The following is a 141,794-nucleotide window of genomic DNA, read 5'->3' as shown; positions in this document are numbered from 1 at the left end:
TGTTGGAATGCCGGTCAACTGGTATACATTGATCTGGCAATTGATCAAGACTGATAAATGTAAGTGCAGTTAACCGTATGAGAGAAAAACTACAAAATATGTATAAAATGAGGCTTAAATTGTTTAATGAGAGTACTTATAGATTAGGTACACACATTGTAAGGAGCTCAAAAATGAGTTAAAGAATTTGCATTACGGATATCAAGGATGGTGATGATGATTAGTGATTATAAGCATGATTACACAAAACTCCAAGTGCATGGTCAAATTAATGATTAAAGCATGTGGGGTGGTTGCAATATTTTGATTAAAATTCGCCAAAATTTTCACAAAACAACGTCATTTTGATGATGCATTTTTGCTTACCATCCTACTTGTTATCATTTGATGAATTTAAATTTTAAAATTCATGTCTATTTACTACACAAATATTAAAATTAAACTCATTAAAAAATAATAAATAAAATAATGAGCATTACCATCGCATGATAACGGTGATAAAAAAAAATTCCTGTCACCGAAAGGCGCATGAGCATGCTTGTAGAGTGTAGGTTGAGTTTGTGTTCCACTTTCATACACTAATCAAAATTCTAAGTTCACTACAGAATTGGCAATCATTGTGGATAAGTTCACTGTAGAAGTTGCAATCATTGTGGATATACGTGCTTAGACAAGTAATTTTCGCACACTTTTTTCTTTTCTTGCATATTATAGATTTTGTGATATAATTAAAAGTTAACAAGTTCTCGGTGACACCTGAATAAATCAGCCAGTCAAATTATCAAAATTTAAGTTTACCACCAAATTGGCAATCGTTGTTGATATAAGTGGCATTTATCGAAAGAAAGTGAATTCCGCCTTTTTGCGCACTCATATACTTTGTGATATAACTAAAGGTTAGCAGATCTTACATTTAACGAACACTCAGAATAAATATTACACATTAAGTGGAACGAAGATACTAAACCAGTGGTTGATTGTGTATTTGGTTAAAAGGTAAACTAAATTATAACAAATATGCGTCCCATTTTCCACTAAGAAGGAAAAAATAGTTTGTCCTTGAGATTTTTCGATTCGAAATACTAACATATCACTGAATCAACCAATTACTTTTCGAGTAAATTTTTATGTCTCAGCCACTCGTCACATGTTGTTATCAATTCACACATGTTATTATTTTATACTAAAAGGCTAAAAGAAAATCGGTGGTTATTATTCAATTAGTTTATCTCCACTATAAATAGAGAGGGGAGCCTAAGCCAAATGCATCACTCAAGCATCCTTAATAATTTGGACATTCTTGTTGGAGTTGAGTTGAGTTGAGTTTGAGTGAGAATGAAGCAGGCATCATATTCTTCCTACATTGCAATTGCACTGTGTACTGTGGTGCTGCTGCTGCTGGCCACAGCGCCGGTGTCAATGGCGGTAACATGCAACGCCATTCAACTTAGCCCCTGCGCCGGCGCAATCACCTCTTCAACTCCACCGTCGAAATTATGCTGCAGTAAGATCAAGGAACAGAAGCCCTGCCTCTGCCAGTACCTCAAAAATCCTAACCTGAAGAAGCTTGTCAACACCCCAAATGCCAGGAATGTTGCCAGGACTTGTGGCACTCCCTTCCCCAAGTGCTAGAACCTATGATGCATCATGCAGCCTCACTCCAACAATATTTTAATATATATATATATATAATTTATATCTCTATGTTCTGCTTCTTGCTCATTGGTTCCATGATTAATGGGTATTAGAGAGAGAGAATTAACTTATGCTTAATTAATTTGGTGTGTTCTATTTTATCTATGCTGTACTCTCGGTGTGTGGTTTATCAATAGTAGTGGTTGTAAAGTGCTACTTATATATAATGAGAATTCGTATTGGATAAGTGCTCAGATTGCTTCTATACGAACTACTTCTGCTTGTAAGTGCTTCTACTAAAAGAGCTTTCATTAAGAAGCACCGCTTCGAAGTTAGAAGCACTTTTGGTTGCTTCTCTAGAATGTGTGTCTATGATGCATAAGAACTTCTGACTTTTTCTGCCAAATACAATTAGAAACGTTTTTGGTTGTCAGAAAACACTCTTACTAAAATTTTAAGAGAAGCCAATTTATAGTGAAACCAATTCAATCAGATTTGAAACCGTTGGAAACGAATCGATTCTTTATTGAGATTTGAAGATTACAGAAAACTAGGGTACCAAATCAAACACCATGCATAGCGTGCATTGTGCTCAATGGTCACACTTCACAATACAGACAGTGAAAGCTTGAAAAAGCATTTACATGTACATTATTTCAAAGAATGTGAAATACTTACAACAAAAATGTACTTTCTCACAAATTGAGAAGATTGGAAATCTGGTTCCAGCCCATCATCCATGGCCTCCTATCAGATGGGAGCACAAAATTGAGCTCAAACATCTCTCTCGACAAGTTTCCGCTTTCGCAGAAGCCAACAAGCTTTGCAACTATTTCAGCACTCTCCTGTATGTGCCTGGGATCAAGGGGATCTTGCCAAAGCTTGTTCACAAACTGCAGCTTCCTCTGCTTTCCTTCCAGCGGGACGTCCCATTTCATGTACAATGCATCTCTCTCCTCTGCCGTCAAGCGTGAAGACAACCTCTTCGCAAGGAACTCCCTTTCGCGCTTTAGCGCTCTCATACTGCATATCGGAAGTTTATGAGGAATCTTTAACTAAAAGGAATGATTTCAACTAGTTGAAAAGAGAAGAAAGGGAACCTTGATGGCAAAGAGACTGTGGGTTCGTCTCCCACTTGAGCAGGGCTAGCATTCCCAAGTTCCGCAAGATGCTGTTGCAGCCATGTCAACCGCCTCAGCTCCACTTCCACGTAGATTTGATCAGCTGGGTCACCCTTAAACAACAAATAAAATTGTGTCCTGTGAATGATGGAGACAAAGCACAAATCCCATAACTCAATGATCTGCTGTCTTTGTTCCTTGAAAGTTATTTGCCACGAGACTTGGGGCTCCTCAGTCTCACATATGTTCTCGTCATTCTCTAAATTGTACCCGGCAGCTTCATTTGCTTCCAGCTCCAGAACCTGGAGGCGTAACCAATTGAAACGAAATGAGATTTTTTCACAAGGTTAAAAAGAATAATATATGCATGTGTGCATGTTTTGTTTAGATAGTAGAAAGAATGTGTTTTCATACCTGGCAAACTAGTAACTGCTTTTGGTACTGCAGTTTGGCCACCCGCTCTTTCAGTTCCGTTACATATGTTCTAATGTTTCTTACGTTCTCTTCTGCTGCATTTTGGAACATCTTCTGCATTTTCTTCATGTTTACTGAACTGGAACGCCGATACCCTGTTGGAGTGCTCTCCTTTGATGAGACATCTCCACATTCTTCATTCTTTGTCGGAGTCCTCTTCTCAGACTCTGGTTGAATCTCACCGGACATAATATCATCATTCTCAGGAGCCCTATTTTCGGTTTCAGATTCTGCAATTTGCCGAGAAGCTGATAGAGGTGAGCAAGGTGATCTGATGAAATTTTGTCGGTTGGCAATGTTACTTGAGGCCAAAGGTAGACACTTCTTCTTTTTAGACTCTTTCTTAGACTTGAGGGATGCCTCGATATTGCACTCTTGTTGATTGCTAGGAAGAGACATCACCAATTTATCTATTGACTTCTGAACACTTTCTAGCTGTTCCTCGAGATTTGCAATCGTGCTGCCTTGTGAATGAAGTCTCGTAATCTCTTCCTTGAGATTAGCACTTACACTCTTGTTAGTAGCAACAACAGTTCCAAACTCAACTTCTTTTGGCACTGATCTGACAAAACGCATTTCTCTTATTTCCGCTTGAAGATTGGCAATTGTTTCAGCTGCATCTTGGTTGCCTAGCCTATGACAAGCCACCTCTTTTTGTAATACTTCCAGAGCTCGATTTGCTTCTTCCCCTAGCTGTTCTTGCAGGTGTTCAAGTTTTCGGATTTCATGCATTAGTGTGAAAGGAGCAGTTGATGATTGCCTCATAGACTGCCTCAAATTTCTTGCTCTATCACCAGGGCCTATCTCCTTTTTGTCTGGTTTTGTTGATAGAACACCGGTGTATGAGAGACATTTCTTCACAGAGGGATGGGGTATTTCCGAAGGGTTTGAACCCTGAAGTTGGTATATACAAAGTATTTATAAGCTAAGCGAATAACAAATTCATATATGGGGAGAGAGAGAGAGAGAGAGAGAGATAGACCTGTGGATCCTCCTCAAGTTTTTGCTGTAATTCAAGCACTTGAGATTTAGCACGATCTCTTTCGTGTTTCAGTTCTTCAATCTCCATTTCCATCTAGTGATGACCAAAAACATTTTATATATACATTTCCAAGCACATGAAACGAAATATCTAGCAAGACAAGTATGTCAGTTTACCTGCTGAATTTTCAAGTCTTTTTCCCTTGACGGGTCAGGCGTGCGCAGCTCTGCTTCCAGCCTTGCTACTTCCTTCTGCAAATGTTTCACTAGCTGTTTGTCCGAAACAACCTAGCAAAAAGAATTTTCTACATAAATAAGAGTACTAAAATGTATATTGTAAATAAGCAGAGATGCAAACTGAAAAATATTACAAGAAAATTGACGATACCATATTCACACGAGCATTATTTGTTACTTCCTTTGCCCTAGTGGCAAAGAAGAGCGTATTGCGAGATTGTTCAAAATGGCTCAATGCCGGACTCAAGGTGCATATGATGGCAGTGCGTGCATTCCCACCGAGAGAATGCTGCAATATGCGGGTGAGCTTTGAGTTTCTATAGGGTATATGACCACTTTTTTTGCCGCTGCTGCAAATCAAACCAGTTCACATAGGTAAGAAAGGAAACTCACTATAATCTTTCACATGATGAAAATGTATGCAAATATAGATTCTTACCTAAGCTTTCTAATGACAGTTGTAAGTGTCATCAAGCTCAGGTTGATGTGGCAACCTTCCCGGAGCCTAGCACCATCTGCATGTGTTTGTGAAGCTCTTTCGCTTCCAGCCAGATCGACAAAGTTCTGCACATCATCGACATTCACAATTGTTAACCAAGAAGTAATAATTGAAACAAGGAATTTCAGAACACGTAACTTGTTCCATTTAGTTCCTTACCAGGCTTGCCACGAAAGATCTCACGCAGTCAGAATTCTCACGCAGTGTACTTTCAATTGTCTACAAGGAGAGAATATGTTATTTACAATGTCTCGATTGTTAGGAGAAGGAAAAAGCTTCGTTAACTAGCGTCAAAGATCGATGATGAATGAACTGACCAGCCTTATTATCTGATGAGACCGGGAGCTGTTATCATTCAAAGCAGTTTCACCAACTTGTCTTTGCGCTTCACAAATGCTGATTAAATGTCTCAAATGCTGATCATTGCTTGCAGTTTCCTCCACCAGTTTCTCAACCACGGTACCTTTCTACATTAGGGGAATCCAGAACACGAGTCAATGTCAAAGAACAAGTAATGTAAAGAGCATCCGCGAAGGCTTATTACGGAAGTACCTCTGGATCATCTAGAAGCTTCAAACTACGACCCGATTCTGAATTTAGGAGGTCCCTCACATTCTCATTGTATATTTCTAGTCCAGAAATTTTTATTGTAAAGTCTCTCTCCGGAGTCTGCAAAACAATCCGAGCACATTAGTCTCAAAGCTATAATCTTCACCATAACTTTCATAATTGTTGTTAGTTCGCGATGATTAGGTTTACATTGATGATATGGTTGTAGATATCAATGACAGCTTTCTCTGTTATCCCTCTCATTGTGTATGTCTTCCCACTGCTCGTTTGCCCGTAAGCGAATATAGTTGCTGCAGTGCCAAAGAACATCAATCAATTGTTCAAAAGCGAGATGAGGATCGAAAAAGGAAGAAAAGACATGAATCTAAGGATAAACCACTACCATTGATGCCCATCAACGAAGACAAGGCCACATTTTTCACTCCTTCCTCGTATACTGATTCCGTTAAGGAACTAGGACCGAAAACTTTATCTGCAAGCAGAATAAACCAGTGAACCAATTATCTAATGTGAACCATCACACATGAGAAATTACAAAGAAGATACATTGGCAGGGGTTTTTCCATACCAAATGTGAATGGGACCGGTTGAGCTGAGCGTTCTTGAGGCGGGGGCTTGTACACAATCGTGTTGTCATCGAGGCATTCCCACGCAACTTGGTCCTTTGATAGTTGCTCTCTTTTGTTTAGAGGCCTTAAACGCACCGTGACAACGATCTTCTCCTCCTTAGCTCGTGGCCCGCCTGGAGTTGAGACTGGTGTCCTGTCTATTTTTGAAGCCGGTGTTGATGCCGGTGGCCTGTCTATTTTTGAAGTTGGTGTTCCAGGAGTTTTGACAGTCATTGTGCCTCGAATATACCGGATTAAACGAGCTTGAAGAACAAAACACCAACACCGAATCTCAGGCCTTTCCCAGTAAAGGTTAAAGCCTTTCTGCTAAAAACAATCTTGGAATTAGTCTGACGGTAGAAACCAAATACTTTTGGATCCAAAACATTTCAGATCATAAAAATTTGACAATTTCCCATGACCCTCTCACTAATTGAAATATTTATCCCTAAAATCTTCAAACTTTAAATCTAAACTTATGATAAGCAAGCAGACGTTGGCGTAGTTGCCACATTGGCTAGAGCAGATGTGCTCCCTATACGCCCAAAGGTCGAATTCTCCTCCAACCACTTATTAGTTTATAATTAGTAACCATGTTAGAAATCAATTTCTTTCCAAATAAGATTGAATCCATCAAATTCCACTGGTTTTAAGCATCATATATAAGGAAAGCGAAAATCTGTACAGATCAGTTTTAAAAGAAACAGAGGAAACTCACAGAAATAGAAAGCCGGATTCGACCCGGAAACTCCCAGAAGTCTTCAGCGCACAAGAGGAATTGAGGGATGAAAGGGAGCGTTTGAGTTTGAGGACAATCGCTCCGAAGTCGGATTCGAATTCGAATGCTTGAAGAAGAAGAAGAAGAAGAAGAAGAAGAAGAAGAAGAAGAAGGAAAGGGAATGATGACAAATTATTGGCTCATTGTTTATTGGCCTTGTTATTCAATTTTGAATCTAGGGCTCCAACGGCTAGTTTTTTCCTTTTTCTTTTTGTCAATTTTGTTGGCTTATTTAATTGAGAATTTTACGGTTACACGCCGACACTTGCATGCGTTTTCGTTTTCGCGAGTTAAAACGGCAGCATCGTGTGAAGCGGGACCCAGTTTCAAATCCTAACGGTTATTATTTTATCTATTTTTTATTTAATTATTTTCCCTTCCACAAAAGGACAAAAAGAAAGGAAGAGTTTCCTACTTTCAATTATTAGTCCAGCCTGGCCCTTCAAACATAACTTTTGTGTGTGGGGTATTGTTTCTGTGTTATAATTGAAAAATATGTACAAATTTATCTTAAATTCTTGCTTGTATAAGTTTTACGATGTTGTTCTTAAATTCAGATAAAGAAAAAGGTGAAGAACGTCAATTAGTCGACAATCGACATTTTACTTTTCGTATTGAGTTTTTATGTATTAATTTCTCTCAGTATGTCTTGTATTACTGACAACACCAACGTAACGACGTACTCGTGCTATAGTTGTTATGAGATACTCGGTACCAAAATCACATGATTACCTCTCAAAAGGAAGAAGAATTTCCATGGCAGATATATACTGTTATTTACAGGTGGGCAAAAACCCAGTCTAACTGTTTGAAGTGGTCGATTCAAACCAGTCCGATCATTTTGATATGTTTGAACGAAAAATTTGAAAGTTAACCTTCAAATTATGTCTAAATTTTGAGTTTGGTGGGTTATTCAATCTTATCTAATCTTCAGCACCAAAGACGCAAAGGTATTTGAATGTCGAAGTTCTCGACACCCAACAAAGGATTTTTTGCTTGTTTAATAATTTGTGAGTTTGTGTTCAACTGAATCTCATGACTTCGCAAAACCGATTTGTAATGACTAAACATAAATATATAAAGTTGTTATTGACACTCTAAAAAGAGTTGTCAACCCGATAATATAACCATATTATCACTAGTCTACACTGGGTTCTCTCATACACCGCTAACATTTTTTCATCACTAGTCTTTTTTGACCTTATTCTCCTGCCTCCCATGGCTTGCATTTTTCATTTCACTGTTTTCAACTTTTTGTCACATGATAGAATAATTTACATTAAACTATGGGAGGAGGATTCGAACACGGAACCTCGGATACAAGGATGGATGCTCTTAACCAACTGAGTTACAAGCCGCTTGACACTATTCCCACTTCTTACTTTTCTTATTTTCTATCTTAATTTTGTAACTTACCACTTTCTCTTCCGTTTTTTGCTTTTAAAACAAAAGGTTCACATTCCAGCATCCTCCATTTACGTCAATCATGAAGCTTAATTTCAAGGCTTGTAACTTGTGGAGTGGAAGCTAAGATACTTCCATCGGCGAAACAAGATTGATTTCACCTGCAGCGCATGCCGTGCGAAGCAAAGAACTGGAAATCGGGGTGATTGACCTGGAGCAGGCTAAGCCAACTGTCTGCGGCCTGCATCAGGGAACTCACCAGTTGACACTCTGTCACTCCATTTTGTGTCCACAGGGATCCTTTTAACTTGTAGGATGCCAGTCCAAAAACAGGTAAGGAAATCCTTGGGACACCATCCATCTCACTGGGATAGATCATCACTGGAGCCGGGCTATTTCCAGTACCTGAACACGAAAAAAAACAAAAAATCTTACGACATCAACTGGCAAGACAAAATAAATGACCCAGTAGATTGAATCATTTGCTTAAGAAAAGTTATAATAGTGTTTCACATTATCGTTTTAGGATCTAATGTTGTTGCTAAACGTAAACCAGTGAATGAACATAGAAGAGCGAACTCCCGCCATTGAATCTCTATGATCAAAATCCTCGTAGGCATTATAATGGTGAAAGATGTAAACTTATCCAGAATCCTTCCCCTTCGCGCACGTCGCCACTTCTCTCTATCTCCCTCTCCCTACCTCCCCTTCCTTTGTGCAAGCAGATAGTGCCAAACTCAAGTAGCCAGAACACTCCTTCACCACCTAAGTTTGTGCGTGTTGCTCTTAGGAAACAACCAAGGATAAAGATTATAGAAGCCCGAGACCAACCATAGAAAGGAAAATATCCTATCATATAAAAATGCTGGAAAAAAAAAAACCACAATAATACCACAATACCAATTAGTAAAAAGTCATTGTTACCTGTCATGGGTGTTGAAAGTGAATGATACGTCAAAAAGCAAGCATCTAAATCTTTCAATGTTGGACCCGTAGGTATTCGATATATGGGATACCTACAAAATCAACCAGATAATATGAATCTTGGTCCGTACAAGAATATTTATAATAGTACACCTCGTATTTTTCTTACCAAGCGACTGACATCCAACTTCCTGGCAGTAAGTCACAGCTTCTTAATGTCTTTAACCCAGGGTACTGATGTGCAAGACCTGATATCTGTTAACAATCACAATAATTAATCAGAAAAAAAGGCAGCTAATGCAGAGCAAAGACCACAAAGTACTGAAATCTACTGCGGTAAGAAAATAAACTAGCCTTGTCAGCCAATGGTTCACGGCCATATGGAGCATCCTGCTCAAGAAACTCAAAAAGCAGGACACCTCGAGAATTCCCAGCTTCTCCATCATCACTAGAAAAGCCTTCTTGTAATACAGGGTGTTCACCATGTATGGACAAACTGCCCATTCTAGTAGGTATGTCCCTGCTTAGATGGTGAAGAATCCCCTGCTCCTTTGCAACCTTTATGTGTTTCTCAAATTCATAATCACTGCTCGCATCACTACTCGAATCTAAATAGTTGTCGACATCATAGTCCTCACCCACTTGCCTAACCAAACGGGAAACATCAAAATGTAAGTCACATGCCATGATGCCAATTAGCCTTATAACACACTAGAATCTCTATTATCAACAATCGCACAGTGCTACATATGACAAAAGTTCATGACAAGGAACACATAAGAAAATGGACAGACAAGAAGAAGGCCTTTACATGTCAGAGGAAGACTGGCAAAAATTTGTAGACTTGTGTATTATATAGAAATGAAACTGAACATAATCAAGACATAATTTTACTAGCACTGAATCATTATCTATCACAGTGTGGAACCAAAACTTTACAAAACAAATTGATCAACTAAGCACTGAAGATATGAATGTACAAAGTGATAAATTTCCCATCAGAAACCATTTGACGGTGACCTCCACATCTACGTAGATAGTACTACCTTATCGAAGAGAAAGATTGCAATCAGCATATACATTGTATGATTATATTCCCTGAAAACGATTAGTACTAGTCATGGATGTCCGCAATAGATCATTATACATATTCCTGTAATTTAACCAACATTGTGAACATAACATCATTTACAGTACTATTTCATGTAACTGATAATCGTTGTAAACAAACATATAACAAAGAAAGATTACAGAGTCACATAACTCTGGTGTTCTAAGTGTATGAAACTATGAATCCAAACAGAAAGCTTTATTACCTTGACTTTGCATTTGACTTCACAGAAGATTCCCCATATAATTGGATACCAGATAAATACGGAACATAGTATTGAATAACAGAATCACAATTGTTAAGGACCAATGGTACTCCTGCCCCATATGCACTCCACTCCCTGAACGATTCCCATAGATCATTCAGTGTGAAGTAAGGCTCAAACTCAACATCACAAGTCCTCCGCCCCCTCATTGTCGTCTGCACCAAAACAAAAACCACAATGTTCAAAGTTAACACTTTTCAGAGGATTTCCCAAGTCATTAACGCCTCGTTCAAATCGCAAAACAATGTAAACCAAAAGTAATAGAACTCTGGCATTATTCTTATATTGGTTTTGCACCTAAAGATGGAATTTCTCGTGTCAATTTCGAGCTTCAGAAATAATTGTACTAGTTTTTATCAAGTCTTGAGTTGCAAAACTCCAACATCGAAAAGTCTAGTTTTCTACACTTTCTCCTGCATTTTCTCAGCAGCAAAAATGCAGTCTGAGTAACAATAACATAAACATGGTCAACACGTTTGCTTAAGCCTATTATTTTCTCAAATATAAGATTACCCAATAACAGAAACTCAGTTTTCTACACATTTTTGACAATTTTTCGAGCATCCAAAACAAAGCTAAACAGATAAACATGGAGATATGATCAACCTTTGAGAAATACTGAGCAGGAACAGAGGGAGTGGTGAACTCCAAGAGCCTGTCCAGATTGCTAGTCAGTGTCAGAGACCGCTCGAAAGAGGGCTTTTCCGATGAATTCTGATGCTCTTTGGGGCTCTCATTGGCATCGGTCTTGCTGGCTCTCCGAGCTTGCTTCTGCTGATTGTTGCATCTCTTCCTTGCTTTCACAGGAATGTAAAACCTGTCCTCCCCACGAACATTCCCGAACTGCAACCCGCTTCCCAACATTTCCCACAACTCAAAAATTAAACTTTCTCGCCTCCGTTTGATTGCTGAGAAAACGGAGGAAAATGGAAAGGAAAAGCCGAAACCTTCCGATATGTTCTGCTTTTTTACGAAAAACCCAACTCGACCGAGACGAAAACAAATGAAAAGAAGGTGGTGTTGGTTCTTTAGCTTATCAAAAGTCCCAAATTAGTACCAGAAAAGGAATGTATAAGATGCTGCGATTTATAAAGGGAAAGCGATCCCTGCGGTTTCTCGGCAACCAAACACAGCAGAGAAAACCCAAATTCTATCTTCAAAATCCCAAACTTAAAAAATGGATTGTATTGCAAATTTGGAAGTGATCAGATCAAATCAGCTTCGGAAAGCCCCGAAAATTTGTATTTTTTGAAGAAAAAATCGGAAAATTGGATCGTAAAGCTTGAAATCCCGAAGTAATAACAAAGCGGATTGAAGCAATCGAACGGGTTTTGCGTGAAGGAAGAAATGAAGCGCGGAGGAAAGCACAGGGGAGAGGGGAAGCTCGAACCAGAGTGTATTATAAGTGAAGACGAAGATAAAAAATAAAAAATAATAATAATTTCTTAATTTAATTTAATAAATTATTAGCTATAATAGGAGGGTGTATTTTTGTATTTTTGCTCACCTTCCTTTAGTAGTATTAGTACTCATCATCTTACTCATTATTATCGGATAAGTTTAAATTTTAAAATTCATTTTATCCATACGAAACAGAACTCAAAATTAAACTCATATAACGATGATAAATAAAATAAAAAATGTCGCTATAACTTGAAAATGATAATTAAAAATATTTCAAATAACAGAAAGAAAACAAAGGGCTAGTTCAGATTAGAAATTAAGAATTGCGGTTGCTCTTATAGAAAGTTTTGAGGAGTGAAATATCTAAAAAGCCCTTCTTTGTAGTCCCCTATGCCAATATCTACATCATTTCAATACATTATCTACTGCATCTCAATATTCTCGATACCGTAAGTGATCATTTAACACAGTGATGGAAAGAAGTTGAGCTTTTACAAGACGACATAGGTTTAAATTCCATCGGTGACTAATTTAACAAAAATCTATTTTTTGACAAAAAAAATATATATTATCGATATCGTAAGAATATTTTTACTACAATATTGTTATATTACGCTTGCTGTAAAAACATGGGTAATTTAGACATTTTCAATCCTTTTATTCCTATCTTTCATGTCATTCATATCATTCTTTCTATTTGAGCAACCCAAGTTTAAATTATTCTATCATAACCAATTTCCTTAATTATTTTGTGGGGGTGATAAATGAAATAATAAAAAATTTTGGGGAGGAAAATACGGCGCTAGTTGGACGGAAGGCATACACTTTTTTTTATCATTTTATTATATAGTATATACCTAAGTGTTTATTTACTTTTGTCATTTAATACTACGGTCTAGTGATATTCATCTTTACTTGTAAGTAAGAGGTCTTAAGTTAGATTCTCAGCAAAGACGAATTTGAACCACATTATTGCTAGCCCATTGTGAGCTAAGTACACCCCCTCCTCCTAGTGTAGATAATATCGTTTGTTCAAAAAAAAAAAAAAAAAACTAAGTACTTACTTATACTTAAAAAAATACATAATTGTCTTGGGATACATAAATTAAAAAATAGAATCGTATATAAATTATAAAGTACTATAAAATATTGAAAATATAGGGAACAAGCATATAAATGAGTATTTCTCCAAGCATGCAACAAGTCTCTTATAATTGATTGGACAAAAAAATGTAAATAGAAATTATATATTTTGTCTGAACGAGAATTGCAACTTAAGCCATTTTCTTAAATGAAAACAAATAAAGCAAAAAAAGTCACAAAACTAACCAGCTTGCCTAGACCATCCACTTTTTTTTATCATTTTATTATATAGTATATACCTAAGTGTTTATTTACTTTTGTCATTTAATACTACGGTCTAGTGATATTCATCTTTACTTGTAAGTAAGAGGTCTTAAGTTAGATTCTCAGCAAAGACGAATTTGAACCACATTATTGCTAGCCCATTGTGAGCTAAGTACACCCCCTCCTCCTAGTGTAGATAATATCGTTTGTTCAAAAAAAAAAAAAAAAAACTAAGTACTTACTTATACTTAAAAAAATACATAATTGTCTTGGGATACATAAATTAAAAAATAGAATCGTATATAAATTATAAAGTACTATAAAATATTGAAAATATAGGGAACAAGCATATAAATGAGTATTTCTCCAAGCATGCAACAAGTCTCTTATAATTGATTGGACAAAAAAATGTAAATAGAAATTATATATTTTGTCTGAACGAGAATTGCAACTTAAGCCATTTTCTTAAATGAAAACAAATAAAGCAAAAAAAGTCACAAAACTAACCAGCTTGCCTAGACCATCCAGACAGGCTGGGCAGGTATCTAGATGGGATGGACGAGCGCCTAGGTAGGTCTAGGTGGGATAGGCGGGTGGCTAGGAAAGCCAAGATGTTATTTCTTATTTTTCAAACGTCTAGAAATTTATTAACGCGGTGGCTAGCCACCTAAATATTGTAAATGCATAGAAAATTAGAAACTCATACATAGAAAGTTAGAAACTCATCTTCAATTGTTGCAAAGAAATTACGTATTCATATCAAATTATTCATAAGATCATATACACAAATTGATAGGATCCTTCTAAATTCCATTATTTGTGTTATTGTATGTGACGAATGGAAACAATAACTTCTCCTTTAAAATTGGTCACTAAAATAACGAAGAAATTCATTAATAATTAGACCAAAAAAAAAATTTCATTTGGAGTGTTAGTAGGGTGGTAGCTCTCACCTACTCCGCGCCCCGTGCCACGCACGTGTCAATAGTAACTACTATTGCGGCGGTTACTGGTTGCTAATCAAACTTAATGATTTTTCCTATAAAGTCATACTTTGTATAAAAGTTTTATTCTTACTTTGGGTATGAGAATAAGTCCCTCCTCATCTAGGGCTTGAAATCTCCTCCCATTCAAACACTACATATGTTCAATTCTTGGCCAACATTTTCTATACCATTCAATTTTCCAATGGTTGAATTGGACTGAGAATATTGAATCAAATCTATATAAATAGAAATTTTTAAGTTTTGATTTTGGATTTGATGGGTATGCATTGATGTTTAATTATTCAAACAGCTTATCTAGCTCTCTTAGTGGAAATTAAAATGTATCATGATGATTTCCTTTAGACCCAAAATAAAATATTGAGCTGGCAAACAAGACCGTCAAGTATGTAGTATATTATGGTGCACCTGCTTTCGTACCTTGGACTTTGACATATTTATAAATTATAATATTGAACGACAAACAATAATCAAGTTTTATCTCATTAAGTGGAATTTGCGGTATAAATACTAGAATGCCCATGTGCTTGATTTTGTGTCATGTCTTTCCGTAGCCCAAAGTACTCCACATTTTTCCTTAAAGTCTTTTGTCTTCCTAAATCTTCATCTATCCATTTTACCTTGAGACTCCGGCTCTTTCCAAGTCTTCATCTTGACATATATATTCATAAAAAGGACACTAGAAGTTTCATTGTCAGACTTTAAGGTGTGAATTTTTTGGTTTTTTTTTATATGTTACAAAAATCATATTTATATTTGATCCTAGGTTAAGTTTGGTTTATAATGCATGGATTCTCATGTAGTTTGCATTTTAATGTGTGTCCATGTTGAATGGGGTTGGTTGAGGTTGGTTATATATTTATATTTGATCTTAGGTTAAGTTTGGTTCACAAACGCAAATTATGATGTTGCTATTTCGTTTGTTTAATGCCAAAATATAATTGTTTATAGTAGTTTTAAATTTCCATGTTGTTTTCAGAAAAAATGAAAAAAAAATTAAAGTGTAGCTTTAGGTTAGAGAAACTTCTCCATCATGCACTAAACCGAAAATATTTATATTAATTCTAAGCTTTGTAGAACCATGCCAAAAGAAAAAAAAAAATACACACATTTTGGGTTAGGTTTAACTGAAAGGGTTATGTTATCCACACATCATTTTTTAACCTCTCACACATCTTTCTCTATTTATGATCATGGGATCTAATAAATTGAAGAAGATCAAATGACAAAAATTAAAAAAAAAAGTATGTAGAAGATAAAAATGAATGTATGTGGATAATACCATCATAACTGAAAATGTTGAAAATATAATTAAAGTGCATGACTTATTCTTCAAAGTATTTTTACCGATACAACAAGGAAATAGAAAGTTATTGATGAATATTGTTGAGAGGGAGCTTAATTACATAGAAGGACCGCAATCATGATAGTTCAGTCCCAATAAAGAATTGTCAGAGAAAAATTTGTGCATGTTAATCTTTATATATAAAGCTAAGGGCCCAATGAATAGTATTTTTTTGGTGCCACAAGCTTCACAAAAATAAATAGACAAAAATACCCTTCAAACAAAAAACTTCAAAAACAATTCAAAATAATGCATCAAATTTGGCAGGAATATTTACGTCATTTTAACATTGTTTTTTAATAATTAATTTTTTTTGTACAGTTTTTTTTTAAAATAATTAGCAGCTCACAATAGGCTAGCAATAATGTGATTCAATCAGTTGTTTATTAAATATTATTTTCTCTATTTTTAAACACTTTCAAAACATCTTAAGAGGCGTGCAATGGGGAGAGAGTGGGTTTAGCCTCATAATAGGCTAGTAATAATATGATTCAATCAGTTGTTTGTTAAATATTATTTTCTCTATTCTTAATATAAATTCAATAGAGACCGATTTTATTATGTGGATTCAACTGCTTTAATTGGTTTATAAGAGGTTTCTTCTAGCACGATCTAAGATTGTTCATTTACTTCAAATATTTGACTTTCCTTTTGTCAACTTACACATATAAATATATTTAAAACGTATAAGTAGCGTGTGACACACCGTGATTCAAAAAATATCTTCTGCACACGTACATAAAGACTAATGTATTATTAGAACGAAATACTATACTACAGTCAAATCGTTCTATGCAATTTCTTCTACGCAATTAAATATTTAGCGTAAGCCACTGGTAGGAGGTCCTGATTTGTGGGTCTTCATATGTTGTTACTCTTGTCCATTTAATTGGTTCTAGTTTATATCTCCCATGCACGACACAATTCTTTATTTGTGTACCGATTAACTTAATTGCACGCCAACTTTCTCGCTGGGAATTCAATATGCCTCATCTAACCGGTTGCATGCATGCATGCATGTCTGGTAACATGTTGACATGGTGCGCCTATATGAATTTAGATCCTATTCAGACCTCACTGTCTGGAGTTAAAAGAGTAGGAAATTTAAACTGTTAAGAGAGAAAAAGAGAAATTCGAGCCCTTGATTTGTGTGAGGTGGGCTAGCAGAATGAGTTATTAGAGACCGTTGAAATTCAATTTGAATAGTTTGAATTTCTTGCTTCTTAGACTTTAAACAATGAGATTCAGAGATGATATTTGTTCTGCCATACCAAGTATCAGAATTCTTGTTTCTTAAGTGGCCTTAATCTTCATCGTAGGAAATTTTTTTCAAGGGCTAAGAATGAAAGTAAGGCAGGCACATTGGAGGGAGAGAGAATCTAAGTCCCCCTTCAATTACCAAAACCATCCAATTAAAGTGATTTTCCAAATCAAACCTACCACGCTCCAAGGTCAAGAGAGCATCTCCACCGGGAGATCTTTCATCTCTTTTCCTTCATTTTTTTCTCTTCTCTGAACACCTCGAAACTCATTTCGCTCTCATTTTGCCCCTTTAGGCGTCCATTCCGTTAAATTAGTTAGCATTACCTTTGCTTTGTCTCTGTTGATTTCATCATCAATGTTGTGAACTTTTACCAACGCAAATTTTATCAACACTATTTAAACATACATAAGAAAAATAAATATTGTATATATGTATCGCTATTTTTTTGAATATTTAATCATTAATTTGATGTCAGTCAAATTCAAAACTTGCTAGTCTTTGAATGTGACACAATACCAACAAGTTCCAAGACGATCGGCCACGGATGTATTGCTATCTATGATGAAATGTAAGCAAATCAATTTGATGTGAATCAATTCATAATCCAACTCATTCAGATGGGGTTCCTTGGTTCCCAAAAAAAAAAATACAAAATATGTGCAATATATTATCCCAATCAAATGAGGATGGGGACTAATTTAACGTAGTAGAGACTAGAGAGTTAGCAATGTGGTTGAGTGAGTCCCATGTGACAACGAGGTTCACACATGGACAGAACTTCGGAAAGTTTGACAAATAGCCAGTTTTAGAGGTAAAAATTGAATTTTAGCCAAATTTTCTAATTTCTTATAATTCTAACTAAAAACTCGAGTAAAAAGTCTTAATTACCCTTAATGCTAATTCTCTCCATTGGGTTTCTAGCACTGCAGAAAAACCAACCAACGCGTAGAACACATATTTTATGTAATCCTGTAGTTTGAAACTGGGAGACATATGTTGAATTATTATTTAATTGTTGATAAACAAGTTCATTTTTTATTTGTAACACCTTATTTGGTTTGCTAATTTAATCTCCCTAGCATTACTCTTAGTATAAGCAAACATGCCCTATTGAAATGTAGTTCACTGTGCCTACTCCTTAGGTGAGGGTTTAAGGGTACTTGAAAGGAAAATGGTTGATTAAAATTGTACTTTTGAGTGGGAGTCGGATGACATGCTTCTACATTTTGAAATTCTTCGGGTTGAACAAATATGGTTTGATGAGTCGGTTTATAAGGAGTTTTGGGGAAGAAGACAGACGTGACGTGAACCCAGAGAAAAATCCTTCTCTTGGGCACTGGGTAATGGAAACCACTACCAATAAAAATATCTGATAGTCCCTCAACTTCTTTGTTCCAAATCATTTTCTAGACTTTTAATAAAGACAAAGTCACTTTAGTCATAAAAGTTGACATAATGATACATGACCATTTTTTGGACGATATTCCAATAAGCCATCTACCCTAAACCAAAATGCCCTCCATCTTCTCTCCACCTCCAGACACGAGTATTCCACTTGAATCTTCAACATTCTCTCTTTTTCTTTGTTTGGTAAGGCAATATTTTAGGTTATTCTAAATTACAGGATGAGTTTACGGAATAAAGATTTGTATTTGGGTGGGCGGCATGCTAATTTGCTCAACAAACCTAACCCACGTTTGCGAAACTTGATATTCTATGCAATGTCCTTCCCTTTTTATGATTGTCAATTGCTGTACGTTCAGCTTGTAAAATAATCATTTTCCATGAAAATTTTACCAGTTTTTCCCAGAGTCCTTGACTTTGTTTTCTTGTTCAATGCTTGAGCTTAGAGAAACATCAAATTAGTTAAGAAAGTACAGGGAATTATCTAAAAATTATGTTCTTAAAACTGCACAAAGTACATCCTAACCCAACAGCATAATCCGCCAGCAACTACGACCTAATCTTACAAAAAATACCCGTCTGGTCTATCCCGCAATGCGTGCCTTTGGCCTTCGAAGAACGATGACGAGGAGGAACGTGAGCTGCAATGAGTGCTGCAACTAAACCAGCATTTCTCACTAGTCGCTATGCTGGGCTCAGTGAACTCTTGCTTATCCCTTTCGTCTACGAATTTGTCCAATTCGTCGGGGCCTGCTACCATGGCTCCCAAAAGCAATTTTGGATTCGGATCCTTGGTGTTTTTCCATCTCTCTCCATCTTTACAAGAGTATTGATGACCGTCCCAAGGGATCGATGCACTTCTATGGTGTATTGGGTTGGAAACTTGTCTCCGAAGCCAACCATGTAGCTCAGCTTCATTGGATTCTCTCCTAGAATGTAATTGACCTGAAAAAAAAATTGCATAAATAAGGAAAAACATTAAGACTCGTTTTCCTATGCAGGTACAAGACTGAGCTTGTATATTCGATTTAACTTATCATATGTAACAATTGCCTGAGTCATCAAGAAATTGCGCAACATATCGACGGAAAAGCCAGAACTGCTGCAACTCCCACCAGAACTACGCAGAAGATCAAGGTAGTGGCTGTACAATTTACTAAGAAGGGATGCTGTTGCAGCATATTCAAGAGGTGCCCGCGCACCATAAGTAGGCCTTTGGAGGAGCAATCTACCTGCATTTTAGGAATTTTGAGGTATTTCAATTTGAACTACTCATAAATGCAACAATAGCTGCATGCATTGTAATATACTCCGGTATATATACCTGGTGTTAATTATCTGAGAGGAAAGATAAGAACACATGAGGGTGTCAGTGATGTCTGATGACGCGTCCAAAGTAGATTCATACGGATACGGGAATCCAAGATCACGAAAATATCAGAAATGCGTGAGCAAGACCTACAAGATGTAACGTACCAACCAGTTCAAAACTTATTCAAGTTCATAAATTCGAGAGTGAATGTTGCAGTAAAATTACCGCATTGGCAGTGAGCTTGTTGTTCCAATAGAAAATCCCTTTATTGGCACTTGTTTCATTAGCCACTGCGTACTTAAATTCTTTTTGTAGCATAATCTAGATATGAATTATCTCCGGTAGCGAAAAATAATCATGTTACTCCCCAAACCAGTTCATCTTGGAAACCAGACGAGTTGTTGAAATTCCTAGATTCTCCTCCACAAGCATCAACCTAGGTGTATGCTGCTTGCCTAGCGGGGTCCAGTTTAGTAATTGCACTCTCGTAAATCTTCTTGGCTGCTGTGGCTAATTCTTCTGAGTATAATTTTCTTTAAGGACTAATGAAGAAGCTGATAATGCTGCAATAATTTCCCCTACTAAATCAGAAGCCATGCTGTCGCAGATCGAAACAGGTCTGTCGTAATCCATGTCTTCAGGCCTTTGCTATGTCATTAGGAACCTTGGCATCAATGTTTTCACTTCCAATCTAAATTGGAAAAAAAGGAAAATGGAACATTGTCACTAAAACCGAGAAACAAGATTGTGGTGCAAACAATAAAAACTAAAAATGAAACGGTCATCGAATAGGATTTAAAACGTTCACGAAGGTTTGCCTGAGAATGCAATATGAACTCTGAAGTTGGGTTTGGAGGAACAAAGAGTTTGAGCAAATAATCACTGCCCCATTTCATTATGTCCTTGACATGATCAAGCTGATCACCAATATCAGCATACTTTTCGTGGTATTCGATCACGGTCCAGCTCAACAGGGTTACGATATAAGCTGTACGTAGCTAGGGAAGCTGAACTTTATGTTGTTACCAGAATCATAGAAACAGCCCTCAAGATTCGCCAGTTTTCTGCTCAAATTACCATCATGCAATCCTGAACTTGCGCGAAATTTTACAGGACTGTTATTAGGGTAAACCCCAGCTGATCATATAAGAAAATTTTCAGCAAGTTAGATAAAAAAAAAGTAACATGTAAACTATTTCTAATCAAATGCATGATGGTAGAAACATGTTACATTTTTGCGCATCGAAGAACGTTAGAGCTTGGTTCAATGCAAGCGTAAGATTCTTTGAAGGGTGGCGATGATTGTTTTGAAGAGCGTTAGGCAAAATTGTTACCAGTAAGATTAGAGCTAGGACAAGAAAACGAATGGATGCAGAACTGTAAAGACAACGTTTGAAGTAGTTTTTTATCTGTAATAACGAGATTGAATTCGTAGGGACTTGGAGTACTGAGAAAGGATTGAGTCATTGGCTGTGGAAGACTTAGGAATTAGGTTAAAGTCAATTTCTATGGAGTTCCAAAGACTCGCCGAGGGAAGCAAATGGCGGGCCTCAGAGACTGTATGGACAAACCTCACAGGTTCTCTGTCTGTTGCAGAAGTTTGCGTTTTGGAACCTAGAGAAGATGGCATTGTTTGTGAAGAGATGAGAAAATGGCAAGTGATAAAAAGAAGAAAAAAGAAAAAAGAGTTTTGATCATCAAATGTGTATAGAAACTAAAATATCATAGTTCTAAGTACTATAAAATTAATTTTTGGTAGTTATTCACAATGAAATAGTTTCGTGATAAAACAGAAGCATGAGTTGGCTAATAAAGAAAAAAATATCGATGCTATCAAAGGAAATATATTAAGGAAAATACCTTTTTATGCTTGCCAAAATTTGCCTATGAGAATATGCGTATTTTGTCTTTTCAATATTAGGCTAGCAAGTCAGTTTTCAATCAAAGTAAATTTCATAGAAAGAGAAAGCTATTACAAGGTAAGAAATTTTTTAAAAGAGAGTCCAAAATGACCAAACAAAAGCTCAACTCAATAACAGAAAATTACAATAAAATAGGCCCCAAGTGAGCAGCCTATAGCAGTGAACAAATGAAAAAACTTTGACATGAAATGTAAAGGAGCCACCTCCACCAAAACAGCCGCACCACCACCGCAAATCTGTCGCCACCACCCAAAAGAAGGGCCAAAGAACTAAAAGGATGAACGAAAAATGGGGGTAGGCAAGCAATCTGCGCTGAGAGCGCTCCCATAATCCTACCAAATAGTGCAAAATGCACTTTAAACGCTACGAACCACCAAAGTGCGCCTCTGGGGGAGACACCAGCTGAAACAAGCAACAAGAGTAGATGGTTGAAGATCCACAGTGAGAAGCAATGTTTGGAGAGGAACAAGGTAGAGATAGCAAATATGAGATCAACTCAGGAAAACTGAGACCAAGCCAGGGCAACCTGAGACACAAAATGCTCAGAACGAAAACAGCCGAAATCTAAGTGCATAAAAAGAAAATGCAAATCACCAACCATGGTGGTTTGTATAAGGGAAAAACTTGGGGGGGGGGGGGGGTAGTTGGAGGAAAAGGTGAGAACAATAAAGACGGGGAGATATGGGTTGATAAGGAGGAAGAAAGGGGAAGAGGGAAAAGGGCGATGATTTGGGTTGGTGGGGGGGGGGGGGGGGGGGGGGGCACTAGGCTGCCACATACCCCAAGCCGGAGCAAGGGGCTGACGAGAAGAAGGCTTTCAGAAATTTAGGTTTTTTTTTAGAGAAAGAGGGAGGCACGGTCTCAACTAAATACGAATAAGATGACCGGCAATTCAATTGACATATGAAAACAGTTGAAAGAAAAAATAATGTGTCATTTGCAATGTTTATCACTGCACTTGTCCTCATAACCATATGGTCCCGATAAATGAGGAACAAGGTCCTCCAATATATTAGAAATTGAGTTCTTAAAGTATAAGGGCTCACAGGATACATGAGGGAAGCCTCCATACATGGAGAGATTTTTCAGTATGACTGTCACACAAGATGATACATCACGTGTTCCTACATAAATGGTGGGTTATGTGTGTTAAAAGGTTAATAACTTAAAAATTTAAATTTTTCACTACTTGCATAAAAACACGTGATGTAACATCTATGTTCATGTCACAACTAAAAATTTATCTCACACATGGGACAATATGGAAACGAAAGTGGTAAAGCCCATTGGGCATTTTTAATGAAAAAATGGGCCCACCCGTGTGATTGCTGTTGTATAGCTATTGTTTTTCGATCAACAGCTATAGACGCAACGCACATGCTGCTTATTATATTTTTTTATCTGTTGCAAAATCTAAGGTCCAAACTCATTATGAGTTTATTTTTATTTTTTATCATTAAAAATCAACGGCTTCAATTGAAGAGTCCTCAAATAGATGCTCTTAATGGTAAAAATTATTGTTTAGTAGAAAAACTGAGTGTTGCTTGACCAAATAATCATGCGTTATTATGTAATGGCTATTTAACCAAATGGTCCTGAGATTGGCATCTCATTTTGGTCCCGGAGATTTTAAATCGATACAAGTAGCCCCTGAGTTTGTCCACATTCAATCATTTTGGTCGTTCTGTAGAAAATCTTCGTTATATAAGGATCAAAATGACACAAATACTCTCAATTTTGTCAAATCATTTTGGCACATTGTTTATTAAATTGAAGATATTTTTATCATTTTTGTTCTTATTTACTAGAGATTTTTCACAAAATGATCAAAATAATTGACGGGGACAAATTTAGGAATTACTTCTATCCATTTCCAAGTCTAAAGTACTAAAATGAGGAGTTATGTCAATTTTTAAAATTATTTTAGCTAAAATGCCTTAAGTAATTGTTTAACAACGTTGTTAGCAGAAACAAACCATTCACAATCAAAATCTAGGGGCGCTATTCTCTATCAAAATCTGTGGGCAATTGGGCATTTTTCTAACTCAAGTAGCCACTTAACGTGTCTACCCTCCTAAGAATGTACTAGAAAACGTGTGGCCTCCAGTCAGCATAAGTTGGATTAAATATACAGAAGACGTGTGGCCTCGACGTTCCTAAGATTATTTTTATGAGATCATCACTTTAATAAATATTTTCTGTACTATTTTTTTTTCTTTTTAAAGTAATATTAGGAAGATTAAATTTATAAAATAAATTATGTTATTAATAAAAATAAACACGTTTATCAACATGTAAGTAATAAACCAATCATTAACTTTCATATCCTTTAATTTTTAAAATTTTATTTATAAATTTAATCTCTCTATCATTTTTCTTTTTTAAAATTAAAAATTTTCACGCTCTTAAGAGAAAAATTTAGTACAGAAAATATTTATTAAAGTGATGATCTCATAAAAGTAATCTCAGGAACGTGGAGGCCACACGTCTTCTGTATTTTAATCCAACTTTGCTGACTTATATGGTTATCTTGTCTCCAAAACTGTATCCTTGTAGTCTTCGCACATAGTCTTTTAGCTGAATCATCTGTATTTCTTGGCTATTTCTTCTAGCAACGAAGGTTCAAGGAACTTTAATCTTACATGTTTGTGTCCAAGTTCTTTTAGTCCTCAACATGCATAACAGACAAGTTTTGCAGAAAATACTTTTGAGTTTTTTATTTTGAAAGGAATCATTGTTGAGATCACAATTTCACATTCGATATATGTTTTTTTAGATTTTAAATTTAGAAAAATTAAGGTCATCAACTGTTTAATTTTAATTCGACAATAAATGGTTATTTAAATTTTTATACTTTTTGGTACAATTTTTTTGAACCCTTGAGTCTAACAAAACTCCACACATAATATTCTTTTTTATTATTGTACTTTTTGTTACTACAATTTTTTTGAACCCTTGAGTCTAACGAAACTTTACACATAATGTTCTTTTAATAATTTTTTTTATTTTTTATTTGTATATACGTTAAATAGTAATTTGCATATAACACAGAGAAGAAAACACGCAATACGTATATATAAAAAGATTCTTTTCACATACCGTGTTCCCTAACACCTAGTTAAGTTTAAGCTATATATAAAGTACAAACCATGGACAATATACTCCATATTCACCATGCCACCACTTGATGTTTACCACCTTGTTTCTTTCTCACTCTTCTTCTTGATCGTGAAGTCATATGGAATCAGCAACACTAGTAGTTCTTCATCCTCAACCAATATTTGCGGCACATATGATTGCGGCAACGGCTTAGCCTTTCACTATCCGTTTTGGCATGTCGAAGTCGAAGCCACCACTGCCGATCAGTACTGTGGCTACCCTGGTTTCGGCCTCACATGCTCCGCCGACGGCGAGCCTATCCTCACCCTACCAACCGACTCATATTATGTCAAACAAATAAACTACACTAATTCCACCGTCCATCTTGTTGACATCGATGTCGTTGGCCATACATGCCCTAGGGCACGACATAATGTAACTCTAGGCACCCTCCCTTTAAATTACTCCCATCCAGATTTGAACCTCAGTTTTTTCTTCAACTGCACTTCCTACCCTCCTCTCGTGCCTCCCATTGGGTGTTTGGGATACGGTAAGATGAAGTCTTACGTGTTTACGGTGGGGAACGAGACGGAGGGCTTTGATTGGTTCGAGAACTGCGAGGAGAATGTGGTGGTTCCGGTGATAAAGACGACGGAGATTACTAGTGACTTTGGTGGTTTGATCGGTGGATTTGGTGGCGCTATGAACGAAGGGTTTGTGCTGGATTGGGGCATGGCTAAGGACTGCGGATCTTGTGAGGCAAATGGTGGTTTGTGTGGCTACAACAACACTGCGCACAATTTTCTGTGCTTTTGCAAAGATGAAACCAGAACCAACGGTGTCTGCAAACAAGGTATGCTATGATCAATTGGTTATCTTAAAATTTTATTGTTATTTACTAGTTAACTTTAAACTTACTTTGTATGTATGAATAGCTACATTTTTTTTTACAAGCGACATCTCTACTTTAAAGAAGTTAGGAGAATTGTAATTGGTGCATAGTACATGTCACATAGGACCTGTGTTCCCTTGTAGCTACATCAGTTAGCTACTATGAAAAACATTTCTCTATCTTTCTTCTTATGTGACGATGTTTCGAACATTTGTACACATATTTCATTTTGGCAGCTGGGCCTAAGTTAATAATTAGTTTCTTCTTTGGGTTGGCATAGATTTTTGCCCACAGATTTTGAGTGATCAAATACCATCCCCCCAAGTCCCCACCCACCCAACCCCCACCCCCAAAAACCCGATGGGATCCTCTTCGGATTCTCTTAGTGAAGATCTTAGGAATCCTCATATTCTAACCATTCATTGTACATCGTGCGGCTAATTTTTGTTAGATATTATTTGTGTTTAATTTTAAATAAAAAAATCAAATGATTTTGGATCACATGATGTACGATGAATGATCATTTTGGATTCGGATCCAAATCTCCCCAACCCAGCCCCAACAACCAAACCCCAACAAAACTCACTCACACACACACACACACAAAACAATGTGCCACCAATAAATATACTGTACCGAAAAATGGGCTGAGGCCCAAAATTGTTCTTGCGGGTTTTACACCCGGATCTGGATCAGTTATTTTCTACTTTAGAAACGGGAATTGACTTGGTAAAAGAATTAGCAAGTTGTTTACAAAAGTAATGAATTAGCAAGTTGCTAATGGATATGATATTGAGCTTTAAAAATTTATTTGGATTTACTCAAAAAAAAAAAAAAAAAAAGAGGAAAAAAAAAAAATATATATATATATATATATATATATGGAATTTAAATTAACTATTAAAGAACGTTCTTTGTCAATAAAAAAACATAAGTAAAAAGACCATATTGACTCAGTCAACAAACTTAAAAAAAAAAAAAATCAAAATAAAATTTATTGACAATTAGAAAATTAAACACAAAATAATTTTATTGCCTTTTCTTCAAAGCCTCACAGCTAGATAACTATATCAGTGGCTTCCATTTACTCTTCTACGTTTTTTCTCCCAAATAAGATAAATTTTTAGTAAAGAAATAATTATCCAAAAACAGCTGCTAAAGATATGAACAATTTTTTCAGTGATAAAAAAATCATTTGAATGTCATTACTGTAACATCCCGTCCCGAAACTAACGAAACGTACGTGTGAATTTACAATTTTACCCCCCTAGCTGTTATTTTACGTGTATTTTTGTGTTGTGTGGTGTGGTAGGACCACACACAATCATACATTTTCTTTTTCTTTCCGGGATTCCCTCCCTCATTCCCTCACTCTGTCTCTTCTCTCAGTCTCTCTCTCTCTCACTCTCTCTTCCTCCCCGAGTTCACCTTCTTCTTCTTCTTCTTCCTCTACACACGGACACACATACAAACCTAATCAAATCTTCACCAAACAAGAAACCAAGACCACCATCGTGTTCGTGGAGCTGAGAGGAGTTCAAAGGTGCCATTTTCAGGTAAGGAAAATACCATTTTCACGTCGATATCACGAGGTCCGATTTGAACACTGTTCATGCAAACCTAAACTAGCTTGTTTTTGGAATTTCTAAGCTTGTAGTTGTGCTTGTGAGGTCCCAAGGAGCCTCGGAGTAGTTCGTTGGGTGAATTTGGACGTCGGGATCGTCCTGTACGAAGTTGGCCGATTCTTGAAGTTGAAGACAGGTATGATCTAGCAATTTTTAGGCCTTAAAACTAGTCTAACGTGATTCTACTAGTCCTAAGCTTCATTTTGGTATAAAGAACGTGAAAAATGGTTGAAAAACGAAGGAGAAAACTTAGTTTGAAAATTACCCAGTTTTCCGGCGCCGTCGCCGGCGCCGGCGTCTCGCCGGAGAAGAAAGGAGAATATTCCGTTAAGTCTAACGGAATATTCCTAACGGCAGTGACAGAATCCGGTTAGATTTGACGGAATATTCCGTCAGTTAACGGAATATTCCTGACGGCGTCAACTGACGCCGTCAGTGTGCAGTGCACGTGGGCCGCGCGTGGGGGCGCGTAGGTCCGTGCGTGTTCAGGCGCGTGGGGGCGCGTGCGTGGTCCAAAAAATTTTTCTAAAAATATGGGCGTGATCCTGAGGTTGTGTAGGTCACGTTGGTATATTCATTTGTCCAATTTGAGCAATGTATGAGAAGTTATTACGAGAAGTTGCTTAGGTGCTTTTAAATTAATGTTTTCGTAACTTTGTCGCGTATAGGTGATTCGTTTTCCGAGGACGAGCGTACGCACTCGAGGCAGGGGGGCTACGACCCTTCTAATTATCAGTGAGTGGGCTTTTGTTTTCCGTATATACCTATATACATATTAATTCCCAGAAATTAAATAGAAAAGGTTATATGTTTTATGCCATGCATCATTTGAATATTGTTTACGCATCATCACGTGCGTTGGTAGTTGGCATACATATATAAATGTGTATTTGGTGCTGTGGACGCACAGGTAAGTGCCAGGTAAGCGGTATTCATGTGGTTATGCATTCCTGTTTATTATGCAATAGTAGTTTGAAATGCTTAGAGAGCTCATAATCTGCACCCCCGGTGTTAGTGCTCCCGCCCAGGGCCAGGGCACAGTCCTTCACGTGATGTTCACCAGCACCACACGCTCGCCTTGGATCCAAGTTAGGTGCAAGCCTTGTCGTACAGACCACATTAGGTGGTTCCGACTCGTAGGTGACCCGCGATTATTCGCACAGTCTTCACGTGATCGTAGCACTAGAGCGTATATATTACACCCAGTCTTGTCGTACAGACCACGTTAGGTGGTTCCGACTCGTGTGCAGATTCAGATATTGAGTTGAGATTGAAGCTCTATATGCAGCCGTACAGGTCACGATAGGTGACTCCCGGCTGCCAGATTATATATATTAGATGTGATTTACGCTTGAGCATTTATAATTGATTATGATATTCTGTAATGGCATATTCTCAAGCATGAATGGCATATTGCAAAGCATGAATGGCATATGTGGAGCATGATTGACATATCTATACATACGTATATATGTTCATTTTCTGGGAAGTATACAGGTTTTACGGCGAGGGGTTAGAATGTGTTTTGCTAAAGAGTTTTCAAAGAACTTTGTTTTTGCCCACTCACGCTTTTGTTTTTGCGCCCCTCCAGGTTCTAGTGGTCTAGCAAGTTCGGTGGTCTATCCCAGAGGGCGTCCCGGCATTTCTGACAGACACTCACCATTGTAGGGTCACCTTCGGGTGTACATATGTCGTATCTTTCCTTTTTCGACTGCTGTAGACTTGCTCTGAATTGTGTCTCACATACACTAGTACTTTGTATGCTATTAGGTTTTTAATGATTCGTACTTTTATATTACTATACCTTTAGCTTCCGCATGCGCACATGGCTACGTCACCTTCGCGTAACGGCCAGCATGCCCTGATCTCGGTCGGGGTGTGTCAGCTTGGTATCAGAGCCTAGGTTTGGCAGTCCTGTGTCTTTGTGAGTATTCTAATAGTTGGTGTCTTATGTCAGAATCATGCCGCCTCGTCGGGAACCACGTCGCTCAGATGAGTCTAGTTTTCCTGATCTTACTCAGTTGGGGGAAGTGATTGCTACAGCCCTTCAAACAGTGATGCGCCCTCCCCAGAGGACTCCTCTGGAGACTATGTATAACTTGAAGTTGGATAAGTTTAAAGGTAACGAGGGTCACGAAGGCGCAGAACGTTGGTTGGAACACATAGAGAAGACTTTCCGTGTGTTGCATAACCAGGGGAACCTTCCTATGGAAAGGTGGGTTGAGACAACCTCTTGGTTTCTGGAGATGGAGTCTGCAGCTTGGTGGGAGCAAGAACTTCGTAGGTTGACTCCAGCTCAGAGGACCGATTGGAATGTTTTCAAAGACGTGTTTCAAAGGAGATTTGTACCCCCTGAGTATATCGACCGTAAGAAACAGGAATTCACTGAATTGAAACAGCGAAAGATGACGGCTAACGAGTACTATCGTAAGTTCACCGATTTGTCTCGTTACTATCCCGATGTCGCTGGTAATCAGGCGGAGATGCTTCGTCGTTTTCGCTTGGGCACTAAGAAGAAATGGCGTTCTATGGTAACTACTACTCACTGTGAGTCATATCAGGAGTTCTATGAGATATTGTTGAGGGTAGAGGACTCTGAGAATATGTCAAGTGATAGTGACGAAGAGAAAAACGGCAATCAGAAGAAAGACGACAAGGGAAAAGGTCAAACATCGTTGGGGCCTCGCCAAACTCAGAACTTTAAAAGGGGTGGTGCAAGTTCAAGTTCGTCTAGTGGTGGTTTCAGTGCCTCTGGACAAGGACGTGGAGGTAGGTTTTATGGAGGTGCTCGAGGCCAGAGACAAGATGATGGTGGCCGAAACCGACTCCCATTTTGCCGTAGATGTAATAATCGACATTTCGGCGAGTGTAGGCGTGGCAACGGTGCTTGTTTCACGTGTGGGCAGATGGGACATAGAGCGGTGAATTGTCCCCAGGGTCAGCAACAGAAGCCGCAGCAGACCTTTATGCCGCCACCTGCACCGATTCGGCAAATCCAAGGTCCGAGTAATTATGGTCAAACAGGTAGAGGTGGTGCCTATCACTATCAGGGTGATGCTGTTCCCTATGCCCCGGGACCGTATCAGTACCCCCAGGACCCGTATTCACAAGGTGGTTATCCCCCGTATCCCAGCAACTACATGCCGTATCCTCCAGCTCCAACAAGTGGTTCTCAGTGGTACCAAGGAGGACAGTATCAGCAGGGTGAGAATGCCACTAGTAGTGCAGGGTCTTCGAGGCAGATGGGTCAGCCCAGTCAGGGGCGTGGAGCTCAAGGTCGCGGTGTTCAAGCGAGCAGAGGTCGTGGAGGACGACAGCAGGGCCAGGGGCGTATTCACAATATTTCCCTGCAGGATGCTCAGAACAACCCGGACTTGATAATGGGTACGTTAAACATTCTTGGTTATTTTGCTAGAGTCTTAATTGATTGTGGAGCTACACATTCCGTTATTTCTCATACATTTGCTCAAGTAACGCAACCTCGCCCCACACCTCTAGGGTACGATTTAGAGTTCGCTATGCCTAGAGGAGAGAGATGTGTTGTAGATTGTGTGTACCCAGGATGTCCAGTGATAGTAGAGGGTGTAGTTATGCCCGCGGATCTTATTCCGTTAGATATTGTCGATTTTGATGTGATTTTGGGCAATGATTGGTTGCACTTCTATCGTGCCAACATTGATTGTTACGGGAAAGTAGTTACGTTTCACCGTCCTGGATTACCTGAGGTTACTTTTGTGGGTGAACCGAGTGGAGTAAGACATGGTGTTATTTCGGCTTTACGAGCGAAGAAGTTGTTGACTAAAGGTTGTCAGGGGTATCTAGCTCATGTGGTACTAGAGGAGGCCGTTCCAAGCAGAATTGAGGATGTGAGAGTGGTTAGACACTTCCCTGATGTTTTTCCTGAAGATTTACCTGGTTTACCCCCAGATCGAGATGTGGATTTCACTGTTGAGTTGCTTCCAGGTACCAATCCTATTTCATTAACTCCTTATCGTATGGCTCCCGCTGAGTTAAGGGAATTGAAAGTGCAATTACAGGAATTAGTGGATAAGGGATTCATTCAGCCTAGTATTTCACCTTGGGGCGCTCCAGTGTTGTTTGTGAAAAAGAAAGATGGGACTTTGAGGCTGTGTATCGACTACAGACAATTGAATCGGGTGACGATTAAAAACCGTTATCCATTGCCTCGTATCGACGATTTGTTTGATCAGCTGAGAGGTGCTTGTGTATTTTCTAAGATAGACTTGAGGTCTGGGTACTATCAGCTGAAGATTAGTAGGGATGATGTTCCTAAGACGGCGTTCAGGACTCGTTACGGTCATTACGAGTTTCTGGTTATGCCATTTGGGTTGACGAATGCACCAGCAGCTTTTATGGATTTAATGAACCGGGTATTTCAGCCTTACCTGGATAGATTTGTCATTGTCTTCATTGACGATATTCTGGTGTATTCTAAGTCCAAAGCGGAACATGTCCGACATCTTACTTTGGTGTTGAAAAGGTTGAGAGAACACCAATTGTATGCTAAGTTTAGTAAGTGCCAGTTCTGGTTAGATCAAGTCGCGTTTTTGGGGCACATCATTTCTGCTCAAGGTATTCTGGTTGATACTCAGAAGGTTGCAGCTGTGGAGAGTTGGGAGCAACCACGAACCGTCACTGAGGTGAGAAGTTTCATTGGTTTGGCGGGATATTATCGGAGATTCGTTAAGGATTTTTCGGTAATTGCTTTGCCACTGACGAGGTTAACAAGGAAAGATGTTAAGTTTGAGTGGAATGATAAGTGTGAGCAAAGTTTCCAGCAGTTGAAGCATTGTCTTACTAATGCACCTGTTTTGGCACTTCCAGACGATAGTGGTGATTTCGAGGTTTATAGCGATGCTTCCTTGAATGGTCTGGGATGTGTATTGATGCAGCATGGTAGGGTGATTGCTTATGCTTCGCGGCAGTTGAAAACCCATGAAATGAATTACCCTACACATGATTTGGAGTTGGCTGCTATTATCTTTGCATTGAAGTTGTGGAGACACTATCTTTATGGAGAAAAGTGTAGGATCTTCACAGATCACAAGAGTCTTCAGTATCTCTTTACCCAGAAGGAACTTAATCTTCGTCAACGGAGGTGGTTGGAGTTGCTCAGCGATTACGATTGCACGATTGATTATCACCCTGGTCGTGCGAACGTAGTAGCCGATGCACTTAGCAGGAAGTCACATGGCCGTATCAATGCGTTGTACGCTAGTCGTATTCCTCTTTTGGTGGACTTGCGTGCTACGGGAGTAAGGTTAGAAGCAGAAGATCGAGAAGTGGCATTACTTGCTAATTTTCAAGTTAGGCCAATCTTAGTTGATCGGGTGCTTGAAGCTCAGGTAGCTGATGAACAGATTCAAGAACTAATTCAAGCTCGAGATCAAGGAAGGAGGCGAGATCTCAGAGTTCGTGATTCTGATGGCATGTTGATGTTAGAGGGTAGAATGTTCGTGCCTAGTAATGTGGACTTGAAGAAGGAAATTCTTGATGAAGCACATATCTCGGCTTATGCCATGCACCCAGGGGCAACCAAAATGTATCATACCATTCGACCATTTTACTATTGGCCGGGTATGAAAAGGGAGATAGCTGAGTATGTGAGCAGTTGTGCTGTTTGTCAGCAGGTTAAAGCAGAAAGAAAGAAGCCGTTTGGATTGTTACAGCCGCTTCCCGTTCCAGAGTGGAAGTGGGAAAATATCACTATGGATTTTGTGTACAAGTTGCCGCGTACACATAATGGCTTTGATGGCATTTGGGTGATCGTTGATCGGCTCACTAAGTCGGCACATTTCATTCCAGTAAGAGAGAAGTACTCTTTGAGCCGGTTAGCAGAGCTGTTTATTTCAAAGGTTGTGAAGTACCATGGTGTCCCTGTAAGTATTGTCTCGGATCGTGATCCACGATTCACATCAAAGTTTTGGGTAGCCTTTCAGGAAGCTTTGGGTACGAGACTACTTTACAGTACGGCATATCATCCACAAACGGACGGACAGTCTGAGAGAACTATTCAGACCTTGGAAGATATGCTGCGAGCATCAGTGTTACAGTTCAGTGACGCTTGGCACCAGCGGTTAGATTTGATGGAATTTGCTTACAACAACAGTTTCCATTCGAGCATTGGCATGGCGCCATTTGAGGCTTTGTATGGTAGATCTTGTCGCACTCCGTTATGTTGGTCGGAGGTTGGCGAAAGAGTTTTAGTAGGTCCGGAGATTGTCGAGGAGACTACTCAAAATGTTCAGGTAATTAGGTCTAACCTGAAAGCAGCTCAGGACAGGCAGAAAAGTTTAGCAGATCGACATGCTACGGACAGAACGTATGAGGTCGGAGATTGGGTATTTCTGAAGCTTTCACCGTGGAGAGGTGTTGTGCGGTTTGGAAAGAAAGGGAAGTTGAGTCCCAGGTATATCGGACCGTACATAGTCACAGAAAAAGTTGGTGAGGTAGCTTATAGGTTGGAGTTGCCTCCGGAGTTGGCTAAAGTGCATAACGTTTTTCACGTGTCTATGCTCCGACATTACGTTGCTGATCCATTGCATGTGATCCCTCCTCAACCGTTAGAGATAAATCCAGATTTGACGTACGACGAGGAACCGTTAACGATCTTAGATTGGAAAGAGAAGGTTCTGAGGAACAAAACGGTGAATTTGGTGAAAGTCTTGTGGAGGAATCACTCGGTTGAAGAAGCGACATGGGAGACAGAAAATAGGATGAGGGATTTGTATCCAAGATTATTCTTTGACCGTTAGGGGTGTAATTAGTTAGTTTGAATTTCGGGACGAAATTCTATTAAGGTGGGTAGGTTGTAACATCCCGTCCCGAAACTAACGAAACGTACGTGTGAATTTACAATTTTACCCCCCTAGCTGTTATTTTACGTGTATTTTTGTGTTGTGTGGTGTGGTAGGACCACACACAATCATACATTTTCTTTTTCTTTCCGGGATTCCCTCCCTCATTCCCTCACTCTGTCTCTTCTCTCAGTCTCTCTCTCTCTCTCTCTCTCTTCCTCCCCGAGTTCACCTTCTTCTTCTTCTTCTTCCTCTACACACGGACACACATACAAACCTAATCAAATCTTCACCAAACAAGAAACCAAGACCACCATCGTGTTCGTGGAGCTGAGAGGAGTTCAAAGGTGCCATTTTCAGGTAAGGAAAATACCATTTTCACGTCGATATCACGAGGTCCGATTTGAACACTGTTCATGCAAACCTAAACTAGCTTGTTTTTGGAATTTCTAAGCTTGTAGTTGTGCTTGTGAGGTCCCAAGGAGCCTCGGAGTAGTTCGTTGGGTGAATTTGGACGTCGGGATCGTCCTGTACGAAGTTGGCCGATTCTTGAAGTTGAAGACAGGTATGATCTAGCAATTTTTAGGCCTTAAAACTAGTCTAACGTGATTCTACTAGTCCTAAGCTTCATTTTGGTATAAAGAACGTGAAAAATGGTTGAAAAACGAAGGAGAAAACTTAGTTTGAAAATTACCCAGTTTTCCGGCGCCGTCGCCGGCGCCGGCGTCTCGCCGGAGAAGAAAGGAGAATATTCCGTTAAGTCTAACGGAATATTCCTAACGGCAGTGACAGAATCCGGTTAGATTTGACGGAATATTCCGTCAGTTAACGGAATATTCCTGACGGCGTCAACTGACGCCGTCAGTGTGCAGTGCACGTGGGCCGCGCGTGGGGGCGCGTAGGTCCGTGCGTGTTCAGGCGCGTGGGGGCGCGTGCGTGGTCCAAAAAATTTTTCTAAAAATATGGGCGTGATCCTGAGGTTGTGTAGGTCACGTTGGTATATTCATTTGTCCAATTTGAGCAATGTATGAGAAGTTATTACGAGAAGTTGCTTAGGTGCTTTTAAATTAATGTTTTCGTAACTTTGTCGCGTATAGGTGATTCGTTTTCCGAGGACGAGCGTACGCACTCGAGGCAGGGGGGCTACGACCCTTCTAATTATCAGTGAGTGGGCTTTTGTTTTCCGTATATACCTATATACATATTAATTCCCAGAAATTAAATAGAAAAGGTTATATGTTTTATGCCATGCATCATTTGAATATTGTTTACGCATCATCACGTGCGTTGGTAGTTGGCATACATATATAAATGTGTATTTGGTGCTGTGGACGCACAGGTAAGTGCCAGGTAAGCGGTATTCATGTGGTTATGCATTCCTGTTTATTATGCAATAGTAGTTTGAAATGCTTAGAGAGCTCATAATCTGCACCCCCGGTGTTAGTGCTCCCGCCCAGGGCCAGGGCACAGTCCTTCACGTGATGTTCACCAGCACCACACGCTCGCCTTGGATCCAAGTTAGGTGCAAGCCTTGTCGTACAGACCACATTAGGTGGTTCCGACTCGTAGGTGACCCGCGATTATTCGCACAGTCTTCACGTGATCGTAGCACTAGAGCGTATATATTACACCCAGTCTTGTCGTACAGACCACGTTAGGTGGTTCCGACTCGTGTGCAGATTCAGATATTGAGTTGAGATTGAAGCTCTATATGCAGCCGTACAGGTCACGATAGGTGACTCCCGGCTGCCAGATTATATATATTAGATGTGATTTACGCTTGAGCATTTATAATTGATTATGATATTCTGTAATGGCATATTCTCAAGCATGAATGGCATATTGCAAAGCATGAATGGCATATGTGGAGCATGATTGACATATCTATACATACGTATATATGTTCATTTTCTGGGAAGTATACAGGTTTTACGGCGAGGGGTTAGAATGTGTTTTGCTAAAGAGTTTTCAAAGAACTTTGTTTTTGCCCACTCACGCTTTTGTTTTTGCGCCCCTCCAGGTTCTAGTGGTCTAGCAAGTTCGGTGGTCTATCCCAGAGGGCGTCCCGGCATTTCTGACAGACACTCACCATTGTAGGGTCACCTTCGGGTGTACATATGTCGTATCTTTCCTTTTTCGACTGCTGTAGACTTGCTCTGAATTGTGTCTCACATACACTAGTACTTTGTATGCTATTAGGTTTTTAATGATTCGTACTTTTATATTACTATACCTTTAGCTTCCGCATGCGCACATGGCTACGTCACCTTCGCGTAACGGCCAGCATGCCCTGATCTCGGTCGGGGTGTGTCAATTACTATAAAGCTTTAACGACCATTTTATATTTTCTCTCGTTTTAAATTTGGTTTCAAAATTATAATAAGCACATACATAACATATATACAATTGCTAGTTATATTTCAATTGAAAACTATAGTCAGAAACTTTAATTTTATGAAAAAAAAAAAGATGAAAGAAATAGACAAAATTCATCCTCAAGTCCAGAACGTGGGATGCAATTCTAAGTTCCTTTTTTTTGACAAAATAAAATCTAAGTTCTTTAATGTCTTTAGTCAATTGAATTTAAATAAATATCTTCCTCATTAAAAACATAAAAAAAAAATCTGATATTTATGAACTAGCAAGATCAAGATTTTTATGAATTGTTTTAGACGACTATTATACTAACTGGCTTTGTCATCTCGAGAATTTTTTTTTTTTTTTTTTGAGAAAATTGTCATCTCAAGATTTGACAATGATTTTTTTGTTTGTTTTTTTTTTTTTTTTAAATTTCTTCCTGTTGATGCTGCATGCCTCACGCACGTTGAAATTTATTGGGTTTAATTGGACCTTTGAACGAATGTATAAAAAACATGCTATCAATCGGACTCTTGAACCAGTCATATTTCAGTCCTTCAGATGCATGAGAAAATGATCTGTAATTCAAATATCCCAAACTAGAAAGCTACATTTCTCCCTCCAATAATAATAATTGAGTTCAGTTGAAAACCCTGAAAGAAATTATGCCCAAATTGCACTGCCAAGTGCCATCCCGTTATGCAAGTGGACGAACATTTGAAAAAAAATAAAAAAACTTTCCTCCACTTGTATAGTAACATATGATATATCATCACGTGTTCTGCACACACTGAAAAATCTCTTATTCATTTGTTATTCACCCAAATTTAATAGGCATAAACTTGTGCCACTAGCATGCAGTGGAGTAAATCAAGAGTTACTTGCTTTATTTTATATAGAGTAATGTTATTCACACACGATTCGACGGTCGAAAATTTAAAAAAGTATGAGAAATATAAATAAGTGTATATAGATGACACACCCTTTATATATCTTCTCCCGTATTACTGCTTTCACGTTTTAAAAACAAAGGCTATGTTTACTTATTGTGAATTAATATGCGACGTATGAGTATTATTTTCGTTCTTATTTTTTGAAATTTAAAACAAAAAAAAAAAAAAGAGTGGGGACAAACCTATATAAGCCGTCGTCGCATCCATCTCTCACGAAAACGCCACCCACTTCTCCCTTCCGATGGTCAAACAGATTATATCATAATAAAATTCTACCCCTTTGAATTTCAACTGTTGTATCAGACATTTCCAATTTCAAAACATAAAAATTTCGTCTTTTGAAATATCAAACTATATTAATCTCCATGTCCCATTGAGCTTCAACTAGTTACTATGCCTACCCACTTTCTCCAAAACTTACCCGTCTCCTTCCTCATCATCTTCCACAATTTGGTCACGGTAATATTACTTTCCACCGCCGCTCTCGGCGAGGATGACAACCGATACACCAAGTGCCGCGGCTACTACGACTGCGGCCTCCTCAAAAACATCTCATACCCCTTCTGGGCTGCCAACGGGCGCCCCCAACAGTGCGGCCTCGAATACTACGAGCTCACCTGCCGAGAAGATCAATTCCCTGTCATGAAAATTGAAGACCAAGATTTTCTTGTGTTGAACTTTAGTCGACAGTTTTACACCATGACAATCGCTCGCTCAGATCTCTGGGACACCCCCTGCACTGACCACATCGTCAACACCACTTTGGACTACGACCGGTTTTCCTACGTCCCAACCGTTCGGAACCTGACGCTGCTCTACGGCTGCCAGCCGGGGAACATGTCATCACTCAATAACTTCACTTGCAAGGTAAAGGGTACGGACGACGACGATATTTCGTACTCTGTCGACGACTCTTCGACGATTCGTACGGGAAATTGGACCTCATGTTATTTGAATTTTCGAGTTCCGATTATGTGGGAGGGTGTCGATGTTATGCCTGACACACCGGATCAGCTCAAACAGGTTTTGAAACAGGGGTTTCAGGTGGGGTACGAGGCGGAGTGGGAGCTCTGTCGGCGATGTGAATTATCCAATGGAACCTGTGGGTCGAAATCGAAATCGAATTCTAATTCGTTTGTCTGTTATTGCGGCGATGGACCTCGTGATCGAGTATGTTCGAGTTCTGGTGGTATGTATATCAATTTCGTCTTTATTTCTCCATTAATTTCTTCAGATCAGTTTTCTTCATTTAATATAAGATTAGGGATAGTAATTAAGGTTAAGTCTGATTCAAAGTAGGGTTTTTGGTATGGAGTTTCCATTCATAGTTGCACATTTGAGTTAAATCAACTTTGTTAGGGTAGTGTGCTTCATCATCGCATTAACGTTCGAATCTTTATTCCCATAATTTAAATAAATTTTAATATAATCACTACAAACAACGTGCACATCTCTTTACAGTTAGGTTTGATTGCCTCTGTAATTTAAATAAATTCAAAGTAAGTTAAAATACCGTCTTCTGTGTTGTTTGCTATTCGTTGGTGTTGTAAAGTAGTTGTAACTAAGTTCTAGTGCTCTCACATTGTGATGGAGTGTGCAATTAGGTTTAACCCTTGAACTTAATTACCGAAAACTTGGTTCATTAAGGCGTCTTATTTCATCTTAATCCCAATGAGATAAACCCTCCTGACTGGACACAGACACCAGAAGTGATGCTCCTTTGACTGGTCATCGTCATGTCAAACTTGTGGACAAATCAGTAGGTTTGCTACCAGTCGTAGGCGAAAACACATCCCACGTAGGCATTGACCAAGTCAAAGATCCATCAGGTTAGCAAGGAATTATTTAAGATTTTAAACAGTTCACACTTCACACCAACCTATAATCTTTGTCACAATTGATCTTGTGAGTCATAAGTCCACATACAATTTCTCCGCCTTCCGATTGAGATTAGGTGTCGTGGCGCAAGATTGCCGTTAAGTCAAGCCGAGCACATTGAAATTAGGGCCAACTTTGGAGAAATTCTTATGTCATACGTTATTTTTTATGTTTATACTTGTGTTTATAGTCAATCGAATATAAGAATATCATTTTTCTAGTGTGTTGATAGCTAGCGTGCTTCACATAAATGACCATCCACAACTCTTTAAGTTTCAAGCAAATCCACCAAAACATATGTAGTGCTTGCTGCATCACTCATTTTATTGCCTACCTCAAAATTGAAGATTTCTGCCCTATTTTTTGGTCGCTTCGAATAGGTAATGACCCTTACCTAAACCTAAACAAAATATTTTGTACTTTTTCGGTTTGTTAATTTACAATAACTTCGGTTTCTGGTATATTTCAATTATTTTAGGGTTTTATTCAGTTACTATCGATTTTTATTGAATTTCGCTCAAGTGTAGGTTTTTCTTCTGTTTCGGTATTTAGCACCGATTTTTCTAAATCTCATTCCTTGTTTAAAAAGCAAAAGTCAACATTAGTGCCAAAATGATGTATATGCTTCACTAAATATCATCAAAAACTAGTTTCGGGTCTATTTTTCTCTTTGACCAAAAACATTTTAGTGGAAAAATAAAATATTGCCATAAAGTGTTTTGTTTGGTTTTGTGCTTTCCAGCATTGCCTACCAAAATACCACAAAACTTCAGAGAGCGAAGTCTTATTTTGTATGATATATTTTCTTGTCTGGTCCTTCTTGGCTAACTTCCCACCAAATAGTTGTAAATCCTTTCTGGCCGGTGTTATGCCTTTGGAATGAAATAATTTTCTCGTTCACGGAATCTCGTTTAATTGTTCGAAAACACTTTTAACTGTTCGTGTATCATTATAAAAAATATCTAGAGTTTATTTTAAAAGCTTTCCTTTGGGGTCCATTTTGAAGAAACAAATGTCATTGCTGTTGCTTAGACCATTGGTTGTTTACTTGTATTTGTCCTCCTTTTCCACCTCCAATCATATTAAAAACAAACGAATCTTATACCCACTACCAAGAATTTTCTTTTCCGCCATTCCAAACTCCCATTAATTCCATCACTTGCTTTCCTTCTCTTTTTTTCTCTCCGTTTCTTGATCATGAATCTCCTCCGTATTATTGTTGTCACCATCATATTCACAACCTTCCCCAACCGAGCTTTCTCCGTAGACCAAAGATTCGAGGCCTGCGAGCCTCAAACGTGCGGAAATGGTCCGAACATAAGCTACCCTTTTTGGCTTTCCGGCAAGCAAGAGTCCTGCGGTTACCCGAGCTTCAAGATCACCTGCAATGAAAAATATCCGGTATTTAGTATTTCCGACGATGATTACATCATTGGAGAAATCTTTTACTCAAACCATTCGTTTGTTCTGGCCAACGCGGCAGTCTATGAAGACAAATGTCCACTTCCTCAACACAACTTCAGCCTCGATCGAACGCCTTTCAACTATAGTTCCGATCACGTCAAATTTTCCTTCTTCTATGATTGCCCTGAAGACCCTTCGGAATACATGCTTTCATATCCCATTGACTGTGCCAGCAAGGGCAGCCGTCACGCTTTTGCTACTTTTCACAAGGAGCTAGTTGAGCGCATGAACGATTCGTTAGACTCGTGCCAGTCTTCAGTTCATTTGCCTTTCGATGGTGCTGCTAATGCCGATGCATTGAAGCAAATGAACTACACCGAAATCTTGAAAATGGGGTTCATTTTGAACTGGACTGCACAGAACTGCAGCAATTGCAAGAGGAGTGGCGGGCGCTGTGGATTTGATGACAATGAATTCGTTTGTTTTTGCAGTGATCGACCTCATGTCAAAACCTGTGATGATGGTACTTCTGTAGTAAAGCTTTCCCTTTTAGTAGTGATTGAATTTTTCAGAAAAACTGCCCACAGTAAAGATTTCTTCTGCAGTATTTGTGCTTGTAGATAGCCATGCTATTTCGCGTTGATTAGCATAGAGCAGAGAGAATACACGTGTTTGAGGCTTAAATTTGTATCACAAGTTTTATTCTAAGAATTCTGCTTTTTTTTATTTCTTTTGCAGACAATAATTCTTGGGACTGGAAGAGGAAGGTTATAGTAGGTAATATATTAGCAAACCCTTTTGTTTCTTCAATTATTTAATGTTCTATCACATTTCTCAATTTGATTATATTCACTAGTCCTCATCTAATTATCAATACTGCAACCTCTTCTCAGGTGTTTGCACAGCTGTTGCTACGGTCGCTATAATGTGTGTTATTTTCTTTGTACACCAACGTCGAAACAGAAAACTACACGATCCATCATCCTTCGTAACTCGAAGCATCCTTTCGAGCACCTATTCTATGGATGACGATATGGAGAAGGGAAGTACCTACCATGGAGTACATATTTTCAGCTATAAGGAACTTGAAGAAGCAACTAATTATTTCGATTCTGCGAAAGTACTTGGCGATGGAGGCTTTGGCACAGTTTATCATGGTAATAAGATGACAGATTTTCTTAACCATTTTATGAACCCTTCTAGTGCTTAATTTGTAAGTTTCATATATAGGAAATGTGCGCGATGGGAGAGTGGTTGCAGTCAAGCGTCTATATGAAAACAATTTCAAGAGAGTTGAGCAATTCATGAATGAAATCGAGATTTTGGCCCACCTGCGCCACCAAAATCTTGTGTTGCTCTATGGTTGCACCTCTCATCACAGCCGAGAACTCCTCCTTGTGTACGAGTACATTCCTAATGGAACTGTTGCTGAACATCTTCACGGAGAAAAAGCAAAACCTGGCGCACTTCCATGGCTTACTCGAATAAAGATTGCCATCGAAACTGCAAACGCACTGTCATATCTTCATGCATCTGACATTATCCACCGTGACGTGAAAACTACAAATATTCTCCTTGACGACTTCTTCTGTGTCAAGGTAGCAGATTTTGGACTATCTCGCCTGTTCCCCATGAATGTCACGCACATCTCAACTGCTCCTCAAGGGACTCCAGGTTATGTTGATCCGGAGTATAACCAATGCTACCAGCTTACGAGTAAGAGTGATGTCTATAGCTTTGGTGTGGTGCTGATTGAGCTCATATCATCCATGCCAGCCGTTGACATCACAAGGCATCGACACGAGATCAATTTGTCTACCATGGCGATCAACAAGATTCAAAACCATACATTACATGAGCTAGTAGACCCATACTTAGGGTTTGAATCAGACTCCAGAACACGAAAAATGATCACTGCTGTGGCGGAACTAGCATTTCGCTGTCTGAATAGTGACAAGGACTTGAGACCTTCCATGATTGAGGTGCTTAACGAACTAAAGCGGATACAGAGCGATGATTTTGACATACAAAAAACAGAGGAGATTGATATTTCGGCAAATGATATTGTGCCGTTAAAGAGTGATCCGCTGCCAGCTTCACCTGATTCCGTGGCATTGAGATGGACTAGCGTGTCCACGACACCAAATGCCAGCGGCTAACTAAACTTTATAGTTCTCCTCCATAAGTGTGTATATTATGAGAGAGCTCACAGAGATGTATGTATGGTAAGGCAGATCCTTGTATAGTGCAGTTTTGAGGCTACAAGGTTGCATTGGTTGTCTATTTGCAACTCATCCAGTTAAGGCAAACGATCATCCTTGTTTTTGAAGAATGTTAAAGTCTCACATCGAAAACCTATCGAATCAGATACAACTCATATTGAATGGTTTCACCATTAATTTCATTGAGCTTTTTTTTTTTTTTTGTATAATCCTCTTGTGGCTATTGAGTGCGATTTCTTTAGATCGAGGGTAATTTCAGCTTTTAGTATTCCTTCATGCTCACTATATCACTCAGTTTAGTAATGCAATTCATGCATTACTAATGGAAATTCATTCGGACAACACATGAGTAAAAATGCATGCGGAAATCATTTCAGTTAAAATTTATTCAATAGCTCTAATGAACTGAATTATCGATAAGATGTACACCAATATATCCAGAAAAGAACATGTATGTGATAACGTGGAAGATTCTGGTGGTGTTCTTACAGGAAAAATTAGGACAGGCTTTGGTGGTATTTGCAAGGCTTCAATGCTTCCTTTCAGCATTTCAATCACTCTACTCATGGATGGTCTATCTGATGGCTTCGTCTGTATGGACCACAACCCTACCAAAATCATCTTCCTCGCCAGTTCGTTTTCCTCTTCCGTCACAGCATTGGGCAACCCTAAACTGGTGCCTGCCTCAAGCTTCTTCTAAATAAAATCCCGAAAAAAAACATCACTCGTGTGGCTCGCTCAGGCGTTGACGTTCTTTTTTTCCTCCAGCCATCTCCGGAACCATCATTCCATAGCTGTAGACAACGGACTTAACTGAAACTCCTCCATAGATTCTACAAACCACTTCCGGAGCAATATAGCCAATCGTCCCTCTTGCATCCAACATCAGCACAGTACTCTCCTTCTTGAGGCAAAGTTTCGAAAGCCCAAAGTCAGAAATCTTGGGGCAAAAGTTATCGTCCAAAAGAATAGTATGCGGTTTTATGTCAAAATGCAAGTACTCGAGTCCTCGAGCTATCCCAGTAACAAAATTGAGTAGTTGTTCCACTATAATCGCTAACTCGCTCCGTCATTAACTCAGTGAGTCGGCTCCTGTGCTCGTCCGCCTCGCAGTGTCATGCCCATCACAAAAAACTCAGCAAGGAGCAAAGATTTCCCGTCAAAGAGAAACTCGAACATCAAGCCGATGAAGATGACGACGAGGAAGATGGTCCACATGGGTTCCAGCGAGGGCATATAACGTCGGCGGGTTATCGATTGGAGGAACTCCATCTGCCCCTCTGCCAAAACATAGTCTATTTGACAAAAAAACTCATCTCCAAAATGCGCTATTTTTTAGCCCCCTTAATAATTTATTATTTTAATTGAAATAATATAATTAATTGAATTAAACTACCATATTAAAATAAGGTTTTTTGACATATTTTGAGTATCACTTGTCACTAAATGAATAAGTCTCCAGATTTCTTATCTTTATATAATGAAAAGGATGTGAAAAATTGGTGAAGAATTAAAATAAAATAAGGTAAGATAGTATGAAATAGTGAAAATGAGGTGATAAATGGTGTAGAAATTTCTTAGGTATTTATAGGAAAACAATTAGAATTTTATTTTATTTTTTAAAAAAATTCGTTTGAAAAAAAAAATTTCAAACCCAACAGTAACCTGATGCTAGCTAGCATGGGTTTGACCTGGTGCAACAGGCTAGCTGGCTAGCTCTGACAGCCTGCTGGCCTAGTGGATGAATTATGGCCTGGTGGGACCCAAGTCGAAAATATCGTTTGTTAAAAAAAATAAAATAAGTACAAAAAAAAAAGAACGTTAATGCTTTTGTCTAGAAAATAAAAGATAAAAGATAAAAAATAGAAATTATATATTAAATTTTTTCTTTTTGTAAATAACGACACATTTGCTAAAGTGAAAAAGTTTTAAATAGGCCCCTGGATCTCTCTCTGAATAGCCTGAATGTCCGACTGTGTGTGCTGGGCATCCTGCTAACCGGCAGGCAATAGAGTCCGTCGATATGCGCAAGCAAGCGTAGCGAATCACATAGATAAGCCCCTACCTGCCAGCGCGCGGATAGATAGGGCGAGCGAAGCGCGAAGAGGATGGATGTCTGAGCAAAAGGATTAGACGTCCCCCCCATGCTACGGTTCCCTGCGGTCCGTCGCGAAGTGCAAAGCCCCGGTCTTTGACAACCGTCGTAAGGACAACAAAACCTATACTTATGTGTGTTCGACACTATAACTATAGGCGGGACCAGTTGTAGGATGAGCGTCGAGTGGCGTTCTAAATACAAAGGTTAGTGAAAGGTTGCTAGATTTCTCGCTACAAGTTAGTTTTGTTAGTTTAATTTAGTTAACCGCAAACCTTCATTAGCTAAGTTGTATATAAACTGGATTGTTTAATTAACAGCTAATATTTGGTCACAAGACGAATTGCATGTGCAGATTGTACTTCTTTTACTCACAAACTTGGTACTCAATTTTCAGTTAAGGACATATTTATTTTTATGTTTATGAGATTCATATTCTCAACACGCCCTTTCACATATGACGAGGTAGGAAGTGATTTGCATCTCACTGCCTTCTCATATGCAGTTTGGGTAGGAAGTGATTCACCTTTCCAGGGTTGTTTCCTAATTAGATGTGGATTTTGTACAAGTTTCGGCAGCAGATAAAAACGTTTCATATTTTCCTAGTTTTATAAGGATTATATCCACTTACTTGAAGTCCAATATTTCCTAACCACACAAAGAAAACTACCTATAAAATATCACCCACTCCCTCAGTTGGGTGTCATTTGCAACGGCATACTGTTGAATTCTTCTACAATCTCTCCCTCGAGTGGAAGAACACAAAGAAGAGGAAGGAGCAAGATGGAGGAGTCAAGTGATCTCAAATACTTTGACGGCACGAAAAGTGATTACGATATACGCATGGAGAAGTATGATTATTTGGTTGTGGCGAGTTGGTTTCTGGTCGAGGAAGAACAAATGATGGAGAGGATCCGTAATTCTTTGAAAAAATAGAATTCCAAACCATGTGTGACGAGGATGATGATGCTACTGATTCAGAGCATTCGGAATGTAAGCAGCGGAAGGCAATGGTGAAGAAGAACAAGATCAAGAAAGGCAAGGGAGGCTCGACGAAGACGGCGAAGAAGAAGAAGAGAAATGCTCTGAACAATGGCTCGGACCATTGGTTATGCAACTCATGTAATTATGATTACCGGGGATAAGGGAATTCGAACTTGAAACTCAATAATTAAAAATCATAGTGACTTGTTTTCTTATGTGTTTTGGTGTTTTAGTCCGCACAGGTTCTCTGTATTAGGTGGATTTGAATTTGCGAACTCATGCATTACTAAGGAACACTTATTCGGACAACACAGGAGTAAAAATGCGTGCGGAAATCAATTCTCTTATGAGTTAAAACTTATTCAATAGCTCTAATGAACTGAATTAAGGTGTACACCAATTAATCCAGAAAAGAACGTGTAAGTGATAACGTGGAAGATTCTGGTGGTGTTCCTACAGGAAAAGTTAGAACAGGCTTTGGTGGTATTTGCAAGGCTTCAATGCTTCCTTGCACCATTTCAATCACTCTACTCATGGAAGGCCTATCTGATGGCTTCGTCTGTATACACCACAACCCTACCAAAATCATCTTCCTGGCGAGTTTGTTTTCCTCTTCTGTCACACCATTGGTCAACCCTAAACTGCTGCCCATCTCAAGCTGCTTATAAACCCAATCAGGAAAACAAACATCACTCGTGTGGCTAGCTCGAGCATTGATCTTCTTTCTTCCTCCAACCATCTCCAGAACCATCATTCCATAACTGTAGACATCGGACTTAACTGAAACTCCTCCAAAGTTTCTACAAAACACTTCCGGAGCAATATACCCAATCGTCCCTCTTGCATCCAACATCGACATAATACTCTCCTTCTTGAGGAAAAGTTTCGAAAGCCCAAAGTCTGAAATCTTGGGGCAAAAGTTTTCATCCAAAAGAATATTATGCGGTTTTATGTCAAAATGCAAAATTCGCGTGTTGCATCCGCGGTGCAAGTACTCGAGTCCTCGAGCTATCCCAGTAACAATATCGAGTAGCTGTTCCACTTCCAATTGTGGACTACTCGTTTGCAAAGCATTTTCGTTGTAAACGTACTTTTCGAGTGATCCATTAGGCATGAACTCATATATGAGAGCTTTTTTTTGACCTTCAAAGCAATACCCTAGCAAAGTGACAACATTGACGTGGGAAGTTCTACTAATGCTTAAAACCTCGTTTATGAAGTCCTCGCCATTCCCTTTGGATGCTTTGAGAACCTTCACAGCCACAGGACTACAATCCAGCAGATTGCCTTTGTACACATCTCCATAACCTCCTTGACCTAGTTTATCTTTAAATGACTTGGTCATTTTTCGGATTTCCAAAAACTTGTACCTTTTTACTGCTAGAGGTCCATTAGCCGTTATGAAAGCCTCGAGATCTTGATCGTTGCTACTCCTGAAAATTTGCTTCCTAGCTTTAATAGAGCAAACAATAACACAGATCATGATCCCACTTCCTGCAGAAAGAGCAGCTCCTGCAGGGCACAAGATGATTAATGGTTAATAAAATGCAACAACAACAACCAAACCCTATCCCACTAAGTATGGTCAGTTGTATGAATCCTAAATCGTCACTGTGCTCAGCTTTTTATTATGAATAGAAATAGGAAAATAGGGTGATGGAGTATATTGCTTTCTCTTGCAGCATTTGTAAGAAAGAAAATAGTACACAGTAATATAGCCGCAGTAATAACAGTTGGGAGTGATTTTCGCACTCTGTTGATTTATTCATTTAAAGGGGTTGCTGATATATTACCTACAATAACCTTCCTTTTCCAATTCCATGCATTGTCTGCAAAAGCAATCAAAGAAGCAGAATTCTTAGCAATCAAATGTAAGCCTCAAACACGCATATTATCTCTGCTCTAAGCTAATCAACGCGAACTAGCATGGCTATCTACAAGCACAAATACTGAAGAAGAAATCCACACTGTGGGCAGTTTTTCTTAAAATTCAATCATAACTAAAAGGGAAAAGTTTACTACAGAAGTACCATCATCACAGGTTTTGACATGAGGTCGATCACTGCAAAAACACACGAACACACGGATTCATTGTCAATCGAATCCACAGCGCCCGCCCTCCACTAAAATGTTTTTGGTCAAAGAGAAAAATAGACACGGAACTAGTATTTTGATGATATTTAGTGAAGCATATACACCATTTTGGCACTAATGTTGACTTTTGATTTTTAAACAAGGAATGAGATTCAGAAAAATCAGTGCTAAGCACCGAAAAAATGGAAATCCTACACTTTGAGCCAAATTCAATGAAAATCCAAAGTAACCGAATAAAGACCGAAAATAAATTGAAATATACCGAAAAAAAAAGAAGCCGAAGTTACTGTAATCTAACAAACCGAAAAATACCAAATATTTTTGTTTAGCTTTAGGTAAGGGTCATTACCTATTCGAAGCGACCAAAAAATAGGGCAGAAATTTTCAATTTTGAGGTAGGCAATACAATGAGTGATGCAGCAAGCACTTCATATGTTTTGGTGGATTTGCTTGAAAGTTGTGAGCTGTGGTTGGTTGAACCGAAAGTGTAGAAAGAAGTAGGGAAATTTGAGCTCTCTTTTTTTTTTTTTGGGTTGCATGCCACAAAAGTAACATGGAGAAAGACAAGATATATGCTCGAAGATGATGGAGACGTGCACTGCATCGAAGACTTATGACATTGTCATAGTAATTGTGTTTAATAATAAAACGAGTTGGGGTGGTTAATACAAACTTAATTCTAAACCATAGTTTAAGTGGTATATACTCTTGGAAACTGAGCTCACTTAAAAGGTTCTGAAGGGCTAAACAAGGAGAAGGTCTTTGGTCTGGACATCACATGGGTGACACCGTCCGGTCAAGACACAGTGGATGGGATCAAGAGGGGGCGAAAGGGCTAGAATTCCTGGGATAGATCATGGTGAGATTTGCTATGAACGGTCGTAAAGGTGTGTTAGTCTACCAAAGTGGACCCAAGAATTCCTTATAAATAAGTAGATTTTCGTGAATCACACTAGCAAGAGGTGAGATATTCTTATATTCAGTTATATGTGAAGCACACTCACTCCCAAGATGTGAGATATCATGTACAACACCCTCGCAAAATGATATTCTTATATTCGGTTGACTATACAGCACAAGTATAAGTACAAAAAGTAAGATACCTAAATAGTTGAACATAAGAATTTCTCCTAAGATAGCCTAATTACAATGTGCTCGGTTTGACATAACGGCAATCCTGTGCCACTACACCTAAAATCTCAGTCGGAAGGCGGAGAAGTTGTATGTGGACTTATGACTCACAAGATACAAAGATTACATGTTGGTATGAAGTGTGATCTATTTGAAATCTCATAGAATTCCTTGCTAATCTCGTGGACCTTTGACTTGGACAATACTTACGTGGCATGTGTTTTCACCTACGACTGGTAGCAAACCTACTGGTTTGTCCACAAGTTTGAGATGGTGATGACCAGTCAAAGGAGCAACACTTCTGGTGTCTCTGTCCACTCAGGGGGGGTTTATCTCATTGGGATTAAGATGAAATAAGAAGCCTTAATGACCCAAGTTTTCGGTAATTAAGTTCTGGGGTTGAAACTAATTGCACATTCCATCACAATGTGAGAGCAGTAGAACTTAGTTACAACTACTTTACAACACCAGCTAATAGCAAATGACCTAGAAGATATTTTAACTTACTCTAAGTTTATTTAAATTATAGGGAGGCAATTCAAACTTGACTGTAAAAAGATGTGACACTATTTGTAATGGTTATATAAAAATTCATCTAAATTATGGGAAAGAGATTCGAATTTTAGTGCGGATGATGAAACACATTATTCTAACCAACTTGACTTAACTCAAATGTGTAACAGTTCATAATTGAAGTTGCCTGATTTTGACTAATAATGGAAACTCCAAACTAAAAACCCAACTTTGAATCAGACTTAACCTCAATTACTATCCCTAATCTTAAATTAAACCAAGAAAACTGATCTGAAGAAATTAATGGAGAAATTAAGAAGAAATTGATACACATACCACCAGGAATCGAACATATTCGATCATAAGGTCCATCGCCGCAATAACAGACAAACGAATCAGAACTCGAGTTCGACCCACAGGTTCCATTGGATACTACACATTGCTGACAGAGCTCCCACTCCGCGTCGTAAGCCACCTGAAACCCCTGTTTCAAAACCTCTTTGAGCACACCCGTCGTCACATTCTCCAGCGGCATAGTATCCAAAGCCTCCCACATAATCGGAACTCGAATATTCAAATAACACGAGGTCCAATTTCCCATACGAATCCTCGAAAGAGAGTCGTCGACATAGTACGAAATATTGCCGTCCATACCCATTATCTTGCAAGTGAAGTTATTGAGTACGGACATGTTCCCCGGCTGGCAGCCGTAAAGCAGCGTCAGGTACCGAACAGCTGGGACGTAGGAAAACCGGTCGTAGTCCAAAGTGGTGTTGACGATGTTGTCAGTGCAGGGGGTGTCCCAGAGATCTGAGCGAGCGATTGTCATGGTGTAAACCTGTCGACTAAAGTTCAACACAAGAAAATCCTGCTCTTTAATTTTCATTACAGGGTATTGATCTTCCCGGCAGGTGAGCTCGTAGTCTTCGCGGCCGCAGTGTTGGGGGCGGCTGCTGGTGGCCCAGAAGGGGTAGGAGATGTTTTTGAGGAGGCCGCAGTCGTAGTAGCCTCGGCACTCGGTGTATCGGTGATCATCCTCGCCGAGAGCGGGGGTGGAAAGTAATATTACCGTGACCAAATTGTGGAAGATGATGAGTAAGGAGACGGGTAGTTTTAGGAGAAAGTGGGTAGGCATAGTAACTTGTTGAAGCTCAATGGGACATGGAGATTAATATAGTTTGATATTTCAGAAGACGAAATTTTTATGTTTTGAAACTGGAAATGTCTGATGCAACAGTTGAAATTCAAAGGGGTGGAATATTATTATGATATAATCTGTTTGACCATCGGAAGGGAGAAGTGGGTGGCGTTTTCGTGAGAGATGGATGCGACGACGGCTTATATAGTACATTGACTGGACTTCTGTGCGTTTCTGCCTAGGAAATTTCCAGTGAATGCAAGAGGAATGTGATATACGTAAACAACTGAAAGGGCAATGTCAGCACCCCTTTATTAAAAGGGTGCCTACATTAGTCGTAGTAGCTGCGGCACTCTGCGTATCGGAAATTGTCATCCCGTATAGGAGAGGGGACGATAATCAACAAGTTGAAGATGATGAAGTAGATGGGTAGTGTTAGGAATGGGTGATTAGGCATAATCATTCGTAATAATATATTCATAGCATGCACATTAATTATCACGTCCAAAGGTGTTTATGTGGTACTAACTCAATTACGTAACTGAGGTGGGCTTCTCGGAATTTTCACTACAATGCTTGAGAAAGAGGACCCGGTGCCTGCTGTCTTTTCGTCGTTTGACAAGTTTTGTTCAAAGATTAGAACACCTGCATACCCCAAAAAAGGGTTCATTGATATTGTTTTTTTTTTATTTTTCTGATGGTAATAGTGGTGAAATTAATCATTATACATGTTGTAATTTATTTTATGAAGTTTTGAAATGGGATTTTAACGTTCTTTAGCAAACCCATAGACACGGTAACATTGTAGATTGTTTGCTTGATTTAGAAGAAAAAGAAAAAAGAAGAGCTAATTGAAAATGTTCCTTGCTTTCTATTGAAAATTGAATGAATTGTAGCACAAAGTTGCAAAATGTTGCCTTGCATCTTATACAGAATTGTTTCTCGTATGGGATAAGTAGCGAGGAAGATGATGCTTGCCACAATGATCTTTAACAACGAAAGCTTCCGTGACCGCTGCATGGATCCTTAAACCCTCATAGCCTGGGCTTGGGATCACTCGTGCACCCAGCCTAAATTTTTTGCTCCTAATCCAGCTCGAACTCTCCGTGAACTCAACATCCCCAATTGTAGCAGACCCATCTCTCACCGTGAGCCTTACTTCTCCGGCAAGCAAGTGTCGCCTTTGGCCAATAAGCCGTCTCAAGATGTTGTTCTCAAATTCTTCTTCTGTCCAGTTGTCATCCTCTCCAGTTGGAAAGTCACCATCAAGAACAACAATTTCCACTTTGATTGGATAAGGTAGATTTGTAATTGGAACCATTTGGTCATCCACAACTAGGATTTGAAGTGGATTTTTCTCTTCATCCGCAAGCTTGCTCGCAGTGAAAACTGTGGATGAGGGGTTTTTACCGAATAATAATTGTAAGCTGCTCGATGGTTCTCGTTCGGTTTGGACACTGAGACTCCAAGCAGAAGTACAAGAATCATCGAGCAAGGGTCGGTTGGCGGTCAGCTCCCTCGCCAACAAAATATTGTTTCTATCAACATTACTACTGAACCTCCGGATCCTATTTAGTCTCGAACCACCCAAACACATAAGGAAGATGGCTGGCAGAAGGGATGATTTGATTGGATTATCAGCTTGCCGGAGAAAGTAAACGTACTGAACTGCAGAGCAAGCGCACTGAGAGATCCCGCCAACTAATCCATAAATGTCATAGAGATCACCGAAAACTGTGTTCCGAGGAGGCGGATAATAAAAGTAGGGCAGCATTAGCAATCCCGACCTCCTCAATACGACTCTTTCTTTTATAGCCTTGTAAGTGAGCTCCCAGATGGTAGTAAGAAGAGCTGCAACAGCACACAGCATGCTCAGTAGCGCGTAGTGGGGTTTACTTGGGGACGAAGCCTGGTCGAAAGCAGCTGATGACATCTCTAGGCCGAGTGCAACGACTAAAAATATCCACTCCGCTGATTCTGGAATAGCCTAGATAGCCGAAGAAATTAGTATAATTAATCCATTAATAAAATGATTAATTTACGAAGGTATACAGAACCAAAATATTGTTATATATACATATTTTGAACGTTTGTTCTATAGCCAGATTAAATATATACAATCACATATATGGTTATGAGTAGTACTGTTAGGCGACAGTATGCTACCTTTATAGGCACCTCGTACACGTTGTTGTCAAGAATACTCGCAATTTTCGGCGTCAGGCTTTGCTGGTGAATTTGGAGCTCAACGGAGCTTGAAGTTGCACCATTCTCAAGTAGTTGATCTTCCTGCAGATTGTTGTCCTCTTCACGAGTATTCGGATCAAACCGTGCCCTAGTTGTTCTCTTCATTTTCACAGCTCAAAAAGCTTCTTTTCAAGACGAGAAAACATTACAAAACGAATGCATTACGGAGAAAATGGAAGAATTTACAAAAGTATAAGAGAAAGTTTCCAACATCCTTTTGCTCTTTTTTTTTTCATTCTTCAAATTATCTTATGTCTAATCCCCTGCAGTTGAAGAAGAGCCAAGGGAAGGAAATAAATACAAGAGGAAAAAAGAGGAGTTGGAGAGAACCGCGTATGCCTGAAGTAAGTTCTATCTCAATTCCTAGCCGAACGATAGTTGGCTGCAGAATTTTCAGCACCACTCCTGCTTTCACATGTCTCGTTTGTATTTGCAATTTTAATTATTTAGACACTGTACAAATCTGATTAGATAAAAATAGAAGTTGTTGCTAAATTTTCAGCAAGTTCGTTTGGATGTGCTTTTAAAATGGCTGAAAACGTTTTTTTGGTGAATTTTTTTTTTAAATCAATCCTTAGTAAAATGCAAGTAAATCCTGAAAAATCACTTAAAGTTCTTTTGAAATTCAAAAACATTTTCTTTAAAAGCGTTTTCAATTATTTTAAAAGTACATCCAAACGAGTCATACGTATAATCTCTTTTACTGTCTGAATTATGCACTTCTTTTTACATAACTTTTACATCTTTACGCGTATGACATATTTGTTTTTTTCATAAAAAATGTGAAAAATGCGCAGAATCAATTTTCTTTCATCTCAAATATCAACGCAAAAAATTACGAACTGGTGGCCCAATAGTTAATGGTGGATCATAAAGTTTTCTTTAAAATAAAAATTAGAGGTTTTCGGTTCAAAACTTACTGTTAGTATGGAATCCAGACTTGTGGCAAGAGGTTTGAGTCTTTCTGACTCTTAAAAAAAATAGATAACCGTGACTTGTCATCCATCATTCTTCTTAAAAAAAAAACAAAAAAATATCAACGCAAAACGAAAAGTCTTGGTCTCCCTTGTTAATTTCAGGGGTCCATTCGACACAAACAAACAAAAAATTATTGTTACAAATTAAATATAAATAAAGGAAAACTAATGATTATGATTTGAAAACTTTGAGTTTTAACTATAAGGACAAAATAAATATTAAAATGAATAGTATCAGGATTAATATTTTAGTCCAAAAATATAATTTTTTTATTAAAATGAATGGTACCGCAAACTTTTCGTTAAAATTCTATATAAATAATCTAGCCTGCTATCGAACATTGGATTCTTTAATCTTTTGATTAAATAATTGGCTATCCACAAGACGACAAGAGACATGTTGCCTCCTCAAATTTCATTTTCTATGACTTTAAGAAAATTGTTATGAGACGAAATTTTTAAAATGAATTAACAAACTAAATAAAATATCATTAATAAAAAAATAAGTACCTTAATTAAACACTTGTAATAGCCCAATCATCAACATCATCTAATTTATAAAATTTAACTTAGAAATTTGGCCTTCTTAGTATTACCTTAACTTTCGTATTACACAAAAAAATTTGTGGGGAAGATAAGTATTACTACTCATTAAAGGTTTTCAGTGAAGACTTTTCATGTAGTGATGTTGTTTGATTCTAGAAGCTCTCTGGTGGGTTAGCTAGTTTTCTATTTTTTATTTTTTTAAGTTTAACGCACTCGGTGGTTGGCAGTGAGTTAACTTTAGCATTCCCTCCCAAGTCTATGATGTCTGTAGCTTTTCAGAGGTGGGAGCTATGTAAAACTTCAATAGAGTTCACATTACTTTTTGTAATGAGAAAATGACACTAAACAAGTTTCACAAGAAGAATCAATTATAATATGATAAGTAAAAATAACGAGGTTTTTCTTTTTCAATAGTTCTTAAAATATTTTTATATTAAAAAGTTATTATGCACATATTTTTTAGTACACATCGAAAGTACACATTGAAGTTATTAGAACAAAAACGTTAAATTATTTAACTTCATTGGAATCTAATAGATTTTATTCATATGTGTAGCTCTACTTTTACTTTTGATGTTCATTAGAGAAAATTCAGTTTATTTTATTTCTAATTTACTAAAAGGTTAAGCTGTATTTTTTTTTCCATTTATTATTACTTTTTGGGCCGATGAAGCTAAAAGACAGCCCAAAACACAACGGGACTACATAAGGAGCAGCCCAAAAGTGACTGCAATAGTGAGAAGTAACGGTCCATAGCTCATAATTTTAATTATTAGTTGCTTAAATTATTAGTTTTTATGAGGAAAGGAACGTAACCCCAAATCATAATTTTAATTAACGTTTTTGCTTAAATTATTAGTTGTTAGGAGGAAAGGAACGTAACTCCAAATCATAATTTTAATTATGTGGATACTAGTCAGTTGTTCATTTTGGAAAATAATTTCAAGCACATCTTTACATTTAGGACCTTTAATTATAATAAAATGGATGAGAGTCAAAGAACAATGTTGATGGTATGAATTTTACATTGGGAAAAAAATGAATTTTGTATGTGCTTATAAGTAGAGCTACTCCTCATATTGCAAATTGAGTTTATGATGGAATTTCAATTTTCTTCATGATACCAGAAAGCAAGTTGTTTCATATATTAAGTATGGGGTAGTTCGGTATGGGATCCCATACCGAAACCTTGTCTCGATTCCCAAACCAAAATTTTCGAGAATCCCAATTTCAATACCGATCCCAAACCAAATTTTCGGGAATCCCGAAATAGTTTTGGGATTTCGGGACAAATCGGGAATCCTGAAATGGTTTTGGGCTTTTGAGATTTTGGACTAAAATTCGACATACTATGCTTTTGGGCTAAAATTCAATATTTTATATTGAAAATATGACATATAGCCAGGCTACCAATCTACCAATCTGTGCACAAATCTGCCAATCTGCCAATCTGTGCACAATAGCATCTGCCTATTCAATTTCTACTATGTGAAAGTATACATTTCACATGTATACATGTATAGCCATCCAGTAGTTTACAATTAAAGAGTCATATGGTATGAGAAACAAAAACAAAATTACAAAACTTGATTTGCTATCAGACATTAAAGCAAGACCATGTATCTAAGATTCTATAGCCAAAACAAAAATACGGAAATCCAATTCTCATAAAATTTCTTAGTGGTCAAGTAACAAAAAGAATTGGTAGCTTTACCTGTAGCTGCACTATTTGTATGCTTCCTTGATATCAAATTTGGCACAATCCTACCAAGTCCAGTGGAAAGTACCTAATTGACACACAGACCAACTTAAATCTTGATCACATCGATAATAAGAAATCACACTTTTGCAGTATCTGAACCTTTTAGATACAACACCATGGAAACAAATTGCGAGCCGCATAAAGAGAGTGATGGCTTTCTAAATCCAATATGACATTGGGATTTGGCAAAGTACTCATCCACATTCTCTTTTCTAAATCCAAATCCTTTGATATAAAAGAACACATAGATTTTGTCTTGAAAGAGTTATATGAGATCAAACGTGAAGATGCTAGCATCCAACAAAGTCAAAGTAGCGCAGTGTGTTTAAAAATTAGGAATATAACTAGAGAACTGAAGTAAATCTATATAAGAAAAGCTTAATTAGTTCTTCTACGAAAAACAGTAAAGTGGGAACTTACTTGCGGCAGATCATCTTTTCCTGGTTGTACTTCCTAGCCAATGCCATGAGAGACGGCACAATAATCCCACCACGAAGCCTCAAAACCAAATGCAAAGTTGATTATGAGAAAAATCAGATCAAAATAAACTTTCAACCAACAAAACATAAATAAACAGCAAGCACCGATGCATAGTTATTAACACACAAAAAAAAAAAAAAATTGCCAACAGCATGAATAAATTAGGCCATCAGTGGGTCCATAACCGGCCTTGAGCCCTTCAACTATCACTACTGTCAATTGGGCACTAAATTTTGGATGAGTGACAAAAATTTGATTTCAAAACACTAAATTAATTACCTAATTTGGGGTGAGAGTGAGACTCGAACTCTATGCTGGATCGAGAGTTCTGTCTGTGAGAGAAAATCACCCAAGAGAGAGATCGAGAGAGAGAGAGAGAGAGCGGTGGCATGGCGGTGGCTAGGTGGTGATTCGTGAAGGAAGGCTGGAGAGTCAAACACGATTCAAAGCTAGGCTGGCGTGAAGGAAGGCTGTGTGGTGAAGGAAGGCTGGCGGTGGCTGCGCTTCAAGTTCGATTCAAGCTCGATGGAATCAATGGAATGGAAGTGAAATGGGAGATCCGACCTAAAAACAAATGAACGGCATAGATTAAATCCAAAACAATGAACTGTTTGAAATAATTCTCTTATAATTAAAAAGTAATATCTATATATGTATATATAATATTTATTTTCGGTTCGGTATGGGAATACCAAAAAAATGGAGATGCAAAACCGAATCCCATACCAAAAATTTCGGGAATTTTGGTTTGGGATCGGGATTTTTTCGGTTTGGTTTGGGGCTTTTGGGATTTTTTTTCCAGCCTTAATATTATGTCCAACGGTTTCACGTTATCTAATTCATATCTACTATGTTTTAGGCTTGAAAATTCATCTCACGTGAGGGTTAAGAATATAAATATCTTACTTAGACTTTTTTTTTTTTTAGTACATTGATATTTTTACATTAAGGGGAGGGAGAGTTTGGCAAAGTCGGTATCGAATTCGCCATCTACGAGATTTGAATCTAAGACCTCTCACTTCCAAGTGGAGAGGAATACCACTAGACTGTAGTACTAAGTGACAATATCTTACTTAGACTATTAGACATGAAGAAAGTTGAAATTCCGTCATAAAACTAATTGGCAATATGGAGAATAATCCAATTACTTATAAACACATACAAGGTCTTTTTTTTTTATGTGAGATTCATATTCTTAACACGTCATTTCATGTGTGATATTTGAGAAGCACTATCAGCCATGGTCAAGAAAGGTGATTTGCATCTCACTGCCTTCCCATATGCAGATTGGGTAGGAAGTGATTCACCTTTCCGAGATTGTTTCCTAATTAGATGTGGATTTTGTACATGTTTTGGCCTTTTGAGCAAATAAAAACGTTTCCTATTTTTAAGGTAACGAAAAAGTTTCCTAGTTTTAAAAGGATTATATCCATTTACTTGAAGCCCAATATTTCCTAACCACACAAGGAAACCTGCCATATAAAATATCACCTACTCCCTCAGTTGTTTGTCATTTGCAACGGCATACTGTTGAATTCTTCTACAATCTCTCTCTCGAGTGCAAGAACACAAAGAAGAAGGCGCAAGATGGAGGAGTCAAGTGATCGCAAATACTTTGAGGGCACGAAAAATGATTACGATATACGCACGGGGAAGTATGATTTTTTGGTTGCGGCGAGTCGGTTTCTGATCGACGTAGAGCAAATGATGCAGAGTAATTCTTTGAAAAGAGATTTCCAAAGCATGTGTGACGAGAATGATGATGATACTGATTCAGAGCATTCGGAATGCAAGCAGCAGAAGGCGATGGTGAAGAAGAACAAGATCAAGAAAGACACGGCAGGCTCCATGAAGATCGCGAAGAAGAAGAAGAGAAATGCTCTGATCAATGACTCGGACCATTGGTTATGCAACTCACGTGATTATGATTACCGGGGATAAGGGAATTCGAAATTGTAAACTCAATAATTGAAAATCATAGTGGTTTGTTTTCTTATGTGTTTTGGGGTTTTAGTAGGCACATGTTTTCTGTATTAGGCGAATTTGAAATAGTGAAACTCATGCTGTATTAAGGAAAACTTATTTGGACAACACAGGAGTAAAATTGCATGCGGAAATCATTTCTCTTGCTAGTTATTATAAGTTAAAATTTATCCAATAGCTCTAATGAACTGAATTATCGATAAGATGTACACCAATTAATCCAGAAAAGAACATGTAAGTGATAACATGGAAGATTCTGGTGGTGTTCTCACAGGAAAAGTTAGGACAGGCTTTGGTGGTATGTGCAAGGCTTCAATACTTCCTTGCAGCATTTCAATCACTCTACTCATAGATGGCCTATCTGATGGCTTCGTCTGTACGCACCACAACCCTACCAAAGTCTCTTTGTAGTATACTTGGCCAAGGTGTGACCCGTTAGCCCATAAGTAAGTACTGTGAAGAAGCGGCTGTTGCTCACCCGACACGATCGTACGAGGTCACAATTCACCCAACATGATCATCGGGGGTGAACAATAATTGGGGATATCTTCCTTGCGAGTTCGTTTTCCTCTTCTGTCACACCATTGGGCAACCCTAAACTGCTGCCCATCTCAAGCTGCTTATAACCCAATCCGGAAAACAAACTTCACTCGTGTGGCTAGCTCGAGCATTGATGTTCTTTCTTCCTCCAACCAACTCCAGAACCATCATTCCATAGCTGTAGACATCAGCCTTAATTGAAACTCCTCCAAAGTTTCTACAAAACACTTCCGGAGCAATATCCCCAATCGTCCCTCTTGCATCCAACATCGACATAATACTCTCCTTGTTGAGGCATAATTTCGAAAGTCCATAATCAGAAATCTTGGGGCAAAAGTTTTCATCCAAAAGAATATTATGCGGTTTTATGTCAAAATGTAAAATTCGCATGTTGCATCTGCGGTGCAAGTACTCGAGTCCTCGAGCTATCCCAGTAACAATATCGAGTAGTTGTTCCACTTCCAATTGTGGATTACTCGTTTGCAAAGCATTTTCATTGTAAGTGTACTTTTCGAGTGATCCATTGGGCATGAACTCATATACGAGAGCTTTTTTCTGACCTTCAAAGCAAAACCCTAGCAAGGTGACAACATTGACGTGGGAAGTTCTACTAATGCTTGCAACCTCGTTTATGAAGTCCTCTCCACTCCCTTTGGATGCTTTGAGAACCTTCACAGCGACAGGACTACCATCCAGCAGATTGCCTTTGTACACCTCTCCATAACCTCCTTGACCTAGTTTATCTTTAAATGACTTGGTCATTTTTCGGATTTCTGAAAACTTGTATCTTTTTACTGATAGAGGTCCATTAGTCCTTATGAAAGCCTCGAGATCTTGATTGTTGCTTCTCTTGAAAATTTGCTTCCTAGCTTCAATACAGCGAACAGTAACACAGATCATGAGCACAAGTCCAGCAGCAGAAGCAGCTGTTGCAGGCCACAAGATGATTAATGGTTAATAAAATGCAACAACAACCAAACCCTATCCCGCTAAGTATGGTCGGTTGTATGAATCCTAAATCGTCATTGCGCTCAGCTTTTTATTATGAATTGAAATAGGAAAATAGGGTGATGGAGTATGTTGCTTTCTCTTGCAGCATTTGTATGAAAGAAAATAGTACACCGTAATATAGCCGTAGTAATAACTGTTGGAAGTGATTTTCGCACTTTGTTGATTTATTCATTTAAAGGGGTTGCTGATATATTACCCATAAAACCTTCCTTTTCCAGTTCCATGCATCGTCTGCAAAAGCAATCAAAGACGCAGAATTCTTAGCATCAATGTAAGCCTCAAACACGCATATTATCTCTGCTCTAAGCTAATCAACGCGAACTAGCATGGCCATCTACAGGCACAAATACTGCAGAAGAAATCTACACTGTGGGCAGTTTTTCTAAAAATTCAATCATAACTAAAAGGGAAAAGTTTACTACAGACAGTACCATCATCACAGGTTTTGACATGAGGTCGATCACTGCAAAAACACACGAATTCATTGTCATCGAATTCACAGCGCCCGCCATCCACTAAAATGTTTTTGGTCAAAGAGAAAAATAGACACGGAAATAGTATTTTGATGATATTAGTGAAGCATGTACATCACTTTGGCACTAATGTTGACTTTTGATTTTTAAACAAGGAATGAGATTTAGAAAAATCAGTGCTAAATACCGAAAAATTGGAAAACCTATCCTTGAGCCAAATTCAATGAAAATCCAAAGTAACCGAATAAAGACTGAAAATAAATTGACAAAACCGAAGTTACTGTAAGTTTATTTAAATTATGGGGAGGCAATTCAAACTTCACTATAAAAAGATGTGACAGTGTTTGTAACGGTTATATAAAAATTCATCTAAATTATGGAAAAGTGATTCGAATTTTATTGCGGATGATGAAACACATTATTCTAACCGACTTGACTTAACTCAAATATGTAATAGTTCATAATTGAAGTTGCCTGATTTTTACTAATAATGGAAACTCCAAACTAAAAACCCTACTTTGAATCAGACTTGACCTCAATTACTATCCCTAATGTTAAATTAAACCAAGAAAACTGATCTGAAGAAATTTATGGAGAAATTAAGAAGAAATTGATACACATACCACCAGGAATCGAACATGTTTGATGATGAGGTCCATCGGCGCAATAACAGACAAACGAATCAGAACTCGAGTTCGACCCACAGGTTCCATAGGATATTAAACATCGATTACAGAGCTCCCACTCCGCATCGTACGCCACCTGAAACCCCCCTGTTTCAAAACCTCTTTGAGCACACCCGACGTCACATTCTCCAGCGGCATAGCATCCACACCCATAATCGGAACTCGAATATTCGTATAGCATGAGGTCCAATTTTTCAGACGAATCCTCGACAAAGAGTCGTCGACATAGTACGAAATATTGTGGTCCGTACCCTCTACCTTGCAAGTGAATTTGTTGAGTACCGACTCGCTCTGCGGCGGGCAGCCGTAGAACAGCGACAGGTTCCGAACAGCTTGGACGTAGGAAAAACGGTCGTAGTCCAACGTGGTGTTGACAATGTTGGTAGTGCAGGGGGTGTCCCAGAGATCTGAGCGAGCGATTGTCATGGTGTAAAACTGTCCACTAGAGTTCAACACAAGAAAATCCTGGTCTTTAATTTTCATGACAGGGTATTGATCTTCTCGGCAGGTGAGCTCGTAGTCTTCGCGGCCGCAGTGTTGGGGGCGGCTGCTGGCGGTCCAGAAAGGGTAGGAGATGTTTTTGAGGAGGCCGCAGTCGTAGTAGCTGCGGCACTCTGAATATTGGAAATTGTCATCCTCAATAGCAGAGAGGACGACAATCAAGAAGTTGAAGATGAAGAAGAAGATAGTTAGTGTTAGGAATAGGTGATTAGGCATAATCATTCGTAATAATATATTCATAACATGCACATTAATCATCACGTTCAAAGGTGTTTATGTAGTACGACCTCAATTACGTAATTGAGGTGGGCTTCTCGGTATTTTCACTACAATGCTTGAGAAAGAGGATCCTGTGTCTGCTGACTTTTCGTCGTTTGACAAGTTTTGTTCAAAGATTAGAACACTTGCATGACATATTTATCTTTTTCCTAAAGATGTGAAAAGGTGTGTGCAGAAACTATTTTCTTTCGAGTAATACTATTCATATCTCTTTTTTTTTATACTATATTTTCATATTATTTTAAATGACATTTGACGTGAATACCTACATCATTACTTTTATCTATTTTCTTTCATCTCAAATACCAGCTGTTGGATTATAAGAAACGGGGTCCCGATCAAACTGTTCAACTGTTGGATTTGATTGGATTTAATCCAAAACACGTGTGACAAGACTTTCTGCCAAGGAAATGCGTGCCTTCACCAAACTCAATGAAGACTTTTCTTCTTCTGCCAAGAAACCAAAACCATTTCTCAAAAATCCCACAAAACCCACAAATTCCCATAATCCAATCCAGGAATCGTCCTCGAAATTGAGTTTTTCTCCCACAGAACCAGCTCCTTTCCCGACCCAAATATTCCTTCTTTCTTTAATTTCAGATGGATCTTCACAAAAATTCAACAGCGATCGTTCTGGTTTGTTTCTGTGATTCTCTCCACGTTGTTTTCTGACGCATCGGCAAACTTCGTGTTCTCCGTGGGTTGGGTCCCGATTCTACATCTCAAAATCCTTATACCTGCCTCGTCCTGGCCCGTTGCATTTTAAAGCGGGTCCGGTCCAGTCCCTTTAAATTTGAGCCCGGCCCTGCCCGAACCCACCCCTAAGAGAGTACACTGTACATCCCATATATCGAACGTTGTATTCTCTAATATTTTGATTAAATACAACGTTGTTGTTACCTCCCCAAATGACTATCTACTAAAACAAAGCAGAAAAGCACTGTTCATTAGGAGTGTTTTGACGCTTTTGCCCCTGCTTTGTTTTCCCGCACACTATCTTTTTTCCAAACTCTACAGGGAACTGACGGAACTATCCATGAAGGACACGTGTGGATCGTCTAATTGAAAACCTGTCTACAAGCTGTGCTGTCGTTCTCTCTCTTCGACAACACTCTTCTTCTCTGACGAAAAATCTCACCAGAGGCCCAGAAACCTCTCGGTCAATTTTCTCTAAATCTCTAGCCCAGCTCCTCCACTTCATCCCATCAAACTTCAATTCGTATTATTCAAGAAATGAATAATAAATTTTCCCTCAGAAATTCAAGAAATGAAGATTCTCGGTCTGTCTTTGTCTGTTGTGGAGACCCAATCTGCATTGTGTGTTCTTCAAGGTCGATCTCGGCCGAGGGATTTAGACCTCTTTATTTTTCCAGATTTTCGAATTATTCCTTTAGAATTAGGGAATTAAATTGTTCCTATTATTAGGTGACAATTACCAACAATGAAGAAGACTGCAATACCACCAGCTCAACAGACAGAGGGTTGCACCTCTCAACTTGAGTGGCAAATGAAGGGCTAGAAGGAATAGGCGCTGATTCCCAAAGCCTCTATGCAAGGGTGAGTACCTATACACTACAAATGTTGTTTAATTGACTTAAATTGGTTAATGTAATTGACTCAAATTTGTTACAAGCTTTCATCTTTTCTTTTAGAAAAATATAAATTTGATGCTTAGTTTCCGAAATGTTGTTTAATCTACGATTCGATGTCAGGAATTTGATTTCATTGACTTTATGGGCATTTGTATCAATAGTCAATAAATTTAAAAAGCCATTGACTGCAGGATCTGAGTAACCTTGATGCGCTGCTCAGGTCAGCTATGGCTTTTGGATGGTTAAGGAATAAGTCGTAAACCTCAGATTTTTATTTTCTCTCCTCTTTCCTCTTTATTTTTTCTTGGTACAAGTTTTTATTTATTTTATTTTGAAATGTTACTCTTGGTTCCCGCTCTGATTACTGGTAGAGGGCTATTTTTGTTGGTTTGGGGAAAGTACTTTTGTGTGTTTTTGTTATCCCCCTTGAGTGTACCGATGTACCCAAAACCCGCTTCAAGTTCAAGGTTTTTCTTTCTGTTCTATGAACATTAGTTTTTTAGATACCTAATGAAAATGACGTGAAAACTTTGAGTTTTAACGATAAAGAAAAAATAAAGGTTTAAGTGAATAGAATCATGATTGAATTTTTAGTGTAGAAATGTGATTTTTCGTTAAAATTAACATTTTTTTCCATTTGTATTGTGTAATAAATCAGATTTGATAATGTGGGTGTGGGGTGCTAGGTTTTAGTTAAGATCATGAATTGATAATTCTGATTTGAATCACAAAGTGATATTGAACAACTTTTGTCATCCTTATCAATGTAAAATGAAACAACACGCCTAATATATTTTGCATGTAAATAGCCCAGTGGCTCGTAATTTTTTGTAAGTAGGTACTACCGTATGTTACAGAAACTACCTAAATGGTATGCGTTGATTTAATCATTTTTGCATGTATGTAAAATCAAATCTATGATTTTTAGCATTTGGACTGTATTGATCAATTTTTTTGTATATAAAAATTTTCCAAACCTTTACAAATGTAAATAGTATTAACCTAACAATCTTTTATGTCTTCCAAACATAATCTTCCATACAATTTTTAGTCTCGCAGCAACGCGCAGACTTTGATTTCAAGTATCATTTTCTATAACTTTAAGGATAACATTAAGGGATTAAAATTTTAAACCAAATTAGTAAATTAAAAGATATGTCATCAATAAAAAAAATAAGCATGTTAATCAACACTAAAAATAACCTGATTATTAACATCCACACTATTTAGTTTATAAAATTTGATCTTTTGAGCATTACCCTAGCAAAATTACACTTGAAACTTCTTAATGATTTTCAGTGAAGAGTTTTCATGTAGCAATGTTGTTTGATTCTAGAAGCTTTGGTGAGTTAGCAAGTATTCTATTTTTATTTTTTATTTTTTATTTTTTCAAGTTAAACAGAGTCAGTGGGTAGGTAGTGAGTTAACTCTAGAGTTTTCTCCTCTCTAATATTGATGTCTATAGCTTTTCAGAAGTGGGAGCTATGTAAAGCCTCCATAGAGTTCACATTACTTTGTAATGAGAAAAAGACACTAAACAAGTTTCACACGAAGAATCAATTATAATATGACAGGTGAAAATAACAAGGATTTTTTCTTCCAATAGTTCTTAAAAGTATTTTTATATTAAAGAGTTATTATTCTTAGATTTTTCAGTGCATATCATAAGTATACATTTAAGTTACACATCTAAACAGAAACATTAAATTATTTAACTTCGTTGGAATCTAATGGCTTTTATTCATGTGTAACTTTACTTTTACTTTTAATGTTCATTAGAGAAAATTCAGTGTATTTTATTTTTAATTTACTAAAAGGTTTTATTTTTTATTTTTTTCTTTTCTTTCTACTTATTGTTACTTTTTGGGCTGATGAAGCTAAAAGATAGCCCAAAACACAATGGGGGCACCACATAAGGAGTAGCCCAAATGTGACTGCAAAAGTGGGTAGTAACAGTCGATAGCTCAACTCAACTCAACTCAACGGGACAAAGGATAAATGATAGAGTTAGGTGGTTAAATTATTAGTTGTTGGGAGAAAAGGAGATTAGTGGGATTATAACCCTGAATCATAATTTTAATCATGTGGATACTAGTCAGTTGTTCGTTTTGGTTAATAATTTCAAGCACATCTTTACATTTAGGACCTTTAAATATAATAAAATGGATGAGAGTCGAAGAACAATGTTGATAGCATGAATTTTACATCGGGGAAAAAAATGAACTTTGTATGTGCTTATAAGTAGAGCTACTTCTCATATTGCAAATTAAGTTTATGGTGGAATTTCAATTTTCATCATAGTACCAGAGAGCAAGTTGTTTCATATATTAAGTCCAACGGCTTCATGTTATCCAATTTGTATTTACTATGTTTTAGGCTTGAAAATCCACCACATGTGAGGGTTAAGAATATGAATCTTACATTTAAAAAATAATGGATTTTGAATGTGCTTATAGGTAGTGCTACTCATAAGTAATTCGTTTGTTAAGTTGTAGACTACAATTATATAGTATACATAGGTTATATTTGAAGATAATATATGTATCTAATGTCCAACATACATTCATTCTACTTGTACTCCATATCAAATATTATATGAGCAATAGTGCTCTTGTTTTGTCATTCAAACCGAAAAAACCCTCTCCCGTTTATCATGTACTTATATTTTTCTCATCACTTTGCCACTTTTCACTATTATATTGAAATTTTTGTAACTTTGGAATTGTGATACATCATCATTTGAAACCAGTCTTTAATATCATATTGTGTATAGCCATATTGTAATAAGGTTTTTTTAGTAGTTTTTGGTTGCCCCCACTTGAAGAAATTTCTAACTTTGTCCTTGGTGCTACTTATAGTAAAACCTCAACTTTCTCCAAACAAAATAAACATGATCGTTCAAAAGAAAACTGGTAGGCATACATCATTTCCTATTCGTTTTTAGTATTCTTTCTTTCCTCTGTTTTTGTTTGGAGAGAAGAGGTGAGATCAAGAAGGAAAACGGGCAAAATCTACAGACACTTCTCATATGCTGATGAGTGGGCTACATCTGCACAATCTAATGACACAATACCTTTTCATGATATTATTAGTTTTTTGGAAATACATGCATGGGTTTTTAGTATTTACGATTTACATGCAGAACAAGGTAAAGTAAATGCGGTTAGATTAGTCAACCCTTCATGAACTCCAATTAGATGGCTAATCAAAGGCCCTGAGACGTTAGATCGCCATCCGACGAGGAGTCCGAGATGCTACACTTGATACTTTCCAGCAGTGGGCTGAATATCTTACTTGGACCTTTTCCTTTTTTTTTTTTTTTTTTTTTTTTTGTACTACATTGATATTTTTACACTAAGAAGAAGAAGAGTTCAGCAAAGCCACACAATAGGCAGCCTTATTTGGTATCGAATTCGAACTTAAAACCTCTCACTTTCAAGTGGAGAGGAATACCACCAGACCTTTGTACTAAGTGATAATATCTTACTTATTAGACATGAAGAAAGTTGAAATTTCGTCATAAAACTAATTGATAATATGGAGAATAGTCCAATTACTTATAAGCACATACAAGATCTTTTTTTTTATAAGTGAGATTCATATTCACAACACGTCATTAGATGTGTGCCATTTGAGAAGCACTATCAGCCATGGTCAAGAAAGGTGATTTGTATCTCACTGCCTTCTCATATGCAGATTGGGTAGGAAGTGATTCACCTTTCCGAGATTGTTTCCTAATTAGATGTGGATTTTGTACAAGTTTTGGCCTTTTGAACAAATAAAAACGTTTCCTATTTTTTTAGGTAACGAAAATGTTTCCTAGTATTAAAAGGATTATATCCATTTACTTGAAGTCCAATATTTCCTAACCACACAAGGAAAGCTGCCCTATAAAATATCACCCACTCCCTCAGTTGTTTGCCATTGGCAACGGCATACTGTTGAATTCTTCTACAATCTCTCTCTCGAGTGCAAGAACACAAAGAAGAAGGCGCAAGATGGAGGAGTCAAGTGATCACAAATACTTTGAGGGCACGAAAAGTGATTACGATATACGCATGGGGAAGTATGATTATTTGGTTGCGGCGAGTCGGTTTCTGATCGAGGAAGAGCAAATGATGCAGAGTAATTTTTTGAAAAGAGATTTCCAAAGCATGTGTGACGAGGATGATGTTGATACTGATTCAGTGCATTCGGAATGCAAGAAGCGGAAGGCGATGGTGAAGAAGAACAGGGTCAAGAAAGGCACGGGAGGCTCATTGAAGATCGCGAAGAAGAAGAAGAGAAACGCTCTGAGTAATGGTTCTGACCATTGGTTATGCAACTCATGTAATTATGATTACCGGGGATAAGGGAATTCGAAATTGCAAACTCAATAATTGAAAATCATAGTGAGTTGTTTACTTATGTGTTTCGGTGTTTTAGTAGGCACAGGTTTTCTGTCACATCCCAGACCGACTCCGCCGTAGCACGATATTGTCCACTTTGGACTTATGTGTTTCGGTGTTTTAGTAGGCACAGGTTTTGTTTCTGGAAACTCATGAGCAACTTTCCAGTGGGTCACCCATCCTGGGATTGCTCTCGCCCGAACTCGCTTAACTTCGGAGTTCCGATGGAATCTGAAGCCAGTGTCGGCCAATGAATTCTCAAAAGGCTTCGTGCTACATGGATGGGAGCATGTATTTACATATAAGGCACATCACCCCCTCTCTGTTGGTCGATGTGGGATTTTACAATCCACCCCACTTAACGCCAGCACATCCTTACTGAACGACAGAGTGGCTCTGATACCATTCTGTCACATCCCAGACCGGCTCCGCTGTAGCACGATATTGTGGCTCCGCTGTAGCACGATATTGTCTGCTCGGCTCGGCTCCGCTGTAGCACGATATTGTCCATTTTGGGCTTACCATTCCCTTACGGTTTTGTTTCTGGAAACTCATGAGCAACTTTCCAGTGTGTCACCCATCCTGTGATTGTTTTTGCCTGAACTCGCTTAACTTCGGAGTTCCGATGGAATCGAAGCCAGTGAGTTCTCAAAAGGCCTCGTACTATATGGAGGGGAGTATGTACATATAAGGCACATCACTTCCTCTCCGTTGATCGATGTGAGATCTTACATTTTCTGTATTAGGCGAATTTGAAATTGTGAAACTCATGCAGTCCCCTAGCGCATTCTCTTTTTCTAGGAAACCCTTGGCTTGGACATTGCAAGGAAAGCAAATGGCATTTATCCAAAAGATCAATTCATTACTACTACATAAAGCACTACATTACATAAACAATCACATATGCCTTTACTAGACTTTAAAAGCGTTATGCTAACTACATTAATTATTTAAAAAAACATAAAGAAGTCAAAGGATAGGCCTTAACAAGTAGATAGAAGATAAAGTCGCTAATTTTAAAATTTTCTTCTAGTGGTCAACGAGGGTGACAGCTCGTAAGCAAGCTTCCTCTTCTTGTGGTTGAGCAAGTAAACTACCTTCTTGTTCATCAATCGGAAAAACAAACCGGGCACTACGGTGAGATGTGAAAACATCCGATTCCATTCCGACCTCGATATGTAGAATCGTCTTGCGCCATATGTGCTGAGATTATTCGGGAGACATGGTCCAAGCCCGGTATAGCATAGGAACTGAATTTTCAATAAGATGTACACCAATTAATCCAGAAAAGAACATGTAAGTGATAACGCGGAAAATTCTGGTGGTGGAAAAGTTAGGACAGGCTTTGGTGGTATTTGCAAGGCTTCAATGCTTCCTTGCAGCATTTCAATCACTCTACTCATAGATGGCCTATCTGATGGCTTCGTCTGTATGCACCACAACCCTACCAAAATCATCTTCCTCGCAAATTCGTTTTCCTCTTCTGTCGCACCATTGGGCAACCCTGAACTGCTGCCCATCTCAAGCTGCTTATAAACCCAATCCGGAAAACAAACATCACTCGTGTGGCTATTTCGAACATTGATGTTCTTTCTTCCTCCAACCATCTCCAGAACCATCATTCCATAGCTGTAGACATCAGCCTTAACTGAAACTCCTCCAAAGTTTCTACAAAACACTTCCGGAGAAATATACCCAATTGTCCCTCTTGCATCCAACATCGACGTAATACTCTCCTTGTTGAGGCAAAGTTTCGAAAGCCCAAAATCAGAAATCTTGGGGCAAAAGTTTTCATCCAAAAGAATATTATGCGGTTTTATGTCAAAATGTAAAATTCGCGTGTTGCATCCGAGGTGCAAGTACTCGAGTCCTCGAGCTATCCCGGTAACAATATCGAGTAGTTGTTCCACTTCCAATTGTGGATTACTCGTTTGCAAAGCATTTTTGTTGTAAATGTACTTTTCGAGTGATCCATTGGGCATGAACTCATATATGAGAGCTTTTTTCTGACCTTCAAAGCAATACCCTAGCAAAGTGACAACATTGACGTGGGAAGTTCTACTAATGCTTGAAACCTCGTTTATGAAGTCCTCTCCACTCCCTTTGCATGCTTTGAGAACCTTCACAGCGACAGGACTACCATCCAGCAGATTGCCTTTGTACACATCTCCATAACCTCCTTGACCTAGTTTATCTTTAAATGACTTGGTCACTTTTCGGATTTCTGAAAACTTGTATCTTTTTACTGCTAGAGGTCCATTAGTCCTTATGAAAGCCTCGAGATCTTGATTGTTGCTTCTCTTGAAAATTTGCTTCCTAGCTTCAATACAGCGAACAATAACACAGATCATGAGCACACTTCCAGCAGCAGAAGCAGCTGTTGCAGGCCACAAGATGATTAATGGTTAGTAATTTTAATGTATTCTGAACAGAAATAGGAAAATAGGTTGATATGGAGTATATTGCTTTCTCTTGCAGCATTTGTAAAACAGAAAATAGTACACATTAATATAGCCGCAGTAATAACAGTTGAGAGTGATTTTCGCACTCTCGTCCCTCCTTTTCCATTCCTCCCTTGTTTTAGTCTATTGATTTATGAAGGGCTGCTGATATATTACCTACAACAACCGTCCTTTTCCATTTCGATGTACTGCCTGCAAAAGCAATCAAAGTAGCAGGATTCTTAGAATACTAAGGGCAAAAAAAAAAGATCATCAGAAAATTTGACTAATAATGGAAAACTCTAAATGAAAAACCCTACTTTAAATCAGACTTAACCTTAATTACTATCCCTAATCTTATATTAAACTGAAAATATGAGTACACCCCTTGAAATTCAATTTTCTTTAATTAAAACCCATCGTGATAAATTTCTCTAACAAAAACCTAATGACTAGGCTCCAACTAAGCAATATCCATAATTAAGTTTGACTTGGCAAAATTTGTATTTTTGGATGTCTAAACTACCCCTAATAACACTTACTTTGGGTCTCTCACTTATTATCTACATTTATTTTACATTATTTCATTCAATTAAATGTTCAAATATTTACATGATACCAATGTTCCTTGTATAGTTATTTTCACATGATGCTAACAGGTAAATTAGTATATCCTACAAATATAAAAAAGTTATTTTATTCAAAATTATCAATATTTTAAATGTAACATAGGTAAATTATTTTGCACAACATATATAACAATATAAGTTCCTAGTAAATTATGTAATGATACATTCAAAATAATTTACCCACAAAATAAATAAATATTTTTTACTCCAAATTAATTAAATACCAATATCTTGCAAAAAAAAATATTAAACAATTTACCTACATGCAAAATAATTTACCTACAAAATAAAAGAATGTCGATTGATTGCACACTTTATCTAATAATAACAAAATGTGGCTAGTACATATGTAATATCACATGAAAAATAATTTACCTACAAAATAAATAGATGTTTTTTTGCTAATTGATTCAAATTAATTAATTACATATTATTTTACATAAAAACATAGATAAATTATTTGTACGGATATATATAATTTTAACAAAATGTGTCTAATACATACATACAAAATAATTTACCTATAATGATTGTCAAACAAATAAAAGAAATGAAACATATGATGGTAAGAGAAGTATAAAGTAGATAATTTTATAATAATAAGGCACTTATTTCTCATAATTATGGTGGATAATTAAATTCATTAACATAATTAGAGTGTTGTGGCACAATTGTAAATAGTTTGAAAATAATAGGTATTTATTTGTTTACATGGCATTCTACTTCAAATTTGGGTTTTACTTGGATGTTTAAAATGAAATGAGTTTTTGTCAAGAAAATAAGTGTTGCATAAGATTATATCTAAAGAACTCTAAATTAAACGAAGAAAACTGATTTGAAGAAATTAATGGAGAAACTAAGAAGAAATTGATATACATACCACCAGAACGCGAACATATTCGATCACGAGGTCCATCGCCGCAATAACAGACAAACGAATTAGAATTCGATTTCGACCCACAGGTTCCATTGGATAATACACATCGCCGACAGAGCTCCCACTCCGCCTCGTACCCCACCTGAAACCCCTGTTTCAAAACCTGTTTGAGCTTATCCGGCGTGTCAGGCATAACATCCACACCCTCCCACATAATCGGTACTCGAAAATTCAAATAACACGAGGTCCAATTTCCCATACGAATCCTCGAAAAAGGGTCATCAACATAGTACGAAATGTCGTCGCGGTCCGTACCCTTCACCTTGCAAGTGAAGCTATTGGGTATGGACATGTTCCCCGGCTGGCAGCCGTAGAGCAGCGTCAGGTTCCGAACAGCTGGGACGTACGAAAACCGGTCGTAGTCCAAAGTGGTGTTGACGATGTTGTCAGTGCAGGGGGTGTCCCAGAGATCTGAGCGAGCGATTGTCATGGTGTAAAACTGTCGACTTAAGTTTAACACAAGAAAATCCTGGTCTTCAATTTTCATGACAGGGTATTGATCTTCTCGGCAGGTGAGCTCGTAGTCTTCGCGGCCGCAGTGTTGAGGTTGGTTGCCGGTGGCCCAGAAGGGGTAGGAGATGTTTTTGAGGAGGCCGCAGTCGTAGTAGCTGCGGCACTCTGAATATCGGAAATTGTCATCCCCAATAACAGAGGGGATGACAATCAAGAAGTTGAAGATGAAGAAGAAGATAGGTAGTGTTAGGAATAGGTGAGTAGGCATAATCATTCGTAGTAATATATTCACAACATGCACATTAATTATCACGTTCAAAGGTGTTTATGTAGTACTAACTCAATTACAGACCTGAATTTTCTACTCTCCCTATCTTATACCCTTCTCATCTTTTAGTATTTTTGTGGTTACGGTTAAACTATGTTAACATTTTATATTCTTATTGTTTTTTATCTTATTATTTCTATAAAAAAATCAATATAAAATGTTGACGTAACTTGATTGTGAATGAGATCAGAAAAGTATTAGATGGAGAGGGAAGATAAATCCCTCAATTACGTAATTGAGGTAGACTTCTCGGAATTTTCACTACAGTGCTTGAAAAAGTGGGCCCCGCTGACTTTTCGTCGTTTGACAAGTTTTGTTCAAAGATTTGAACACTTGCATACCCCCAAAAGGTGTTTATCAGAACTGATCAACATTGATATTGGCTTTTTAATGGTAATGGTAGTGAAATTAATCATTACACATGTAGTAATTTATTTTGTGAAGTTTCGACATGACATTTTAATGTTCTTTAGCAAATCTATAAATACTGTAACATTGTAGATTATTTTCTTTATTTAGAAGAAAAGGAAAAAAGAAGAGTTAATTGAAAATGTTCCTTGCTTTCTATTGAACGTTGAATGAATTGTAGCACAAAGTTGCAAAATGTGACTTGCATCTTATACCGAATTGTTTCTCGTATGGGATAAGTAGCGAGGAAGATGATGCTTGCCACGATGATCCTTAACAACGAAAGCTTCCGTGACCGCTGCACGGATCCTTAAACCCTGATAGCCTGGGCTTGGTACCACTCGCGCACCCAGCCTAAATTTTTTGCTCCTAATCCAGCTCGAACTCTCCGTGAACTCAACAACCCCAATTGTAGCAGACCCATCTCTCACCGTGAGCCTTACTTCTCCAGCAAGCAAGTGTCGCCTTCGGCCAGTAAGCTGTCTCAAGATGTTGTTCTCAGAATCTTCTTCTGTCCAGTTGTCATCCTCTCCAGTTGGAAAGTCACCAATAAGAACAACAATTCCCACTTTGATTGGATAGGGTATATTTGTCATTACCAGCGCGCCGGAGATGGCTGGCAAGAGGGATGATTTGATTGGATTATCAGCGTGCCGGAGAAAGTAAGCGTACTGAATTGCAGAGTAAGCGCACTAAGAGACCCGCCAACTAAATTTTCAGCATCTGAGTGCGGACAATCTGATTTATGCACTTCTTTTTACGTAACTTTTACATCTTTACGCATATGACATATTTGTTTTTTTTCTTATTAAATGTGAAAATATGTTGTGCAGAAACTATTTTCCTTCATCTTAAATATCAATGTAAAAAACTACGAGTTAGGGGTGCAATAGTAAATAGTAGATTGCGAGATTTTTTTTCAAATTAAAAACTGAAGGTCTTGAATTCAAAACTCGCTTCTGACGTGGAAGCCATACTTATAACCAAGAATTTAAGCTTTTTAGGTTTCCAAAAAAATGAATAATCATAACTTATCATCCGTTGTTCTTCTTCAAAAAAACAAAAAAAATATCAACGCAAAACTAAAAGTTTTGGTCTCCCTTGTGAATTTAAGGGGCCCATTCGAAACAAACAAACAAAAAATTATTGTTACAAATTAAATATAAACAATCTAGCTTGCTATCGAACATTGGATTCTCTAATCTTTTGATTGGCTATCCAGAGGACGACAAGAGGCATGTTGCCTCCTCAAATATCATTTTCTTTGACTTTAAGAAAAATGTTATGAGATTAAAATTTTAAATTAAATTAATAAATTAAATAAGATGTCGCTAATAAAAAATAAAAATGTTAATTAAACATTTGTAATAATATAATCATCAACATCATCTAGTTCATAAAATTTAACTTAGAAATTTGATTTTCCTAGTATTATCTTAACTTTATATTACACATAAAATTTTGCGGGAAGATAAGTGTTTCTACTCAATGGTTTTCAATTAAGACTTTTCATGTAGTGATGTTGTCTGATTCTAGAAGCTCTCTGGTTAGGTAGAGCTCGTTTGGATGTACTTTTAAAATGACTGAAAGCGCTTTTGGTAAAAATGTTTTTAGAACTAATCCTTAGTAAAAATACAAGTAAATCCTGAAAAAGCACTTAAAGTGTTTCATGGAAGAAGCACAAAATTGGTGCTTCTTGCAGAAGCACTTTAAATGCTTTTGAAACCCAAAAACATTTTCTCTAAAAGCGTTTTCAGTCATTTTAAAAGCACATTCAAACGAGCTATTTGCTAGTTTTCTATTTTTATTTTTTATTTTCTTTTTCAAGTTTAACACACTCAATGGTAGGCAGTGAGTTAATTGTCACATCCCGGTCCGGGACAGATCACTTTCCGGGCCCACTCCACCACCGTAACACGATATTGTCCGCTTTGAGCTTACCATTCCCTCATGGTTTTGTTTTTGGGAACTCACGAATAACTTCCCAGTGGGTCACCCATCATGGGATTGCTCTAGCCCCTTTCTCGCTTAACTTCGGAGTTCCTACAGAACCCGAAGCCAGTGAGCTCCCAAAAGGCTTCGTGCTAGGTAGGGATGAGAATATACATATAAGGATCACTCCCCTGGGCGATGTGGGATGTCACAATCCACCCCCCTTAGGGGCCCGACGAGGGCTCGACGTCCTCGTCGGCACACCACGACCAGGGTTTGGCTCTGATACTAATTGTCACATCCAGGCCTAGGCGGAACCACTTCCCCGGCCTGACTCCACCGTAGCACGATATTGTCCGCTTTGGGCTTACCATTCCCTCAAGGTTTTGTTTTTGGGAACTCACGAGCAACTTCCCAATGGGTCACCCATCATGGGATTGCTCTAGCCCCCTTCTCACTTAACTTCAGAGTTCCTACGGAACCCGAAGCCAGTGAGCTCCCAAAAGACCTCGTGCTAGGTAGGGATGAGAATATACATATAAGGATCACTCCCCTGAGCGATGTGGGATGTCACATTAACTGTAGAGCTCTCTCATGAGTCTATGATGTCTATAGGATTTCAGAAGTGGGAGAAATGTAAAACTTCAATAGAGTTCACATTACTTAGTAATGAGAAAATGACACTAAACAAGTTTCACACAAAGAATCAATTATAATATGACAAGTGAAAATGACGGAGGATTTTCTTTTCCAATAGTTCTTAAAGTAATCTGAACAGAAACGTTAAATTATTTAACTTCATTGAAATCTAATAGTCTTTTATTCATATGTGTAACTTTACTTTTACTTTGATGTTCAATAGAGAAAATTCAGTTTATTTCATTTCTAATTTACTAAAAGGTTAGACTGTATTTGTTTTTTTTTCACTTATTTTTACTTTTTGGGCCGATGAAGCTAAAAGATATCCCAAAACACAACGGGGCATTACATAAGGAGCAACCCAAAAGTGACTGCAAGAGTGGGAAGTAATGGTCCATAGCTCAACTCAACGGGACAAATGAACAAACGATAAAGTTAGTTGGTTAAATTATTGAGGTATTCATCAATTCCCCCCCTGAACTTGTGACCATTGGCCAATTTCCCCCCTCAACTTTAATTTTGGCCAATTTGCCCCCTCAACTCTCATAATTAGTCAATTTCCCCCTTCAACTTTAATTTGGCCAATTCCCCCCCTCAACTCTCAAAATTAGTCAATTTGCACCCTACTGTTAATTTTTTTTTTAAATTTTCCATCTATTCTTTTCTTAATTTTCAATCTTTCTAATAACTTCCAACAAAGTACTAAAATTAACATAAACTCACTTGCATAATATAGGGTAAAATATACAAAAACATAATACAATTAGTATGTGATATGGGTTGATTATAAGAAAAAGTTATGAATCGGGTTTAAAGCATGTAGAAGAAGAAATAATAACAAAAAGAAATAATAATCCTAAACTTATGGATTAGACCTATTTCAATAAAATGCGTTTTTCTTAATAAGGAGTCGAAAATTATGAATAGACTAGCCATTTTTTTCACTAAAGCTCGATTCTCTGCAATTTACTTGAACTTAGCTTTCACTTTTATAAAGAAAATTGTATTTACATACAAAAATTTACACATCAATCCCTTTCGTTATCAATTTTGTATAGTAAAAAATCAAATCAAATTACTCCATACTGATTTACTATGACTAATAATACTATCTATGATAAATTGTAAAATTCTAAATTTTAATCTATTTGTAATAGGATAAAGATATAGGAACATGATTAACATACATCTTATTTAGTTTCTTACACACACTTGTTTAATTATGATCAGATTAAAAAATTAACAGTAGGGTGCAAATTGACTAATTATAAAAGTTGAGGGGGGAAATTGGCTAAATTAAAGTTGAGGGGGGAAATTGACTAATTATGAGAGTTGAGGGGGGAAATTGGTCAAAATTAAAGTTGAGGGGGGAAATTGGCTAACAGTCACAAGTTAAGGGGGGAATTTGATGAATACCTCTAAATTATTAGTTGTTAGGAGGAAAGGAGATTGGTGAGAACAGAACCTCAAATCATAATTTTAATTATGTGGATACTAGTCAGTTGTTCATTTTGGAAAATAATTTCAAGCACATCTTTACATTTAGGACCTTTAAACATAATAAAATGGATGAGAGTCAAAGAACAATGTTGATAGTATCAATTTTACATTGGAAAAAAAATTAATTTTGTATGTGCTTATAAGTAGAGCTACTCCTTAAATTGCAAATTGAGTTTATGGTGGAATTTCAATTTTCTTCATGGTACCAAAGAGCAGGTTGTTTCATATATTAAGTCCAATGGTTTCACGTCATCCAATTTGTATCCACTACGTTTTAGGCTTGAAAATTCGCTTTACGTGAGGGTTAAGAATATGAATCTTTCATTTAAAGAATAATGGATTTTGAACGTGCTTATAGGTAGTGCTACTCATAGTAAAACCTCAATTGTTTCCAAACAAAAATAAACATGATTGTTCAAAAGAAAACTGGTAGGCATACATCATTTCCTATTCGTTTTTAGTATTCTTTCTTTCCTCTGTTTTTGTTTGGAGAGAAGAGGTGAGATCAAGAAGGAAAACCAACAAAATCTACAGACACTTCTTATTTGTTGATGAGTGGGCTACATCTGCACAATCTAAGGACACAATACCTTTTCATGATATTATTGGTTTTTTGGAAATACATGCATGGGTTTTTAGTAATTTATCATTTACATGCAGAACAAGGTAAAGTAAATGCGGATAGACTACTCAACCCTTCATGAACTCCCATTAGATAGCTAATCAAAGGCCTTGAGAAGTTAGATCGCCATTTGACGAGGAGTCGGAGATATTACACTTGTTACTTTCCAGCAGTGGGCTGAATATCTTACTTAGACTATTTTTTTTTAGTACATCGATATTTTTACATTAAGAGAAGAGAGAGTTCGGCAAAGCCACACAATTGGCAGCTTAATTTGGTATCGAATTTGCCATCCACGAGATTCGAACCTAAGATCTCTCCCTTCCAAGTAGAGAAGAATATCACTAGACCATAATACCGAGTGGCAATATCTTACTTAGACTATTAGACATGAAGAAAGTTGAAACTTCATTATAAAACTAATTGACAACATCGAGAAGGGAATTGTTATTAGTACTTCAAAAATCTCATTCTACACTCCAAACTTTCTATATTTGGAAAGAAAAATACACTTATAAGGAGTGTAAAATGAGATTTTTGGAGTGCCAATAACATTTCCTTATGGAGAATAGTCCAATTACTTATAAACACATACAAAATCTTTTTTTATATATGTGAGATTCATATTCTTAACACGTCATTTCATATGTGCCATTTGAGAAGCACTATCAGCCACGGTCAAGAAAGGTGATTTGCATCTTACTGCCATCTCATATGCAGATTGGGTAGGAAGTGATTCACCTTTCCGAGGTTGTTTCCTAATTAGATGTGGATTTTGTACAAGTTTTGGCCTTTCGAGCAAATAAAAACGTTTCCTATATTTTAAGGTAATGAAAATGTTTCCTAGTTTTAAAAGGATTATATCCATTTACTTGAAGTCCAAAATTTCCTAACCACACAAGGAAAACTGCCCTATAAAATATCACCCACTCCCTCAGTTGTGTGCCATTTGCAACGGCATACTGTTGAATTCTTCTACAATCTCACTCTCGAGTGGAAGAACAAAAAGAAGAAGAAGGAGCAAGATGGAGGAGTCAAGTGATCTCAAATACTTTGACAGCACGAAAAGTGATTACGATATACGCATGGAGAAGTATGATTATTTGGTTTTGGCGAGTTGGTTTCTGGTCGAGGAAGAACAAGTGATCAAGAGGATCCGTAATTCTTTGAAAAATGATTTCCAAACCATGTGTGACGAGGATGATGATGATACTGATTCAGAGCATTTGGAATCCAACCAGCGGAAGGCGATGGTGAAGAAGAACAAGATCAAGAAAGGCATGGTGTAAGAAGGATGAAGTTCAGGAGTGTGATCCAAGTGAGGAAGTTTATCAATGGTCAAAACAAAGCCACTTGTCAAAAGATTAAATAGGTTGTTATACATATAGTTAGTTAGTTGGAATTTGATGCTTAGTGTCCTCGAGCATCAGCTTGAGGGGGGACGTAAGATGGATGAAGTTCAGGAGTGTGATCCAAGTGAGGAAGTAATCAATGGTCAAAACAAAGCCACTTGTCAAAAGATTAAATAGGTTGTTATACATATAGTTAGTTAGTTGGAATCTGATGCCGGAGAAAGTAAACGTACTGAACTGCAGAGCAAGCGCACTGAGAGATCCCGCCAACTAATCCATAAATGTCATAGAGATCACCGAAAACTGTGTTCCGAGGAGGCGGATAAAATAAGTAGGGCAGCATTAGCAATCCCGGCCTCCTTAATACGACTCTTTCTTTTATAGCCTTGTAAGTGAGCTCCCAGATGGTAGTAAGAAGAGCTGCAACAGCACACAGCATGCCCAGTAGCGCGTAGTGGGGTTTACTTGGGGACGAAGCCTGGTCGAAAGCAGCTGATAACATCTCTAGGCCTAGGGCAACGACTAAAAATATCCACTCCGCTGATTCTGGAATAGCCTAGCTAGCAGAAGAAATTAGTATAATTAATCCATTAATAAAATGATTAATTTACGAAGGTATACACAACCAAACGTATCGTTATCTATACATATTTTGAACGTTTGTTCTATAGCCAGACTAAATATATACAATCACACATATGGTCATGAGTAGTACTGTTGAGCGACGGTATGCTACCTTTATAGGCACCTCGTACACATTGTCGCCAAGCATACTAGCAATTTTCGGCGTCAGAGATTGCTCAGAAGGAGGCTTTGCTGGTGAATTTGGAGGCTCAACGGACCTTGAAGTAGCACCATTCTGTAGTTGATCTTCCTGCAGATTGTTGTCCTCTTCATGAGTATTCGGATCAAACCGTGACCTAGTTATTCTCTTCATTTTCACAGCTCAAAAAGCTACTTTTCTGGACGAGAAAACATTAAAAAACGAATGCATTACGGAGAAAATGGAAGAATTTACAAAAGTATAAGAGAAAGTTTCCAACATCCTTTTGCTCTCTTTTTTTCATTCTTCAAATTATCTTATGTCTAACCCCCTGCAGTTGAAGAAGAGCCAAGGGAAGGAAATAAATAGAAGAGAGAAAAGGAGTTGGAGAGAACCACGTTTGACTGAAGTAAGTTCCATCTCAATTCCTAGCGGAACAATAATTGGCTGCTGAATCTTCAGCACCCACTCCTGCATTCACCCAATTAGATTTGAACACATATCTCGTTTGTATTTACAATTTTGATTATTTAAACACTATCAAAATCTGATTAGATAAAAATAGAAGTTGCTGAAAATTTTCCAGCATCCAAGTACAGTTTCTTTAACAATGTGATTTATGCACTTCTTTTTACAAAACTCTTACATCTTTACACGTATGACATATTTGTTTTTTTTCCTAAAAAATGTGAAAGGGTGTTGTGCAGAAACTATTTTCTTTCATCTCAAATACCAACGCAAAACTAAAAGTCTTGGTCTCCCTTGTTAATTTAAGGGGTCCATTCGACACAAACAAATAACAAATTATTGTTTCATAAATAGTGTGTGAGAGTATTTTTTTTAAGAAAAAAAAACAATTTGAGATCACCTTTAATTGGTTATATATGTGGAGAGAAAAAAGTGTGTCAATTCCAACCATTATAATTTGGATGGTTTGGTAAGGGTCTATTTTTTATGATCTGTTAATTGTTTAAGTTTGAAATATTAAAAGGATGAATCTGGATTCGACACTGGAGAAAGAAAAAGGGTGTTTCCATCCTCCCAACCATAACCATTTAAAATGCTCCTACGGTCCTACCTGCAAGTTGCACTTTTTTAAACATGAAAGCAATAAAAGAGATGCAAGTTGATCAAGAATATCTATGCATTGAAAATTGGGGGACCACGTTTATCATGATTCATTATCTTCATCATTTATTTTGCATTTTGTAGGCTCAGTATCGTCCATTACTAATATTATGATATTACCGATATACTTAATTGTATATTTTTTTATATGATCAATATGAAATTTTATTCTTTAAGACGCCTCCTCACAAGTGACCACAAACAAGGTTACAAAGGAAACCAATTCCCACATCAGAAATCGGTCAAGTCATTATACAAGAACTAACGCCAATCTTTTCAAGAACTTGGTCAGTCAATATTTAGTCTCTGGAGCCAACACTTATCTTTTCGAATGACCAGTCATAAATTAACTTAAGTTAGAGCTAGGGTATCTTTTTGAAAGTCCAACTTCAAGAAGCATATTCGAGTACAATAACTCAGGCCCAGGACATATCAAGAGAATGGTCTATTTTGATACTATGATAAATTTTGTAGCTCAAGCATTGTCCACCACTAATATCACCGATATTGTCCTAACTTAACCACCTATTACTAGATTTTGAATTTATCACAAAAGACATCAATAATAGTAGGACTAAAAAACTCTCATATATTAATTATATATTATTTTTTCATCACCGATGCATGGCAATGGGAAACTAAAGTTTTCTTTCCGATTTGGTTATGATGGAAAACTAACAAGAAAATATTTTTTTTATTAAACATAATGGACATTTCTAATTATCAGTGATGGTAGGTTGGTCATAAAAAAAAAAAAAAAAAATCTAATGTTATATTGGTTTCCCACGAGGGAGAAAATAATTTCCCAATGTGGATAGTGTTTGGACCCAATTTTACACTATCGGCCCATTGCATTGAAACTATTAGATGACTAATCATATATGATTTGAGAAGCATGCAGCACGTGATGATTGGATTGATTCACAATCAAATTGAGTTGGTTTGTGATTTTCCATTTGAATTAATGAAGATTAAATGGAGATAGGCATGCATGCAACATCTAGGCAGAGACAAGCCCATGTGGCTCCTTGTTATCAACCTAGAGTTCCATTTGAGATAGAATACATCTCATCAAGCAAGCACGTGGCCTCATCATGAAATATTATGCATGCGTTGAAGGCGATGAGCGACCAGATGATGGGTTGAGGGAAGAATTGTAATTGAATTGCAATTCTTTACAAAATTGCATGGATGCGTCTGCGCATACAACTCGGGAAACGGAGTTTTGGTTGGAAAAAAGCACATCATCCAATGGGTTTACAGCCACTATAAATACAGAGTAGCAGGCAATGGGAAAGGCTTCTCCAATTCAACACACAAACTGCCATGCGCAAACTCTCGCTCTACGCGAAACCTCTCAACAACCTTGAGATTTTTATTTCCTTTTTCGCCAACACATTTTCAGTTTGGATAAACATCATTGTTGCCATAGAATCAGTCAACCACAAAGCACATTCAGTTTGGATAAACAGCACTGCGTCGAGGCCAACTGATTACCTATCCCAGTATCGACCAACAAGGATTTTCGAGTCTTGTTGGTAGAGGTCATCTCATTAGCCTTCTCGGCGAAGTGAGGTGTTACAAGTTATTGGGCTCGATACATTGAATGTCGAGTTGTTTATGATTTGATATTCACAAGTAAGTTTTAGAGTTCGGCATTATGACGGTCGAACCACATTTACCATCAAGACATACATCTCTTTTGAGTACTTGTGTCCGTATAGTTTGGTGCCAGTTCGGCGCGCTTATACTCTTACAAATATAATCACCGTGACCGAACCCGATGCCGACGATTCGTGAACTTCGCAAGACTAGCAGCCTTGTCTTCAGGCTCTAGAACCCAAAGGGCGAGACGTGTTCCTTCCTCGGCCGTAGTCGCAAGATCAAGAAGTGAGGAACGTGCCCAACGCACCATCAACACATTTTACTCCCTGGCCGAGCTCGGTCAACAAGTTGGCATGCCCCACACACAATCGAATGACATAGTTAGCTTATTAATTACTCAGCTTATGTGCCACGTATGCTTGGTAGTTTTTAGAGTCAACAGATAACAAGGAATTCATTTCTCAAACATGGCCTTACAAAACATGAGAAATACACTTCCACCAGGAAAAAACATAAAACATACATTTCTCATTTCCAATCTCAAGCCCACTTTCCAGCAAACGAAATAATTTAGTTATGTTTGGTATGCAGAAAGGAATTCATGGAAAGGAAATACCACTTCAAAATAATTAGGTTGCATTTCCCATGAATTTTTTGTCTTTACTCCAATCTTTGAAATAACACTCAAATTTTAGGTATAAACCTACCTCAACTTACTCCAACCCTTGGGGTAAATATGAGTTTTGACTCAAAACTCATTTCTAAGGCAAATTTAGGTCAGGATTCCTCTTGGGTTAGTGGGCTGGCCCATCACATATCCAAACCTTATCCAAATTTCCTTATCTTATCCAAACTTTATCCAACGTTATCTTATCTTATCCTATCCTAATCTTTTCCTACGTTAATTCCAACTTCAAAGAGGACTCATTTTCACATTAAATCACCTAAATATCAAGTTCTAGAAGCCCTATTTTCGTGCATTAAGTTTATGTCATATGTAACCCTTCTAGAAGTTCTAGAATCTGCCACGAGTACCATTCCTTGTCCTCCTTGGAATCCGATTGAAAGTGTCCGTGTTCTTTGGTGATTTGGAGTCCTAATTCCTCTCTTTTTCAGCCCAATTTCGTGCCTCCCCTTTACGCTATAAATACATGATGCCACAACACTCAAAAACCACCACCTTCTACCACAAATTCACACCACACCATCCACCACACCTCAAGAGCCTAAATTCACACAAATCCCCATTGTTGGCAGCAAGGAAGGAAGGAGGAGCCACCTGGAGTGTTTCTAGGTGTATTCTATCTTTGTTTTTAATGTTTAAGTTTAATTATCTTTGTTTTGCGAACATGTGGAACTAATTTCTTTTTAGTTAGAGGTGAATTCGAAACCATGATTATATGTTTTATATGAATTGATTATATCCAGTTATTGTTTCTTGAGTCTTGAATGTGATTTGCTTATCTAAGTTATTAAAACTTGTTTATGTATGTGGGTTGGGGGTCGACACTTAATTTGCATGCATGAATTTGATGCTAGAGTATAAAGAGGTCTCACGTAATAGTTATTCACTTATATTCACAAGTAGTGGATGTTGCTAGTCACAATCGCGTTAAGTAAATCCTTGGTATAAGTCTCATGTGTTTCATACTGATGAATGCCTTATCAATACTTATGATTTTCATAGAACTTAATGACTTTTGACATGTATCTCTATCATGCGTTTCATATAGGGAACTTGAGAAAGATAATTTGGTTTAGATGCGTATTCCATCTAATTCAATGAAATAAGGAAAATCTGATGGTTAGTTGTGCGATGCAACTAACTTGGGGTGTTGTCATTCATAGTCTAAAGGAAAAATAACTGGAAATTAGTTTATATGCACCCTCTAACTAGCCCTTCACCCATTTAATTCACCTAATTTCGTTTTTACAAAGTGTTTTCTACAAAGTTTTTGTTTTAAGTTTTAAATTCGTCAAAAACAGTCACCCTTTCATTTAGTCTTGTTATTTGATTCAAAATCTGTTTTCTTTGAGTCTTTTGAGTCAAGTTAAGGTTTATTTTCGTCCAAAACACTTGTTAGGTCTAAAATTGAGTCTTTTTGAGTGTTTGTTGCTGTTTTAAGTGTTTTAAGTTAGTTTAGAGTCTATAGAGTCTAGTTTAGTGTTTTTGAGTCTTAATTGTGTTGATTAGCATCCCTTCTAATCCTCGGCCTAAAACGATCCCTACTTTCATATACTACAATCATAAAGTTTTAATTTGAATGTTAGAATATTTCACATCAGCACAGAGCATAACAAAAGCTTGGAAATAGAAAAGGAACCTGCAATTAGGTTTCTTTGAGAAGAAAAAATGGCAGAACAGAACCCAGAATCACAAAGACAGAGACAGAGTGGAGTGAGTCGGAGGATACAGCAAGCCTGGACCTTTCTACCAGGGTGCCGATGAACTAAACCACCTAAAAAAATCTATGACAACTTTAAAAAAGGAAAAAAATATCTATGACAATTTGAAGAAAGCAGATGGCAAATCAAACAGTAAACAATGAATTAAAAACAATAAACTCATCATACCTCTAGCTCCCATCTCTCTCCAATCTGTCGGTCCATCAAAGTCACCCATACCTCCCTCAGTCACCCCTACGGGACCGGCCAACCCCACAAACTGCACACAACCATGCCTTCCCCCTCATTCTCTCTCTCTCTCTCTAAAATCAGAGGAAACCCCATAGGTCCTGGCAGAGGACCTAGATCAATCTCTCTCTCACTGAGTCGAAACTCGAAAGCCCTAGCACCCATCTCTCTCCAATATGTCAGTCCCCCTGTCCTCCCCCAACCACCCGAAGCACAGCCATCTCTCCCCGAGTCAAAATTGGCGGCCCTCACTCTCTCTCTCTCTAATCTACAGGTGACTCCTCTCTGTGGGTGATTGTGTGCCCAAACCCCATTCCCATCCGCCCAATACAATTCCAACCAAGCAAATAAAACCCCATCCGGAGCCCAAACCCACAAAGCCCATTTTTTAACGGAATGGCACGCCCGTAAATAAAACGAAATTCGGACCCAAACACTATTCATTTCTACAGTGCCAATTCCAATGCTTTCTTTAGACTAAAGTAATTTCAGAAGACGAAATTTTTATGTTTTGAAATTGGAAATGTCTGAAAGTAGGGATTGGAAAGCTAGTGTGATGAAATTATACAACAGTTGAAATTCAAAGGGGTGGAATATTATATGATATAATCTGTTTGACCATCGGAAGGGAGAAGTGGGTCCGTGAGAGATGGATGCGACGACGGCTTATATTGTACATTGACTGGACTTCTGTACGTTTCTGCCTAGGAAATTTCCAGTGAATGCAAGAGGAAAGTGATATACGTAAACAACTGAAAGGGTAATGTCAGCCCCCCTTTATTAAAAGGGTGCCTACATTAGTCGTAGTAGCTGCGGCACTCTGCGTATCGGAAATTGTCATCCCGTATAGGAGAGGGGACTATAATCAACAAGTTGAAGATGAAGAAGAAGATGGGTAGTGTTAGGAATAGGTGATTAGGCATAATCATTCGTAATATAATATATTCATAACATGCACACTAATTATCACGTCCAAAGGTGTTTATGTGGTACTAACTCAATTACGTAATTGAGGTGGGCTTCTCGGAATTTTCACTGCAATGCTTGAGAAAGAGGAGAAATTTTTAGTTGTGACAGAAACACAAGTGATACACCACGTGTTTTAATAGGAATAGTGAGAAATTTTATTTTTTAAGTTATTAACTTTTTAGCACATATGTCCTACCATTTGTTTAATAACACATTATGTACCACCCCGTATACCGATTACACTGAAAAATCTCGAGGATCCAGTGCCTGCTGACTTTTCATCGTTTGACAAGTTTTGTTCAAAGATTAGAACACTTGCATACCCCAAAAAAAGGGTTTATCAAGACTAATCAACAATGATATTATTTTTTTCAACGGTAATTGTAGTGAAATTAATCATTATACATGTAGTAATTTATTTTGTGAAGTTTCGACATGGGATTTTAACGTTGTTTAGCAAATCCGTAAACACGGTAACATTGTAAATTGTTTTCTTGATTTAAAAGAAAAAGGAAAAAGAAGAGCTAATTGAAAATGTTCCTTGCTTTCGATTAAAAATTGAATGAATTGTAGTACAAAGTTGCAAAATGTTGCCTTGCATCTTATACAGAATTGTTTCTCGTATGGGATAAATAACGAGGAAGATTATGCTTGCCACGATGATCTTTAACAACGAAAGCTTCCGTGAACGCTGCACGGATCCTTGAACCCTGATAGCCTGGGCTTGGTATCACTCGTGCACCCAGCCTAAATTTTTTGCTCCTAATCCATCTCGAACTCTCCGTGAACTCAACATCCCCAATTGTAGCAGACCCATCTCTCACCGTGAGCCTTACTTCTCCGGCAAGCAAGTGTCGCCTTCGGCCAGTAAGCTGTCTCAAGATGTTGTTCTCAAATTCTTCTTCTGTCCAGTTGTCATCCTCTCCAGTTGGAAAGTCACCATCAAGAACAACAATTTCCACTTTGATTGGATAAGATAGATTTGTTATTGGAACCATTTGGTCATCCACAACTAGGATGTGAAGTGGATTTTTCTCTTCATCCGCAATCTTGCTCGCAGTGAAAACTGTGGGTGAGGGGTTTTTACCGAAAAATAATTGTAAGTTGCCCGATGGTTCTCGTTCGGTTTGGACACTGAGACTCCAAGCAGAAGTACAAGAATCATCGAGCAAGGGTCGGTCGGCGGTCAGCTCCCTCGTCAACAAAATATTGTTGCTATCAACATTACTACTGAACCTCCGGTTCCTATTTAGTCTCGAACCACCCAAACACATAAGGAAGATGGCTGGCAAGAGGGATGATTTGATTGGATTATCAGTGTGCCGGAGAAAGTAAACGTACTGAACTGCAGAGCAAGCGCACTGAGAGATCCCGCCAACTAATCCATAAATGTCATAGAGATCACCGAAAACTGTGTTCCGAGGAGGCGGATAATAAAAGTAGGGCAGCATTAGCAATCCCGACCTCCTTAATACGACTCTTTCTTTTATAGCCTTGTAAGTGAGCTCCCAGATGGTAGTAAGAAAAGCTGCAACAGCACACAGTATGCCCAGTAGCGCGTAGTGGGGTTTACTTGGGGACGAAGCCTGGTCGAAAGCAGCTGATAACATCTCTAGGCCGAGGGCAACGACTAAAAATATCCACTCCGCTGATTCAGGAGCAGCCTAGCTAGCAGAAGAAATTAGTATAATTAATCCATTAATAAAATGACTAATTTAGGAAGGTTTAGGAAGGTATACACAACCAAAAGTATTGTTATCTATACATATTTTGAACGTTTGTTCTATATATAGCCAGACTAATATGTACAATCACATATATGGTTATGAGTAGTACTGTTAAGCGACAGTATGCTACCTTTATAGGCACCTCGTACACATTGTTGCCAAGAATACTCGCAATTTTCGGCGTCAGAGATTGCTCAGATGGAGGCTTTGCTGGTGAATTTGGAGGCTCAACGGAGCTTGAAGTTGCACCATTCTGTAGTTGATCTTCCTGCAGATTGTTGTCCTCTTCACGAGTATTCGGATCAAACCGTGACCTAGTTATTCTCTTCATTTTCACGGTTCAAGACGAGAAAACATTAGAAAACGAATGCATTACGGAGAAAATGAAAGAATTTACAAAAGTATAAGAGAAAGTTTCCAACATCCTTTTGCTCTTTTTTTTTCTTTCTTCAAATTATCTTATGTCTAACCCACTGCAGTTGAAGAAGAGCCAAGGGAAGGAAATAAATAGAAGAGAGAAAAGGAGTTGGAGAGAACCGCGTTTAACTGAAGTAAGTTCTATCTCAATTCCTAGCGGAACAATAATTGGCTGCTGAATCTTTAACACAGAAGTGATTTATGCACTTCTTTTTACATAACTCTTACATCTTTACACGTATGACCTTTGTATTTTTCCTAGAAAATGTGAAAAAGGTCGTTGGGCAGAAATTATTTTCTTTCGTCTCATATACCGACGCAAAACTAAAAGTCTTGGTCTCCCTTGTTAATTTAAGGGGTCCATTCGACACTAACAAACAACAAATTATTGTTACAAATTAAATATAAATAATCTAGCTTGCTTGTGTCTACATCCCATATATCGAACATTGGATTCTCTGATCTTTTGAGTAAATAATTCGCTATCCACAGGAGGACAAAAAAATATCTTACCTCCCCCAAATATCATTTTCTATAACTTCAAGGATAACAATAAGAGATCAAAATTTTAAATTAAATTAGTAAACTAAAAAAGTATGTCACTAAGAGAGTTTTCATAAAAAAGGTTTGAGTTAAATTTAATTTAATAAAAAAACCATGCTATAACTTTATTTAATGAAAACAAAACATAAATTTTAATAAAAGACCCTTAACTTTTAATAAAGACGACAAAAGAACTTAAATTTTAATGAAAAAAAAAAAAAAAAAAAGAACACCTGACGCGCCTGGATGCGCAAGTCCATCACTGACACTATTTATGAAACAGTACTACACTGTTTATGAAATTTAACGGTACTATACTATTTATGAAACTGCAGTACTATACTATTTATGAAACTAACGATACTACACTATTTATTGTCCATATTCATAACTAGTGCCTAGTTCTTGGTTCACTTTTGTAAATAGTGCGTAGTTATTGGGTTCTGTTTCATAAATAGTGTATAGTAATTGGTACAGTTTCATAAATAGTGTCTCATTTTTTTATCTAGTTTCATAAATAGTGCTTAGTTCTTGGTCCGCTTTCATATATAATGCCTAGTTCTTGGTCATGTTTCATAAATAGTGTCTAATTTTTTGTTCAGTTTCATAAATAGTGTATAGTAGTTGATACAGTTTCATATATAATTTCTCTTTCTTGGTCCAATTTCATAAATAGTGTCTATTTCTTGGTTCAGTGTTTTATATTGAAGTCTTTCAATTTTTTATATTTTCTAATCAAACAAAGAACCAATTAGAACTGGAGGTAATTGAAAATTCATATGGTTCACAACTCAAAGTTTTTTTAGGAGTTCCTAATGTTATGTTAATGAACTCCACAAGTTCTCTCTGGTACCGTTTGGTACATGGGACGGGATGGAACGCAGTGGAACGAGGCGTTCCATCCCACGTTTGGTGCGCCAAAATCAGTGGAATGCGCTATTCCACGGAATGAGTTTTGGCTGAATTTTCATTCCACCTCATCCCAACGACTCGTTCCACGTTCGTGGAACACAAAATTATAACATTTTAAGACAAAAATGCCCGTTTCCCATTGTCCTTTCCTCAGATCTCAACCTCTCTGTCTCCTTCTTCTTCCGCATTGCTTCCATTCGAGCCCTAGTTTTCCACGGCATCTCTCAATATTCAGAAAATGGGGAAGCCATCCAAAGGCAAGAAATCTGAGAATTTGGGGAAGGGAAAGGTCACCCCTGTCCAAATCGCCTTCATCATCGACCAATACCTTTGCGACAACAACTACTTGGTAACCCGCTCTCTTTTCAGAACCGAAGCTTTGTCCTTTATCGCCAAATTGCCGATTCAAGAGGTACCCACTTGGTTTTTCCCGATGATTTGTTCAAAATCAGTCTGAAGGATTTCCCGATGATTTGGGTTTTTTTCTATTTTTTGCAGGCGTCGAAGAGTTTGTTGAGCATGATGAACACTTACAATGCCGGTGGAAGCCCAGTCTCTGCACCTTCGGTTATGGCTCTGAAGCCGATGCTTATGGCTACTCCATCTCACCCGCCTGATGGGTCTGCTGCAGGTATAATCCTAAGCCTCCCCGTCTGGTTGTTTGCTTTGTGTTTGAAAAATTGCCTGAATGAATTGAGAAATCTTGTGGCAGTTGCATGTTTAGTGAGCTTAGTTGACTTGAACTCGTAGACTATACATTTATTTGCCTTAACAAGTTATTTGAATCATTGATGGCTACAATGTACAATTGCAGGTAATATTCTTATTGTTTTTGTTTGTGTTTGAAAAATTTGTTGCATTCATTGAGAATATAGTGAAAGTTGCATGTGACTTTTGAGAGCTTAGATGCTTTAACTATCTGACTGTTTCTGGGAATGACTATTAGGCTGACATGGTACTGGAATTCCTGCAGAAGATTTCTAATCGTGCTAACAACTCAACAATTTAAGAGTTGTTGTATCATTAGATAACACATGGTGCACTGCTATTTTATTGGCTTGAAAGATAGGAATTGTATTCTTTAGCATTACACATTGGGTTTAGTATGGATGTTGAAGTGATTGATGTCAAATGAATGGTGCATCATGGAATGTCAGAGAAATGATTGGCTTCAATCATTATACAATGCTCGCGCTCAATGGGCACCTGTGTATTTCCGAGATTCCTTTTTTGCTGCTATATCTCCCAATCAAGAGTACGATGGCTTCTTTTTTGAAGGCTATGTGAATCAACAGACCATATTACCATTGTTCTTTAGGCAATATGAAAGTGCTTTCAAGAACTGGTTTGAAAGGGAAATAGAATTAGACTTTCTGATTGTGATTTGTGTAGTTTTTTTGTTTTATTATTACTTACCAATGCTCTTTGCTTTTCATTTTATAGGTCTCCATGTATGTTGTTGCAACACATTAGGTCTGTTGGGATTGTAGGGATATAAGTTAGTTGGTTAGTAGCTTATGAGTGAAGCAAAGAATACTTGTATAAATAACAAAAACCTCTCTCTCTCTGTAATTCATTCATTGTTCAAGGAATACAATATTTAGTCATTCACTTTCTCTCTCTAAATTCTCTGCCATTGTTTTTTGTTTTGCTTCTTTTGCAATCTCCAAAAACTAATCATGGTATTGTTATGTGTTCAAATATGAACAAGTTCCAAAAAAAAAAAAAAAAAATGTCCCGTCCCGTCCCACACATAAACATTGTACCAAATAACAGACAGAACATGGGTAAGTTAGTCATTTAATCTTTTGGTTCCGTTTCGTCCAACGCGTACCAAACGCAAAACGGAACAACTGTCATGTTCCATCCTGTGCATACCAAACATAACACGAAACCTCTATTCCGTCCCGTCCTATCTTGTCCCCTCCTATCCCATTTCGTTTCGTCTTGTCCCATCTACGTACCAAACGGTACCTCTAAGAATGCTTTCTTATTTTCTTCCAAAAAAACCCCTTCTCTGCAAGTTTTTTTTTTATGAATCCCCTTTCTCCTGCCATCAATCACTCCACATAAATATTTTTTTTAAAAAGGTGCGGCAGACATTTTAGGGAGTCTTAACGAAAAGCTCATAGTACTGTTCACTGCAACGAAAAATCACATTTTTACACTAAAAAGTCAATCCTTGTACTATTCACTTTATCTTTTATTTTGTCCTTATCGTTAAAACTCAAAGTTTTCAAGCTCTTTTTATTAGTTCTCCTTACATTTTAAATGGATAAAAAACTCCATAGAAGCAAATACATAAGCTGGGAAAAAGCACCAGCACACCAAACCAAACAAAATCTAGGAAAAAACGTTGTGCAATTGCACGCGTAGTTAGGTTTTTTTTGTTTTTATTATTAAATAAAGGTATAGGATGATTTTTTTGTTAAAATTTAAAGTTTTAAAAATATTTTTATTATTTTTTCTTAAAAAATAAGCATGTTAATCAATGAAAATAATCTGATTATTAACATCTACAGTTTTTAATTTATAAAATTTAATTTAAAATTTTGATTTTTTAAGCATTACCCTAACAATATTACACTTATTCCTTCTTAATGATTTTCAGTGAATAGTTTTCATGTAGCGATGTTGTTTGATTTTTTTTCCGCCCGAATGCTCTCCACGTGTTGATCATCGCTTCAGCTTCTCTTTGTCATTCCCCATTTTTCCGATCATCGTCGAAATGCTCTGTTTGGACTCCTTCTCGACTTTTCCTCTGACTCTCCTTCACTTTGCAGTCTTCTCTCATCTCTCACTCTTTCACATGCTTTCCTTCTCTACTGAAGAAGCCTTCCATCCATTTCGATCTCTCCCACAAACCCTTATGTTGCCAAAGCTTGCCTTCTCTCGCTCTCTGATCTCGACTTCTCTCTCTCACTTTCCTGCTGAAAAAGACGAATCCAGTAGAAATTTCTCCAGTTCACTCTTCAAAAACTATAAATCACAACTGTCAAACTCCAAAAAAAAAATAATAATAATAATCGAATTCGAAAAGCCTTTTGGTTTTCCTTGTTGGGGTTTTCAATTGCCATGTTTTAATTTAAATTTGTTTATCTGCGATTTGCTTCCTATAAAAATAGAACCATTTCCTGTATTTTCGGGATAATTCTTTTATCCCGTTTCTTCTGCATTTAATTTGCTTAGGAAAATTTGTTTTGGAACCGAAAGTGTATGTCTCTTAATATGATTAAATTTTGTTAACAAGGATTTTGGTCTCTAGATTTTTCATAGTGGAATTATTATGGTGTTAATTTCTGCCGATGCCTTTCTTTTTGTACATCTCCCAATTATATGTAAATTCAATGAATTGTGAAATTTTTGGTGTAGTGTATTCAATGGATTGGCCAAACGGACTGATAATTAACAATGGTAATAGTTGATTTCACTTTGGAAAACTGTTGCTGGTCAAAGAGAGGTCACAATGTGCCATTTTGTATGAACTATATGTGAATAGTGATAGATTGTAAGGTGATTGAGATTTGTGCAGGTAATTACTATAAATACAAATGGATGGTGCACACAAATTACTAAAACTTCAAGCAAAAATAACAGACCCAGATACCAATTCATTTCAATCCCCAACCACCTTGATCTGTTCCAGCTTTTTCTCTTCCTTGGTATGCATTATTCCTCACTCTCTCTCTCTGTTTTTTTTTTTTTCTTTTTCCTTTTTTTTTCCCTTTAATTATTTCTGGGATGTTGGAAACTGAATTCCAAAATTATTGTGATGTTGGAACCCAAATTTGGGATGCATGTAAACTGAAAGTCTTGTATATTTAGATGATTTTATATGCATGATTGGGACAAAACTGGAAAGACCTATTGTGACATAGATAATGTCACCACTGTCCTCAAGCTAAAAGCTTGGTCTCTTTTCCATCAATTAATCTCATTTCTTTGCCTTCTAAAGCGTTAAGTCATGTTTATGACATATCCCTTTCATTTTTCTTAGAAAATTCATCTTTGCCGTGACAGTCCCTACTTATTGGCTTCACTAGGCTTTATATTTTTTACCAATGATTGTGGAAAACATGATATGATAGATACTGCAATGAGAAAAGATGGCATATATGTGGTTGATGTCATTTTATAAACAGCATGCAGTTTGATTTTGTGAAATTAGTATCATTTCAGGTCGAGGATAATATGATCATTGAATCTGTTGTCAAGATATACTATAGTAAGGATCTTGCAACCATGAATTTGGTTGAAATGACTATTAGTAATGATTGAAGTGTTTAATCCTTTTGATTGCGGAACGTTTAATATTAAAAACTGTTTAGTAATTATTATTAAGATATAAAGTGAATAATGAAGGCAAGCGAATTGAGGTGTTTCTAATTTGTATCAGCTGAATCTCTAAAAAATTAGTGTTTGTTTTCACAATTTTTGATATTTTTTATTATTTTAGGCCTCACATGAAGTGTAATGTGGTATGCATGCTAGGTAGAATTTAAAAGTAAACTAGGACCTCCTGAGATTGCAGGTGTTAACTTAGTTCTTAGATTGTTTGTGTATCAAGGTTATAGGTGTAATCATCCTCAATTAATTTCTCTAAATCCTACTGTTGAATTCATTCTTCTGTTTGTTTCATTATATGATATGGGAGGGCATAACCTTTTTTTTTTTTTAACTTCTTTAAGGTTTTCTGGACCCCTTACTTTTGAACGTGCAAGTCGTCATGAAAAAAATCAAGATTATGAAACGTTGAAGATGCTATAGATTATGAAAAGATTTTGTACGCTTTTTTTGGCAGGTATTCCTTCAATATTACATTTGTAATTGATGTAATTGATGCAGTTATCGTTACTCCAACTTTTAAGTAAACAATTATTTTCCCCTTTCTAGTTTGAGAAAATAGAATTCTCTTTAGACATTTAAACTTGTTTCATTGATGATGAGGTTGTATATAAATTGCATTGGTTGCATAACTCAATTTTTGACTCGAACATTGTTTTTGAAATCATTACCCAAAACGAACAACCGACTAGATTAAAATTATGATTTGGGGTTCTATTTCCACCGATCTCCTTTTCTCTTAACAACTAATAATTTAACCAACTAACTCTATCGTTTGTCCCTTTATCCCGTTGAGTTGAGCTATGGACCGTTACTTCCCACTTTTGCAATCACTTTGGGGCTACTCCTTATGTAGTACCCCATTGTGTTTTGGGCTATCTTTTAGCTTTATCGGCCCAAAAAGTAATAATAAGTGAAAAAAAATACAGTTTAACCTTTTAGCAAATTAGAAATTAAATACACTAAATTTTCTCTAATGAACATCAAAAGTAAAAGTAAAGTTAGACATGAATAAAAGCCATTAGATTCCAATGAAGTTAAATAATTTAATGTTTATGTTCAGATGTGTAATTTAAATGTTTACTTGTGATGTGCATTGAAAAGTCTAAAAATAATAACTTTTTAATATAAAAATACTTTAAGAACTATTGGAAAAGAAAGAAAAAAAACCCTCGTTATTTTCACCTGTCATATTATAATTGATTCTTCGTGTGAAACTTGTTTAGTGTATTTGTCTCATTACAAAGTAATGTGAACTCTATGGAAGTTTTACATAGCTCCCACTTCTGAAAAGCTAAAGATATCAACTAGAATTTGTACCCGCACGTTGCTACGTGGTTAAAAATTATATGAAAAATTATACAACTACAATATTATATTACAAATTGAGTTTATGGTGGAACTTCAATGTTTTCATGGTACTAGAGAGCAGGTGGTCCCATATAATAAGTCCAACGGCTTCATGTCATTCAATTTGTATTCACTGCGTTCTAGGCTTGAAAATTCGCCCCACGTGAGGGGTTGAGAATATGAATCTTATATTTAAAAATAATGGATTTTACACGTACTTATAGGTAGTGCTACGTATAGTGAAACCTCAACTTTCTCTAAACAAAAATAATCATGATTGTTCAAAAGAAAACTGGTAGGCATACATCATTACCTATTCGTTTTTGGCAGTCTTTCTTTCCTCTGTTTTTGTTTGGAGAGAAGAGGTGAGATCAAGAAGGAAAACCAACACAATCTACAGACACTTCTTTTTGGTTGATGAATGCGCTACATCTGCACAATCTAATGACACACAAAACCTTTTCATGATATTATTAGTTTTTTGGAAATACATGCATGGGATTTAGTATTTACTATTTACATGCACAACAAGGTAAAGTAAATGCGGATAGATTAGTCAACCCTTCATGAACTCCCATTAGATAGCTAATCAAAGGCCTTGAGACGTTAGATCGCCATCTGACGAGGAGTCGGAGATGCTACACTTGATACTTTCCAGCAGTGGGCTGAATAGATACGGTGGTGTATTTATCTGCCAAGTATTCTCACCAGTACCAGTGGTGGTAGCAGTGCACTCAAAGTCGATGCTGCTTGGTTGGTACCCGACATTGACAGATTTATGATGATGATCGGCTGCGCCCAGGTGTCCATTTTGTTGATCGAATGCTCTCACCATTGCATGAGGATGATGGTTCGGATATTGCTCCACTACATGATCACCTGTTAATTAAACATTGAACATATAATGTTAGCTATTGCCTATTGGTATCATGAAATATAGAGAATATATATATATATATATATATATATATATATTGTATATTATCAGCTCCTTAATTGATGTATAGTTGAATGCAATTCGTAGGATGGTGCGAGTGTTTTAAGGAATAATTTGACGTAAAGCGTATGTAAGTGGTTTTTTAAGTTGGTCAATGCGGTTGAAACTATCCAACCATAGAGTATGTTACGGGCAAAGAGATTTTCTGAAGATAAAGTGTATTCAATTAGAATTTAGTTTTCAAAAACATTACTTTACCTTGTGTCAATAAAGCAGTCTCATTCAACATTCCATCAACCACTTCCAACGAATTCCAGTTTACATAGGCTTCCCTTGCTAAATTCTCAATGTAGGTCTGCAAAGTTTAAGAGAGAATTGAAGAACACAAGTTAGGTTTAATACTAATATTTTTTAAAAAGCACAATAGCAATTGATTGATTAAATGAATTAGTTCATACCCTATTGATATTGCTGAGGTCTCGAATGGGGAAATTTTGGCCATTAACCACAGCCCTCAATACTTGACATATAGGATTTAGGAAAATCAAGAAATGAGAACCGCGTAATATGAACATTTTGTTACCCATCACACAGGTTCTGGCGTGTTTTACTGTCACTTCCCACATTTTTTCTGACATTCCAACTCCTAAAATCTGGTTTAAAAACAGCATTTGGAATAAATTGATATTAATTAGCCAGTTATTTAGCATAAGCATTAAGTTTGTAAATAATTGTATGTATGAAAGTATTTATATGTACCCTTCTTAGCTTTGACCGGTCAACAACAAACAACTTCAAGAAGTCTTGTACTGTGTGAATGTTCTCTGAGGCTAGCTTCTTGTGAAAAGCTCCATCCTTCCCAATCTTCTCCAGGCGCCAAACTTCATCTTCCAACATTGGTGGGTGATGCTTCTTGTACACTTCACATCAAAACTTAGTTATATGTTGACATGAGAGAATTGATAATACAATGCGATAATGTGATTGTGACACTTAAAAAAAATTTCCCCTAACTTAAAATGTACAAAATTGACTCAACTTCTATTTCATAACTGGATTTTTTGCTTCATTTTGCATTTCAACAATTATAAACATTAGTAAAAAGACAAATTAAGTATCAAAGTAAATCTCTATTATTCGTTTAACATGCATGAACATTGACTTGACTTGAACATTCATGATTGGTTCACTTCCAATACCATTGACCAGAAGACACTCAAATCCGCTGACCCAGAGTCATGCAGGCCAGACAAGTATTTTTTAAAACCAAATTGGACAAAAAAAAATTAATTTAATTCGAGCCATAGGCTGATCATGAACACGATCACTTCTTCTAAAACTAATGAATATACCAAATTCAGACTCAAATATTTACTTGAGAAAAATCAAAATATTTATAAGATGATCAAATATTTCTAAAACTAATGGTATCATCGCTAGGTATGAACATGATCTTTCCTCGCAAATCCTTGAGAAAAAGCAAAATATTTATAAGATGATCAAAGTATGTAACAAGTGAATGTTATTGCTTTGTGCTTGTATTGGTTGACCCCACTTAAAGATGAGCACCTCTATAAAATGAAAGAATAAGCCTTGGAATCGATGTTCATTTAAATCTACAATACTCTTTAGGTGATTAGGTGAAACAATAAATGCGGTGACGCAACAATTTTTCTCCTCTAAAAAACTTATGTGACATACAGATTCATGTATGTAAAAGGGTAGAAACTATGAATTTGTTTTACAAAAAGATCGGTTCACAATAACAATATTAGTTAATAATAAGTAGTAACAATGATTTGGTAATGATCATGAAAAAGTTCTAGCGGTTTATGAGAAGAAAGAGAGTATGAAGATCATGCATATAATACTTACATTCTCCGCGATGATCTTTAACAACGAAAGCATCGGTCATGGCCTCACGGATCCTTGCACCTTGATAGCCTGTGCCCGGAGCCACTCTTGCTCCAAGCCTAAACTTTCTGCTCCTAATCCAACTCGAATTATCTGTAAACTCGATCTCCCCAACCGTAGCAAACCCATCTCTCGCCGTCACGTTTACTTCGCCCGTGAGCAATGGCCTCTTGCCAGTTCTCTCCCTCAAGACGTTGTTATCAAATTCTTCGCTGGTCCAATTGGCGCGGTCTCCGGTGGGGAAGTCCCCATCGAGAACAACGATTTCGACTTTGATTGGATTGGGAAGATTAATTGGCACCATTTGATTAGCTCCACTACTTTTGTCCACGACCAAGATTTTAATTGGGTTGTTGTCTTCATCGGATATCTTGCTTGCTGTGAAGATTGGGAGTGAGAGGCTCTTAGCGAAGACAAGTTGTAAGCTGGATTGTTCTAAGGTTTTGATTCTCAGTGAAGGTTGCCTTGTCAATGAGCGCAGTGATGAGCACCGTCTTAGAACATGGTCCACCTCTTCACTCACCTGAAAAATTCAATTTAATTATAGATTGTTTTAATTAAGAAAATGTTAATATAATTAAAGAAAATTGATGTTTCATTATAAAACTGATTGACAATACGGTAATATAAAACATTGCTACATAATATATCATTAAGCAGGATTTGCAAGAGAAAATATGTATATATAGCTAGGGTTTACGTACCACTCTTCTAAGCAAAGGCTCTAGGGATGCGAAAAGGTTTTGCATGGAGTTCACCAAAACCACTTCCCCGATTACACTGTCAAGAATCAAAAGCAGTTCAAAAATATTTATGATCAGAAAACATTTTATTCCATTTCTAGATTTGCATAAAATAAAAGATAAAGAATATAACAACGAAAGAAGAAAGAAAAGTATTTGCATGTATATATAGAGTTGATAATTAAGGTTAGGGGACCTACGAAGCAAAAGAAGGCCTAGGTCTTTTCCGGTTGTCATCTGGCTGATCTTGGTCGGATTCTGCATCATTGAAAAACCTTTTGGCGGCCATTTCTCCAAAATATACAACTCCAAAGAATTACACCGAAAGAGAGAGAGACAGAGTGATTGATGAAGATGATTAGTATTGAGGGTGATTGACGAAGATGATTAGTATTGAGGGTTTAGGGATTGTCATGCAGCCATGGCTAGCTTTATATATATACAAGGTAAATATATACATAAAGAATGAGGAACATTTGATGGGTTAGTAAACTAAATTAAATAATATAAAAAAATGAAGTTTCGTGGAATGGCAAAGGGAAGCAGCTAGGTAGGAGAGAAACAAGGTGACCTAGGTTTAGCCACGCATGACGATCGACTTTGACGTCAACTTCTATAATTTGCTTCATATTAAAACCAACCCCTTCTGTCTGTCGTTATTTGGTATTGGTCTTCTTTATCTGGTCCTACTCATCACAAAGTCTCACGGTTAAGATGCATGCATCGTGATGGAAGGGTTCACCGTCAAACCATATCAACCATCAGATTTACGTGTTAGAAAATCTCTACGATTGTAAATTTTAATTAGGTTGCTAGAGAATTAATCAACAATGTAAATCGATATCAAACTAGTTTAAACGCTGCTCATTTACGTGCACGTGTAACGTCATTTAGCAAATAAAGAGACAAATGAACATGATCACTAGAACTTTGGCACCATATCAAACAATTACCAAACCTCAAAAACTTCAGTTCTCAAAAAAATTGACTTACAATAAATATCAAATTAACATTGCATTTATGCGATAACATATATGTCTATATCACGGCACAAATTTAAAAATAACTTATATGTGGAAATATTCGGGTCCCAGATACCGTGTACTACAAGTACATCAATGTTACTTGTGGTCAATAACTACATTTCTCAGAAGGTTCTAATTCATTTCTATGTAGGGCCTCTAAATTGTAAAGATTTGATTAATTAACGACTATACCATAAACTTATAACTACAAGCACAATAAAGGAAAGAGACACGGATTGCTCCTTTGCCAGTTAGAGGGAGCTTTATCTCTGCTTAGTTTGGTGACCAAAGTTTCAGAGCTTTTGGATGTTGAGAGTGAATCTACATCAGGGAATTAAGTGATTTTTTATGCACCTATAATAAATTAAGTTTGTTGAACAAAACAATTAAATAAGTTAATTTTTATATTATCAATTGATTTTATAGTGGAACTCTAACTTCTCTTATGCTATCATAGTACATGATCACATGTGTTGAACCCAACAGTATGTGAGGATGTGAAGGTAAACAAATCACACATTGGTGAAAGGAAAAACCTTGCAATGTTTGATAAGATGTTGGGTAACTCCTCATATTGCCAATTAGTTTTCTCATGGAACTTCAGTTTTCTTCAAGGCATTAGAGCAAGTTAGCCCATGTATGAAGCCGAACGGCCACACATGCTCTATATCACCCAATTCATGTCGTCCACGTGTTTGGTTTGAAAATTCATCACACTTAAGGGTGCATGTGAGGATGTGAATGTAAAATATTCTCAAATTGATGAAAAAAAAAAACCTAAATAGTTTTATAATAGAACATCAAATTTCTTTATAATTCATCTGCTCTCACATCACTCAATATGTATTGTGTACATATTAGACTTATATGATCTCACACAAGCTTTAAACTCTGATTTGTCTGTCGTGGAACATGAATTCTTACATACAACAAGCCAAGAATATCTCAACACGAAATGTCGGAGGAAAGTTTGCTGAAAGAACCAAGCTAATTCCTCACCATAAGCACTGCGTTTGACTCTGATAAAAAAAAGAAAGGAAAAAGGTACTGAGTTTGACTGAATATACAATACTTTTTCTCTTTTCTTTACGATTGAATATTTACATTATTCAGTAGCCTTTCATAATTATGTAGAATCTTCACCACATGATTTGGGCTTCATCTACTTATTTTTGTAATTTGCCAGCTTAAGCAACCCAACTCGCATTTCACGTGCAGACTGGGCCTGTCAGGGTCTGTCAAGTTTTGAACAGAATCCGCGTTGAGCCACAAGCGAGGAGGGCTTGGGCTTGGTAAATATGTCCTCGACTACATTCGTGGATAATGCTAAATAGATAACGTTGTTCCTACCCTACTCTATTAGAAACTGTTATTAAGGGCTTATTAACTTTTAACGCTTCATCTAGGCCTTCAATTACTCAATTTTACAAGATTGATTTTAACACATCATTTTATCATTGCCTTAAAAAGTCATATCCTGAAGAGTATCAGTAAGTTTCTCTTTATTTGGAGAGTTGTGCGATATATGTTTAAATCAGGCTATTAAGTAGTTTACGGTATAGAAAACAAAAAAACGGATGTCACAAATATCACACTATCACAACTATCTTGAAAAATTAACTTATACACTTCCAATTATCCCAACAAATAAAGAAAACAAAACCCGCAAAAAGAACTCCAAAACTAATGACAAAAACAACCATAAACCTTTTTAGTTTACTAATAAATGAATGATGAGAAAAGAAAAAAAAAACATCTAAACCCTAAAAATCAATTGAATTTCATGATCTTTGGAGCAAACCTCAGCAGCCTATCCAAGGAGTTTGGCAAGAACTTCCTTGCAAACAAATAGCAAATATTGGTTCGCTTCCCATTGTACTCACACTTGCTTCCATGTCTCAGCTTCTTCAAGAAATCAATCGTTACATCTGTTCTCATAAACTTCGATGGATGGGGCCCACCCTTGGACCAGTCAACCCAAGTCAACGTCCTGTTAGAATTCTTCTTCCAAAACTTGATGCTTACATATGTGGGCAAGTAGTGCTCATCGGAGTAGCATGAGGGGGTGCAATACTTTGTGAACACAGGGAAGTACTTTTCATCGGAAACCACCTCGGTTGCGATCTCACGGTCCACTTCGAACCACTGTGAGCCCTTCCGCCACTGGTCGAGAGTGATTTGAGGTCTCATTTTGTGCCTATACCGTTCGCGGCCGACCGGGCCAGGAAGGTCGTAGGCCTCCACGAATGTTTGGTTTGAGTCCATGAGATAACTGTAGACTACGTTGAAGTTAAAGAGTGGTATGCATGACTCTGAGAGGAGCACGAAACGTTGGTTGGAGAAGTCAAGCAAAGCATTGGCTAATAGGCGACGCTCTGCTTTCACCATGTTAGGCTCACCCCATGTCACATTCTGCACGCATTAACAATTGGAGTTAGTAGTCGATCATTATTACACTAAACAAAATGTTCTTTGTTACAATTTGTCGTGCTACATTATTAAATTCTTATGTACATAATTGATAGAAATTGACAGTCTGATACTTAACATGTTTGACGTTCAACACTAGAAAGTCGCTAATACAAATTGAAAGCATGGTCATAACCTAATATGTTCGACATTCGATATTGGGAAAAAAATATGACATGTTATGCTAATATGTTACGTTTGTTAAGAGGGACTGGCTACCCTAGCTCAGTTGGCTCTTTCTGGAATTTGATATGTTCCACTTTGCTATATACTTACTTTTTGTTACTTGCTAACTACATAAAGAAAGAAACTAATGGCCACTTTTGCTTTCTTTCTTCACTTTGATAGGATGAGCATGCATGAGAAAGAGACAAACAATACGAAAGGAATTTGGAAATTAAGGTCTTCTAGGGAGTTACAAAAAGAGTAGAATCCAAGCAATGCATATGCAACAAAATTGAGTCCACCACTCAATCCATATGCCAAATTTATTAATATTTTTATGAAATGTAAAAATTAGAAGAAAATTAATTAAGGGAAGTTAAAATGTAAATTAACAGACTTTGGAAAAATATGCGGTGTGTGACATTTTGGTACATATAAAGTACTCATGTGTAAGGATTATTTTGACCAAAAAAATAAATCACCCACCAAATAATTTCCCAAAACTCATTTGTTATTTGTTCATGCCTCCACGACTTCAAAACTCATTTGTTCATGCCAATTATTATAAGAATGAAAAGATCTGCTTAGACTCCATACTATATATTATAAAGTGAATTAAGTTTTGAAATTTATATATTATGGAACTTAGGTATTATACATCTCATTCCATAAACATAATGTATGGAAAAGAATGCCAACTATCAATATTATAACTCAGTTCCTTAAAAAAAATATAAGTAACTTCTGAAGAAAAGGTTGAGTAATTAAGAGAAGCTTGCTTTTTATGGACAAACCTGCCAGAATGCAGAATCACACATATACGTAGGCTCATAAACAAATGATGATTTGGTCTTCCAAAGACTTGTTATGCAGAATGAATATTTAAGTAATGTAACAACACTACAGACCAACAAGATAGAATTGAAAAGGAAACATGGGCATGAAGTTCTCCACTGTATGAGGCGTGTTATGAGGCAAGGCTGATGGCTTTTCCATATACAGATAATGGCCTCAAAATCTCAAGTAAAGTCAATTCGAGTTTACAAGTTCTCCCAAAGGTGGTGTCTAAAAATGGCTAACTAATTAATATGAAAAGAATTAATTAATTAGAATTTACTGTAAAATATAAATATAAAAGTTTAGAAAATTAAAATAGTTTTGCAAAACTTCACTGAAATAGGAAAAAGAAAGAAAAAAACAACTACTTTCTTGTACAACTTTGATTACGGAGAAAATTCGAATATCTGAATTAAAGCAATATTGTGTAGTACTCCTGTCTAATGACTTTTTATGCTTCACAAGTAGCTTATAAACAAGAGATTTCAAATATAGACCTAATTATAAATAATTCATTGTACGACTTAACTCAAACAATTCCGCTTCAAGGTAGAATATCATTGTAACAAAAAAAAAAAAGAACATATTGCGTACACACAAATTAATGAAGCTAGCATAACGCATTGACTGCCTACCATCAGTTAACCAGAACATCCAGACGTTGGCTTTGAAAGTTTACATCATTTAAATTATATTTTTTAACGAATCCAAAGTAAAGTTCTAAATATTGGTGTGGCGTAATTCAATTTGCTATATATGTATTCACGCAAAGTCAGCATTGCTTAGAACTACTACAAGTTAATCACATATCTTTCCACTTTTTTCTGTAAATTAGATAAAAACACTTGTAACTTGATCAAAATTAATCAAGAGAAATTAGGATTGTAATATGATAAACTGACCTTACTCGGGACCCTCCTGCCATAAAAAACCGAGTTTTCAGGCATGGTGTCATTGAAACCTGGATTGGCATGAACATATATGGAGTACAACCCTTCATGCCCTTTGAAGAACATTTCCCAAAGAGGAGCCAATGCCAGCCGCCCTCTCGTCAAAAACATGAATGCAACTTTCGGAGTCCGTTTAAACGGCAAACCCCGCCGCCGCGGCACCAACGAAGCTCTCCACAGCAGCTCATCGTCGTCCATTTCATGCAAGATATTCGGCGACTTTGTGTATTCTTTCAACCCTATTGGTGGTGCCGGGCTGGCAGCCGAGGTTTTGGCTTTTGTTTGATTTGTTGGGATGTTGAGAGATTGTGGTGGTGGAGAAGAAGATGGTGGATTATTTGTTGACAAATGAGAGTATTTGTTTTGTGTTGAATAAAGTTGGAAGGGAAAATCTTTGAGGTAGATGTTGAGGGAAGCGCCTAGGGCTACACCGAAAGCAAAGATTAGAAAATTTGAGATGATTTTATGGAGGTGGATTTGGGCATTGAAGAAGTGCTTTGGAAAGGAAGGTGGTGGGTGGTGTTGCTGCTGCGTAGTCTTCATTTTTTTTGGGAGAGAGTTTTGGAAAATGATGAGTGTTTTGATTGATTGGTTTTTGAAATTATACAAACGAAAAATGTGGTAACCTTAAAGAGGGAGAAAGAGAGGAGGAGGAGGCATTTAAATCTAATTTGCAAGCTTCAAAGAACTATTGGGGCTGCTCTCTCTCTCTCTCTCTCTCTCTCTCTCTCTCTCTCTCTCTCTCTCTCTCTCTCTCTCTCTCTCTCTCTCTCTTTAAAAGATTCTTAAATTGGAGAGATTTTCAGTGTGATCGTCATATGATGTGGTACACCATGTCTCTCTATATAAATAATGGGATATGTGTGTTAAAAGGTTAATAACTTAAAATTTTAAATTTTCTCCCACTTACATAAAAACATATGGTATATTATTCGTATTCCCGTCACAACTAAAAATTTCTCCTTAAATTGATCTCGTCACACTAGTTTTTTATTTTTTTTCTTTGTTAACATGAAAGGTCATAGAGCATTAAATTAACCTAAAAATGGAATTACAAGTAAGATTAACAAGGACCGTCATCATTAATTAGCAATAAATCTTAATTCCTAAGTACATAGAAAGTGGGTTTTAGTGTTCTAAGTATATAGAAAAATTTCTCAGAAGGTTTACATAAAAGACGGTATAAACCGAGGAAATTAACATGAGTTGGGTTTCATTTTTCCTTAAGAACACTGAGTCGGGCTAAAAATAATGAAGTTGTATAGTTGGTCGTGGGGAAGACAACGTATGTAAAAGAGGGGGATTGTATGGGAAATATGGATTCCTTGAATAGTGTAAGAAATTAAGTCTTAATTAGGATATAAATCTGATTAAACAAGGAAGATTTTTGGTGGCAAATTACCATATATATTATAAGTATAGTGTTATTCATACACTATTTTTTATCTCTCATACAATTTTGTTAAATTTAGTTCATAAATCTTCTTCAATTCATTCGATCATAAGGCCAAAAATTAAGAGTAGTATGTGAAAAGTAAAAATGAGTATGTGGATAGCATTACCCTATTATAATCTATGATGGGAAATAACTGTTTTCCAAATATACGCTCAATTATTTAATAAATTTGTATCTTTTACCGTTGAAACAAATGATTAAAAAATTAAGAATGATACTTGGAGAAATTTTTCATTATGACCGAATACGAGTGGTACACCACGTGTTTTTATATAAGTGGTGAAATTTTTTTATATTTAAGTTATTAACTTTTTAACACACATATCCTACCATTTGTATAGTGACACATGATGTACCACTCCATGTTCCAATCAAACTGAAAAATCTCTCTATACTTGCCCTCTCCAATATTATATTTAGATTATTATAACAAAATAGAAAGTGATGAAGCCAAATAAAATATAGGGTCCAAGAACAATGAATTTTGCAAATGGCTTCTTAGTCACAAAACGCCTGCAATTTCCTTTTTATGCTTGAACTTTTTGCCCCATGTTTGTCCTTCAACTAATCAGATTACCAAAAAACAAGGGGTAACGGTACATGTATAGCTTGATACGCTGCTGTATTATTAATTTCTCTCCTCACATGACTTATACAAATATGCAATGACAACTCTAAACTCTAAAGTGTTTCTCTGTCGAAGAATAATCACTTGTGTTTCTCTGTCGAAGAATAATCACTTCTATACATCTAAATATTACAAGAGTCAATGCTACTTAATACTACAGTCTAGTGATATTTTTCTACACTTATAAGAGAGGTTTTAAGTTCGATTATCGCTAAATGAGAATTTGAATCACATTATTATGACTGGTCCAATTTGATGGTTAACCCCTCCTCACCTTTTTAGTGTAGATATATAATATCATTTGTTAAAAAAAAAAAAAAACATTTTATACTGCAACATCCATATATATATTATTGGGGTGGAATTCATTGAACCATTCAATTATTTTCGCACTCAAAATAGGTTGTAAACTTGTAACAACATGTATATAAGAGTGGGCTAGCTTTGACATGGTGCACGTGTGACATTTTGAACTTTAAGCGTGGGCTAACCTACTCAAATAATATGAAAAAAGTTGAAGTTTCACCATAAAATTAATTGGCAATATAGTAAATAACTCAAGCTCTTATACATCCCTTACAAAGTTACTCATTTCACGGATGTGAGACTCTTTTACTTTCACATTCTCATTTTCAATGCTCATTCGTTAACCTTTAAAATAAAAACGCTCATTTTAATTTTTTTTTAATATTATGTAAGATACATAAATACATATTAATTTATCAAATTTGTACAAAAGTAATATAAATTGAGTAATGTTATTTGGATACACAAAACAAACACATTATAATTATGAAACGGCTTTTTAGCTAAAATGGTCCTTGATTTTGATATAACTCCTCAGTTTGGTCCCTGAAATTTGAAATCAATAGAAGTGATCTCTGAGTTTGTACACCATTAATCATTTTGGTCATTCTGTGCAAAATTATTTTAAATAAGAACACAAATGACAAAATTCCCTCAATTTAATAATAATGGGCCAAAACGATTTACAAAAATTGAGGGTATTTTTGTTATTTTATTTTTATTTAATGGACCAAAATGATTGATGGTAGACAAACTCAGATACCACTTCTATTGATATCAAATCTCAGGACCAAAATGAGGAGTTATGTCAATTTCATGAACTATTTTGTCTAAAAAGCATTATGAAAGTGGCCTTAACAACAAGGGTGCAATTTGCTAGAGATGTCGTAGAGCGTCTCCCATAAGGGGTGTGTTATTCACACACTCATTTTTATTTCTCACACGCCCCTTGTTAATTTCTGACCTTTGATCTTTTTTAATTCATCGGATTCGACGGCCAAAAATTAAAACTATGTGTGAGAAGTAAAAAAGATGATGTGGATATCACACCCCTCCCATAAACTTCCTAGGTAATAAAAAGCACATAAAACAAGCTACAATTAGAACCAAATTTTATTTGATTCAAACTTTTTTCTGAAACATCATTCCTCCCAAATCTTCCAGGGTGAGGTCCACTTTTGGACCAATCGACCCAAGTAACGCTTCGATTCGAGTTTTCTTCAGGGCCAAGAATGTTTACTAGGGTTGGGATGTAATGCTCATCCATGTAACAAGGAGGGCTGCAATGCTCTTTCAATATGGGGTAGTACTTGTTATCTGGTACATTTCAATTGCCAGCTTCTGATTGATCTCGAACCACTGGGAGCCTTCGCGCCAATCCGATATGTTGATTTCAGGCCACATTTTCAGATTGTACTGCCCCGACTCACCTTCCACGGTTCCTCGTATGAAACCATATTGCTTTCACTGGCATTCATTGTGGTGAAGTTGAACAATGGTATACAAGACTCAGACAGTAACACAAATCACTCGTTAGTGAAGTCTAGGAGGGCACTTGCTAGTAGTTGTCTCTCACCATCGATCATTGTAGGTCTTCCCCATTCAACCGCCTGTATTAGAGAAGTGATCAACAATGTAATCAGTAAATGTGATACAAATAACAACAGCCGTAATTTATATATAGGTGACAAATTACATGAATTGAGTTGACCATTTTTATCAACAAAAGGTTCAAAACTAGCTCCCTTGCTTGGAATTCTCCTTCCATAGAAAACAGAATTTGGAGGCCATGAATCAACATATGAAGGATGAGGGTGGACATATATCTTGTAAAGTCCTTCATGGCCATTGAAGAACATTTCCTATAATGGGGCCAAAGGTATGGGCCCCCCTTGTCAAGAACATGTAGGCAACTCTAGGCACATGGTTATATAGAAACTCTCCAATCCTTGGAACAAACGATGCCCTCCAAAACAACCCACCATCATCATCCATCTTGTGCATCAAAAGTACCTAAGTATCAGATGTAACGTTGTCCGGCAAAGGGAGAAGCGGCGGTGAGGGTGGTTGCGGCAGAAGCTGTGATATTGAGGCTGGCGGCAATAGCGGTGACGAGGAGGAAGAGTTTAAAGTGGTTTGTAAGGTGAACAGCAAGAAGGTCTTGCAGTATAAACTGACCATGACTCCAACGGACAAACCAATGACACAAAAACACAAGAAGAAAGGCGTGGCTAAACTGCATATATTAGGACTTGCTCAGCACCTTTGATCTGTTAAAGAGTTGATATTTCATGGCCACTCTTCCACCAGTTGGAGCATTCGTACGTCAAAATTTGCAATCGCAAGTTGAAGATTTTTTTTAGTATGCTCCGAAGTTTCTAACCGTTAAATCTTAAAACGTTACCAGACAAAGTATTTTAACTTTCGTTCCAAGTTGTTTTAATTAACGTTTGACTTGGACGTTAGGGTGCAAATGTCACCAAGTTGGTATGAGCAAGCAACCTCCTTGGTTTGGGGCAACAATGATTGAAGAAGGAAAACATTAATGCTGTTTCCCCTGTTCGTTCTTGGATAGAGAAAGTCCATCTTACTCATAGGAAGAGGCTCACGCATACTAACACGATATGAAACCGACTTTCAGAAAAGACGAAAGGGCAAGTTCAGCAGAAACCGAAACTGAAACCGAACCCGATTCTCTAGGAAGCAGGGCTAATATCCGTTTTCGTTGACACGGAGCTAGTTTGGCTGCTGCACAAGAGATCAGGGCAGGAAAAGGGTTTCGCAGGTACCGGTGCAAAACGATTAGAATGGTCTCTTTTTACCCACGGTCGCTTTCAATGGCTTCGACCAAAGACTCAGACAGCAGCAGAGAGAGTTCTTTATAAGAATATATGAATTAAAGAATAACTGGAAGAAAAGAAAGAAGGAAAAAGAAAAAGATCCCAAAAATCTATCAAATATCATCAAGAACTGTATATACACACAGCTGGTTTTTACTAAGACAGTCATCCCAGCTACCAAAAGATTACATATGGCTGACATTCCGTAATGATTTCTACGAAATAAGCTACCTGATCTTGAGAGACGCTTCCTCCTCAGCATGCAACGCAACCTTTCTTCGCCTTGGCTGAGGAGTTGCCAGGTATGTACACGGGCTTTTTCTCCTTTGGCGCAATAGGAAATAGTAGAGCTTCATAGTCATCTTAAGGAGTACGCCCTGAATCAATTTCAAGTTCACAAACTATAATTTCTCCCATTTACGAATTTGAAGAATACGCCCTTGCACGTGCCTGGCAACTCCAAAGTTAAGGCAGAGAAAAGTTTTGTGGCCTCTTGAGGAGGATTACCATCCGATAGTATTTGTACACAATGCAGTTCCTGCTTCCCATTGTCTCTAAACCTATTGACGTCAATATATATAGGAGATGGTACTTGGTTACCACCATATTCTGAAATTGAAGGTCATCGACTCCATCTACACATGCTTCTCCCCCAAATTCCCATTTCGAAGTCTTTTTTCAAGAAGATCGTCATTAGAATTCCTTCCTAGAAATTCCACTGGCTGCTGTTCCAAAACAGAACACATAAAGGTATCTAGATTTTTCTTTAAGCGAGAAGTTTCTTTCTTAGATTCTAGGTACTTCTTAAGAGCAAGCGAGTGCGAGCATAAGGGGCAGATGAAGTTACCCTTCTCATAACAAATGAATTCGGAACCAAGACATTTTTCATGATATGCCAAAGGGCAATCAATGATAGTACATATCAACAGCTGTGCACCTTCATTACACTTCACACAAATATTTTCCTCCATCCAATCAGTTGTCTCTGAGTAAGCACGATTTAATGTGCATTGAGGGGTCAAAAAACCATGCTTCTTTGTGGTGACATCAATCTCCCCATTATTAGGCTCATCACTATCCCTTGACTCGGAATGAATATCTATAATCTCTGTGGCTCCATCAGCAATTGTCTTCCGTGGGGATCCATCTGCAGACACAGCATGCACTACTTTAACCTGAGAACCATGCTCCCTATTACAATCAGAGTCTTTGGCACAAACTGTATGCTGGGTTTCAACTGGATGAACAACACCCGATGTTGTTGCTTCAAGACAATGTTCAACATCATCTCTGCCTTCAGCAGCACAAGGACTTTCCAACTGACTCGTAGGGATTATGTCCTCCCTATTCGGGCCCAAAACACACCTTTCACTCTCAATAACTGAAACATCTCTTTCAGACAAATCTTCCAACTGCTCTCTTTGAGGTAAAGAAACTGGGTTGTGTTCTACACACTGAGAAACAGAAGAGGCACCCCCCTTCATCTTCTTGGCATTTCTAAGTGGATCGTCAGAATCATTCACGGTAACATGGTTTTCATCCACCAGGTTTCCAATATCCGGGGCAACTCTGTCCCTCTTCGAAGGCAGTACATTTGCTTCATTTCCTTCAACTCTTGTGTTTTGCACCCGATTCATCTTCATGGCAATTCTAAGTGAATCATCAGAATCATTTACCCTAACACAGTTCCCACCAGCCACATTTCCATCTGAAGAAATCCTGACCCTCTTTGAAGGCAACACATTTGCATCATTCCCTTCTACTCTCGTGTTTCGAGCATTAGAGCAGCTCCCCTTAAACCTCCTATTACTACCACTCACAGAAACTCCATCATTACAACCGTCCATATTTGATGCTAATCCGCTTTTTCGTATCAAGAAATCAGCATACGGATGCGTACCATCAAGAATCGAATCTTTGATCTGCCCCAAAACACATTTCGGCATAGAAGCCCGTTTGTGCAAAATAAAAGCCTGAACATCCCATTTCAACAACCCCGGCCCGTCCGTTTTCACATCGCATTCCGGCGTCTACACAAAAACACAGATTCCAACTTCACACTCAACAATTAAACATACAAAACCCCCAGAATGCCAACAATCCTCATACAAATTCTAACAACTAAAAAAAAAAAATCCAACTTTACACTTAATATCTAAACATACAAAAAACCCAGAAAAAATTTGAACTAATTACACAAAAAAATAAATTTGGGTTTTCAAATCATACCTCATTGATAATGCGCTGCAGAACATCTTCGCTTCGTTCCGAAAAATCGAAGCTGAATTTCGAAGGTGAGGTTGAAGAAGAAGCCGAAGCCGAGGGGAGAAGAGCAAGAACATCGTTGCGAGGAGGAAACAAGTCCTCCAAAGTTCTCAGAGCGACCCTTTCGCTCACTTTCCTCTCCAAATCATCGGGTAAATCGGGAGCCATTTCGATCAAATCGTGCAAAAGCGGCAACCCAACCTCTTTGAATCCCGCCAGTGCTTCTAGCAGCCAGCCCCACGCGGTGGCCGCCTCTTTCTTCGTCATCTCGTCCATGGGTCGTCGGCGCAATCGCAGAGACAACGGTGGTCCGTCGAAGGAGGGAGGTGAGTGATCGGTTTTTCCTCTTTGGTGTCAGTTTTCTATTTATTTATTTATTCATGTGATTTAATATGACTGGGCGGGTTGGGTCGGGTCTTATGTTCTTGTGGGCTTGTAAGCTGAGATATTTTGGGCTAGAACCAGTTGCTCGAACCAGGTTAGGATTAGAGTGCAATTTTATCTTCAGTATTTAAGCTCATGAATTCTCTTTGGTGCAAATCAAAAGTGCATATTTAAGTTATACATTTCAATAAAAGTCATTAGATAGATTTTGTTACGTTAAATGATCTAACGGCCTAACTCAGAAATACAACTTAAATGTAGATTTTTGAAATTTGATTGTTGAATTTGATTTTACAATTCTCGGTCATTCAGTTTAAGTCAATAGATCAAATTCAACGGAGAAAAAAAAAAAAAAAAGTATTACTCTTTGTGCCTCTAAGTACTCAAGAAAAATCTGTTAGTGTGGCTAATGAAAAATGTGTTCAAATTTTATCAATGCTCATGCTCTGATTTGCCACTACAATTTCAATTTTATTTTGAACCACCTAATATATTATAATGTGTCAATTTACCCCTATCGACAATTTTATCGATTTTGTCGTCAAATTTGGGGTTATTTTTATAGAACACATTTGTTTTGGTCAATCATGTATTCAATCTCATACTGGTTCTTGACCAAAAATAAATACAAGCAAACTTCTATATACAGTCACTAGAGAAATGCTAAGGAAACTCTTAAAGTATGAATCTTCATAGATTCTTTGTCACTCACAGTTTAATGTTGATTTTTCCGTGCCAACATTATATAACATTGTTCGAAAAACATGAGATGACAGAAAGTCCTTGAAGCTTTATTTTCCTTTGTTCCTTCCGGAGAACAATTTGCAAACATTCTCACTAAAGGACTAACTGCTCCTTTGTTCCATACTCATTGCTCAAACCTCATACTGGTTCATCCAAACATGAGTTTGCGTGGACATGTTAGGATAATTGTATGGCCCAGATTGTGCCACTTATAAACAGTTTATAGTGTTGGTTTAAGTTTGTTAGTGAGCTAGTGTTGTTAGTTTTCGCTATAGAGACTCTTCATTGTAGTAACTTCCTCAACTAAGAAAGATTATGTTTAATACTCTCCTCTCCAATGAAAATATTACACAATAAATTTCCTTTATGCCAAATTTGGCTAGTTGTATACTTAATTTAGTTGTTGGCCTTAGAGCATCTTTAAAGGAGATGCCAAAATGTACACATAAGCTATAATAGTAAAAAAAAGACCATACTAATATTCTCCAACCCAAGTGTCAAATCCTATGTGGCAATGACATGGATTGGCAACAAAAGAGATTGCTGTCAAATTTGACAGCAACTTCAAACGCTTTTTTTTTATTTATTAATTATTAAATTTATTTTATTATTTTTTAATTAGTTTAATCACTTATTATAATTAATGTTAAGTTGACCGATGCAATTATCATACTTTTTTCTTCATTTCAATAAAGGAGGGTGAACAGATTACTGACTAAACTTTAAATGTCCTTTATTAAATTTTAATTAGTTTAATAATTTATTTTATAAAATAATAAAATAATAATTTAAGTTGACATATCGGTTGGAGAACAAAACTTTAAAAGATGTCAAAGTGCCACATAAGCTGTCAAAATTTAAATTTTATGTTCAAAATTTGATCTTATGTGCCAAAGAGGAAGTTGCACTTACACCCGTCTTAGCTAATTGACAATCCGAATCTTTATTAGTTTTTTATACTTAATTAGCTACTGATGACAGATAAATTGAGGATTTGAGTCATCAAATCAAAAACAATATGCGTCCTTACGATTAACCAGATACTTTGCTGGTGCTTAAGATCTTTTTAATTATATTTTATTCAATAACATTGCTTAATTATTAACAATTTAACACTTCAACCCTAAACCCTAGTTCGTTGACACACACCTATCGTATACTGTATACAACTCTTTTCTTTCTACGCAACAAACCTATATGAACACAAGAGAGTTGGGTGTATTCAATATATTGATAGAAAGAGGAAAGAAAACAGTCCAAATCAGATTATAGAGCAGGTTTGGCTGGGGTTTTCTTATAGTAAACAGTTCAAATCGGGAAACAGTCCAAACAGTGCAAAAGTGCGAATTTCTAAAGTCATTGGCCGATTACGTCCTTAGGGTTTGGCTGGGGTTTTTCTTAGAAGAAGTGAGAATTCAATTAAAAACTGAAATGGACTTCAGAGTTTAGGATAACGGAGTGAATTCATACGGCTGGGACCACTGTGTTCAAATAAAAAACTCAAAGGAGCAATTGCTTGATAATATCTCATAACAACAATAAAGATTTATCCACTAAATAAGGTTGACTGTATAAAACTTAAAGCATCACTGTCTTTACGTCAAACCTTATCCCACTAGTTGCTTGATAATATCCAAATTATAGAGAAGAAAAACTGGACACAAAGTCCTTGTTATGCCAGACTGGCCAGTCATGAACAAAAAACATACATTAATGACTTCTAATAAAGGGACCCAACGTTTGCATGTGACATGCTTACAATCCAAAATACAAATGGAAACAGAATTTGAAATTCATTTTTTCTAAATTTTTCTGATCGTGATTTCAACCTTATCAGCTGGAGTCGGGTGTGATAGATAAATGATTTCGGCATCTGGGTTGACAAGTTCCCACCTGAAAATTTCATTAATTATAAATAAATTAGAGTTTAGAATTCAAAAGCAAACATATATATGTATAAATCACATTATGACAAAAACTGAGTTTCAAAGATTCCACTATCAAAAGTAAGGGAAATTCTAGGGTACTTTATGGAAAAAAATTGGATATTGATCCTTTGTTTTAATAAGCTATTGTGATGTGCTTCTTGAAATGGCTTACTTGTATCCTGTAGACAAATGATGTAAGAAGATTGCAAGTTGTATCCTAACAAGCATGTTTCCAGGACATATTCTTGGTCCACCACCAAAAACTAGGTAAGTTCCAGGCTTAGGCGATTCCTGCAAAATTGTGTAATTAAGTACATTTTCTACATCATTTATCCCTAGGGTAAATAGTTTATAATTGTTTCATGCAAGAATAATGTAGTCTCACACTCCATCTGTCTGGATTAAAGCACATAGGATCATCAAAGTTCTCAGGATTTGTGTGGAGATATCGGACCCAGAGAACCACAGTCCAACCCTTGGGTATTTTGTAACCTGCAAGAATTTTATTACCACTAACTTGATTACAAACGAGGCCTAATTAATGGTCTAGTTGGAACTCCAACACTTGCACAATGGATTCGTTGTACCTTTATATTCAGCTTCCTTGTTAGCTTTCCGGAAAAGAAATGCTGAAACGTTTGCCATTCTTATTGTTTCTTCTACCACCTATATGTAAATACAAAAGGTTTGGCTTGATATTTAAACTTTGCTTGTAACAATATGAATGCTTGCAAGACACATATATGAATGATGATGGAAATGAAATGATGAACATGGTTAGTAGGTCATCATCTAGCTATCTGATCTTCTATTTCTGAGGAGATATAATATTTAACATCTTTCTTCCTTGGCTATATGCCAGACTCCAGGCTGGCGTGTGATTTTGCCATATAGAAGAAGAGATGATATATAGTGTTGTATATAGTAAAGGTAACGTAGATTGGATCATTGGGCCCCTTTCGATTTGGGGGTCATGGCCGTAGCAGTCCGTGCTCACCCTAAGGCCGGTCCGGGAGAAGGGGAAGGATTTGAAACCGAACACGAATTGAATAGAATATTATATTCATTGTGGCAATCCACTACTTTCAACTTCTCTTTTTTAAGCAACAATATAAACAATAAAAAGTTAACATTAATGCATAAACAATACCTTGTTTGTGTATTTCATTTTCATGATATCTTCAAATGTAATATGATCTCCTTTCTTGTTCTGACTTAAAACCATATTCTCCGCCTGTATATATAATTGCACATGAGAACCTTATCAAGATACTAAAACTTAATGAAGATGATTCATTTCTCATTATATTTAATTTGTACATACCCTAAGTTTTTCGAGGACATTAGGGTATTTGGCAAGATAATATACGGCCCACATTGATGAAATGGCAGTAGAAGCGTATCCAGCAACGGTAAGGCTAACAATGTTATCTATCACCTCTAAGTCACTTAATTTATTGCCTTCATCGTCTTTAATTTGCATAAGCCCATCCATTAGGTCAGTTGTCACTTCTTTTTGGGTTTTTTTCTTCTCTAGCAACACACTGAAAATGGCCACCAGCTTCTTCCTACACTGTAAATTCATTCACGTTCATAATTAAGTATATATAATCAGAGATCATATAACTGATTAGAAACCTTTAGGATTTCAGGTTGGAATTAATAATAAGATTAACCTGACTAGCATGGCGAAAAGACGTTCCAGGAATGTTGTATGGTAGAGCTCTAACTCCTTTCAGTATTCCGGCAAACAAGTTATCAATGGTATCTAGGAGCGGTCCTGGCTCCAAACTTGCAAATAGTTTTCCAATATTTTCATATGCTACCTGCAAGTATATATATGAGACATGGAATACTAATTAGCTAGCTATGTTAATCAAGACACACACACATAGTTGTATGTTTAATCAATTTATTTGATAATTTACCTTATTAAACTCGTCATACACGTTGATTCTACCCTTTTGAGCCCATGATTGAAGTGCAGCCACCATTCTCGGTTGAACTTGGGGGGCAATGTTTCTTAGAGAGTTTGGCCGATTAATAACATTTGTGACAAAGTTTCTGAGTCTTTCATGAGACTTTCCATGAACTGCCACCAAAGAAGTATAGCCCATAAGCTCAACGCTTGGCCACTCTAGCATGAAGATGTCATCTGTTTGAAACACGAATTTGTTGACCGCCGGAAAGCATGCTATGATGGAAGGTTTTCCGAAGAGGTGGGTTCTAAACATTCCAACTCCATCGCCATGCCTGAGCATACACATGACAAAAAAATGTTAACTATTCATCAAAATATAACCAGTTAATTCTATCAGTATTTTGGTCAGTAGTTCTGTTAGTCAATAGCATAATATGACTAGTTATTCATTTTTGTTTAATTGATCATCTGTGCGAGATGTTTACAATGGTTATAAAATAAATAAATAAATAAATAAAAACTAAAAAAAAAAAAACTGAAAATTGATAGAAACCAACGCTTAATATGACAAAAAAAGCAGTAAATAAAAAAGGTTCAGATAGCTAGTTTGGATTTGAGTCTTAGAAGAACTATTAATAACAATCAAACTAAATATATAGTAGAATTTTTCTCCGCCACGAAGGGTGAAACCAATGTCTTATATTTTGAAACAGTTGAAGGATTCCCCAACATCTCGTCTTTTACGTACCCGCAGGCCGCAGTTCTTATGGAAAATCTGTTATCTGTACAAATTAGGAATATTAACTTGCAACGTATAATATCTTGAATCTCTTAAAAAAGTTCAATAATTTGATTATTTGAACCATGGTGTCAAAGTCATTGCTAAGTTCGGTGTTTTCAGGACATGGGATCAAATTGATTACGTTGGGTACTACCACCAAAAAGTTAATTAAGTTGGGTACTAATCAATCGACCCTGAAAATAATAAAAACAAAGATAATAGACAAATAACAATTTAAAAATATATATTTTATTTCATAATGAAAACAATTTCGATCTCAAGTCTAAGTATCTCGTTTTACTCATTCACGTATATTATAAAGAGAAAGAAAACCTACTTGCGTCGCTTCGCATTGATAAATTCATCGGGACGGCGAATAATTTTGAAATACCACAGGAATGTAAGCATTTCCCCAAGAAATGGAAATCCCATGTGACCTGGGGGCAGTTTGGCGATTGAGGTGGAAGGCCACAGTTTGAGAGGTAGCACAAACCAAAGCTCATTCCACCACCACAAGAGTAACCCCAATAGTGGCAAACCACCCAAAGCCAAACCCAGCCACACCCCAATAGAAATTTCCATTAACCCTAGGTGCGTACAAATATGCTAATAAATGGTGACACTGGCTTCTTGGCTAGTTATGGCTCATGCCTCATGGTCTCAAAAAACCTTTAGATTTTTCGGATTTAAATAGAGTTGGTTTGTTATCGTTCTTGATTCCTACTGGTTTATTCCTCTTGCCAGAGGTTAGTAAGTGCCAAAGAATTTTTTTAATATAGTAACAGATAATACATAATTGAATTACTACTGGGGAGGGCTTATTAAATATTCAAATCCTGATTTAGCCCAGACAGGGAATAAACCTATTGTACTTGGGAATTTTGGGGGTGGGGGGTTATTATATGCGAAAGTTTTGAGTTGTATCTGCTCAACAGTACAAGGGTAGATTATTGATTTATTAGTATGAACGGATCTTTGTGCCATGAATATGCTTCATTTGCCAGATTAAGCATCTTTTTTTTGTTTATACATATTGCCTTATGTTGAAGTTTGCAATCTTGATTTCTATTGCTTGATTGATATTAATAATCCTGTCAATTCATTTCACGATTCATTCACCAAACACAATAAGAAAATAACAGGTTGTGGGTCAACTTGTTAATAAGTTAGGTCATTATTGGGTCACCCATTGAAAACTCGTTAACAAGTTGGGTCATTATCGGGTCATTTATTAAGAACTCGATAAGATTTTTCAAATCTGGACATTAGACATGCTAATCTCTTGAATGACCTCGATACAAAACGACACAGCTCATTAACGTATCGAGTCACCTATGAAGAATCCATTGAAATAACGAGTTTGACACGACACGATCCATTAAGAAAACGACCGTGCCGAGAATGAAATGAACACAACAACATGGCCCGTTTGCTAGGCCTAATAATATAGTGATCAAATGAAAGGGTATAATTTTTGTAATCATGGTGTTAATTAATTTTTGACTCATAGTCATTATGACTCTCTGAAGTTCAGAGTATTATTACAGTACAACTAACTTCTAGTTAGAATAATTTTTTTGATAATTTTAGATAAATTTTTTTCTGTAAAATATGAAGCATGATTGAAGATGCTTACAAAATAAATAAACAAACATTATCCGGTAGAAGGTAGTCCAATAAAAATGTCATTTTTTTTCAATGTATAATAGAATAAAAATAAATAAACTTCACTTATCTATCTCTATTGTTATAATGCCAAATCTTCCTTATAAAAATAAAATAAATAAAAAACTAATGAAAATGACTTGAAAATTTTGAGTTTTAACGATAAGGATAAAATAAAGGGTAAAGGTGAATATTACCAGTATTGACTTTTTAGTGTAAAATTGTAGTTTTTTGTTAAAGTAAACAGTACCTGAGCTTTTCGTTAAAGTTCCCTAAAAAAAATCATAATTGCAAGCCTTCTCGTTGGTGTTTCAAGTTTTACCGTAATTTTCCATAAATAATCATTAATCAACTTATCTCTAAAATGAGCCAATTAATTTTTCTTTTTGACAAGGCTTATTATATTAACACCCCACAAATTATTGAATAAACCTCACATACTTAATACATCCCACATTTACTTTTTCAATGAAATATTATCTTAATACACCTAACGTACTTCTCCATAATACCCTCACACCTCACATTCTCATTATACACCTTACATTTTCTACATGCACCCCATATTTTCTATACAACCCACATTTCTCAAATCTTATAAAGCTTTTAATTTGGATAAAAAATGCCGATTGCAATTTTGACAAAAGATGCCGCCTGGGATTTAAAGCATATGTGGGTTGTTTTCAATTCCACCATTAAAACCCATGTCGTCTGTTTTTAATATTTGGTGGTGATTTTAGGTATTTAATTCTTTATGTAATCCCTGTGATCCCTAAAAGATGAATACGAACATAGAAGCTTGCATAACACAACAAAAGCAAAATAAAATCATTATAGATGTCGTCAAAATCAGTAAAACAATAAAGAATATGAAGTCTTACCTCATGTGAAGTTTCCAAAACATTGATTTCGTGTTTCATTCGTCAAAAATCATTTTTCTCAATCAACATGTTTGCAGTTTTATTGGTTAGGGTTTTGTTCAACAATGGAGGGTCAGAGGGATTTTGATAGTTGAAGAAGATAAATAATATGATAAAAGTGATTTGCGATGTATTTAGAAATATTTTAAAAAAAAAAAACCTAATAAAGTCAAAATTGTCATTGCATAGTAGGGTAAATAAAACATTTAATATTAAATTTTAATGTGGGGTGCATTCAACATTTTGTGGGGTACTAATATAAAAAGCTTTTTTGTCACATCCCGACCCGGGTTCCACCACATCCCGGGGTCGACGAGGATTATTGGCAAATCTTGGTGTAGACGATTACCATCAATGATATAATTCTCATCCTATTTTACTGTATTGTACTTATGCTCTGTCATCATATATGAAATGAGTTCATTCCCGCTCACCGCGCACTCTTGTATTTAGGCATTTTTAAGTTTAAATTTATTCACAATTTCCACATCACTACACTTTATGGCCGACATCTGGAAATTATGACATCCCACATCGACCAACAGATAGGGGGTGATATGCCTTATATGTACATGCCCACCTCCTATAGCACGAGGCCTTTTGGAAGCTCACTGGTTTCGGGTTCTATCGGAACTCCGAAGTTAAGCGAGTTCGGGCAAGAGCATTCCTAAGATGGGTGACCCACTGGGAAGTTCTCATGTGAGTTCCTAGAAACAAAACCGTGAGAACATGGTTGGGGCCCAAAGCGGACAATATCGTGATACGACGGAGTCGAGCCAGGAATGTGGTGGAGCCTAGGTCGGGATGTGACACTTTTGACAAACCATATTGTTATAGGGATAGAGAATCGGTGACGAATCTGCATTAGGATGCATATATATCATTATTTTTTGTTAGTGTAGTAAAGCGTCATTTGCAATTGAGCCAATTAATTAAATGGTCAAAAAAAATACTCCCTGAGAAGTGTTGAACCATGTTAACCCTACTGGGAGCTCGTGCCAAAGCAAAAATACTAGATCTGTCTCGATTGGATCTACTAGAAGAGTAGAAGAGGAATCACTCGCTATTTATGCCTTTTCAGAAATGCTAAGGAGACTTTTGAAAGTGAGACTCTCTATGAACTCTCTATCATCTCATGTTTTTCACATAATATTTTATAATGTTTGCACGAGAATTAATGTTAAATTGTGAGTTGCCAGAGAGTCCATGAAGAGTCTCTCACTTTGAGAGAGTTCTCCTTAGCATTTCTCGTGCTTTTTTTTGGGGGCATTTTGATTTAAGTGCCTTGTTGAACTGCTTCCTTGATTAAACATCTATTACTTTTAAAATTTTGATTAATCTTTTCCTTACTATTTAGGTGCCACGCGTATTATAACTAGTCAGTTTATAACGTAAAATTACATAATTTGCCATCATATTTAATGGACCAATTAATTCTCAAATTATTATCCAAAGTTCCTACAATTTAGTAGATATATATTCCAGTACTCAATTTCAGCAAAAAGTCTTTAATTATAAAACCTAGCATACTTGATATGTTCTTCTACTAATATATACCTCAACGTATCAATACAAAACTTTGTTTGTTCGTCAAAAAAAAAAAAAAAAAAACAAAACAAAACAAAACAAAACAAAAACAAAAACCCTTGCTTGTTAAAAGGTTCCAATTGCTAGCACTGCATATCACTTTGAAAACAAAAAAATTCAAATCGGCATGTACAAAGAGAGGCATCCTAGTACCGGACATCAGGCCACAATCTAATTTCTCCTTTTTTTTTATTATTATTTTTTTTTATGCATTTATGCCTTTAGGATGGAGGGTATGGAGAAGGAATCTTTTACGTACGATGGTGCTGCACCACCTCTCTTTCCTGCTAGGTCCATGATCCATGCCATGGAGGAGCATCATTGGAGCTTCGTACCCTCTACGTAAGAGCCACCTTAGCAATCGAAATGCATTAGAGATTAGAACTAATGTACAAAGTTCATCCAAACTGCAGCCTTACTGCAGCTTAAAGCGGGCCTCTCCTTTTTCCGGTAGCTCCCAATCTTTCATTAAAGTCGCCGGTGACAAGCCATGGGATACTTGCATGAGGACTGATGTTCGTTATTTTATTTCTTGCCAAAGCATTTCTTGAATAACATGATCTCCCGCCAGTGGAAGGCTTTCTGGGTTCAGTGAATCGGTCACTAAGGAACCCCCAAAAGGGCTGCCGTCCAATGGGTACACGAAAGTGACGAAGTTGCCCTGGCTACAGAACTATGCATGTATGTTGCTTTGACGAAGTTACTTCTAGTTTTTTATTCTCAAAATAATAAAAAATGAAAAATTAGTTTATAGAGTTTTTAAAATTTGGCTTGAAGTTTTTAATTTTTTTTAAATTGAAAATAAAATAGTTACCAAACTACTGTGAATTTATAATTGCAATAGAATTGTAGCTCATTTAGTTATCGCTAGTCAAAACCAAATTAAAGCAAAAGGAACGATTAGGCTGGATTCTAGAACATATTTTAAAAGGGTATCATTGTTTTATGGGCATGGTCAAGTACATTCTAAAATGCACAATGTGCATAAGATGAGCATTGACATAATTCTCCATGAGATGAGCAGTGTTATTAAGTAGGAAAAAAACTTAAAACATAAAATAACAGACTGGAGAGACATTGTCTCTTTTTTTTATCTCTCTCGTCACTTGAATGCTCACATTATTAAGAACATAGGGTTGTCATAGAGAGAAGGTCGAGAAACCCGAATGTGAGTGTGGATGAAATGGAATTATGAAGCTTCATACAATCTGGTGCAAAAGTGATTTGATGCCGAAAAGAGATGCTACGTACGTTAGTAGTAGTTGCTCCTCATGCATGATGCATGCCTTGGCCTGATCGATCAGAGGAGTCATCTTCGCTGCCGTCAGAGGACTCAACTTAAAAGTTCAAACTTCCTCCAACACTAGCAACCTAGCTATTACCAATGGACTTTGTTCTCAAAGTATAAACAGTAAGAGTTCTGTTAATGTGGCGAAGCCACAGATTCCACGTACATAGCTACTCCAATAAGATATAGAGCAGAAACGTCAACAACTTTCTTGCATGTCACTTTCTCAGGATTATATAAAAATATCACTCTTTTCGGTTAAGATGAGAAAAAATCGGTTAAAATAGTTTGGACACGTGAATGAAGACCTAAAGATGTTCGGTTAGATGATGTGAGGCTTAGGGTAAAAGGGATAAAGGAAGACACAAGAAGACTTGGACAGAGATTATAGAAAAAGTCATGGGGTATTTATATCTAACGGAAGATTTGGCACAAAGTTGAACACCGTGACGTTCTAAAATTCATATAACCAACCCCACTTGATGAGATAAAGCTTGATTGTTGTCGTCGTTTTGTTGTTTTATCATACCCTTTTCCTTGTCTCCGGTTTTGACCAAAACTTCACCATCTTCTAAACCGGACATGGGCTGCAACCTATATTGGTCAATACTCAGAACAGAAATCAGAAAGAACCTTAAACTTCATAGCTCGAAAGAAATTCACTAGCATCGTCTCGCTTAAAAACGTAAACAAGGGGAATCCCAACAGTTGTGCAAACACAAACCAAGACCAGAAAAGCCGAAAGTGTATAAATCTACAGCAGGATTAACCTCAACAGTACACAAGGAAAAGCTTTGTGAAAATGACGAGTAAAAAGTAAATTCAAACCTTTTTAACACTACAAGAGAAAATCTGGAACGACTGGTGTTTGTGCAACCACATTCAAAGGCACTTCCGCTCGTTGTCGAGCTTTGTGCTTACTATGTCTATGACTACTTTTCTGCTTCACTTTCTGACCATTTTCTTCTCTTTCATCTCCCTTCTTCCCCGGGCTTCCATGTCTTCTCCCTTTACTATGACTATGGTGCTTGCTATTTCTCGAACTTGGGTTTCCTAGATCATGCTTTTCAACATCACCCAAATTTTCTTTAGCAGGATCAACATTTAGTTTCTCCTTCCCTTTTCTCTTACTCGATGACTTGGTGGATACTCTACTCTGAGATGAGGTGGGATTGGTGTCGCTACCTGAAAGAACGTCTCGCATGGTACCAGACAACACATCTTCCTTCGGGCGAGGATTGGCTGCAATAGGTGCTTGATCTCCATCTAATTTCACCACCACAGGCCGAGGCTTTGCATGACATGGCTTTTTCTTTGAAACAAGTAATTTAACTAGATCTTCATCATCCTCATTAGTATCAACCTGTAATTTAGGATCATTGGCAGGTGGATAATTATCTTCCTCCTTCACAGAGGGAAGATAATATAAACCGTGCTGCTTACGGTGCTCTGCAAGCAGAGACGTGGATTCATTCGATGGCACTGGCTCTTCTTTGCTTTCATGGATAGGAATAGAAAAACCAGCTCTCTCCTCATACTGTGGGCTTCCAAGAGAAAATGAACTTAACGAAGGTAGTTGAACATCACCGAAGATTTTTTCCAAGTCTTCAAGATTCTCTGCAAGCATTAACCCATCTGGTACAGGAACTCTTTCTTGAGCACTCACCGAGACAGGACCTAGATCACTTGAAAAGGCATCATGCATCACTCTGATGATTTGGGACGCTTGTGCTTCTTCACTTTCCAAACTTTCTTCCCTGTGTACCGGACAATCAAGCAGTTCTTGCCTAATCAACTCGATGTAACAAAGTATATTCCGTGCTCTCTCTAGTATTTCTACATCATAGCTTCCCATTAATGGAGTCACAGCCAGTTCAACTCGATTTAAAAGGTTTATGATAGATTCACGTGTGAAACTGTCCTTCAATGAAGACGATGCAGATGTCTGCCCAAGAGTAGCAGTTTCCTCCCCATCATATTCCACAGAAAGACCTTCAAAAGATTGATTTAAAACCCTCGGGTTGAATCCTTCATCCTGTATGCAATGCACAGGAGCATCACATGATGCCAAAATAGAACTCTCTGGGTCAACTCGTTCCAAAACCAATCCATCAAAAGTTGAGGAGGAAGCAGTATTCCCCCTCTGCAAAAGGTAAGAATTTAAACAAAAGACTAAAACTTTAAGAGCAGACTGTACATATATCGCTCTTATAAATGGTGCCAAGAGAACTGTACGAGGCTGTAATAGTGCCTCCATGAGCTCAAACGGGTTTATTGAGAATTCAACATGTTGCCCTGACAACCAAGCAGCGGCTGATAATATCCTGTGTAAGAAAGGATTACCAAGTAATGCAGGATCAATCAGCAGATCACGACTGACCCGGACAAGCTCTGGTCTAACATCCTTGACCCTCATACCAATATCAATAAGCTGCTTCTCAATTTCTTCCCCCTTCTGGCAATGCGGGATCCTCGCCATTTCTCCCAGAAGTGATACATACCAATCGAAGTCAACAATAATCTCGTACACATTACTGCAGCATGTTGATAAAATGGAATCCAAAATCTCATTGCAAAACTCGGGATCAGATTTAAGAGCATAATTGACCAACACCCTGCAAATTTCAGCCACATTATTCTCAGACAGCATTGCCATAACAAGACGCAAAGACTCCAGCTTGATATTCGTATCCACATCACTCAAAGACTTAATCACAACCTCCTTATTCTCCAACACTGCCCACAAGTGCTTTGGGGCAACCACCGAAAGTGCCTGCAACGCAAGATACTTGAGATTCGGATCATCATCAACTAGCATTTCCTGAATCTTCAAAACGACAACCTTCACTGCAGATTCATAATCACTCAAACCGGTCACCACTGTCCTAATACACTCAAACAACAATGATTTGGCCCCAGTCCTCCTGATATGTTCACAAACCGGCTCAACAACCCTCTTCGCCAACCTAGGTTCTAAAGGAGCCAACTTTGCAAATATCTTCAACACCTTAATCAAAACCCAGTTGTTCTTGGAATCAACCAAGATCTTATAAAACTCAGGCGCCAACGGAAGATATGACCTGGGTTCTCTCAAAGCAAGCTCACAAAGCACCCCAACAGCCACAGACACAATCTGCGAGTCAGGACTCTCCAAATTCTCAACCAAACGCTTAAAACACACCCTCACAGCATCTGGGTATTTATCAAACACCCTCAAAAGCACGCCGGTTGCTTTCTTTCGGACGAAAACCTTGCCGCTACCCAGCAAGGTGAAAACCTCTGGTGTCAAATCCCTAGCAAGATCTACAGTTGCAATTCTAGAAAGGCATTCGAGCGCTAAGCTTACCTCGAGCTCGTTGGTAGAGGTGAGGTCCTTGCGGAGCTGGTTGGTGATGAGGACGAGGACCGGGGTGTCGTCGGAGAAGGAGTGGGCGGCGGCGTGGTAGGCGATCTTCTTGTGGGAAAAGCGGGTGGAGGAGAGGAGCTCGACGACGTGGAAGGCAGCGAAGGACATGTCGATGAAGTGGAGGGAGGAGAGGTAGGTGAGCTTGTGGAGGGCGTTGGCTTTAGTGTCGGCGTCGGTGGATTTGATCTCGCGGCGGATTTCGTCGAGGGCTTTGGAGAGGAAGGCGGACTCGCCGATGAGCTGGAGGCGGAGGCCTTTGATTAGGTCCTCCAGCGTGCGCTGGAAGAGGTTTTCCATGAGGGAGGAACCCGCCATGCGCGGCGGAGGATTTGAGATTTGGTAATTTTTGACGGTGGCGCTACACACTCCGTACAAGGTGGGGCATGTTATGGAAAGGTGATGGCTTTGGGCTTGTCTTTGGACTTGGGAAATGAACGAGAATTCTCTTCAGATTTCGAGAATCCTTCAATCATATTTGTTCATCATACATCATGTAGTTAGAAATTATTGTAAATTTTTTATTTAAAATTAAATATAAACAATACCTAACGAAAACTAGTTGTACGATACACGATGAACAGATGTGATTGAAAGATTTCCAAGATCTTCACAAAGAGGAACCATAGAGATACTCATTCAGATACCTCACAGTCTGGTTTCTATCTAGTTGATCTTGTTTCAAAATAAAATATAATTTTTTTTAGTGGGTTAGACAATAAGGCAATAGAGATTGAACATCGCTAGGGTCTAAGTACTAGTTTGGTACTAAGGTGCTTTTATAAAAAATGAGTATAATAAAAAAACTGAGCTCAAAAAGTTGTTTGGTAAACACTTAAAAATAGCTTATTTTCACAATTTTGGGTGAAAAAAGCTAAAAACGTGAAACAACAAAAATGAGCTTATTCTCACAGCACAGTAGAAGCTGTTTTTTTTTTTTTTCAAGGCACAACAATACAAAACCAGCGCATCATAAGAAAAAGTTGGGAAATTGATTGAAATTCATTTTACAAATCCAATTGTTGAAGGAACAAAAAAGTTGAATACTAACAACATTATCGATTTAATATTGACGATATATTGACAAAACGATGGGACATAATTGATGAAATGTTGAGAAGTGATCATTTCAGCAAATAAAACCTGCAAACTGATCATTTCGGCTAACTTCTTAGAAAATTTGGTAATGCCTTGGACTTAACAAATGATATTATATACACTATAGGAGAGGGGGTCGGCTTACCCTCACAATGGGTTAGCAATAATTTGGTTCAAATTCGTTTTTGATGAGAGTTGAACCTAAGACCTCTCACTTATAAGTGAAGAAGAATACCACTAGTCCCTACTTAAGGACTCCCACCACCACGTTTGAGGACTCACTTAAGAGCTTTAGAGGATATTCGAGTCATTAAAGAATATTGTCTACAATGAAAATTCCGTATAGTATAATCCCTAAATATGGGGACTAAAATATTAAAAATTATTATTCATTTCATTGAAATATTGTAACCATTGATAAAAATAAAAGGGTTAATATCAGTTTACTACCCTTAAATTTATTGGTTTTCAACGTTTGATACATCATTTTTTTTCATCTTAGAGTGGTACCTAAAGTCATAATTTTGGAACACTTTCATACCTCCGTTAAGGTTGTTGTTAAAGCAACCGTTAACTGGTGATGTGGCACCCACGTGGACAATGATTGGGTGCCACGTGTCAATATAGGATTCATGTGAATTAAAAAAAATTAAAAATTAAAAAAATAATATAATAATTATTATTATAAATAATTTCGTCTCCTACCTCATCCCATCCCTCGACCTTCCTTCCCTCCCTCTATTCTCTCATCTGCACCCACCCAATCATCTTCTCACGCCATGCAAATCCACCATTCCCCCTCCATCTTTAACCGTGCGCCGCCAGATCTACGGCGAGTTGTGGCCGCCCTGCATCAATGGCGACGTCTATTTCTCCTCCGCTTTGGTCAAGATCTCGTCGCTGGTTGTCACATCCCGACCTGAGCCTCCACCACATCCCGAGCTCGACTCCACCGTAACACGATATTGTCCGCTTTGGGCCCCGACCACGCCCTCACGATTTTGTTTCTGGGAACTTACACGAGAACTTCCCAGTGGGTCACCCATTATGGGATTGCTCTCGTGCGCTACTCACTTAATTTTGGAGTTTCGATGGAACCCGAAACCAGTGAGCTCCCAAAAAGCCTCATGCTAGGTAGAGATGAGAATATACATATAAGCTTTGCAGGATCCTCACCCCTGGACGATGTGAGATCTTACAATCCACCCTCCTTAGGGGCCCGACGTCCTCGTCTGTACACTTCTGGCCAGGGATTGGCTCTGATACCAAATTGTCACATCCCGGCCTGGGCCCCCATCATATCTCAGGCTCGACTCCACTATAGCACAATATTGTCCGCTTTGGGCCCCAACCACACTTTCACGATTTTGTTTCTGGGAACTCACACAAGAACTTCCCAATGGGTCACCCATCATGGGATTGCTCTCGCGCTACTCGCTTAACTTCGGAGTTCCGATGGAACCCGAAGCCAGTGAGCTCCCAAAAGGTCTCGTGTTAGGTAGAGATGAGAATATACATATTAGACTTACATGATCCTCACTCCTGGGCGATGTAAGATCTTACACTGGTTCTCTGTGGAATGGCTACCATCAAGTTCATGGTGGACCTGAAAACTGACGTTGTTCACCAGAAGGATGAACCCAATCGAGAACAGCGAGGCATATGTCGGAGAAGAAGATGGTACAGATGCAGATGGGTCGAAAAATTAGGAAAAGTCAGAGTCTTTTGCCAAGGTGGGGCTCAAAGGTTTGAGCTCACGAGGCTATCGAAGAGGAGATAAGGGTTGGGTGGGTGCAGAAAATAGAAGGAAAGAGGGAGAATGGATGGAGTTTCGGGGGAGGTAGAAGGCGATCTTTTTTTTTATATAATAATTATTTTATTATTTATTTAAAAAAAATTAATCCACGTGGGCCGTATATTGACACGTGGCACCCAATCATTGTTCACGTGAGCGCTACGTCATTAGTTAACGGTTGATTTAACAGCAACCTTAACAGAGGTATGAAAGTGTCCCAAAAGTATGACTTTAGGTACCACTCTGGGATAAAAAAAAACATGATGTATCAAATGTTGAAAGTCAATAACTTCAGGGTAGTAAACTGATATTAACCCAAAATAAAAAACTATCTATACCATTGATTTTTCAAGAATTAAAAAAAAAAGGCAAATGAGAAGTTGCCCCCCTTGGATGGGTTCAAAAAACAAGGAAAAAAACATAAAGAGCAGCACTATTCTCATTCAAAATTAATATGGAGTCCACTATTTGAGTTTCTATATGTAATCCTCATATTTGAGAATTCTTTTGAGGTATCTGGAGAGTCCCTATGTATTGAAATACTTTGAGGATTTTAATTCCGACTCATTAGAAGTCATTTGTCCCTATATATAGGGACTATACGGTTGTGGGGACTTCATTTAGGAACTCCATTGAAAATGCTCTAAGTGGCTAATTATCCCTTAAACAGTAGACGTATCACTTTACCCGTTATTATTAAATTTTGTTAACTTGTCATTAAATTTAGTCATATTTAGTTCGTTAAATATGGAAAGGTAAATAAAAAGTGTGATAAATTTGACATATAAAGGTAAATTGTAAATTGTACATGTCAAAATGCCTTAGAACTAAATTGAAAACGACTGATTGAATGAATGTTATAAGTTGAAAAAATTCTTATGTTCCACTTGGCAAACAACCTAAGACGCAAAGACTCTCCATCAACCCTCACTCATTAACGGCCACGTGGTCAAGCGTCCAAATCCAAGTGTTTTTTCATAAGCTGAGGCCTGAAGGGGCATTTTAATTTTTTCCCTAAAACAATATAATTAGCTGAATTACATTGTGTTATCCATCCTGGCAAACCAAGCCAAAACACAAATAACCACAATACATAGCAAACACATTACTTAACTACCTACAAATATAAGTCTAAAATTCTGATTCTGGAAGAATAACAAAACTTTCTCTCCGAGTGAGAGTTTTTCTCTTCTATTGAAAGTCTTTCTCACCTTCTGTGTGAGGTTTCAAAAATTAAGAAAACTCAGTGGCGCCGACCCTAGTCTCAGTCAAGGTCAGTCGCCGTTTCCTCCCTTCTCTATTTCAATTCTACTCTTTGTTTCTACTGCTTTCTCCTCCTGCCTTTTACTCTAATATATTTTATCCCTCCCTCTTGCCCAGTTGGTATCCCTTATCTTTGTTCATCATTATTCCGATTCTTAACCAAGAATATCGTGGAGATCGTGTGTAGAGCTTCGGCGTTTTCACCAACTCAGGTGTTTCCAACACCAACACATTCTCCTGGTTATCTACCTTTATCAGCATTGTTGTTCATGGGCTTTCACGGACTTCATCCCAATAGTTGGGCTTCCTTCGATCAGTTGTTGGCTATCCTTTCTTTGTGGCTATGCTCATGAAGCAGATCGGGGTAGGATGCTGCATTTGAAGAGGTGATGCTTGGGATGTGGACGAGGAATTGGATGGATCAAGGTTTATGTGGAGGTGGCGGATGCAGTGGATGTTTCTAGAGTCTGTAAATTCGTTTGTGTGCTTGGGCTTCAATGGTTGGTTGGCCCTTTTGTACTCTGTTTGTCTTGGGCCACTTTTTGCTTGTCCATATGTTAGCTTCAGGCCTTTGGTTGTGTTTTTTGTGTTTGTAAAAGCACTTTCACCCCTAACATAAATGTGCCAGCACTCAGCGCATTTATCCACTCAGTGAACAGTGATAGACCCCAATGAACAGTAATAAACCAAATGCATCTCCACCCCTAACAAAAAATAGCCTAGTCAATTTTATTAAAATATTATTATTTTTATTATATATAAAAAAAAAAAGATAAGTCAAGAACCTCCACAGTTCCACTAGAACCCTTTATACACTCCCTCTGCATCCCCAACTGATTTTTTCTCTCTCTCTCTTTTCCAGCTTATTCCCGTGAGCTCTCATTCTCCTTCCTCTTCAAAACCTTCAACAAATCAAACACAAAATATTATTTTTGTAATCCTTGGAGCTCAAGGAACCCAACTATGGCCTTGCATGCGGCATTGGTGCATGGTGCGAGGTCCTACCATTGAAGCCAAGAGCTTGAGTTTTCAATCTCTAACCCAGGTGATGTTTCTATCACTATATTGTATTCTTGAGCTTTAAATCCTGTTGTGTTGCAATTTTTGTGGTTAATTCGAGGGCTTAATTCCCTGCATGTGATTCCGACAAAGGAAAACGGACAACTCAGACGAGTTCAAGGTCCAATCTCAATGAAATCTCTTGCATTTCACCTGAGTAAGTTCTCAATCATATTCCTATGGTTTCTAACATATAAATCATGTTGGAAACCTTTGTGTTGATGCAAACATGATGTCGCTGCATTTTTTTTTCAGATTTTCTGACGAACTCAGGCCATCACTTTCAGGGCATTTGCCTTCTCCCTCCGTGGCTCCTTCCATCCCTGACGTTAGTATGGTGTCATACGGGCAAGTCCCAAGGTCTGTCAATTTTGGGCTGGCCTGAAGACCAACTTATAGGCTAGGTGCCAGGCAATCCCGTGGGCTGGAGAGACTTCTTTAGGTGCCAGGCCATTTTTTTGGCTGTGTGTCAGCCTATCCCACCCCCAGTGAAGTTGCTCTAATAAAAGTAGCTATTAACCCAAAAAAAAAAAAAACACCTACAAATACATTAATTAGTCTGCCCAATTATCCTACCAATTCTTATTTTCTTACTAACTAACTACCCCAAATCCTATTCCGATGTCCTTTTAAGCCGCTTTCGCTAGCGCTGATCTGCGAGGTCATTCACCAAGAAAATCCTCGGGATTGATGAACTGAACCTCCCCCAGACCTTCTTCTGCCACCGTCTCCATAAACCTTTCTCTCTCTTATCTTTGAATGGCTACGTCGGCAAAACAAGGGACGGTGAAGCCTTTAAACTGCTTCATGAAGTCGGCGATGACGATAGACTGCTCGTTCGTAAGCCAAACGACGGTCCAGTGCTTCATGGCAGTGACGACATGCTCCATTTCCCTCCTTACTAGGTCAATCACTTCGACTTTCGGGCTACTTCTGCAAGGGCGATGGGAAGGCAAATCTGCTGTTGTCGGCCAGTTCCACCGTTGATGATCGTATACATGGTCGACAACAATGGATTTGATGGCCCCTCGCCCTCGCAAAGATAATCCAAGAACTCGAAGTGATTGACCGAGTGAGGAGGGAAATAGTGCATATCGTCACTGCCATGAATTACTGGACCTTCATCTGGATGACGGACGAGCATACTGTTGACCTATATTGACTTACAAAATATGAAGTGCCATGTCATCAAAAAGGTTGTTAGAATTGTTAAAATAGTTAGGATCTGTTGGGATAAGATTGGTCTAGTCAGCTAAGATTGTAGAGGTGTGGTTACTCTTGTATAAAAGAAGAGAATGTGAGACTGTGAGAGTTTATCATGTAATCAAAGAATATTCAGATTTTTCCTTAAGATTTTACTATATCTTCTTTCTTCTTCTTCCTTTCTTTTCTTCTCTGTATTTTCTTGGTGGTTGTAATACAACCGAGACTGTTAATACATACCATTGTCACTGTTAGCTTCATGTAGCGGTTCGAGGGCTTCGTCGTCCCTTGCGTCCCCAACCATGGGAAGAAATTAGTCCCATATTTCAGTTTGTAGGGTTTTATCTGAGACCAATTTCTTCTCAAAGAGACTGAAATAAAAAATTTAAAAAAAAAATTTGGCACTTTCAGACAAAGAATAAGCCCTAAGGATTGGGAGTGGAAAAGGTTTTAAGTATATATGGACACATGAACCGAAGACTTATATATGTTCCGGTCAGAAGATGCGACTATGAGATGGATAACCAAGGCAAAAGGGGTAGAAGAAGACGTAGAAAGATTTTGAAAGATAGTTTAAGAAAAGATATGATATCGAGTACTTGAAGCTAACAGGAGATTTGGTGCAAAACGAGTACAATGGCGTTCTAGAGTTCATACAACCGATCCTTCTTAATGGAATGAAATAAGGTTTGATTGTTGTTATTGTTGTATGAAACAGATGGACAAATGGATGGTTTTAACTGGATAGGTGAACGGTTGATATTAGAGCTGAAAGTCTAATTGAGTACCTAAATGTAGTGGAGAAGGACAACTAGCCCAACGGGCTTTTATAAAAGGGCCCTGTATTATGATTATATTTGGTTGAAAAAAAATGAAGTGCATCTTTGACACACCCCGACCGAGATCAGGGCATGCTGGCCGTCACGCGAAGGTGACGTAGCCATGTGCGCGTGCGGAAGCTAAAGGTATAGTAATATAAAAGTACGAATCATTAAAAACCTAATAGCATACAAAGTACTAGTGTATGAGAGACACAATTCAGAGCAAGTCTACAGCAGTCGAAAAAGGAAAGATACGACATATGTACACCCGAAGGTGACCCTACAATGGTGAGTGTCTGTCAGAAATGCCGGGACGCCCTCTGGGATAGACCACCGAACTTGCTAGACCACTAGAACCTGGAGGGGCGCAAAAACAAAAGCGTGAGTGGGCAAAAACAAAGTTCTTTGAAAACTCTTTAGCAAAACACATTCTAACCCCTCGCCGTAAAACCTGTATACTTCCCAGAAAATGAACATATATACGTATGTATAGATATGTCAATCATGCTCCACATATGCCATTCATGCTCACAATATGCCATTCATGCTTTGCAATATGCCATTCATGCTTGAGAATATGCCATTACAGAATATCATAATCAATTATAAATGCTCAAGCGTAATTCACATCGAATATATATAATCTGGCAGCCGGGAGTCACCTAACGTGACCTGTACGGCTGCATATAGAGCTTCAATCTCAACTCAATATCTGAATCTGCACACGAGTCGGAACCACCTAACGTGGTCTGTACGACAAGACTGGGTGTAATATATACGCTCTAGTGCTACGATCACGTGAAGACTGTGCGAATAATCGCGGGTCACCTACGAGTCGGAACCACCTAATGTGGTCTGTACGACAAGGCTTGCACCTAACTTGGATCCAAGGCGAGCGTGTGGTGCTGGTGAACATCACGTGAAGGACTGTGCCCTGGCCCTGGGCGGGAGCACTAACACCGGGGGTGCAGATTATGAGCTCTCTAAGCATTTCAAACTACTATTGCATAATAAACAGGAATGCATAACCACATGAATACCGCTTACCTGGCACTTACCTGTGCGTCCACAGCACCAAATACACATTTATATATGTATGCCAACTACCAACGCACGTGATGATGCGTAAACAATATTCAAATGATGCATGGCATAAAACATATAACCTTTTCTATTTAATTTCTGGGAATTAATATGTATATAGGTATATACGGAAAACAAAAGCCCACTCACTGATAATTAGAAGGGTCGTAGCCCCCCTGCCTCGAGTGCGTACGCTCGTCCTCGGAAAACGAATCACCTATACGCGACAAAGTTACGAAAACATTAATTTAAAAGCACCTAAGCAACTTCTCGTAATAACTTCTCATACATTGCTCAAATTGGACAAATGAATATACCAACGTGACCTACACAACCTCAGGATCACGCCCATATTTTTAGAAAAATTTTTGGACCACGCACGCGCCCCCACGCGCCTGAACACGCACGGACCTACGCGCCCCCACGCGCGGCCCACGTGCACTGCACACTGACGGCGTCAGTTGACGCCGTCAGGAATATTCCGTCAAATCTAACCGGATTCTGTCACTGCCGTTAGGAATATTCCGTTAGACTTAACGGAATATTCTCCTTTCTTCTCCGGCGAGACGCCGGCGCCGGCGACGGCGCCGGAAAACTGGGTAATTTTCAAACTAAGTTTTCTCCTTCGTTTTTCAACCATTTTTCACGTTCTTTATACCAAAATGAAGCTTAGGACTAGTAGAATCACGTTAGACTAGTTTTAAGGCCTAAAAATTGCTAGATCATACCTGTCTTCAACTTCAAGAATCGGCCAACTTCGTACAGGACGATCCCGACGTCCAAATTCACCCAACGAACTACTCCGAGGCTCCTTGGGACCTCACAAGCACAACTACAAGCTTAGAAATTCCAAAAACAAGCTAGTTTAGGTTTGCATGAACAGTGTTCAAATCGGACCTCGTGATATCGACGTGAAAATGGTGTTTTCCTTACCTGAAAATGGCACCTTTGAACTCCTCTCAGCTCCACGAACACGATGGTGGTCTTGGTTTCTTGTTTGGTGAAGATTTGATTAGGTTTGTATGTGTGTCCGTGTGTAGAGGAAGAAGAAGAAGAAGAAGGTGAACTCGGGGAGGAAGAGAGAGAGAGAGAGAGAGACTGAGAGAAGAGACAGAGTGAGGGAATGAGGGAGGGAATCCCGGGAAGAAAAAGAAAATGTATGATTGTGTGTGGTCCTACCACACCACACAACACAAAAATACACGTAAAATAACAGCTAGGGGGGTAAAATTGTAAATTCACACGTACGTTTCGTTAGTTTCGGGACGGGATGTTACAACCTACCCACCTTAATAGAATTTCGTCCCGAAATTCAAACTAACTAATTACACCCCTAACGGTCAAAGAATAATCTTGGATACAAATCCCTCATCCTATTTTCTGTCTCCCATGTCGCTTCTTCAACCGAGTGATTCCTCCACAAGACTTTCACCAAATTCACCGTTTTGTTCCTCAGAACCTTCTCTTTCCAATCTAAGATCGTTAACGGTTCCTCGTCGTACGTCAAATCTGGATTTATCTCTAACGGTTGAGGAGGGATCACATGCAATGGATCAGCAACGTAATGTCGGAGCATAGACACGTGAAAAACGTTATGCACTTTAGCCAACTCCGGAGGCAACTCCAACCTATAAGCTACCTCACCAACTTTTTCTGTGACTATGTACGGTCCGATATACCTGGGACTCAACTTCCCTTTCTTTCCAAACCGCACAACACCTCTCCACGGTGAAAGCTTCAGAAATACCCAATCTCCGACCTCATACGTTCTGTCCGTAGCATGTCGATCTGCTAAACTTTTCTGCCTGTCCTGAGCTGCTTTCAGGTTAGACCTAATTACCTGAACATTTTGAGTAGTCTCCTCGACAATCTCCGGACCTACTAAAACTCTTTCGCCAACCTCCGACCAACATAACGGAGTGCGACAAGATCTACCATACAAAGCCTCAAATGGCGCCATGCCAATGCTCGAATGGAAACTGTTGTTGTAAGCAAATTCCATCAAATCTAACCGCTGGTGCCAAGCATCACTGAACTGTAACACTGATGCTCGCAGCATATCTTCCAAGGTCTGAATAGTTCTCTCAGACTGTCCGTCCGTTTGTGGATGATATGCCGTACTGTAAAGTAGTCTCGTACCCAAAGCTTCCTGAAAGGCTACCCAAAACTTTGATGTGAATCGTGGATCACGATCCGAGACAATACTTACAGGGACACCATGGTACTTCACAACCTTTGAAATAAACAGCTCTGCTAACCGGCTCAAAGAGTACTTCTCTCTTACTGGAATGAAATGTGCCGACTTAGTGAGCCGATCAACGATCACCCAAATGCCATCAAAGCCATTATGTGTACGCGGCAACTTGTACACAAAATCCATAGTGATATTTTCCCACTTCCACTCTGGAACGGGAAGCGGCTGTAACAATCCAAACGGCTTCTTTCTTTCTGCTTTAACCTGCTGACAAACAGCACAACTGCTCACATACTCAGCTATCTCCCTTTTCATACCCGGCCAATAGTAAAATGGTCGAATGGTATGATACATTTTGGTTGCCCCTGGGTGCATGGCATAAGCCGAGATATGTGCTTCATCAAGAATTTCCTTCTTCAAGTCCACATTACTAGGCACGAACATTCTACCCTCTAACATCAACATGCCATCAGAATCACGAACTCTAAGATCTCGCCTCCTTCCTTGATCTCGAGCTTGAATTAGTTCTTGAATCTGTTCATCAGCTACCTGAGCTTCAAGCACCCGATCAACTAAGATTGGCCTAACTTGAAAATTAGCAAGTAATGCCACTTCTCGATCTTCTGCTTCTAACCTTACTCCCGTAGCACGCAAGTCCACCAAAAGAGGAATACGACTAGCGTACAACGCATTGATACGGCCATGTGACTTCCTGCTAAGTGCATCGGCTACTACGTTCGCACGACCAGGGTGATAATCAATCGTGCAATCGTAATCGCTGAGCAACTCCAACCACCTCCGTTGACGAAGATTAAGTTCCTTCTGGGTAAAGAGATACTGAAGACTCTTGTGATCTGTGAAGATCCTACACTTTTCTCCATAAAGATAGTGTCTCCACAACTTCAATGCAAAGATAATAGCAGCCAACTCCAAATCATGTGTAGGGTAATTCATCTCATGGGTTTTCAACTGCCGCGAAGCATAAGCAATCACCCTACCATGCTGCATCAATACACATCCCAGACCATTCAAGGAAGCATCGCTATAAACCTCGAAATCACCACTATCGTCTGGAAGTGCCAAAACAGGTGCATTAGTAAGACAATGCTTCAACTGCTGGAAACTTTGCTCACACTTATCATTCCACTCAAACTTAACATCTTTCCTTGTTAACCTCGTCAGTGGCAAAGCAATTACCGAAAAATCCTTAACGAATCTCCGATAATATCCCGCCAAACCAATGAAACTTCTCACCTCAGTGACGGTTCGTGGTTGCTCCCAACTCTCCACAGCTGCAACCTTCTGAGTATCAACCAGAATACCTTGAGCAGAAATGATGTGCCCCAAAAACGCGACTTGATCTAACCAGAACTGGCACTTACTAAACTTAGCATACAATTGGTGTTCTCTCAACCTTTTCAACACCAAAGTAAGATGTCGGACATGTTCCGCTTTGGACTTAGAATACACCAGAATATCGTCAATGAAGACAATGACAAATCTATCCAGGTAAGGCTGAAATACCCGGTTCATTAAATCCATAAAAGCTGCTGGTGCATTCGTCAACCCAAATGGCATAACCAGAAACTCGTAATGACCGTAACGAGTCCTGAACGCCGTCTTAGGAACATCATCCCTACTAATCTTCAGCTGATAGTACCCAGACCTCAAGTCTATCTTAGAAAATACACAAGCACCTCTCAGCTGATCAAACAAATCGTCGATACGAGGCAATGGATAACGGTTTTTAATCGTCACCCGATTCAATTGTCTGTAGTCGATACACAGCCTCAAAGTCCCATCTTTCTTTTTCACAAACAACACTGGAGCGCCCCAAGGTGAAATACTAGGCTGAATGAATCCCTTATCCACTAATTCCTGTAATTGCACTTTCAATTCCCTTAACTCAGCGGGAGCCATACGATAAGGAGTTAATGAAATAGGATTGGTACCTGGAAGCAACTCAACAGTGAAATCCACATCTCGATCTGGGGGTAAACCAGGTAAATCTTCAGGAAAAACATCAGGGAAGTGTCTAACCACTCTCACATCCTCAATTCTGCTTGGAACGGCCTCCTCTAGTACCACATGAGCTAGATACCCCTGACAACCTTTAGTCAACAACTTCTTCGCTCGTAAAGCCGAAATAACACCATGTCTTACTCCACTCGGCTCACCCACAAAAGTAACCTCAGGTAATCCAGGACGGTGAAAAGTAACTACTTTCCCGTAACAATCAATGTTGGCACGATAGAAGTGCAACCAATCATTGCCCAAAATCACATCAAAATCGACAATATCTAACGGAATAAGATCCGCGGGCATAACTACACCCTCTACTATCACTGGACATCCTGGGTACACACAATCTACAACACATCTCTCTCCTCTAGGCATAGCGAACTCTAAATCGTACCCTAGAGGTGTGGGGCGAGGTTGCGTTACTTGAGCAAATGTATGAGAAATAACGGAATGTGTAGCTCCACAATCAATTAAGACTCTAGCAAAATAACCAAGAATGTTTAACGTACCCATTATCAAGTCCGGGTTGTTCTGAGCATCCTGCAGGGAAATATTGTGAATACGCCCCTGGCCCTGCTGTCGTCCTCCACGACCTCTGCTCGCTTGAACACCGCGACCTTGAGCTCCACGCCCCTGACTGGGCTGACCCATCTGCCTCGAAGACCCTGCACTACTAGTGGCATTCTCACCCTGCTGATACTGTCCTCCTTGGTACCACTGAGAACCACTTGTTGGAGCTGGAGGATACGGCATGTAGTTGCTGGGATACGGGGGATAACCACCTTGTGAATACGGGTCCTGGGGGTACTGATACGGTCCCGGGGCATAGGGAACAGCATCACCCTGATAGTGATAGGCACCACCTCTACCTGTTTGACCATAATTACTCGGACCTTGGATTTGCCGAATCGGTGCAGGTGGCGGCATAAAGGTCTGCTGCGGCTTCTGTTGCTGACCCTGGGGACAATTCACCGCTCTATGTCCCATCTGCCCACACGTGAAACAAGCACCGTTGCCACGCCTACACTCGCCGAAATGTCGATTATTACATCTACGGCAAAATGGGAGTCGGTTTCGGCCACCATCATCTTGTCTCTGGCCTCGAGCACCTCCATAAAACCTACCTCCACGTCCTTGTCCAGAGGCACTGAAACCACCACTAGACGAACTTGAACTTGCACCACCCCTTTTAAAGTTCTGAGTTTGGCGAGGCCCCAACGATGTTTGACCTTTTCCTTTGTCGTCTTTCTTCTGATTGCCGTTTTTCTCTTCGTCACTATCACTTGACATATTCTCAGAGTCCTCTACCCTCAACAATATCTCATAGAACTCCTGATATGACTCACAGTGAGTAGTAGTTACCATAGAACGCCATTTCTTCTTAGTGCCCAAGCGAAAACGACGAAGCATCTCCGCCTGATTACCAGCGACATCGGGATAGTAACGAGACAAATCAGTGAACTTACGATAGTACTCGTTAGCCGTCATCTTTCGCTGTTTCAATTCAGTGAATTCCTGTTTCTTACGGTCGATATACTCAGGGGGTACAAATCTCCTTTGAAACACGTCTTTGAAAACATTCCAATCGGTCCTCTGAGCTGGAGTCAACCTACGAAGTTCTTGCTCCCACCAAGCTGCAGACTCCATCTCCAGAAACCAAGAGGTTGTCTCAACCCACCTTTCCATAGGAAGGTTCCCCTGGTTATGCAACACACGGAAAGTCTTCTCTATGTGTTCCAACCAACGTTCTGCGCCTTCGTGACCCTCGTTACCTTTAAACTTATCCAACTTCAAGTTATACATAGTCTCCAGAGGAGTCCTCTGGGGAGGGCGCATCACTGTTTGAAGGGCTGTAGCAATCACTTCCCCCAACTGAGTAAGATCAGGAAAACTAGACTCATCTGAGCGACGTGGTTCCCGACGAGGCGGCATGATTCTGACATAAGACACCAACTATTAGAATACTCACAAAGACACAGGACTGCCAAACCTAGGCTCTGATACCAAGCTGACACACCCCGACCGAGATCAGGGCATGCTGGCCGTCACGCGAAGGTGACGTAGCCATGTGCGCGTGCGGAAGCTAAAGGTATAGTAATATAAAAGTACGAATCATTAAAAACCTAATAGCATACAAAGTACTAGTGTATGAGAGACACAATTCAGAGCAAGTCTACAGCAGTCGAAAA

General features: G+C 37.9%; 14 protein-coding genes and 2 pseudogenes across 17 annotated transcripts; 2 read left to right on the top strand and 14 right to left on the bottom strand.

The window, feature by feature from the left end:
* Window positions 1-2,144: 2,144 nt before the first annotated feature.
* Window positions 2,145-6,955, bottom strand: LOC137711365 (kinesin-like protein NACK1). The gene is made up of 14 exons (XM_068450593.1): window positions 6,844-6,955; window positions 6,086-6,449; window positions 5,900-5,989; window positions 5,707-5,807; window positions 5,500-5,616; window positions 5,265-5,414; window positions 5,107-5,166; window positions 4,888-5,012; window positions 4,600-4,798; window positions 4,389-4,499; window positions 4,213-4,305; window positions 3,171-4,124; window positions 2,736-3,058; window positions 2,145-2,658 (listed from the first exon to the last, which is right to left on the bottom strand). Exons 2-14 carry the CDS (start codon window positions 6,357-6,359, stop codon window positions 2,331-2,333), a joined length of 2,925 nt encoding a protein of 974 aa, XP_068306694.1. The 5' UTR covers window positions 6,360-6,449; window positions 6,844-6,955; the 3' UTR covers window positions 2,145-2,330.
* A 1,093-nt stretch (window positions 6,956-8,048) lies between these two features.
* On the bottom strand, window positions 8,049-11,986 carry LOC137711364 (uncharacterized). The gene is made up of 6 exons (XM_068450592.1): window positions 11,214-11,986; window positions 10,548-10,762; window positions 9,586-9,877; window positions 9,401-9,486; window positions 9,232-9,323; window positions 8,049-8,712 (listed from the first exon to the last, which is right to left on the bottom strand). Exons 1-6 carry the CDS (start codon window positions 11,469-11,471, stop codon window positions 8,465-8,467), a joined length of 1,191 nt encoding a protein of 396 aa, XP_068306693.1. The 5' UTR covers window positions 11,472-11,986; the 3' UTR covers window positions 8,049-8,464.
* A 12,796-nt stretch (window positions 11,987-24,782) lies between these two features.
* LOC137710490 (LEAF RUST 10 DISEASE-RESISTANCE LOCUS RECEPTOR-LIKE PROTEIN KINASE-like 1.2) lies at window positions 24,783-44,129 on the top strand. 4 transcript variants are annotated; one of them, XM_068449529.1, is made up of 5 exons: window positions 37,120-38,221; window positions 38,390-38,543; window positions 41,375-41,413; window positions 41,530-41,793; window positions 41,867-44,128. In XM_068449529.1, exons 1-5 carry the CDS (start codon window positions 37,748-37,750, stop codon window positions 42,793-42,795), a joined length of 1,860 nt encoding a protein of 619 aa, XP_068305630.1. In that variant the 5' UTR covers window positions 37,120-37,747; the 3' UTR covers window positions 42,796-44,128. The 4 variants fall into 4 exon arrangements, with proteins under 4 accessions (XP_068305628.1, XP_068305627.1, XP_068305630.1 ...); XM_068449527.1 differs by lacking the exons at window positions 37,120-38,221; window positions 38,390-38,543 and adding an exon at window positions 24,783-25,561 and having other exon boundaries at window positions 41,867-44,124; XM_068449526.1 differs by having other exon boundaries at window positions 37,119-38,543; window positions 41,867-44,129.
* Window positions 44,130-45,549: 1,420 nt separating this feature from the next.
* LOC137709910 (LEAF RUST 10 DISEASE-RESISTANCE LOCUS RECEPTOR-LIKE PROTEIN KINASE-like 2.1) lies at window positions 45,550-51,015 on the bottom strand. Its single transcript, XM_068448890.1, has 3 exons — window positions 50,012-51,015; window positions 47,731-47,766; window positions 45,550-47,449 (listed from the first exon to the last, which is right to left on the bottom strand). The coding sequence occupies exons 1-3, from the start codon at window positions 50,808-50,810 to the stop codon at window positions 46,338-46,340; spliced, it is 1,947 nt and encodes a 648-aa protein (XP_068304991.1). The 5' UTR covers window positions 50,811-51,015; the 3' UTR covers window positions 45,550-46,337.
* Window positions 51,016-51,611: 596 nt separating this feature from the next.
* LOC137709718 (calmodulin-binding protein 60 F-like) lies at window positions 51,612-53,299 on the bottom strand. Its single transcript, XM_068448699.1, has 2 exons — window positions 52,980-53,299; window positions 51,612-52,800 (listed from the first exon to the last, which is right to left on the bottom strand). The coding sequence occupies exons 1-2, from the start codon at window positions 53,163-53,165 to the stop codon at window positions 51,739-51,741; spliced, it is 1,248 nt and encodes a 415-aa protein (XP_068304800.1). The 5' UTR covers window positions 53,166-53,299; the 3' UTR covers window positions 51,612-51,738.
* Window positions 53,300-58,275: 4,976 nt separating this feature from the next.
* Window positions 58,276-62,277, bottom strand: LOC137711353 (LEAF RUST 10 DISEASE-RESISTANCE LOCUS RECEPTOR-LIKE PROTEIN KINASE-like 2.1; annotated as a pseudogene).
* Window positions 62,278-69,050: 6,773 nt separating this feature from the next.
* On the bottom strand, window positions 69,051-74,070 carry LOC137710240 (LEAF RUST 10 DISEASE-RESISTANCE LOCUS RECEPTOR-LIKE PROTEIN KINASE-like 2.1). Its single transcript, XM_068449172.1, has 4 exons — window positions 73,690-74,070; window positions 72,229-73,063; window positions 70,897-70,932; window positions 69,051-70,655 (listed from the first exon to the last, which is right to left on the bottom strand). The coding sequence occupies exons 1-4, from the start codon at window positions 74,068-74,070 to the stop codon at window positions 69,556-69,558; spliced, it is 2,352 nt and encodes a 783-aa protein (XP_068305273.1). The 3' UTR covers window positions 69,051-69,555.
* Window positions 74,071-79,080: 5,010 nt separating this feature from the next.
* Window positions 79,081-82,184, bottom strand: LOC137711614 (uncharacterized). Its single transcript, XM_068450869.1, has 2 exons — window positions 80,256-82,184; window positions 79,081-80,075 (listed from the first exon to the last, which is right to left on the bottom strand). The coding sequence occupies exons 1-2, from the start codon at window positions 80,454-80,456 to the stop codon at window positions 79,713-79,715; spliced, it is 564 nt and encodes a 187-aa protein (XP_068306970.1). The 5' UTR covers window positions 80,457-82,184; the 3' UTR covers window positions 79,081-79,712.
* Window positions 82,185-87,134: 4,950 nt separating this feature from the next.
* Window positions 87,135-88,807, bottom strand: LOC137711579 (calmodulin-binding protein 60 F-like). Its single transcript, XM_068450831.1, has 2 exons — window positions 88,476-88,807; window positions 87,135-88,282 (listed from the first exon to the last, which is right to left on the bottom strand). Exons 1-2 carry the CDS (start codon window positions 88,674-88,676, stop codon window positions 87,221-87,223), a joined length of 1,263 nt encoding a protein of 420 aa, XP_068306932.1. The 5' UTR covers window positions 88,677-88,807; the 3' UTR covers window positions 87,135-87,220.
* A 1,567-nt stretch (window positions 88,808-90,374) lies between these two features.
* Window positions 90,375-90,991, top strand: LOC137711697 (uncharacterized). The gene is made up of 2 exons (XM_068450959.1): window positions 90,375-90,629; window positions 90,716-90,991. Exons 1-2 carry the CDS (start codon window positions 90,456-90,458, stop codon window positions 90,965-90,967), a joined length of 426 nt encoding a protein of 141 aa, XP_068307060.1. The 5' UTR covers window positions 90,375-90,455; the 3' UTR covers window positions 90,968-90,991.
* Window positions 90,992-95,192: 4,201 nt separating this feature from the next.
* LOC137711014 (protein SAR DEFICIENT 1-like) lies at window positions 95,193-99,940 on the bottom strand. Its single transcript, XM_068450205.1, has 7 exons — window positions 99,706-99,940; window positions 99,467-99,542; window positions 98,724-99,285; window positions 97,608-97,768; window positions 97,307-97,501; window positions 97,107-97,203; window positions 95,193-96,790 (listed from the first exon to the last, which is right to left on the bottom strand). Exons 1-7 carry the CDS (start codon window positions 99,792-99,794, stop codon window positions 96,501-96,503), a joined length of 1,470 nt encoding a protein of 489 aa, XP_068306306.1. The 5' UTR covers window positions 99,795-99,940; the 3' UTR covers window positions 95,193-96,500.
* Window positions 99,941-102,252: 2,312 nt separating this feature from the next.
* LOC137709782 (glycosyltransferase BC10-like) lies at window positions 102,253-105,149 on the bottom strand. The gene is made up of 2 exons (XM_068448766.1): window positions 104,904-105,149; window positions 102,253-102,942 (listed from the first exon to the last, which is right to left on the bottom strand). The coding sequence occupies exons 1-2, from the start codon at window positions 105,147-105,149 to the stop codon at window positions 102,301-102,303; spliced, it is 888 nt and encodes a 295-aa protein (XP_068304867.1). The 3' UTR covers window positions 102,253-102,300.
* A 3,258-nt stretch (window positions 105,150-108,407) lies between these two features.
* LOC137710239 (glycosyltransferase BC10-like) lies at window positions 108,408-115,371 on the bottom strand (annotated as a pseudogene).
* Window positions 110,280-112,785, bottom strand: LOC137711279 (uncharacterized). Its single transcript, XM_068450511.1, has 2 exons — window positions 112,411-112,785; window positions 110,280-112,211 (listed from the first exon to the last, which is right to left on the bottom strand). The coding sequence occupies exons 1-2, from the start codon at window positions 112,720-112,722 to the stop codon at window positions 110,817-110,819; spliced, it is 1,707 nt and encodes a 568-aa protein (XP_068306612.1). The 5' UTR covers window positions 112,723-112,785; the 3' UTR covers window positions 110,280-110,816.
* Window positions 115,146-118,786, bottom strand: LOC137711691 (ent-kaurenoic acid oxidase 1-like). The gene is made up of 9 exons (XM_068450955.1): window positions 118,542-118,786; window positions 117,431-117,755; window positions 117,179-117,328; window positions 116,827-117,075; window positions 116,653-116,736; window positions 116,090-116,168; window positions 115,888-115,994; window positions 115,675-115,793; window positions 115,146-115,467 (listed from the first exon to the last, which is right to left on the bottom strand). The coding sequence occupies exons 1-9, from the start codon at window positions 118,784-118,786 to the stop codon at window positions 115,377-115,379; spliced, it is 1,449 nt and encodes a 482-aa protein (XP_068307056.1). The 3' UTR covers window positions 115,146-115,376.
* Window positions 118,787-124,290: 5,504 nt separating this feature from the next.
* Window positions 124,291-127,492, bottom strand: LOC137710955 (AP-3 complex subunit delta-like). Its single transcript, XM_068450127.1, has one exon. It carries the CDS (start codon window positions 127,383-127,385, stop codon window positions 124,503-124,505), a length of 2,883 nt encoding a protein of 960 aa, XP_068306228.1. The 5' UTR covers window positions 127,386-127,492; the 3' UTR covers window positions 124,291-124,502.
* Window positions 127,493-141,794: the final 14,302 nt, after the last annotated feature.

The sequence above is a fragment of the Pyrus communis genome, chromosome 12 (assembly GCF_963583255.1).
Source record: "Pyrus communis chromosome 12, drPyrComm1.1, whole genome shotgun sequence".
Lineage (NCBI taxonomy): Eukaryota > Viridiplantae > Streptophyta > Magnoliopsida > Rosales > Rosaceae > Pyrus > Pyrus communis.
This window is presented reverse-complemented; position numbering and strand designations above follow the sequence as displayed.

What these genes read in the sequence shown, in the direction of transcription:
- LOC137711691 (XM_068450955.1), bottom strand. Translation starts at nt 118,786, where the DNA reads ATGGAAATTTCTATTGGGGTGTGGCTGGGTTTGGCTTTGGGTGGTTTG. An exon ending in ATGTCCTCGAAAAACTTAGG is followed by an intron (nt 116,737 to 116,826) that starts GTATGTACAAAT and finishes TTATATATACAG; the next exon opens with GCGGAGAATATGGTTTTAAG. An exon ending in CAAGGAAGCTGAATATAAAG is followed by an intron (nt 115,995 to 116,089) that starts GTACAACGAATC and finishes AAATTCTTGCAG; the next exon opens with GTTACAAAATACCCAAGGGT.
- LOC137711697 (XM_068450959.1), top strand. Translation starts at nt 90,456, where the DNA reads ATGGGGAAGCCATCCAAAGGCAAGAAATCTGAGAATTTGGGGAAGGGA. An exon ending in CCAAATTGCCGATTCAAGAG is followed by an intron (nt 90,630 to 90,715) that starts GTACCCACTTGG and finishes TATTTTTTGCAG; the next exon opens with GCGTCGAAGAGTTTGTTGAG.
- LOC137711365 (XM_068450593.1), bottom strand. Translation starts at nt 6,359, where the DNA reads ATGACTGTCAAAACTCCTGGAACACCAACTTCAAAAATAGACAGGCCA. An exon ending in GATCTTTCGTGGCAAGCCTG is followed by an intron (nt 5,013 to 5,106) that starts GTAAGGAACTAA and finishes GATGATGTGCAG; the next exon opens with AACTTTGTCGATCTGGCTGG. An exon ending in ACTGTCATTAGAAAGCTTAG is followed by an intron (nt 4,799 to 4,887) that starts GTAAGAATCTAT and finishes TTTGATTTGCAG; the next exon opens with CAGCGGCAAAAAAAGTGGTC.
- LOC137710490 (XM_068449526.1), top strand. Translation starts at nt 37,748, where the DNA reads ATGCCTACCCACTTTCTCCAAAACTTACCCGTCTCCTTCCTCATCATC. An exon ending in AGTATGTTCGAGTTCTGGTG is followed by an intron (nt 38,544 to 41,374) that starts GTATGTATATCA and finishes TTTCTTTTGCAG; the next exon opens with ACAATAATTCTTGGGACTGG. An exon ending in GAAGAGGAAGGTTATAGTAG is followed by an intron (nt 41,414 to 41,529) that starts GTAATATATTAG and finishes ACCTCTTCTCAG; the next exon opens with GTGTTTGCACAGCTGTTGCT.
- LOC137711014 (XM_068450205.1), bottom strand. Translation starts at nt 99,794, where the DNA reads ATGGCCGCCAAAAGGTTTTTCAATGATGCAGAATCCGACCAAGATCAG. An exon ending in CCTAGGCCTTCTTTTGCTTC is followed by an intron (nt 99,543 to 99,705) that starts GTAGGTCCCCTA and finishes GATTCTTGACAG; the next exon opens with TGTAATCGGGGAAGTGGTTT. An exon ending in TAAAGATCATCGCGGAGAAT is followed by an intron (nt 97,769 to 98,723) that starts GTAAGTATTATA and finishes TTTGATGTGAAG; the next exon opens with TGTACAAGAAGCATCACCCA.
- LOC137710955 (XM_068450127.1), bottom strand. Translation starts at nt 127,385, where the DNA reads ATGGCGGGTTCCTCCCTCATGGAAAACCTCTTCCAGCGCACGCTGGAG.
- LOC137711364 (XM_068450592.1), bottom strand. Translation starts at nt 11,471, where the DNA reads ATGTTGGGAAGCGGGTTGCAGTTCGGGAATGTTCGTGGGGAGGACAGG. An exon ending in CTGCTCAGTATTTCTCAAAG is followed by an intron (nt 10,763 to 11,213) that starts GTTGATCATATC and finishes GTTTTGGTGCAG; the next exon opens with ACGACAATGAGGGGGCGGAG. An exon ending in GTGAACCATTGGCTGACAAG is followed by an intron (nt 9,487 to 9,585) that starts GCTAGTTTATTT and finishes GATTGTTAACAG; the next exon opens with ATATCAGGTCTTGCACATCA.
- LOC137711579 (XM_068450831.1), bottom strand. Translation starts at nt 88,676, where the DNA reads ATGAAGAGAATAACTAGGTCACGGTTTGATCCGAATACTCGTGAAGAG. An exon ending in TGTACGAGGTGCCTATAAAG is followed by an intron (nt 88,283 to 88,475) that starts GTAGCATACTGT and finishes TCTGCTAGCTAG; the next exon opens with GCTGCTCCTGAATCAGCGGA.
- LOC137711614 (XM_068450869.1), bottom strand. Translation starts at nt 80,456, where the DNA reads ATGAAGAGAATAACTAGGTCACGGTTTGATCCGAATACTCATGAAGAG. An exon ending in TGTACGAGGTGCCTATAAAG is followed by an intron (nt 80,076 to 80,255) that starts GTAGCATACCGT and finishes TCTGCTAGCTAG; the next exon opens with GCTATTCCAGAATCAGCGGA.
- LOC137711279 (XM_068450511.1), bottom strand. Translation starts at nt 112,722, where the DNA reads ATGGACGAGATGACGAAGAAAGAGGCGGCCACCGCGTGGGGCTGGCTG. An exon ending in TGCAGCGCATTATCAATGAG is followed by an intron (nt 112,212 to 112,410) that starts GTATGATTTGAA and finishes GTTTTTGTGTAG; the next exon opens with ACGCCGGAATGCGATGTGAA.
- LOC137709718 (XM_068448699.1), bottom strand. Translation starts at nt 53,165, where the DNA reads ATGAAGAGAACAACTAGGGCACGGTTTGATCCGAATACTCGTGAAGAG. An exon ending in TGTACGAGGTGCCTATAAAG is followed by an intron (nt 52,801 to 52,979) that starts GTAGCATACTGT and finishes TCGGCTATCTAG; the next exon opens with GCTATTCCAGAATCAGCGGA.
- LOC137710240 (XM_068449172.1), bottom strand. Translation starts at nt 74,070, where the DNA reads ATGACAAATATACCCTATCCAATCAAAGTGGGAATTGTTGTTCTTATT. An exon ending in AATATGTTCGCGTTCTGGTG is followed by an intron (nt 70,933 to 72,228) that starts GTATGTATATCA and finishes TTGCTTTTGCAG; the next exon opens with GCAGTACATCGAAATGGAAA. An exon ending in GAAAAGGACGGTTGTTGTAG is followed by an intron (nt 70,656 to 70,896) that starts GTAATATATCAG and finishes GGCCTGCAACAG; the next exon opens with CTGCTTCTGCTGCTGGAAGT.
- LOC137709910 (XM_068448890.1), bottom strand. Translation starts at nt 50,810, where the DNA reads ATGCCTACCCACTTTCTCCTAAAACTACCCGTCTCCTTACTCATCATC. An exon ending in AATATGTTCGATTCCTGGTG is followed by an intron (nt 47,767 to 50,011) that starts GTATGTGTATCA and finishes TTGCTTTTGCAG; the next exon opens with ACAATGCATGGAATTGGAAA. An exon ending in GAAAAGGAAGGTTATTGTAG is followed by an intron (nt 47,450 to 47,730) that starts GTAATATATCAG and finishes TGTGCCCTGCAG; the next exon opens with GAGCTGCTCTTTCTGCAGGA.
- LOC137709782 (XM_068448766.1), bottom strand. Translation starts at nt 105,149, where the DNA reads ATGGACGACGATGAGCTGCTGTGGAGAGCTTCGTTGGTGCCGCGGCGG. An exon ending in GCAGGAGGGTCCCGAGTAAG is followed by an intron (nt 102,943 to 104,903) that starts GTCAGTTTATCA and finishes TAATGCGTGCAG; the next exon opens with AATGTGACATGGGGTGAGCC.